The sequence below is a fragment of the Drosophila montana genome, unplaced genomic scaffold (genome assembly GCF_035044405.1).
Source record: "Drosophila montana isolate Dmon_TW-CO22-7 unplaced genomic scaffold, ASM3504440v1 contig_2326_1, whole genome shotgun sequence".
NCBI lineage: Eukaryota > Metazoa > Arthropoda > Insecta > Diptera > Drosophilidae > Drosophila > Drosophila montana.
Window position 1 is genome coordinate 425,973 of NW_026997209.1, and position 129,673 is coordinate 555,645.

The 129,673-nt window shown below is 39.6% G+C and overlaps 4 protein-coding genes, 2 long non-coding RNA genes and 1 pseudogene across 7 annotated transcripts; 4 read left to right on the forward strand and 3 right to left on the reverse strand.

Annotated features, from left to right (window-relative positions):
- Positions 1-8,449: 8,449 nt before the first annotated feature.
- On the reverse strand, positions 8,450-11,494 carry LOC135427779 (fibrinogen-like protein 1). Its single transcript, XM_064681379.1, has 2 exons — positions 10,835-11,494; positions 8,450-8,605 (listed from the first exon to the last, which is right to left on the reverse strand). Exons 1-2 carry the CDS (start codon positions 11,492-11,494, stop codon positions 8,450-8,452), a joined length of 816 nt encoding a protein of 271 aa, XP_064537449.1.
- A 783-nt stretch (positions 11,495-12,277) lies between these two features.
- LOC135427764 (fibroleukin-like) lies at positions 12,278-13,441 on the reverse strand. Its single transcript, XM_064681361.1, has 2 exons — positions 12,575-13,441; positions 12,278-12,514 (listed from the first exon to the last, which is right to left on the reverse strand). Exons 1-2 carry the CDS (start codon positions 13,357-13,359, stop codon positions 12,355-12,357), a joined length of 945 nt encoding a protein of 314 aa, XP_064537431.1. The 5' UTR covers positions 13,360-13,441; the 3' UTR covers positions 12,278-12,354.
- Positions 13,442-14,396: 955 nt separating this feature from the next.
- LOC135427780 (ficolin-1-like) lies at positions 14,397-20,759 on the reverse strand (annotated as a pseudogene).
- Positions 20,760-49,065: 28,306 nt separating this feature from the next.
- On the forward strand, positions 49,066-105,297 carry robo2 (roundabout 2). Its single transcript, XM_064681365.1, has 14 exons — positions 49,066-49,769; positions 81,056-81,246; positions 83,057-83,159; positions 85,625-85,927; positions 85,986-86,126; positions 88,607-88,738; positions 88,811-89,748; positions 89,826-89,945; positions 90,026-90,431; positions 95,228-95,323; positions 95,396-95,642; positions 96,256-96,419; positions 98,805-99,096; positions 103,551-105,297. Exons 1-14 carry the CDS (start codon positions 49,424-49,426, stop codon positions 104,641-104,643), a joined length of 4,572 nt encoding a protein of 1,523 aa, XP_064537435.1. The 5' UTR covers positions 49,066-49,423; the 3' UTR covers positions 104,644-105,297.
- A 4,863-nt stretch (positions 105,298-110,160) lies between these two features.
- LOC135427766 (uncharacterized) lies at positions 110,161-111,016 on the forward strand. 2 transcript variants are annotated; one of them, XR_010436131.1, is made up of 2 exons: positions 110,161-110,411; positions 110,466-111,016. It is a non-coding gene; the product is annotated as an uncharacterized LOC135427766 (long non-coding RNA). The 2 variants fall into 2 exon arrangements; XR_010436132.1 differs by having other exon boundaries at positions 110,161-110,405.
- Positions 111,017-113,236: 2,220 nt separating this feature from the next.
- LOC135427782 (uncharacterized) lies at positions 113,237-113,648 on the forward strand. The gene is made up of 2 exons (XR_010436133.1): positions 113,237-113,375; positions 113,422-113,648. It is a non-coding gene; the product is annotated as an uncharacterized LOC135427782 (long non-coding RNA).
- Positions 113,649-123,741: 10,093 nt separating this feature from the next.
- On the forward strand, positions 123,742-124,651 carry LOC135427763 (uncharacterized). The gene is made up of 3 exons (XM_064681360.1): positions 123,742-123,918; positions 123,978-124,091; positions 124,158-124,651. The coding sequence occupies exons 1-3, from the start codon at positions 123,847-123,849 to the stop codon at positions 124,593-124,595; spliced, it is 624 nt and encodes a 207-aa protein (XP_064537430.1). The 5' UTR covers positions 123,742-123,846; the 3' UTR covers positions 124,596-124,651.
- Positions 124,652-129,673: the final 5,022 nt, after the last annotated feature.

A 129,673-nucleotide genomic window follows, 5' to 3' on the forward strand; every position in this document is an offset into this window, starting at 1 on the left:
TAGATGGATATAAATAAATATATTAAATATATATAAATACACATCTCCCTATGCAGCATCAGGTACTGAGGAAAGCGAAGAGAAGACGAGTTCATATGGAGACTTGAACAATCTGCTCAATAAGATCGAAAATTGAACATTCACCAACTGGATTGATTGGAATAGACAGATTCTAAGTACGGCAAAGAATCTTTTTAAGCTTTAGTGAGAATAATTTTCAGTTTATTTTTCTCTTTTACGTGGGCAACAGCGTACTCCACAGTAACTTGAAGATCCCCTGGGTCGAAATCCAAAGCCTAAACACAACGTCCCATACAACAATCGGGTTCGTCCCATCAGGAGACTAAGATGGAGAAAATGTACCAAAATACTATTCTTAAACACCTACAACCACGCTCACCCAACTCCAGGGCGACGCACTCATTTCCCTTACAGGGCAAACCTAATAAGTAGCTTAATTGCACCAAACATGTAATCCATATAAAAAAAAAAATCAAATTTGTAAGCAATGTGCAAATTTCATACTAATCAAGTTTTTAATATATTCTTCAATAACATAATTACCTTGAGCTTGAAGCAGAATATCGAAATAATATCGACGAGCTCCGTCGTAGATAAGATCTATAGCATAATCTATATTCCTAACCCACTTCTTGTTAATTTCGGTTCGGTTACTGCAATGCCTACTTTATAAATTGATCTGAAACTAAGTTCCTAAATTTCGGATGTGTTGGAAAGTCTTCATCTGCCTGTTGTCTAAATATACCACAAGCAAATGCTGTCAGATTAGTGGATGACCCCATGTAATCAGTCCCATGACCCCGCTGCTGATGGCCATAGCTGACCAGTTGTGGTCAGGCCCAAAAATTGTTAAAAAAAATCACCGCACACACGCCCACGCGCACACATACCCACGCATGCACACACACATACGCATTGAGTTCATTAAACGCAGCGCGTCTAATTAACGCGCAATCGAGTTAATTTCTCTTCTAACCGAAGCGGTTAATTAAGAGTGCAGACGGAGTCAGAGTCAGAGTCAGAGTGGAGACTGAAGGAGCCAGCGTGGTGTGTGGGGGGGAGGGGACTGAAGCAGGCATCGGCACGGGCAAATTATGCGATAATGTGTCAGCAATTGGATGACTTTTCAACTAATTCACATGATCCGTCTGTGGATATTTCATTGGCATTCGATGAGAAGAGGCAATATGGAGCTGAAGCTGAAGCTGATGCAGCTTTGGTCAATGGTAATTCAATTAAGTGACGCCAGCGGCTGGTCCATTGTTTGGTTTATTGAACCCGGTTCGGTTTTGGCCGCAGCGCTTATCTCTCCAGACATTTGTGAGAGGCGGCGGCTATAAACTTGCCGTCACTCGAATGACTGATCCGCTTTAATGCTAATGCTCATAGTGGTAGGGTGAGATAGGGAGGGGGCAGGGGGAGTGTGTGGAGTGAGTAAGTCGGCGAGTGAGAGCTTAGCCCGCATCGAGATGTGCAAATGGAGCGCCCGCAGTTTCACGGCGCCATAAACCAGGTGACTTTTGTAGCTCAGCGGCTCAGCGGCAGGTGTGCGTGTCCACAATTGGTCACTTGCACACACACACATACACACACAAGTGCATTCACTGGTGTGCTTTGGCTCGTAGAGGGTAGTTTAAAAGGTTTGAGAGATTGTTTGCCAAATTGTTTGTTAAAAGATTTGTTAAGAAATAATATTCAGTTAATTATAATAAATAAATAGTACTATAATTAATCCATAATTATTGGAAGAGAAAGCGGACTACAAGATTATATATAGAACAGCATAGATTTAAAAAATAAAATATTAAAGTAATAAATAAATTGTTGATAACAAATTATTTAAATTATGAAATAAAGAGTATTAAAGAGTAAAACATATTAATTAAAAATGACAAAATACACATTTAATGTATGTAGCTAAATGTATTTAATTACTATAAAAATTATTTGGCTAAACTAAATATATTGGCCGGATCGGACCACGTTATCAGAAAAGCTGCCATAGGAACGATCACTTAAAAATTATAAAATACATTTTTGATTTCCAATATAAATCTCATCCAAACTTGGCATTAGCAGGTTCTAACATGCTTCTTACATATAAACCTCTCTATAGAATAGCTTGATCAATGATCCCCAAGAATTCCGAATTCTCTTGACAAATTTCCCCACACGTGAGCTGTAAGGCTATTATTTCTTCGACATGCCGAGTTAACAAATTATTTCTCCAAATATACTTTGCTTACCCGGCTGATGGGCATACTTTCATACTTTCAAGCTACCCTCGCCGTTCGCATTCAACAAAGTGGCTTAACGTCAGCGTGTTTCGGCGCGTCCTGCTTATCAATGTGGCTCATAAAAACGACTAATATGCATTTGCATGCGAATTGGAATTGAAACGCGAAGCTCGCAGCTCAAAGCTGAAAACTTAGCGCACAACTCACGGCAAAGTGTGAAAATTATAATAGATATCAATAAAGTTGTCGGTACTCTCAAGACGTTGCGTTTTTAATTGCAGCCACACTGTCCGTAAAGTAGCAAATCTTATGATTTCAATTAACGGACAAAGTGCGTGCGTGGGTCAGCACCACCAGTCGCACCACTCACAGCACCACTCGTAGCAGAAGCAGCAGCAGCAGCCGCAGCAGCTGTTGAACTGGCATCCGCCTGATTCATACGGCATTAAATTACGTTTTTATTTCGTTTGCCGTAAACCGGAAATTGCGACATACGCACGGAAGTCAAGTCAATAAATGGCCGACGTTCCACCTACCCCTAGCCCCACCCCAACCTTAACCCCCTACCCACACCACCCGCAACCCTCAACACTGCGTGCGAGTTACAGAAACTAGTTACACAAATTGCAAGAAAAATGAACAAAAAATATACAAAAATAAAGAAATAAAGAAACTCAATAACATTTATGAAACTTGAACTGTCCGAAAAAGCGCAAGGCGCACACACACACACACACATACACCCCTTTGCTCATATCCCGAAAAAATTCAAAAAATTGAACAAGAAATTGCAAAAAAATTGTTTTTCAATTAAAAAGTTTTTTGCTGCTGCTGCTGCATGCAGACAAATTTGCCATTCAATTTGCCCACAGGACAGTTCAGATTGTGTGTGTGTGTGTGTATGACAGACAGAAAGAGTTTAAGAGCAGTTGTTAAAGGCTGACACAGGTGTGTAACTTGCGTAGGAATGCGGCTGCATTATGATATATATATATATATATATATATATATACATGCTTTAACATTGAAAGATGCAATTTGTAAAATATGTTGCATTTAATGTGGAGAGTTTACAATAATATTGTATTTTATTTTATTTTGTCAGTTTTTGACAGAATAATATGATACGTTTGTTATTTTCTTTGTCTAAATTTTTAGACTAATTGAAATACTCTTTGAGCTACGTTCATATTATTGTGAAAACCAAACATTTGTGATGTTAAAGAAATATTTTAATGATTTTTATAAAGCTGCATCTAGCTAAAAACTTATTAATTTAAAGAGAGACGGTGTTTATTAAAAGTATTTTTAATAAAACTATTAATTTGTGTGTGTTTTAGTTTTTAGTTATTGCTTTAAATAATGATTAAACATTTAAATTATATCAAAAGAAGTAAGAGACATATGCTTCTATTGCAAGGCACTTTGTAATAATTATCAGAACTTAGTATACAGGGTTCCATTTCCTAAAAGAGATTCAACTTAATTTGAACAAATCAAAACTCTTTTCTATCAAAAGATAAATAAAATAAAAATTCAATATCAAAGATCTTATGAATAAAACAAGTAAAATAAAGATTTCCATATAATTTCTCAAAATATAATTCTTTACTTCAGTTAGTTCTAGGTAAATGTCTCCAAATATATATATAAATATTTTTTACTTAATTCTGCTGGCCACACACAACGTTTTCAAGGTGTTAAACACCCTGTCTTCCAACTGAGCGCAGTCGCTTGTTTGCAGAGGCGCTTCAACAATAGACGCAGCGACCTTTGATAAGCTGTCTGCAGTTTGCTTAGCATTTAGCGCACGGGTTTACTTTTATTTTGATGTTTAACTTTTATTTTGGTATATTTGGCCGTATTAGGCCCGGCATTAGATGCCATAAATTATGCGCAGTGTGAGCATATTTAATGTGGCACAGACGCAAGCCTGCAGGCAACACCTGCGGCTCCTCAACTTTGCCTGGCGACGTCGTCATTAGGCAGTCAAGGAGCATAGCCAATAAAAAAACAGAGAAAGAGAAAAAGGGAAGCGGGCCAGGCATTTTCGGCTTGTACAGTTTGTTTGCCGATAATGTCGCCCGCATTCCGAATTTGCTTTCAATTTTTGTTAATGCCGTGCACGTAGAAGCCTGAACCCTTGCCGTGCGCCCAACCCACTCGATAAGGCGATTTTTGTGGTCTCCGCATGGCGTTGGCCGTTGCTAATCTTAACACAACATTTAACTTGCTTACTTGGCCGGCTATCAGGTCGCCACACACATATACACTAACACAGCTATCCAGCACCCACCACCCAGCACCACCCACCACCCACTGTGGAGTGCAGCCTTCGCTTGGGCACGTGTGCAACATTAGATTCGTCTCATTGCAGGCATCCTCTTGCTTCTTGGCCAGCACGCGTCATGTTCCAACTGTTGGCCAAGATGCAATTGACTTGAACTAATCCAAATATTATCGCAGCCGTGCAATGACAACAACAACAGCAACAACAATAAAGGCAACAATTTGATGTCGTTCGCCAACATCATTAAAAAATTGTATGCTTTTGATTAATAACCAGAACACAGCACGCGCTGCCCCCTTCCCACTGCCCAAACCTCGCTCTTAGCACACACACCTCAGCCCCTTTTGGTGGGGGAAGGGGCGGTGTTCGGCTTTTGATCAGTTGTGTTGGTAAATATTTGCCACTGATAGGAAATTCACGCTGTCATCTAAAAACCGCCACATAGCATAAAGAGAAAAGGGATTTAACAGCCAGTGAGACGGCAATTTGTAATTGCCGAACTGTGCAATCAGAAAGAAAAGGTTTCACCACTCGGAAACACAGCTCTGAGCATAAAGTCTTTAAAATACTTTCAGAGTTTGCTTGCAAATTGCGTGGGCAGATGACAATTTGTTTGCTGATATCAAGCGGGTTGGGCCAGGATTAGGATTTGTGTATCGGAAGATATACAAGGCAAAGAAAACGTGTCGGAGGTGCAACAAATTGCTTATCCTAATGGACAGCTGTAAATGGATGCACAATGCTAGGCAAATAGTTTGTATACCTTTTTATCTTGATATCCAAACATGCAGTGATATATGACAGTTGTATATTACAACTCGTTTTTAAGTTTTCTTCATATTTTAATTTGCTTTCATAAGGTTAACCTTTTAGTTTTCCGACTACCCAAACTCTGCTCGACCGAAATCGATTATTATGCGGAGGAAAGTTCTGGTATATTTTTGTTATCCTCTTGAACGATTCTGTATACAAATGCCTTTCAACTAAGTTTGTATATATATAATTTATACAATAAACATGTTGCCAGATTTAGCTGCCAAATTTATCAAGAGGTCAAACAATAAGCAAAGAGTCAAACAAATAGTTAACTATTAATGTTCCCGACCATACCCAAAGTTTTATACATTTAAAAATCTAATCAATATTCTATACAGAACACCTTAAAATTAACTTGATTAAATTTTCTATTAAACAATCATTTTTCATAATATTTAATTTTAAGATTCTTTTCTTTCCCCTTATTGATTTTATTTTCCCAATACTCAGATTAAATCAATATAAAGTAAATAATAAATAAAATAACACTTGAATTAAACAATTAAATACAAAAATAAATTTTTTAAATAAAAACAATTTAGCTTGCATCATGTTTTTTTCTTAAACGAAAAAAAACCCATTACAATGTTCTACTACAGTCCAAGTTGAGATTGTGAAATCTGGATTTATATCGTTCAGATACTTGGATCTAGTTGATTAATAGCAGCTTTAAGTTTTGCATTAGTTGAACGCCTCATTGCGCATTCCTTTCCAATTATAATTTCATGGCATTAACAAAGTTGAGGCACTGTATATAACAAAAGCTTGTGGGTGGGAGGCGCTATCCGTAGCATCGCTGGCTCATTAGGCATAATTTATGAATGGGTCGTCAATAAAATACGAGAGTGTGTACTATTGGTAGATTATAGTCAATAGAGGCGCTTCTCGAGATGACGACAACTTTCTAAATTTTTTTTTCTTTTTGGAAAATTGTAGCTACTTAGGCATGCGCACAATTTATAATGCAATAAATCAGATGCAAATGGCTTTTACACAAACGAACTCGTCGCGAGCCAATTATTTTAATCGTTTTTGTCAACGCAGCAACAACAAAAGAATGCGTAGAATGGGGGGGCTACGGGGGAACCCACTCGGATTAAGCAATTCGGCGTGTGAAGTGCTGGATGTGCTCTTTAGAGCCAAGAGCTTTCAACACCCAGTCAAAAATGATTTGACAAGCTCCACACTAAAGGAATGCAGCCTTAATGGCTTATGCTTTGTCTCTCTCTCTCTCGCTCTCACTCCCTCTCTCTCTCTCTCTCTCTTTCGCTTGCTGTGTGCGTGACCATAAAAATACCAAAAATTACTTTCACTCCATGCAGCTACATATACCCCCAAGCCCCAATCCAAAAGTCAACTCGAGTAGCGCATTACATTCGCTTCGGTTTGGTCTGTAGGTTGGTTGGGAGGGGGCGGGGTTCATCGGTCGGAGGCGCCGCTCGTAACGTTCCAAACAAATTATAAAATGCATCTATTTTATGATCGAACCCAAACAGGTGACCATAGAAAGGCGTCGCTTAATCATCAAGTGTTACCAGGTGAAAGACAAATTGACCCAGCCCCAGCGGAATCTTGTTTGGCAAAAGGTTACAAAAGGGCTACACATGTCCAAGCATGTGAGATAAATAATTAAAGAAATGCATTCAAATTGAGCAGCTGATAAAGTAGCTCATTTGACGTGAGCAAAAAGCTTTGGCGCCAAGCATAACTGTTGTTGGGGATTTCGATCTAGAAAATCGAAAGGTTAAAAGACATTCAATGGGGTCTGATATCTACTGAACATATGAGAAAATGAAAACTTGGCAAAGTTGGAATAATTAAAATACAGTTTAGAGTGCAGCGACAAGCATTTAAGGAGATATTACATCGACTAAGCACGTCTTAAATAACAAAAATAATATATGTGAAGGATAATGACAGTGAAGGAATCATATGAACTTAAGTATAAGAGCTTGTAGGAATCAATCATGTTTTTGATTAAGAGCAGAGGCAAGTATTTAAGGGGGTCTGACATCTACTGAGCACAGCTAAAATTGAATGAAAAATAAACTTTCCTAAATACTTCCAGCTATTGGCAATGTAGAATGATAAAAGGGACCTTAACGGAATAAACAAAAAAAAAATTAAATCGAATAACAAAGCAATGACGCATTCCATATAGTTTTTAGTCGAGGTTAACCCAGCTTTGACACGGTATTCCTCTGGGTGCTGCTATCAGAAATATCACTAAAAAAATACATATAAATAATAGAAAGTCAATTAAAGAAAAAATTAACGTCAGCTTCGCAACGAGGCTTGAATATTTTATGGAGCACATCCTAAGATAAGAAAAGATAGGCTTAGAAAACCCGAAAAACAAAAACATACAAAAGTTTTTGAATGGACGAATCTATTTATATATTTGTTTATTTGTTTATTTATTAATTAAATTATTTTAATATTTATTTACCTATATATTTATATATGAAGAGAATAACAGACAGAGAGATGGGCTTGGCTATTTCAGCTCATCTAATTATACTGATCAAGAATGTATAGAACCTCGACGAGATAATCTAATTTTTTAAAAACCATACGTTAAGAATGCGTTATGTCTGAATACCCTGTAAAAAAGAAGCCTACCTACATCTCATAAATATTTGCCTAAGCATTGTCAGCCTCTTCAACTCTTTACCTTTTCCCTCTTCAGTTTTTAATATCAATTTGATCTGGTTCACTTCTTATCACAATCAAATGGCTGAGCAATGTTAGAAACCTCGGCACTTGCATGAGAGACAGCCAGACAAATTGCCTTTGCCAGAATTCTGTTTAAAGGTTGAAAGGATAGGTAGGTGTAGAGGGGGGCAGAGGAGTGGGGATCTTGGCCTTTTTGGCTAACTGCGTGCTGGCCACGCTGAGGGTCGTTGTGGGCACAACAATAATTCAAATGACCGCCACATTATTCAAAATCATGTGACAGTTGGCGGCGTTAACGAATCGAGTCAGTCACTCACTTTTAGTGAGAGTGTGACCCTCTCTCCCCACACCACACTCCCCCGCCACCCCTCCGACCATAGTTAACTTGGTTTTGATTCATGGTGGGCACTCATTGTTGTTGCTGCTGCTGCTGCTGCTGCCTAATCGCCTTGGCGACACCTATGCTCGTAGGCGCGTTATCCACATCATCAAGAGGCGTCTCGACTCTCGAGTCGCCAGTTGCCCAGTTGCCCGGTTGCCCAGTTGCGGAGTTGCCAGACCGTAACTAAAATGAGATGCCAAGGAAAATGCAATTACGTGTGCACGCTGCGAGTTGAAACGGGTTAGGGACAATTTAGGGACTGAGCAGCGAATAAAATTCCTTATCGCACAGAAGAGACAACCAGAGAGAGAGAGAGAGAGAGAGAGAGAGAGAGAGAGAGAGAGAGAGACAACGAGGGAGAGAGAGAGAGCGAGAGAGCGAGGCGAGCAGCAAGGGCAAGATAAGTGGCGGCAACAAAAGACGCTGCCGCAATTAATCTTCGCTTCTGAGTTGCCTTCCAGGTGAATTGTGTGGCATGCGCACAAGGGGCACACACACACACACATGTGAGTGTACGTGAGACTTAACTCCTTTCTATAGGCACAAGCTTATGCTGCTTGGGCCGCATTCAACTTTAACTTATTGAATTATAAATTATTGTAGTGGGTCCTTCCCTTCCCACCCGCGTCTTGGCAAGACCTTTGGCACAACGTGGCCAACAAACTTTTGGCCATTGGCAGCTATTTTTTTTTGGGGTTTTTTTTTGGCCCAAAACTCGCATGACCCAAGTAATTTGGCTTATGATTTTTGCCCGCCCGTCTGCCTACGTGTGAAAAAGTCAGTCAGGCGTAAGTGCGTCCGGAATTTAGTTGGTAAAGCCATATGCCAGGCATTTACCTTTCTGTGCATACACATTTTGGCCACATTATGCAGCGGAGCGTAAGAGATGGACCCACACACGCCTAATCACCTGGAACTAATATCTATCTATGCGATTTATCGATTTCGTCTGACATTGAAACCCAAAACGCCAGATAACTCAATTTGCCAGGCCAAATTCAATGGCAGCTGCCGCCGAGCTCTAGCAAATCTTTCGGATTGTGTGTTGTTTAATTATTTTGCAATATTCTTTCAAAATTTCCCATATGCGTGACGAGCTCTCAATTTTTGAGCTGCATCTTGACCCAGATTTTGTGAGTTTTTGAATTTGGATTGTTTCAAGTTTTGTGGCTTGCTCTTATTGTTGTTTTCTGCTTCCTCTTTCGAACTTAAGTGCACTTTTGAAGCATTTTATTTATTGCACGACTTTTTCTTTCTTTCTTTCGGAAAGTGTTTCATAATTTAGATTCCAAGTCCCAAGCCATGGACCACACGTCGCCATTGTCAAGTGTCGCCAGTTTTAGATATGATGGTATCCAACCACCGAGCGCTGTGGGCAGGCGCAGGCAGGCTGCGGCGTGTGTGGCTTTTATTGTCTGCACATAAAAAACGAACGAAACAAACCAGAAAAAAATAAGAAGAAAAAAAGAACAAAATGAAATTTACTATTTGTTACATTTTGAGCGCATCATTTTGGTGGTTTTTTATCTATCGGGGTCTTTGCCTCTAATTGCATAGAAATGCGCTCACATTCATGTATTTCTTCTCATATTCGCCGGGCTCGGTTCGGGGTTTCTTTTTTTTATAGCTCACCGAGGGTCGCTCATACTGCCGTTTGGTCTGGGAGTCTGGCGTTTATGACGCGCTCCAAATTTGAGATGCGCTCGTTATTGTATTTGTATTTTCTGTTGATCTATGCGAGATAAGGGCGGAACTGACGTCTGACCTTTTGGCAACTGTGTTCCTCGAGCTGCCTCGTTCCCATTCTTTGACGCCCTGAACTTGACCCCATTCAATAGACAACCAGATGATAAGCATTCTCATGTTATGCAAAGCAAAAGACATCATTTATTCCACAGCATAATTCGATTACTTAATAGATTTGTTTTACGTACATATACTTCATATACTTCTCTTGGATATCTTAACTATATGCATGTTATGTATTCCATAAAATGTGTTAGTTTTTTAAATCTAGTTTTTAACATTTTCTGATCAATATCTAGTTTGTAAAACCTCCTTTTTTCAATGCATGTCCGCAAAACTTGGCATTTCTGAGTTGTTCTAGGCAAAATCTTATCTTGATTGGAATACTCTATAATATATATATATCATGTAACTATCATCTTTCTGTCTAATGACAGAATTCTCAATCTTAACATTGACCATTTTTGTTGTTTATAAATATCAATTGCTTGTACATATATTTCCTTTAAAAAACTACAAATTGCTATTTTTAATAGGTCGGATCATAAACGTATAAGATTCATATACAATATATTCGTTATTGTACAAGTAACCTTTTAGCGAATATTCCACGCAATCGGAGAAGGTTTTGTGGATATCGTACTTATTAATGCCTATGAACCTTACTCCCACACATTTTTCCAGATAGGTTAGGAGATTGCCCGAGTATTGACCCAATGAAATTAGCTTGTAGTCCTCCTGCTCGTTTCCAATTGAAAAGTTTTTATAATATGCATAGCCGATATGATTGTGATAGTATTGAAAATATATAAGCAGTTCGTGAGGTTGCGACGCAATCATGGCATAAAACTTATCCAAGCCTATGAAAAACTCACTATCCGGATGACCGGAACCCGTATTTAAGTGTTGGCACGTTCGCCTCTGTATAACTGTCCAATCCGAGTCGTAGAATGCAGAGAATATTGTCCAATCGGGTAACTTGAACTCATAGGTACCCTTGAATCTTAAATAATGTAGCCAGTTATGAGATATTTGCCGCGAATCACAGTTTAAAAAACTCTTGAAATAGTTTTCCTTTTCTTCTAGTTGCAATTGATGCTCTATTTCCGCGGAATTATTGGCAACTAAACTAAAATCTATTGACTTTAATTGGATATTCATTTCGGATGTTAAAATTTGTAATTTCTCTTCGTGCTCTTCAATATCAGCTTCCAATATATCGATTTGGGATTTCCATGCTTCAATCTCTGAGTCACATAGCTCCTCCTTATCAGCCAGAGTGTAGCTGAGAAAGGTCAGCAAAACCACAAATGGGAATTGCATCATATTTAGGTTTATAGGTATTTTATTGCCGTACATAAACGTTGCACAGAAGAACTTGAACTAAACTGAGGCTGCGAAAATGAACAAAAGTGAGCAACAGCACGAAGTTGCTCACAGATTCACGAGGGGTTCCAGAGGCTATCTGGCACAGCAGAGGCTATCTGGTAAAACATGACTAACTACAACTGTAAGGCTACATAATACAGTACATACATGTTGGGAGGAAAATGAAGCTCGTAGTGATGAGTTTCGTTTCGATAACATTCAAATTTTCTATGAAAAAACCTTTGAGCAACAAACTTAAAAAAAAAAAAAAGAGTAGTTTGCGAAGCTGTTAAATCACCTCGGCGTTTACTTTTTATCAGGAATATCTACATTTTATGGAATCGATGTCGTCCACACATTGCACGACAAAATTATAATGCCCTCTAGAAGGGTAGAAAATGCAGCTACCGAGCATCAACTGGGAAGCCCAATGCCAGCGTCTGTCATTAATGATAATGCACAATAAAAACGTATCTACATTTTATTTATATGAGTTTTATAATATACTAGCGGGTATAAACCGGCCTTGCCCGTGGCACGTATGTTATAAAATCAATGTTTTCAAAAAGCTTTGAAAATGATTTTGAAACTGATCGGACGGGAACCAAACAACTTTTATGCAAATCGGACAAAACTTAAAAATCATCAAAAAAATCTTTGAAATGCATTTTTCACCGAAGGAGTTTAGATTTTGCGAATAGTCAGTCAGTCAGGACAAACAGTTTTATATATAGAGATAAATATATTAAACATATATTTTTATTGCTGAGTTATACGACATTGAAAGGGAATTTTTATATATAAATATGCATATTACTTCAGAAATTCCTCTTGAAAAGGCAGTCTAAAATGGAATTTGAATATTTTTTTTTATTATCAAATGCATTGTGGCACATCAATTGCGGACGTATCATCATTTCGACAGATCTAAAACTCGTCGGCCAGGTATGCCATTGGCTCAGCAATGCATTCAGGTTGCTGCATACAGGTCAAAAGTTTTATATAAGCATTCAAATTAACTCTCTAGAAATTATTTACCTTTCTTCACCGGAAAGATTGCAACCAATCCACCAGCCAATATTGGGATTTGTTTGATACCAACCACACATGGTATCATATATCCTAAATGGCTGATCTAGAGCATGTTTTAAAGCATTACCAGCATTGCCAGCATAATCACCCAATTGTTTCAATGTATAGTGCTCATCGAGGTCGGCAATCTTGAAATGACTATAGAGTGCATAGCGTGTCTCGCCCAGTAGGTTTTCAAGACGTATATACAACTCATGGGGCTTACTGCTTGTCAATTGATATAACTTTTGCAGACCAATGAAGAAATTGTTTGAGCTGTCACCAAATCCGCGCTCGTACGAGGTCCCGTTTTGTTGAAAGATCAAATTATTATCAATGCGTCTCTGTATAACAGTCCAGCCAGGTCCGGCAATATCATCCCCACTGCAGCTCGCTTCGAACGAGCCGTTGATCTTATAGGATCCGCTTAGTTTGAGTTCGGGTAAACATAATGTTGGCTCTATTTTCAAAAGCGCAGCTCTATAGATTTGGGCCAGATTTTCTAATTCTTCGAATTGCCTCAACTGATTTCGTATGATATCAAAATCTTTTTTGATATTAGTTATATTTTCACTAATATATTTTTCCAATACTCCAATACTTTCTTCGTCCTGCTGAATCTCGTCTTCATATTGTTGGGCTTGAAGCAAGAGCTCGGCAATACTCTTTGAACTGACTGCGTCAGTTGAGTTCTCCGCACGCAGAACTGAACATGTTAGCAAAATAATCGCTGTTACACTCCAAATTTGCATTCTAAGTATATATTTTTAAATATGTTGACAATCTATTTATTGAAAATTAAATCTTTGCGTTGCAGTTTTGACTGTACAGCAAATAAAAATGAACTGTCTGGAATCGTCATGTGTATTTATTTTATATATAATATGACTTGGTATTTGTATTTTACTCTTGCTATTTTATACTAAAGCTGATAAGAGTTGCTTTGTTTTTATTAGTCCGATTTGAAAAAACTCTAGAATCGAATTTTAAGCCTTTCAATCAAATTGTTTAGGTCTTATTTGCATGTATTTTCTTTGGTTTTGATTAAGTTATCAACGTTTTTTCATTTGAAACTCTTTAGTACTGCAAGCTTAAGCTTTTTAGTTTCCAGAGATTCAGCATACCCTATGCCCGTTACATGCTTTGTGAAATAATTATAGAATAACATAAAATGGTATAAATGTATTTCATTCATTTTATTTTGCATCATGCGTTATTATTGTTGTTTGTCAGATTTCTAGGAATCAGTTCATATGTAACATGTATGACACTTGCTTATACCCTGTACCAACTGACAACTAAGAAGGAGAGTTCTTGATACACTGTAATTAATAAAAAAAATGCTGAGAGGCTATAAGGGCTTTACACATGTGTATGTAACAGGCAGAAGAAGACAATTCAGACAAATTTGGGTATACATATGTATATATATTTGGTGAATATCAAATTATAGGATACAGAGAGCTGCATGCACGGTATCTCCCAGTCGAGCACTCATAATTGCTTTAAAATATTTATTTTATTTTTTGCTAACAATAAAGCTCAGCTGGGCGTACAGGGTATCTATTCAAATGCATAAAGATAGTGTTATATATATGTATAAAGTCGGACTTGCTATGACTTGTTGTATAACCCATATATAGTATGACAGATAATTCTTATTAATATGTTTTACAAATAGTGTTCATGCTGATTAATAAATATATATATTTTTTTATTATTCTGTTTAACTTTCTTCATATAGCTTTTGGACGTATCATGATCAGGACTGATTTAAGTGATTGAAACCTCAGCCAATCGAACCGACCTCCATATGATGAACACCTTTCAAATTACTGGATATACAAATATTAAATGTAATATAATATGCGGCGAGCGTCAACAAAATGAGCTTGAACCACCTTTGGCCGCAATCAATGTACCACCAGCCGGCGGATAGATGCTGGGCACAGTTCATATCCCTGGCATCGTTGTCTCGATCGAATGTGCTGAACTTTGCATTCACGTTGACGCGGAGTGAATCGCCAGCGGTTGCAGAGTATTCCAGAGCCCAGGGTTATCATGGCATAATCCTCATCCTCGCCGCCAATCTCGAACATATCGTAGCGCGCATAGCTGGACGCATTGTTGAAATCTTCAAGCTGAATGTAGAGCTCATGGGCTTCGCTGGCTGTGATGCGATGCAGTTGCTCCAGGCCCATAAAAAACTCACCATTTAGTTTACCAAAACCATTGCGGTACTCGGTCCAATTGCGATTAAAACTGACGCTGCCATTGATGCGACGTTGAACCACTGTCCAGCCGGGTCCGGCAATGCGTCCATTGCACAGTGCCTCAAAGGGTTCAGCACCGGGCAGCTATAGCACATGCTCCTGTGTCGAGTTGCCAAATTCCAAACAATTTTTGGCCTAACAGTAGCTCGAGTATACCGAAATTCTGCCTTCTAGCTTTTCAATATTGTTCGCATCGAAATTGTTTTTGTTTTTGAGTTCGAGTATCTGTTGATCCTTTGCACTGAGTTGTTGTCTCAAATCTCCGTGTAATTTAACATGCAAGTTTAAGTCGAATTTCAGTTGCAACATTTCTAGATCTTTTTCGCTGTTGATTTGCTTACAGATGCTTGTGCACTGCATTTATCGGCTCGCGTAGCTTTTTACCGCACGTATCGGCTTCGCATCGAACTTCAGCTAGTTTCCGTTCATTTAATTGATCCGCTTTATTTTCTATCACGTCTGCAAGCGTTTGCAATATTTCCACTTTAACTTGCGCATTACATTTTTTTTAATCCTCAATTTGTTTCGATACTGCACTAAGTTCTTCGCTCTGTACTGCCTGGACTTCAGTTATGGATTTCAGATTATTTATAACCTGATGGAATTCTGGCTGGGCGAAACTGAAGCCACAGGTAAACTCTCCAGTTACAATGTAAATTTGACTTGTAATCAGCAAGGCATATATTGCACATAATTCAACTGTATTCCTCATATTGAGGCACTCAACAATTTCAACTGCTTTCCAAGGCAAACAACGCAAAACTAAGCGAATGTAAGCTATGTAAGCTATACATTAACAATCGCAATTCGTTATTCCATTCAATACATTCAATAAAAGAGTATTATAGTAGTGCTGCAGTAGTCAAGGCGTACATACGTGCACGTACAATCATAAAGTAAGTGCATTCACTTCCACATTTACACATGAAAAATATAGAATAGAGTATAGGGAATAGGGAATGGAGGTCATGTTTTTCAAGCTCGTTTGAAGCTGGCGTTTTGAGTAGAAGCCGATACAAAACAGATTTGCAAATGACTTAGAGATGAACTCGTTTTATTACATTGAAGACAGTTTTCTCAATCTAGAATGCTTCAATCTTATATATCTTATAATATCTTAACTATATATATTTTATATTGAGGGAATATAAAGAGAATAATTAAGAAGCTTATACGTTATTACATATAAATCCACGATGAAATTGTTTCATTAACATATATGAAATGGTTCACGGTCGTGGTTAAAGACTAGTTCTTGTACTTCAATGTGGTTTATTGAAATTAAAAACATGATAATATTTGTTGACTAAGGCAGATAGGTAAAATGCTGAAAATTAAACCAGTTTATTTGCATATTAAGAATGCAAATATATCAATACAAGAACGAGTTAAAGTTGAAATTTTTTTATACGTTTATCAAAGCTGCAATAAATCCCAATCATAATTTGCGTTGTGGCCTTCGTTTTAATTGCCACAAAGTAAACATATTTTTATCGACAAAAAAAAAAAACATAATAATAATAAAATTGCAATTTTATCGCATGCGTTACAAAGTGCATTTCCCCCATTTATTTATATTATGTGTGGCCCTTTTTTTAATGGGCCACTTCAATTGTAACTCGATGCCACAAGTTGCCAGCTCTCAAGTCTCGTGTGACAAGATGAGCTCAAAGTATTTAGTATTTCGTTCGGTTTGGGCTGTGTCATAGCTGAAGAGGCAGCCCTATCGGGCCAGAGCGCGTCATGCTGCTGATAACCTTCACGAGTTTAAAGAAATCAATTTTCGAAATTACTTTTATTTTCGATTTGACGCTGCTTTTGTTGCATGCATTTGTCGCCTGAGCTGAGACAAAATTCCATTTTTCAACCCTGCCACACAGTTGTGTTCCCACCAAGTACAGCGTGTAATTTGCAAAATGTGTTGAGTATCTTTGAGATTAGAGTGAGTGCGAGGGAGAGGGAGAGGGGGAGAGCGATGAGAGACAGGGCGAATGGTCCAGGGTGAAGGGTCTGTGCAATTGATTGATATTCGAGCTGGCCGCTTCGGCTGCTGTTTACCAAAGTGATAACGTGGCTCAGATTATGTTGTGATCCGATCACCGGCACAACTACGAGAGTGTGCGTGAGTGTGTGTGTGTGTGTGTGCATCATTTTTCACATCACGTGCCACACGCGGCCATCGTGTGCGAACGCCAGCAAATTGCGACATTTTGCAACATGCGTTGCGTCCTCTTAAATTTCAACAATTGTCGCATCGAGTACTTCTAGTCCGCGCCCTGCTGCCTCCTCCCTCTCCTGCAGCTCTCTTCGCTGTACCCAGCGGGAGGAAGGCGTCAGCCAAGCTGCAACCCCTGCCCCCGTCGCTGGCGGCGCTTCAAAGCAGCTGCGGCATTTGGCAAGCAGTTGGCATGCCACCAAACGTTGCCAGAAATATGCCCAAATCCTACGTCTTGTCTGCGGCTGCCACTCATATTTCTACAGCCAGACCCGACCAGACCAGAGCAGAGCAGAACAGACCCGACCAGACTATAACAGAACATATCATATTCCTGGCATTCGTTTTTTTTTTTCTTTTGGCAGCTTCTTTGCGCTTTCAATGCGGCAATAAACGGAATTAAAACTCCAAATTAGCTCGCTGCAGTTGCAAATAGTCAAAGGAGAGCCAAAAAATGAAGAGAAGAACAAAAAAAGCTCTATTGGATTATGGATTTATGCTATGAATTTTAAATTTTGAAGCTCGTACGTAGCAGTTGCTCATGTGTATGGTAAAATTTGTAAACTTAAATATATAAAATATAATTTATTAAATTTTTTTAAAGTTCTTAGTTAAGAAATGCTTGTAGATGTCAAGTGTATATCATTCGTCAAAAACATATGCAACTGCATCTTAATTAGTTAATCAAATAATTTAATAAAAATAAATAGTTAAAAGTAAGAAGCTCTAGTCGGAAATTTTACGTCTCTAGGTCACATCTTATAAATGTGCGCAAAAACATGATACTCTTTTTAGTCCTTTCGAATGGGTTCAGGGTATCTGGTACATAACAAATTAAAAATCTAAATACACATAGATAATATATCTATGAATTCAAGACCACATCCGGGTAATTTGAACCCCTTGCTCGAGTGGCCCAACCTAAAGAAGACCTATAAGTTATATCTATCTGTAGAGGCTTAAGGTTTTACAACGCAGTCCCCTAAGAGCAGATAGTATTATCTCTTTGCTCGTGAGTTTTATTTTCCACATAACGAGTTAAAGCTTCCCTGGCCAGTTCTTAGTTTTGCCGATATTATAGATTCTAAGGATTCCTAGATAAGATCGCAGTTGACAAGTAGCTTAAAATGGCTTCTTGGCTGATGATTACACAAATAAAGGTTCGGAAACTGTTGTAAAAGGGAACAAATAAGGAATTATAATAAATATAAATTAAATTCTTTAATATGGTTAATATAAAGAGAAACTATCTTTATAATGTTTATATGCATAAACAATTTTAGCATTGCAAATTTAAACTTTGAACTGTTTTCCGATGGTCAGTTAATAATTTAGCTCGTATTCCACTTCGTCCAAATTGGCAGCAATGTTTCGTCTAAAGTAGTTGCACACTTATTACCACAATTTGGCTACCACCCCGCACAACCCTCGCCCACTGAGCCCTTAGCCCGGGCAATCAGCGTGCATTGATTGCGTTTTGCCATTGCCGGATTTGTGCGTCATTATTTTGTGTAATCCCCGGACCGCGGCGCTGACCCATGTGAAATAGGGGCAACCGACACGCAATCGAAATAGATTTACTTTTTTTTTTTTGGGTTTGTGGCATTTCTGATGAGATGCGTTCAAGTGCGAAAAACAAAAATAACAACAACAACAATAACAGAAACTTCACAATTGCTAATGGAAAACTGCGAAAAACTAAAAGTGCGCGCGCGATATCGAGGGTTCGGGCTGGAGTGGAAAGTACTGAGTACTAAGGAATGGAATGGTCACATTAGCCGGCTGTTTGTCATGGTTGTGACCAGCTGCTCCTAATGTTACAGTAGCTGCTCCTACTCTCACTTGCCCGCCTGCTGCACACCCTCCCTCTGCTCAGCGAGGCAAATGAAATTTGCAAACAATTGAAATTGAATTTGTATTTTAAATTTGACTTTGTAGTATGTGTGTGTGCGTGTGCGTGTGTGTGTGTGTGTGTGAGTTGCTACAAATGAAGACATTTGACAACTTGATTGCTGAGCTACATAGTTGCCGCGGGGCCACGCCCACAAGCACACACACAAACACACACACACACTGCCTCAAAAATGAACAAATCACTCAACAAGTCGACGGCTGCGGCGCATAAATGTCTCACAGCAAAACTGCATTTTAATTGCCCAACAAAAATTGTGAGGCGCTTCGGCAACTGACAGTCAATGCTGGCTGAAGAATGTGCGAAAAATAAGCAACAGAAAGGTAGAACACAAGATGCTCTGTAATTAAAAATGACAGGCCTCAGAAACTATTTGAATATTGCTAAAATAATATCAAATGAGTTTTTTTTAAGATATGTTTATGGTTGGGAGAAAAATACATACATAACAGTTTTATATTAGTTTACAGGGTACTTACTTTCAATCTCAATCATCTCTAAGATCATTAATTCATAAGATAGGTCCATAAGACGAACTTTTTTCAAAAAAAGATAAGAGAATTGATAATATATATATAGAACTTTATATAAACTAGATTATTTAATCTAGAAATAGTTCAATTTATAATAATTATGTATTTATAAATCCCTTTGTCTATAAATACAATCTCTCTAGATATAAATACAAGTCACTAGATTCTTTATTCTAGCGAAAGTATAATGTTTAGTAAAAACGTACTTATAAAACCTCTTATCTTTAATCTATAATCTATCCCATTCTCCATTTAAAAGTTAATTTGTCTATAATCTAAAATGTTTCTATATATCTATTCTATAGTATTCTCTATTGATAACTCCGTCTGTCTATAATTATATAGACTTGACAGATGCACAGTCTCCGCCTGTTTCATATATCTGCACACTTTTAATATACCCCCTTCTGGCCATTTTAATAGGTACAGGGTATAAAAACAAAACGGGCACAACGACAACAATCGGCGCGATTAGCTCGTAAAACTGCGGCATCAAGTAAAAGGTTTTGGGGTTTGAAAAATTATGAAGTAAACATAGAAAGAAGGAAACTTGGAACTTGGAACTTGGAAGTACATGTCATAGAGCGTTCGCCCCTCCTACAGATGCAGCCCACATGTGTTCCGGGAATGGGAAACGGGAATCGGAATGGCAATGGGTATGGGGCTGGTTATAGGTATAGGGGAAATGAGCCGCGTGCCGCATATACACGTGTGCCATAAATTTTATGGCATGTTGCATGTAGCTGTTGCATGTCGCTTGAGTCTGGCCTTTCCGGGTACGTTCTTTGAAGACGTTGTCCAGTCAAAGGTCGTTGCATCATAAAGACGCTGACATTAACGATATGCCATCTCCAGCTACAGCTCCAGCTCCAGATGCGGCTAGTTAGAGTCCAGTCCAGAGTCTCAAATATGAGAGCTCGCTTAAGTATGTAGAGACATGTATTTGTATATTTGGATTATTTGTCGCCAGCGTTTTGTGTCGCCCACACAAACTTGCAATTACGTTGTTTATTCTCAATGACAAGAGCCAAATGGGAAATGCATACAAATACTCTGCCAGTGCATGGCACAAAAACCAAGTCACCAACAAAGTCTGGCAGCCAACACCAGCAGCATCAGCTACATCCTCATCAGCCTCATCTTCATCATCATCATCATCAGCATCATCAGCTTCATCATTATTGTTGTCCTTTGTCAGGGCATGCAAACATGCAGACATGGATGAAAAATGGTAGGAATCAAACGGCAAATAATGCAGACTACGACAGTGCCAACAATAACATAAGTAGAAAGTAAATATTAACTATTGTAATACCAAAGCATATCGACCAATCGATGCCCTAACACTGCAAGCGTTTCAGGTAAACAACCAACTAATAACCGTAACATAAAAGACAGGGAATACAGTATTTAAATTAAGGTTTATTTTAAATTGAGAATATATGAATGTTATTTCAAATAAAATATAACTGCAATGTACGCAGGAATATTTTATCTTGAGTACAATCCCTTTTATTAGATTTGTATATATTTATAAATTTTAAAACCATCGAAAATCGCTTTCACTCAAATAAATAAGTTAATAAATTAAATAAACTTTTACCCAGAACTAATCAATGAGTTTATGTCCATACAAAGCAGCGCTGCCCTTTCAACGTTTACGAATGTGACACAAAGCAGAAACGTAAAATTTTACGCTCTCGAGAGAGCAAGTGCAAGAGAACAAAATCATGCTAGTTGTGGTATTTTAATGTGTATTTTTTTTATTATTAAATATATATTTCATTAAAGATGCGTTTTATTAAATATAATGTTAATAAAAATTGAATTTTTAGCATTTTGAAATGCAGTTTTCTTGACAATCCTTTTATTGAGTCTCATGTAGGATTTTATGAAATTTGAATACTCTGCATGAGAACCTATTACAATGACGCCAACGTTTGCTTGTCTTGTGCCAGTTTCTTGTTGTTTTTTGCATATTTTAGCACAAAATGAAGAAATAATTTGAAATCATGAACAAACACACACACACACACATGGACATATATAGTACCAGTTGCAGTTGCTTTTCTCAGTCGTGGTGTCAACACAATGGCACCAAATTATTTAATACTTCAAGTGTCTGTATTTCTATCTGCATCTGCAGCTGCATCTGTATCTGTGTGTGTGTGTAAGTGTGTGTAAGCCGCCGCTTTGGCTGCTGTCCGCTTTTTGTGTGTTCGCCCAGCAATTGCAAAAATTGTAAAATGTCTCTGGATCCATAAGCAGGACAGAGGGCGGAGTGCAGGGCAAAATGTTGGTAAACGGGCCCAGAGACATGCCATACTCGTAAGTCGCACACAGCATGAATATTGTCCTAGTCTGAGTTCCCAGTTCCCAGTTCCCCGTTTCCAGTTCCATTCCTCAGCTCTTTGAGTGCAATCTGCAATTGCTTTTAGTTTGAATTTCATATTTAATGAAGCTGCATTTCTATTGTTGTGCTCCAAAAAATTTGACATCAAATTGATTGTGTGTGACTGGATTTTTGCCTATGCAACAAATGAGGAAGCTGTGCGCTTGGACGGACGAGCCGAAATTTCGATGCTCTTCAAAAGAGCAGTTAAAAAGATTGGCAATAAATGGTTTTTAGAGGTTTAAGTGTATTTATCGAAAGGATTTTGAAACGCCAGCAGGGAAGTCTGCTAAGAGATTTAATGTGATTTTAAAAATATGAAGCTTTGAAAAAACGTTTTAAGTTATTTGCCTCAAAATATGATTGAACTCGCGAAGTTTTATATGGACTTGTCTGGCAAGTGCATACACATATGCCTGTTGCCCGTCTGTAAAGTGCATTTAAATGAGTGAAAAGCCCAAATTACACAATGCTTTTCTGCACTTGCATGAAAATTGTTGCCTAAAGCTTACAACGTGATGCCAAGATTGTCCAGACAATATATTCCACCAGCTTTCATTGAGCTCAAACGGACAGAGCATCGATTTTAACTGCTGCATTTCAATGTAAAGTTTCATTGCGAGCTGAAAATTGCAGAAAAAATCAAATTTCAAGCAACTGCCAGCTGCTGGATTACACTTGAGATGCCCTCGCCCCTCGTCAATCCGAACCAGCCAACTTTAACCCCCCCGTTTTGGCATTTTACAGGCCATTGCAAGTCAGCACATTCCTGGATCATTAACTCAACGTGCACAATTCGCCTTTAACAAGCAATTAAATCGAAACAAAAAAGTTGCACAGCACTCAACCCCTCAGGAGCGGGAGAGTTGAAAAGGTGAGAGAGGGAGAACGGGACAGAGAGAGGTGTCCAGGGGGGGTTAAAGCCGAACAATGCAGTTTGGGAAAAACGCTGTGACATTGATTTATTTAACAATTACAACAAACGTAAATTTTATAATTATTGCGCATGTAAACAAGAATTGTTGTTGAGGCAAGGAGAGTGAGAGAGAGAGAAGGTGAGAGATGCATCGTGAGTTAATGCCAGCGAAATGTCAAAGTGAAGTGACAGCTGCAACAAAAGCGAATGAGTCTCGTATCTGGACAAAGACACAAACCCCTGGCGCCGTCTTTGCTTGAAATAATTACTTTTTGAGAGCGCAACCAAGCGACCCCACCCCCACCTCCGCCCATCCCCCTTTCCAAACACTGCTAACAACCCCTTGGCACAGACCCTGCCCCCATCCCATCCTTGGGTTAGCCCGCGCGCATATGTCGCCGTTGCGATTTTAATTTTGAAATTTATGCTAACAGCAGTTTGAGAAACTGCGAAGCATCAGAGCAGCAGTAACAAAAAAAATAAAACAAGTTACAATTAAAAACCTGTGAGTACACGACTGAAAGATACCCTGTGCGACAGTCGACAATACGATCAGCTATGCAGAAATAAATTATCTTCAGCTGTGTTTATTAAATACATTTTTGAAAATTATGAATTACGATTGATTGATTGACTGATTGATAAGGTTTTCTACAGTATTAGTAAAATATACAAAAAATGAAAGATGTACCTTGATTGAAGTACGATATTTGATATTTATGCAAAGTTCCTAGATTGAAAAAAACTATGGAGAATTTCCAATTCGAGTAAGGAATGATGATTGATTGATTGATTTTTTTAGTATTCGTATAATGATACAAACAATGAGAAACTTTTCCTGATTTACGAATGCTATTTGCTCTTTAAAGAAAGCATTTAGATTGACAAAGACTATGGAGAATTTCGGACTCAAGCTAGGATTGATTGTTTGATTGATTGATTGATTTCTATGGTATTCTGTGAGTATAGATATCTGAATCAAGGCTGTTCATGACTATATATGCAAATACATTGTCAGAGACATTACTGACCCTATTTACACAACTTCAGGATACCCTTTTCAAACGATTTGTATGCGAAGAGGGTATAAAAAACGCAGTCAGCAGGTTGCCAAGGGGTTGTGCCACAGGGCGGGCGGCTGCAGCTTGGATGATTGGGTGGCTGGGTGGCTGGGTGGGTGTCAGGGGGTGCGGGTAGTTGGCCAAGCAAATGAGGCAGCCGTATGACATTATTTGTGCAGCACTTTTTGCGTTTTACCCCCTTTGTGCCGAGTGGCTTCATCAATGGACAGCCTCAAACGGCATCGGCAACAGTTCATCCTGTTCATCAGCCTCATCAACGCAAAGTAAATATTTGCATAATGTGCAACTGTGTGTGAGTGTGTGCTTCTCTTTGGGTGTACGTATGTGTGTGTGTGTGTAATTTGTGGGTGGCAATGGGCGACAGCAGCACTTGGCATGTTTACTTTACAAAATGCAATAACAGCAGCAACAGGAGAGGAACAGCAGGAGACAAAATATAGATGGGAGGGGAGTGCGTAGATGGGAGGAATAAGTCTGCAGACGCAGCTAAACAAAACAGCATTTGGTTACACACACACGCACACACAGATGCACACACGCACACGCACACAAAATAAAACCACATGAAATATAATAAAAATTAATTGAAAACCCATTCAAAATGCATTGAGTTCAGTTAACAATACAATCAATAATTACTTATAAGACCCACATCTCCAAAGAATCAGGGTACGCACTCATCAAAACTTGAAAATCATCGCTCAGAACATGAAGATACTGAAAGGCTAATCCTTGGAGCACCTTTTTGTACAACAAAACTAAGTGTAAACAAAGATGCGAAGTGCTCAACGATGAATCATCAGCAGAGGTTACCTGGAAACATGCCTGCAGTTCTTTAACATATTCGAGTTTAAATACCCTAACCCACAATGCATACTGTTAATAAATATTATAAAAATACCTTAAACAAATTTTTTTAAATATATCAACTGACATATTTTGGTGAAGCTGCAAAAAATATTTCAAATATTTGTGCCTGTAATATTTTGCTTAAAAGAAATATGCAGCATTTTTTAATTCCTAAAAATCCATAATTAGGAATCGAACGATCATTAGATCTACTCATAAAAACAGTTGCATCTCAATCTTAGAGGATCGCCACAAAATAATTATCTTTTTTAATTTAAGAAGATATATTAAAAAAAAAAAAAGGTAGGTTTTCATTCAATTTAGATATGAGAGACGAAATAATTTTTCTTTAAGAAATATTTTATTCCATTTAGAAAAAAATGGGTTCAAAATAGAAGTTGTAAGATATATATTCCAAAATCTTAAACATTTTTCATTCTATAAATATTTTTCTAAATTTATAATAATTGAATTTTTTGCATGTCGGAAATAAAAAAATACAGCAAAGTTATTCCGTTTAAAAAATTGAGAGAATTTTAGGAATGGGATCTCTTAGAAGAGCATTTACTATGGATTATATTTAATATTATTTAAAAAGTGCAAGTATTTTAAGAATTTAGGAAATTGGCGAAGCATTGATTAAAAACTTATTATTCGAGCAATTTGAAATTTCATGACCAAACCCTATCAGTAAATCGACATACTCTCCAGCAAGTGTATAAAATGTTGAAGAGTTGTTAACAGCAACAGACGCTTCCTGTGCAGCCCGTGTCTTTTGTGCGTGATTGCGAGATTGAGAGTGTATCTCGATGCTCTCTGGTTTATCTTTCATTGGGTTCCCATTTATCAAATGCAGTTCACAGCTGTCGTTTGCTTCGCAGCCTGAGGAACAAACCGTGGCTAAGTGTCTTTCACTGTCGCCAAGTGTATTGGGCCACGCCCACTGGGCAAAATGGTCTCGATATATATCGAGAGAAGCGAAATGTGTCCTGTAACTGAAACTGGGAATTGTGTACTTGAGATTCGTCACATGTCATTTGGGTTTATGTAAATAGCCGGCGAAGGGTGTTCAAGTGAAATTGATAGTTTGTGAATGCCATCGACACACTGTTGCTAATTAAAATAGATGATCGATGGACCAGGCACCAGGCTCGTGGTAGGGGTAGCTCTATAAAAAATAAAAAAGTGGCAAGCGCTCGTGCGCGTGCAACCCTTGAGAACCGGAAATGGCCAAGGGCAAGTCCGCGGCCAAGTCTAAGGGTGGGGAGCGGGGTTAAAAGAAAGCGACTCGTGTTGCTCTTAAGCCAGCTTAGCCACACCTCTCGCCAAGCCGAGCCACAGTTGCCACAGTTGCCTTCATGCAGATTCATGAACTGCAGCGCACCACGCAAATCTGTTGCGACAACATAAATAGAAACATGATTTAAGATCGGCGCGGGATCAGCGGCATATTTACAGCTGGGATTACAACCCGGGATGCTGAGTAGCCCAGCACGAGATGAATTCTATTATGAGTTCCGATCAAATGGGATGGCATGAGTTTTATTGAGAGTTTCGCGCCGGGTGGTTTGTACTTCTTTCTCTCTCTCTCTCTCACTCGCTCTCGTGTTTTTTATGCCTGCTCATCCGAGGGGTTAGAAAATGTTGATTAGCCTTCTGCGCAACGGAAATGGGCTGGCACCGCGTCCCGTTTTGTAGTTGGTTTTCTTTTTTTTTTCATTTTGTTTTTTGCTGCTCCCATAAATTACAACTAAACTTGGTTCGGCCTTTGTTGTAGCCATGTAATTTGGTTTGGCACGGCGGCTGTCAAGGTGCAGGCTGCCGAAAAGGGGGTTCATAATCAAAAAATAACAAACTGCGCAGGATAATTGCAGCGAGAGTTGTGTAAATTGTGTTTGGCTAAACAATGAAAAATGCGACATTTTCCACAATGCAACATTTTTTTTGTGTTTTTATGCATTCGGTCACAGGTAGTCGAAAAGACAGCATCGATGTTTTAACGGGGGTGCAATTGTTAGATGCGAAAAGTTAGCTAGCTTTTTCGAGTAACCTAGTTTTTACTAGCACATACCAGGTTTTGAATGGGTCTTGCGAATTGTTGACTGACCAAAACAGAAAGATAACAGTTAAGAAATTTCTAGTGATGAGTGTCCGACTAGGGGGGATACCCTGAACCTTCTGCTCCCAATGAGATACATATACAAGCATTGATAAAACTCTATTATTAGAAAAATATAACATAGTTCCCTCGGCCGCTAATGAACTTGAACTACCTTCAACCAAACGAACTAATTGCCCTCCCCTCATAACTTACACAGCATCCATCAATTAATAGAATTCAAAATAGAAATCCTTGCAATTTGCACAAATGCAGATGCCGCATTCACGTGGCTTCAGATATTAACCACGCACATTTTCTTTAATAACTTCTGTGTTTCTCAAGCGATCTTGATGAAACTTTCGGCAGTATATCTTAGTGTGCTACAGTTTAAATATTCGCATTAAAATAGTGGTTTCAATTTTTGTGTAGTTACAATTGATTTATTTATTTGATTATAGCTATGGAGTGGTGGCGGTCTCTAACTCTTATAGGTTGTGAGATTGGGCTAGGTTGTTGATGCTGACCCAGAATATACTTCTTGCGATCGGAAAGAAGAAGAGAAGGAAGCATCTTCTGCCTGGAACATACATAAACACAAAGCATCATACCCTTTTTAACTACTGTCAATGGGTATGTTATGTTTTTAAGAAGGAATGCACATTCATTTCATCTGTTCTATGCTACCAACTCTTTGAAGATCTGGTTTTTATTGTATATATATAGATAACTTTAGCAAAGTTGCTTTGGGAAAGATCTTGCTTACATCTAAAATCCTTTTTTTTATCAAGACTTCATATTTTAAAAACTTCTTAAGCTTTTCAGTTCTTACAAAACATTTGCCTACATTAACGCTGTCAATTTGAGGCATCAATTTGGAGCGTGGCTCATAAATTTGAAAGTACAAAACAGCTGCAGCTGCAGTCGCTGCATCCCCCGCCCCTCTCTCTCTCTCTCTGTACCTTTGCAGTGCGTGCTCCCCAGATGTATTGACAACTGCAACGGGTGGTCGAGGGGGCGGGGCTATAGGGTGGGCGGGTTACAAATATGAATAATGTAAATACGGCAAAGAGCAGAACTATAAAATTAGCACGAAGTGCGCCCTAAACTAATTGCATTAATATGTCAACATGCCGAGCTGTCTGTGAATGACTGTGTGTGTGTGTGTGTATGTTTGTGTGTGTGTGCTGAGTGAGTGCACGGCGCACTACTTAAGATTACACAACAGCCAACAGCAATTTCGAAAAGTACTTAAAGTTTATTTATTTTGCGTCTGCTCGACACGCAAACATAAAACCCAAAAAAAAAATAGAAAATTTGATGAGACTTTGAGAGAGAAATAGAGAAACAGATCAAGTGTGAAAGAGAGGGGCGAATCGCTGAAGAAGCCGCAAATTAATTCAGTTGCCAAGTGGGTGGCAACGATGTCGAGTAAAAATATTTTCTTTTCCGATTTCAAATATGAATTTTGTATTTGTCTATGGTAAAATAGCTTCAAGTGCCGCCGCTCGCACAGACAGCGACACCCCGCCCTCCCCGCACACTCTTCCCCTCAAATGTTATTGCTTGCAACTTGCATGTGGATTTTTATGATTTATGCGACTGCGATCGGTCCAAAATCAACACATTAGCAGAGTGGAGAGAGAGCACGCGAGGCCTTTGAAGTGCCTCACGTTTGGGGGTAAACGAAAAAAAATGATGTGATAATTTGGCAAAATATTAAAACAACAATTAAAAATGCATTTGGGTGTGAATTGCAAATGCTGTTTTTTATCGACTAGACATTTATACCCTGTTAAAAAAAGGAAGGGGTAAAAGGGGTCTAAGTGTGCCTATCGCAGAGGCTAGAAATGCTAGAGGCATGAGTGAGGAAATAAATAGTAAAAAATCTATAAAAATATTGAAAAATACGAATAAAAACTAAAAATAAATAGAATAATCATTTAAGAAATCAATTAAAAAATGTGTTGTACCTATTAATCGTGTTTACAGGGTATACAATAGTCGTACACTCCACACTTGTGCATTGTTGTTTGTTATGTTCTGTTGCTGTTTAAAAATGGTGTCTCTGGCACATAAAACAACATGAGCATGAAAAATGAAATTTATGCATTTTGTTGAAAGGGTTAATGGGGCGTATGCGCTATACGTTTCGTTATGCTGCATTTTGCGTTGAGCAATCGATCATATAATATTTTTTATGTTTCTAGAGTGGTTTTTTAGTGCAAGCAGCGATATATATATGAGTATGGAGAGCATAAAGATTTTTAGATATATGTTTAGTCTTGTGTTTATTTTAAATTCTTTCACTCAGCTAAGCATTATATCAAGTACTTCCCATTGCAACCACATAAATCTGTGGAGTTTACAAAATATCCGTCTGCGTATCGAAATGAAAATAAACGATCTTTTGTGGCCGCCCACAATGATGAGAATAATAAGGAAACTGGGCGCTCTCTACGCCAAACTTAATAAAACAAATTGTGGCTCATTTAAGTAAGAACAAATTGTATAAAGTATATACATATATATAAAGTATATTCTATATACTTATATCAAGTTGGGGCATTCGAAGTTTTGCTAATTAAACTTAATACTGACAAATGATGGCATTGGACAATGTCAAGAAGCTGCAGCGACCATGTCGCGGGTCTGCGCTTTTGGGTTCCACACGATGTTACCCCCGAAAGTGTTGACAGATCTGTGGATGCCGCATGTGTCGATGTTGCCGCCTCCGCTGATGGCGACGCGACTGCGACTACTGCTGCTCTTGCTGCTGCGACTGTAAATGATGCATGTTTAATTGCCGGCGCATTAATTAAATTTTGGTAGAGCGTGGTGTTTCTTTCAGTGTATGCGTGTGCTTGTGCATGTGTGTGGCTTGCTCTCATTTGCATAAAGTGTGGCGCATTGTTTTTGTTGTTGTGGCTCTTACAGATAGGCCCAATAAGTCTGTCAATGCTGCTGCGATCAATTGACTTGACATCAAGTTCCATTTTTCTTGGGAAATATTTCGTGTGGCAGCAGGCAAAAGTAAGAGGCGCCAAATAATATTTGGACAGATATAGCATTATGCTAGGGGAAATACAGTATACTGTGCTTAATTGCCTCAATAGCTATATAGACACATATTACAATAACTGTAATAGACACATATTACAACAAGCTATCTAAATTGAATGGCCTGTCTTCTTTGAATTCCAACTAACTAACCAACTCGCAACTAAGCCTATGCTAACTCAGCTCACTTGTATCTTTCCAAAAACTATCAGTCAAGCAGAAGTCAGAGGCCGCGTCTGGCGCTGCACACTCATAGATACATTTGTATCTGACGCTGCTATCGCTTGGCGATTGTCGCATGATTAATTATACAAATAATGCGCATCAGCCGCAACAGCAGCGGCAGCGGCAGCAGCAGCCGCAGGCATAGCCGCAACAATAGCAACACCTTGAATGTGCCACGCCTTGAATCGAATGAGTGTATGATTGAATGAATGAATAAATGAATGCATGAATAATTGTTAGAGGCCGCAAAGCATATGGCAATAGCTCGAAATGTGAACTCATCCCTCGCTCGAACCGCTTGTACGTCTTATCGCCTTGTCTTGAGCCTAAGATGACATTAACAATGTTTTTGTTATTGTTGTTGTTGTTGCTGTTGCTGTTGCTGTGGCGTCTGTCTGCGTATTTGGTCTGTGATTCACTGTGGTATACAATTTATACAATTTATCTGGGCCTGGATTAGCCCGACGTCCAGACAAACGCACCCACAAAATCCTTTTCCACTTGACTCATTAGGCGCGCATTGATACGCCGAGCCGCATCATCATCATCGTCATCGTCGTCATCATCATCATCATTATCATTTTTGTCATCATCATTGTCATGGTCATGAGCAGCAGCCAGCGGTAAGCAGCATCTTCTGCTGGTCGCATGATTTGCATTAATTTGGCAAATGCTGTCGATGAACGGACGCGTCCGATAAGCGCTGACATGGCCAGATCCGATCCGTTGGCCATTAATTAGCCCACGCCATGACGGCGCATAATAAATTACCAATTCATTTCGGGCTTTAGCATATTGTTGTTGTCACTCCTCTTGTTGTTGCTGCTGCTGCTCCTGCTGTCTGATTTGCTTTCGCTGTGGCCGCAAAGCTTTCCGTGTCCAACAAGTAAACTGCATTTCGCGCCACAACTCAAAAAAAAAACGACAACAAAAAACACATTCCGAGCTGGCCAATTTTGGACACAAAGAACTGTTTTTGTGTCGAAACCCGGGTTAATTGAAATGCGATTGAATTTTGTTTTGACTTGGCTTAAGAAGAGCGTATCTAAAGCAGGATTTGGATTATAAACATTAGAAGACTATTCAAGGAAGGACTCGGCTGTTGATGCTCTTCAAGAATATATTTACTATTATCTCTTTTTTTTTTCTCTCATTTTCCATGAGCTCAGAGCATAATTATCTTTCAGATTGATAGAGAACAATACAAATCAACATATTTAATTTGAATAAATTCAATTTCATAAGAAAGCAACTTGTTAAAATAGTTCTACATTTTCCCTCTATTATTTTCCGCAGCTCCGTGTTTGTGCATCCATCGATAACTGCGACTGTTGCCCGGCCAACGGCCTCTTAGGAGCCTTCGAATAACGCCTTGACAATGGGCAGCTAATATTGCAATCGATATTAAATTAATTAATATAATCTCTTTGGTCGCAGGATAAATACCTTTCTCTATATATATATACTAATACTATGCCTGCATTCAATGCCAATTTCACGCTCGCCGGACCGTAAGGCAGAGTACGCTGCACATTGGAAACCGCCAATATTTAGCTTATCGCTCCGCAGAAAGCCAGCAGCAATTAAAGGCCAATAAATTAGTTGAAAATGTGCAAACTGGGAAAACTTTGGCTGAGGCCACCAATAGCCGCGGGGCTTTAGTTGCCTTAGCGTATTTTATAGCTTCAAAGAAGACACATATGGCACAATGACTAAAGATGGCTGAGGTCATAATTAACTGGAATATCAGGATTAGAATATGTTTTAGTAATGTATAGGATCAGCATTGAGTCGATATAGTCTAATCCCATTTATATCCCCTAGTTAAATATGTTCATTTTTTGTATATATCAATCGTTGTATCTGTAGCTGTATCTATATATGTATCTTTAGCTGTAGCTGTATCTGTATCTGTATCTGTATTTGTATCTGTATTCGTCGTATCTTTACCTTAGTATCTGCATCTGTAGGTGGATCTGTATCTCTTTTTCTTTATCTACATATATGTATCTTTAACTGTATCTGTTACCCTAACTATATACTGTTATTTCTGCTTCTGCCACTCAAGCTGCATCTGTAACTGTAAGTGCACCTCAGAAGTGGCTCTCAACCAATAAGGATCACTGCACTGACCGCCAAGCTGATTGTTTTCCACTTTCAGATACTTTGTGTGCGCACATAAATCAATAAGACAAAATAACTGTAAGCTACATAAGGATGTTCGGGCAATAAACGTAATTCTTAACGTGAGTTTGTTATGGCCATCAACTGAGAAAGGCTGAACTGAGACAAAGTCCGCTGATAAGATACTTGTAGCCCAGATACTTGCAGCTAGACAGTCGTAAAGGGCTAGCCAGATGAAAAGATACTTTGCAAACTCTAAATAGAACGTCCGAGATACATAAGGCAACAACTGTTGTCACGCTCAGGTAGCGAAACTCCAAAGACCGAGACTCATTCATAAAACCGTTTGGAGAGCAAAGCGTGCAACAACGGGTCGCACGTATCTCTCTGTCTGCCTCCTGTGAAAGTGTGAAACGTGTCCGAGTGGAATGCCAATGAATTTCTTTTCGCCTGCTGCCGAAATGGCCTGACACTTGACGTTGCCAAACATGAGACAATCTGCTAGAGGAGCGAAGCGGTTGCAGCGCACTGCAACGGCAGCAGCAGCAGGAGAAGGAGAAGGCGGAGTTACAGTCGGCGGAGTTGAGTTACGCGCATGCACTGGCCATAAATAAATGCGAAATGCATTAAACGGCGAGGCAGCAGCAACAACAGCAACAAGTAAGAATCGGGTTTAAGCGACTGCGTGATACTCGTTTAGACTATCCGAGAGATACCGAGATATTGGAGCGAGATTTACAAAAGCCCCACAGTAGGTATTATTCCCCAAATTTTGTAGTTCAGCTTTTAAAATGTAGAAGATAGATTTTGTCCGATTTGCCGCGACAATTTTTGAAACAAACTTGTTCCAACTTTCGAAATTGGCCGAATAAACATGAGTATATACTCCGCATTTCTGATATCTAGCTTCAGCTGAATAAACTTTTCATACGAACCAATATACATTAACATTAACATTTTGTGAAAGGGTATGAAAAAAACTGTTGTAGTGTGCCCAACGCACGTCGACGTAATTAATTAAAGCATTAAGTGCTAATTTTACGACAACTCGATTTGTGCGTCAGCCTCGGCCCCTGCGGTCCCTTGTCAACCCGGACTGTGGCCCCTGCCCTTCCGTCTCCAAACGCAATTTGCATGCTGCCATCAAGCTATCGGGCCATCGGAATTTGGCAGCCAAGTAGGAAGCGAAACGTCTCGTCGGCTGTCAGCGGCGACAGGCGACAGTCAGAGCCAAAAACTGAAACAAGTTGCCCTCCCCCCGTGCCGCAACAGCCCGCACCAATAGCCCGCTTCCCCCATATATATCAACATACGTTGCCCGATCTGCGATACCCCAGCGGTAACAACAACAACATTTGTTCAACTTTTCAACTGTCGCCAAGATTTCCATCTGACTTGCTGTTCGTCTGCCTCTTCTTCTTCTTCTTCTTGTTGGCTTTTCGTTGTTGTTGTTGTTGCTGCTGTTGCATCCTCCCTGGTACATCGTCGCAGTTTGCACTTCATATTTTCAGCGGCCTTTGTTTGCTTTGATGTTATTTTTGGTAATACAAATAGTACGAGAGGGGAGGGGCGGTGTCGCATGAAGAATGCTCGTTTGTTGTTGCTGTCACACCAAGAAGTTACCCGGCAATTAATCATATGCATTGCTTTCTTCGCCTGTCCAGACACTTTTGAGTTCTTCTTCTTCTTGTTCTTGTTCTTCTTGTGCGCATATTGATGCCAAATCAAATGGGCATGTAAATGAAATGACAACTACTAAGAAAATAGAAAACTAAAAAATACAAAAAAAAAATGTTATGCCTTGCGACAATTTTTCTTAAATTATGAAAATTGTGCATAGCGTTTGTAGTTATTTCATATATCTCTATATATATATGAAACTGTTTGTCCTGACTGACTGACTGAATTACTGACTGATCGGTGATCAACGCACAGCTCAAACCGTAAGAGCTTGGAAGCTGATATTTTCACTTTTTCGGGGTTTCGGCTAAAAACGTTTGTATGAAACTTTTTTGTTTACCATTCGATCGGCTTAAAACACATTTTTAAAAATCTTTGAGAGATTTTCTTTTAAACTTAACACGTGCCGCTATTATCCTATTCGGACATAGGTCAAAATTTCCCACCTCCATAACTCGGTCAAATCTTATCAGATTTGCACGAGGCTGGGATTTTTTTTCATGATTTGGCCTCTAAAGCAATTTGGCATTTAAATATGGCAACAATTTTTTTGGTCAAAATTCATGTGGAAATGGTACCCTCAAATATCTCATATAGACATAGGTCAAAATTTCCCACCCCCATAACTCGGTCAAATCTTATCAGATTTGCACGAGGTTGGGCGTTTTTTTCATGATTTGGCCTCTAAAACAGTTTGGCATTTAAATCTGGCAACAATTTTTTTGGTCGAAATTCATGTGAAAATGTTTCCCTCAGACATGGGCGAAAATTTCTCTCCCTAATAACTTGGTCAAATCTCATCCGATTTGCTCTTTGCTCATAGAGCAATCTCTAGATCAATTTGGCATCTACAACATTAATCTTTATAACGACTATTAATCACTTTTATATTATCAATTTTATAAAAATATTTTATATATTATTTAGATTTTGATATATTTGTTTTTATATTTATTGACCCTTATTAACAAACTAATTTATTGATGTTTTATATTTAATTAAAACAAAAACAAATGCTTCCCTGATATTTTTCCTTTAAAGGTTCGCTCTATTCTATTTCTGTATGTAAATGTATATTAAACTCATTATATCTAATCTGTGCTCAATACAAGGTATATGCCCAACTCTTGCCTGACTTTATTCACATTTCAAATGTCAATTTAGCAGCCCGCACATTCTTTACTATAAAAATCTTAGCGTATAGCTAGTTGCTTTGACATTTTCCTTAGCAAGAGCAACAATAACAACAACAATAGGAACAACATCATGAAGTGCAACAATGGGCCATGGGGCTAAGCCCATGCGAGAGGCTAACCAGAAGAAATGAACGGAAATTTATCAGCTGCATTGTTAGTTTTTATGCCTTATAGACGCCTATTAAAGGATTATAAATGATGGGCTATCTTTTTAAAGGGTGCTTAGCAGGGATTTTATTTCATACGATTGTGAAGAGGATTTGCGGCTGAATTTAAAATTCAGTTTATGGGAATCAAGCCTAAAGCAAGCGATTTATTGCTGAAATTATTTCAAGTTTATTTGTAATTTTTTTTTTTTATGGCATTTGCTGCAGCTGTGTATTAAATATTTTAATATATCAGTTTGATCGATGGCCATAAAATGGAATTTTCCCGATGGCTTTTTTGTGCGAATTCGAGCAATTAAAATGGTTTCAGGCGCAAGAGCAGAGGAATTTTTCGCTTGCTCAGGTAAAGAGCCATTAAAATGTAACACAATAGTTGCGAAAATGTCTATAATTACACGAAATGGCCAGGCCGGCGATAGAGGGACAGGGGAATAGACAGGCGAGGGTAGGGTGTTGCTAACGGCACATCTTGAATGCATTGACTGCATTTCCGATTCAGCAATTGTGCAGCTATGCGCAGGATGTGCAGGACACGAGTGTTGGTAAATAATTGGTTATGGGTCTGGCCGATCCCACAGGCCAGACAACACTGAGGTTGAGGGTAGCAACGGTATCAGTAGAAGATGGGTAGCGTAAGGGAGGGGAGGGGGATTAAAAAAATATATATATAGCAAAATATATGCCACTCGACTTTTCCCACCGATTTGACCGTGCGTCGCTCTGTCTGTCATTTCTCCGCTTTGATTTCTACGTTTTTATGCACGCATTTCCAGTTTGACGTCTGTCAGATGCAGATACATTTTCTATCATTTAATGCGTGCGTGTGTGTATCTTTTATTTAATTATTGTTGTAAATTCGTTCAGCAATATCATAAATTTCATAGCAACACACACATAACAAATTCCTTGATGGGCGTCGCTTATTTAAGAAGTGGCCAACAAAATGTCTTTTATTTCCAAACATTTGAGCACACAGTTTTGTAAAGGGATTTCAAAAGCTATCAACAGCTTAGGAAAATTATAGGGAAATTAGCAAAAAAAAAATAGAAAGAATTTTATCTTGAACTTTTCTTTAAATAAATTCCCATTTTTATTGCATGGGAAGGAAAATATATGTTCCTGGTGGAAGTGTTGAAAATGCTCTTAAATATAATTAATAATTATTTACAGAAAATTATTTTTAAGAACTTTTTATAATCTTCGCTATCAAAACAAAGTTTTGAATCAATCTTTATTGAATAAATAACCTACTTAATGTGATATGTATTGCTGCAAAATCTTAAGATATCTCTAGATATCTTGAAATATAAACACGAATGCATTTTAATATAGATTATCTAAATAATTAAGTTTCTGTTAGATTTCAAGCATGAGAACAAAAAGCAATTTAATACCTTGAGAATTAACACGCAGATGAATGCCTGATTTAGAGATAGTGAGAGCGAGAAAGAGAGCGAGATATTGAACTGCATAGACCTCAATAAACCTACCAAGTCCAAGTAATCAAATAAAAATTATAATATACTCCCACGTAATTTATCTTAATACCTTTTGTGTAAGCGTAGATAATTAAATCTTTTCCCCTACAATTCCCGCTCTTCTTTTCGCTTCTCACACGCCCAAAGGAAACCACACAACAGATCACTTCCGTATGCAAAACATGCAAAATTGTTGAATTTCAGCAACCTTCATTAATATTCATTCCAGAAATGCTCAAAGTGAACTTTAAAATCTTCGAAAAATGTTCTTAAGTGATCTTCAGATGTATTCCTTGGGGACAACCGCAGAGTGGATTAAGTAATGAACTCAGATCTCGGCTGCACAATAACAACAACAACAACAACAGCTGCGTGGGGCAAGTGGCAGCAAAGTAGCTGCTATTAAAGAGTCTTCACTTAAGCTGCTGTGTTTGTGCAACACCCTCAACAACGGCAACAACAACTGTGGAATGTTAATGCGCCAGCCAAAAGCTACAAACGTCGCCGAGTCATTAGGCACAGGCGAGGTGCGGGGCATGGGGCGTGTGGCGCGGGGCAGGGGACTGAGACCCCACTCATGTCGCTCTGTCACAGCGAAAGGTGTTTCGGCGGGGCGCAACAGAGTGGCAGAAGGTGCGCATCAATTTTGAAACATTTTTAATTTTTGTTGTTCTTTTCTTTTTTGAAACATTTTTGCCGCCAAATCGATGGCACGCCCCCGCGCTATTAGGTGTAGCCTCCCCCGACCGTCAACCAGAGATTTCAGCTGTGGCCACACAATTATCCATAGCAGCATCCGTCAACACGAGCGCAGATCCTCTACAGAACGAGTTCTGGAACAGTGTTAAGTAATGAGTTAATCTGCGCAGCCTTCGCATGATTAAGTGCTTCAAGCAGCGTTGATTTGTCTGTGAGGAGGGCCCATGGATAAGGGGGGCGGAGAGGGGGAGGGGGGCTGTTGCTGATGTGGCCTGTAAATAGAAACATTTTGTTGCCTCGTCTCGTCTTGACTGATGAATTATGATTGAAGCTGCCTGAATATGCACGAACATAAGAATGCAAACAAGAGTTTGCCCATGTTTTAGATACCCTGTAGCTTAAAGCGGTTGTATATATGAGAGAATTATGTCAGAGATTATTAAAGCTACAAATTTTGCATTTTCTTCCAAGCTCCCGATTGTAAACTGTGGATAGCAATCAAATCATCCACAATTCAGGTCTTCTACAATCCATTCATTAATATTCAAAAAGAATAAGATATTGCATATAAAACTAGGGTATCTACTACTTAGGCATCTCATTCAGCAAAAGACATTGTACCTTCTAGTTCAGCATCTCATCCCTAGGCATTTTCTAGTCTAGTCTTCCCCAATGCATCCATTAGTATTTACAACGAATAGGACATTTTAGATCTAAAAATAGGGTATCTACTAGTTCAGCATCTCAACCCTAGACATTTTCTGCATGTTTTCTTAAGGATTTATCGCGTAAATTAAGTTAATGTGGCAAAGATTAAAGAGCGCGCTGTGATCATTTAACAACTGGAATTGTAAGTGCTGCAAGTTGAACTTATCTTCGACGCAGTTAGGCTACCAGTGTTGTTGAGCGTGCGGCAGACTGTTGCATTGGTGTGAGTTAAAGTGGGTTAAATCAAAAGCCGTTTTTGACGTCGCAACATTTCGGCTTATCAATATGATAAATTACGATACAGATATCGTATAGCTCGTACTACACCCGCTCGTATCTATGTAGGTGAAAGTGAAAACGGTAGCCACCGGCTATGATTGACATAATTGGGCTTAACATATAAGTCCGAGAGACATAGAGAAAAAAGCACACACAACATACAGATATCGCATTCGTTTATAGTTTATGATCGTTCAGACAATGATCAATTACAATGAGCAATCTGAATCATAAATATTGTCAGTTTGACATTATGAACAGCGACGAGAAAAAAAAATCAGAAACAGAAACTCAAAAAGCGATACTCATTTTTTTTTGCGTTGTTCCGACCCAAACCCCAATTAAAACTGTGATTATGATGAGGCACACGGAACAGAAAGAAACACAGAGAGAGAGAGAGAGAGAAGAGGGAGAAGCAAAGTCGCTCTATAATGCATACTGGTACTTGTATATTTTGAGGAAGGTGAACACACAACGAGCCATAAATTATAATTATCGACGAGATTAACTCTTTGCCGTAGCACTTAACGCCGATGACACATGCGCCGAGAGTTTGTCCAGAAACCCCCAAACCCAACAAACCCCATCGTACCGAACCAAAGAGTTGACTCTTCTTGGTGAAAGAAAACCAACCGCAGATAAGCAGCAAAGAAGACACTAAATCGTATGCGATAGCAGAAACAACAACAAAAACTCAGAAGAAAAAACAATTTAGTCAAAGTGGTTATCAACTATTTGATACCCTGTAAGTTCAGAGTTCAGCTGCAATATTAAATGGGATAGGCATTTAAATATAACGGAGCAGGAATAAAGTATGTAAAATAAGTTTAATCAATGAACTTACCGAATATATTTTAACTGAAATATACTGAATCTGAAAGAAAAAATTGAATGAGTAAAATAATAATTCGAAAGCTTATTATAGAAGATATATAATATATCATTATGTAACTTAATGTATTAGTATTATTATTATTATTATTATTATTATTATTATTATTATTATTGTTATTATTATTATTAATTAATAATAACTATTAATATATTCTTAAAAATATTCCCACAACAGATTGTCTTTCAAACTCTTTTGATTTTTAAACCTATGCCACACTCATCATAAGCGTATAATATTTGATATACCCTGTAAAAAATAAATTTCCTGATAATTTCATACGGCATAAAAACATGACACATGCCTGGTTGAAAATTACAAAAAAAAAGAGTAAATAATGCATTCAAAATGTTGCAGGGCTTGGTAAAAAAAAGCTGCATTATAAATTCCAGGTTTTTGTTGTTATTATTGTGTGTTGTTGTTTTTATTTTTTGATATACTTTTTTTTTCGTTTTTTGGCGATAACTTAAGGGAGACAATGTGGCAAGACGTTGCGACGGCGTTGTCGGCATTTTCATTGATATCTCTCGCAGTGGCAACCGAACGAATGCAAGAAGCTCAAGAATTTATGACCCCCTGTGGCTTTATCGACGCCTCTGTCATGGCAACCCTCGCACAGCGATTGACAAAGCGAATGAAAGATCCAGCAACAACAGCAACAACATTGTCACAGCTCCATGAAAAAGAAAAGAGGATGTCTCTTCAGTCTGTTTGAATTTTGCCAGGGTAATGCATAAAGGTCTTGTTACCATTTCCCATGCCCAATCGAGTGTGTAGAATGTACCCAGTGCTCACTGTACCCACTTCATTCAGCACACACACATTTCATTCATTGCTGTGATTTGAGACGCCTGCAGTCGCTCGCCTTTTGGTAATTTTCAATTTTTTATAGACGTCGCGGGTCGTCGACGCTCTTGACCCTTACGAGCGAGCAGATAGCAGCCTATACCTTCCCCTCTCCTGCATCTCAAACCCAATCCACAGAGTCTGTCCTCTATCGAAGCCCTGTCTTATCGGGCAACCAAAACAAATGCATGATTTGTGACAAGTTTGTATTTTTTTTTTTGAGTGTGTGCTTCCCTAAGAGGACGCGATTTATGGCTGCAGATCCCCAACTTAATGCTTAATTATTGCAAATTGCATATCGAGTCGCCGAGGCTCAATAAAAATTAACACGCATTTTCGTTTGCCAGCGAATTTCTGCATAATATTTTAATTAGTGCAGCGGCCATAAAAAATACAGCTCTCGTGTAGCGTTAAAATAAACCCAAAGATGTGGCAACTTAACGACCTGCCAGTAGCAGGTCCCTCAGAGCCAAAGTGTATGTGTGTGCCTGTGTGTGCACACACTTAAGTACTGCTTGTATGGCCCATGGTAGGCGACTAAAAATAAAATGTTTAAACGCGCGTTAAAAATCGTCTTAAAACAACGCACATTAACTTCCAACATAAAAACAATCGTGTGGGCTTAGGAGTTAAGCATTTCCCTGCTGCCGAATAGCTTTCCAACGGTTTCATGCTTAAGCACACGAGCTGGAAGCGCGACTTAAACATGTGCTTAGGCTTGAAGTGAACACAAGTCGTAGGCGATAAAAGCCTTAAAATGACGTGAAAGCTTTAACTAAACACAGTCAGACATTTATCTGAAAGCAGTGCACATTAACAAGTTCATTAAAAACAGCTTTTGAAACAGCTTAAAGCTCTTCACATTTGACAAAAAAAACTACGACAGCTTAAAGTTTGCATACCCTTTTAGGTAAATCAGCCTGGCTTCTTAAAGTTAGCCTAACACTCAAGAAAATATGATTTAAAATTATAAAACTCTTATAAGGCACTTTAATATTAATCTATAACTTATTTTCAAAAGCTTACCTAAATGTACACGAGCTTTTTCATCGACTTTGTTAATTTAGAACTATGTAAATAGATTTGACATAGTAAAAAGCTGTATACAAGCTTTTTGCATATCTAAAGCTTAAAGCTCTGCTTTAAAAAACACTCCACATCCAGCTGCTCTTCTTTTTAAGCTAGTGTCATTTTAGCATTATTTTTATCCTTGACACTTTTGCCCCTTTATGCTGTGTGTGTGTGTTTTTTCCGCTTCGACTGTCTCAAGTCTGCTGTATTAGAAGCGTTTATGGCGCATGCCCAGCTTCTTGGAAGTCTCTAACAATTCAGCAGTCTCTCTGTCTGTCTGTCAGTCTGCCTGTCTGTCTGTCTATTGGTCTGGCACAATGGTAGTCTGAACCAGGGCCCATCATCATCATCATCATTACCAGTATCAACGCTTCCTGTCTGCGAATATAAGACAAGTCGCCTGCTCAGCTCGATCGATCGGGTTCGGTATTGGCGTTTTTCCAAGTCCCATAATGCCCGCGTCTGCGTTTTAAATTTATAAATTCTCAAATTATCAGTTTATGGCTGCTTTTAGTTTTATGAACCGATCACGTACAGACCATCAATGCCGATGCCGATGCCGATGCCGATCGCTCGATCTTTAGCTGCGTGCGAATCTTTTTGCCAGTTCATGGAGTTTTCTTTTTCTTTTTTTGTTTGTTCTTTTTCACTCGTTTTATTTGTTTCGCTTCGGTTCGCTCGCTTCACTTTCAGCGCATTTTTTTTCATCGACTGCACAACTAATTAAAAAACGCTTCAGTCTCGCATTCGTATGCACAAAACATACTCGAACTCATACTCATACTGATGCCACAGACTCATGCCGCAGACTCAGACCCATATCCATTGCCTAGACCCCATTTGCTGGGCTGGACAAGATCAAGACCCTGTTTTGGCTTGGGCTGCCTGAAGGGCTATCGTGTGTAGCTGCGTGGCGCTTTTAGTTTGAAATTTAACAAATTATTTAATGATAGATGGTTGTTAAATTGTTGGCTACGCTTATATAACCCAGGCATCATTAGCTCTGGGGGTATTAAGTGATTATAGGACTTGCCCGATCATTCTGACCGGTCGGTCACTCCGAATGCATTTAATGCACTTAAATTAGTTCGCAGCTGATCGTTGCCCATGTGTGGCATATGCAGTAGCTGGCCTTAGGCTTAAGCAGCCAGCTCTAGGAATAAAAGTACAAGTTGCAACATTTATACGATTCAAATATCAAAAATAAATATTAAATACTTATTATAAAATAAGATTCCCAGCAATTTCCTGCCATGACTAACGTGCATTTCCTTCACCCGAAAAAAAAAAACGAATATAAAAATTTAAGTTCCTTTTTATGGCAAATTTAATATTAAGCCAGCTATAAAAATCAAGTCAATCCTATTAAAATCCAGCAATTAAAAATAATGAAATTAAAAGTCAATTAAACTTTAAACTTGGCCAAATAAAATCAGTGCATAAAATATTCATAAATTAAGCACAAAAGATCAATATTTCAATAAGGCAAAAGCCGTGCATTAGTTTCTTTTTTTGTTGTACTATACTCGTATTGTATTGCATAATTAAACATTAATATTGACATTGTGTGTGTACGACAAATGCGAGTGCTATGCTGTGTTAGAGTGCACGACTGACGGATGCCCTGTAAACAGCTTCTACAGTTGCTCATTCGTTTGCGTTTACACCTTCTCAGCTTCTCATTGAATAAACTATTTTCGGCGATGACTTTAGATACCCTTCACCCACTGAAAATGGGTCCGTCTGTCCGTATTTATGAACGCGTCGATCTCAGCACTTATGAGATCTAGAGTCTTGAATCGTAGGTCCCCCTAGTTCCAGCGCAGTACGAGTTTGTCTCTGATAATCGATAACTTCTCTCGTTTTTAAGCTATCCATAAAAATTTGATATCGAAATCCTGTTTTTGGAGCAGAACTCTTAGGTTTTATGAGCTCGATTCGCCAAACTTGACTTGTAACTTCTAGAATAGTATACACAAATCAAGTATATTTCATTTTATAGCCCCTCCCTAGAGCAAGCTGCATTTGGTGTTGGTAGAAGAAGTTCAGGGTATTCGTTAGTCTTGCATTCCGACTAAAGCCCTCTTACTCGCTTACTTTTTATTCGTTCGTAATTTCATATGCCAAAATAAACGTCTTAATCAAATCGTTCAAATCATTCACACATTTTTTAACAACAAAAATAATAAAATGTATTAAAAAATGAATAATAATATTTAAATACTCTAGAGGCTTAGAAGCTCTCTGACTGTAAGACAGTTACCCCTATTTGGCCAGCTTTTTAGTTACAGGGTATTATGGTAATTATTTAAAATAGGCTCATAAATTAGTCTCGTATTTGCAGCGTTTGTAACAAAAATTTCATGGACCTTAAATTGAATACTGTTGATAACTATTTATCAATATTTGTATTTTATGGCATTTAATTAATATTTTCAGTAGTCAGCGACCACCGACGGCGCGTTTGATAACAGCGCATTCAAATTTATTCATTTCATTCAATGGGTGTTTTTTTTTCTCCCTCTCTGTGTGTGTGTGTGGGTGTTTAAATACAGCTCATACATGAGCTTGAAAATGTTTCGAAATCAAGATAATCATAGAGTGGATTCATTAAAACGAAATATGAGCAACAGCAACAGAAAAAAACAAAAGGCCGCCGTTTTTATGGAGCTGCTCGCACAGCTGCTGGCGGTCCACACACACCCTGCCCCCCGCTCCAAACCTCCCCCCTCTGTGCTGGCCGCCCCCGCCGCCACTGTGTTTGTGGCAAATAGTTTTGTAGATTTCTATCGACGCCCTGTGAGTTGTTTTGGTAGCAACAAATAAACAGCAGGCGGCATAAATGCAGCCCATATATCCATATATACATATACATATATATTCATCTGTATCTGTATCTGTATCTAGCTATGTATTTTGTTCATGCATTTGTATATTTCGGTATAATTAATTACATATTTTAATTGTGTGACATTTGGCTTACGAAATTTTAATTCTCTCGTTTTTTTTTTTTGTTTAAACATTTTTTATGCTTGTTTGCTTTTTTGTTTTTTATTGGACAACTACTGCGCCGCGGGTTTAATTATGCCTCGTATTGGATTTCTATACGCACACACACACAGCTCAATTTGATGTATACTTTTTACAATTGTAAGGCACTTCATTGTTTATTGAATATTTCATTCAACGCAGAGCATAAGTGTTTTGCTGAGTCAGTCGGCAAGAGCTCATTCAGATTCTTTAGAAGCTCAGAAGAAATTCTTCTGAAAATTTAAATATATTTTTTTTTAATATACGATAATAATAACAACAATCATAATTTCTGCCTTGTGGTTTTCCTGCCTCTATCCGTAAATATATTTCGATCTCAAGCTCCAGCTGAAAGTACATCAACATATGGCAACATATTTATATCTAGTCAAATTATGCACTCTTCATAAGCCTTTTTCTATCATCAATCATTATATATTACTCTATATTTCTTTATCTAACTCCACGACCAAATATTTTCCCAAAATATAATTAATCATAAGCTCGATTTCTCCCCCTTCCTCTTTTTCTATATTTTTCTATATCTCTATAGATGTTTGTTTACCGATATGAATATGCACATCTAACTATATGCAACTTTCATATCAATATGTCAGTCCACCTGATCTGCATTTCTGAACTCTGCATTTCTGTCTGTAATTATATTTCTACCTCAGTCGATGCATCTATTGTTTTCTTTCTCTGAACTTCTCACTTACTCCTTTTCTCTCTATTGTGCATTCCGCTTTATGCTGCATTCTTAAACGTTTTACTGACTGCTTGTTACAAGCTTAACGTACAATACATTTGACATACGTATATGCAAATCGACTCATTCCTTTTCATCCTAAGAAAATAATTATTATTTTAATAAAAAGGGAAAATGTCGAACTCATTTTCCTTTACTTTAATTTATTTTCACGCACATTTGAATATATTTGCTAGTTGTAATATTTGTGAGTTCTTTGATTGAATTATGTTCTACAACTGCCTCTTGTTACTACGACAACTAACCAGCCCTTGTCTTACTCAATCAAAACACGATTCGTTTTGTGAGGTTTATAATTTAAACATAATTCATTATCAAGCACACACACACATAGAGAGAGAGACGCACCAGACACCAAATTTTAATTATAACCATCAGTCATGTTGGCCAACTAGAAGGGGTTGCCTGCCATAGAGAAGACAAGACAAGACGTGGTGGAAGCAAACACTCCTGTACATAAATTTCACACTCAACTCATTTCCTGCTCATTATCATATCCCTATGCACATTATACAATCTGTAGAGTTAGATGAGCATGCGCTATACGCACAACCAGACACATACACACGGACGATGCAGACGGACGTAATCTTCACCTGGACTCAAAAACATGCAACATGCCACGGAGGCGCACAACAAGCCCAAACCCCAAACCCAAACCCAGACCCAGTCTCAGTTCCCATCTTCCAGTTTCCCATATGTGCTGCCTGCTTGGGCTGTCCAAGAAACCCACTCAATTTGGGTTTGGCTTTGGCTTTGCTTTTGGTTTCGGGCCTTGCGAGTGGGCGGCCAGCGGCGGCGCGTCTTCGAGTCGCCTCGCATCGCGTCCCTCTGCGAGAGATGCGAGAGATTTGTGGCAGAGGCGCAGGTTCAGCTTTGCGGGCGTCCCCAGGAGATCTCTGCGGGCAATCAGGCTGTCACAGCCGCTAATTTCAATTATCTTGAGTGTATGCGTACGAGTAATTTGTTGACTTTTGAAAGCCGCAGCCAAAATGTGCGCAAATTTAACCAAACGCAAACAACCCCCTGCCCCCTCAACATAGTAATTGGAGGCAAACTAAATAATACATAAATAAATGCGGAAACACTTCTCGCGGCTGGAAGAGAGGGGCGACTCTTCAGACGATTTTTTGTGCCGGCAAATATCTTTGCAGATTCTGGGAGTCCGATTAAAAAATTGACAAGGGGAAGGGTTTTTATTTCTTGTATAAACTCGGATACTCTTGCGGAAGGTAAAGGCACACTTTGGGGTATTACTTGTGTATAATGCCAAACAGCATGACATAGTTTATATACCCTACCAACAATATTTAAACAGACGACCACCCGCAGCTGCCATTAACGCATTTTTAGTGCTTTTGATTGGCAAATTGGCGAAGATCATAAATTAATTACGAAAGTAAAAGTCATGTTAAATGCTGATGCACTCAAACGTAGCACTCATAATGAAATACGAGTACTCGCACGAATACAACTAGAGTAAAGAGTGAACTTTGGCTGGCAATCAAAATGTCATTTCATTTCGTGGGTAAGGTAAGCTAAGCAAATCCGCAATTGAGACGCAACTTACATGTCATTAACATGGGCTTAGGCCCAGCAGACAGCAGACATGACAGACAGAGCGACAGAGTGACAGAGAGGGGGGAGAGAGAGGGAGTGAGAGAGATGGACATGGGGAGAACGACATTCAGTCAACCAACAATGACAAGTTACGACTAAGACAAACATTTAAATCGTTCAAAGCGACAATCCGGGCCCTAAGCCATGACAATATTTTGCCAAAAGGTAGCAAGGCATACGACGTTGCCAAATTGCAGACGTTGTTTAAAGTGTGACAACATCGCTACAAATGGCGAGTTTCGAATTGGGTGTTAATCGGGTCTTAAGACATGTCAATGTTTTGCTAAAGCTAGACAAGCCGTGCAACGTTGCCAAGCTTCAGGGTTTCATTGGACTGAAGCGCGGCAACAACGCCACAGCGTTATAGTAAAGACAGAGGCTCTGGCTCTGGGTCTTTATGCAAATTTTAATAAAGGGAATCAAAGCGTGTGACGTTGCCAAATTTCAGTGTTGAACAGGGTGATATTTGGCGATAACTTCATATTTTTTAAAAGAAAATAAAAAAGAAAAAAATAAAAAAATTAAATAAAAGTTATGAGCTATGAAAAAAGGTGCATTGTTGCCAAATTTCTGGCTTACCGTCGCAAAAAGTTACTTTTAAATAATGCAGTGAAGTGTGGCAACAACAAATGCAATTTTTGAATAAGTCTCACATTTAAAAAAAATCATGCGACGTTGTCATTTTTCACTGCTCAAGAAGTTCGGCAACAGTGTATAGAAATGCGTGCTGCCAGAGTCACCGTAAATTGGCCAATTATCGGCATTTGAAATATGGTTTACCTGAACGCGTGCATTTAGTGCTCTCTACCTGCTTTCTTGGCTCGGCTGGCTACGTGCATTGTACGCACTGTGACCTTTTCGGGAAGACAATGCACATTGTTGAGCAGCGGAATATGCCGACCTGGTACCAACACCTGCCCGGCGACCCCGGCAACACGGACTACCCGACTGCCTGGCCTGGACTTGAATGCACGCACAATTTTCTATAAAAAGATACACACCTTTATTTTACACTTGGTTAATGTATCTGTATCTGAGCTGCATTAAAGAACAAAGTTCACACTCCAGGAAAAAATCTACCTGCGAGCGTGAAAGAGAGAGAGAGAGAGAGAGGGAGAAAGAGGGGCTATTGATTATTTAACAAACGTTGGGAAATTAGGCAGCGATTTATAAAAAGCCTCGTTTTTTTTTTATTTTTTTGGGATATGCACTTTGATAAATTAATACAATATCTATGTCCATTCAATTGATTTTCTAAATTCATTAGCGGCTTCTAACGGCCGCCGAGGCGTCGTCTACGACGATATGGTTATGACCCCAAATGGTTCTATATCTATTTGATTCAAATTCTGTGGCCCTTTCTGCTTTCGGCTTGTTGTGAAATGCGTCCAAAGTTTGTCTGGAGTTTATTGCAGTTTGGAAAATGGATGAGCTAACAGCTGGAGAGCGAGTGCGGCACTCGTTCAGATTAGATAGCAAATGGTCAACGCTTGATGGCCAGCATTAAGAACTCGTGGGCCTCTATATTTGAATAGAGCACTCGAAATGCGCGAACAACATAACTGGGGAGAAACTAACAAAAGAATTGTTAGAGGCAAAACAACATTTTTATATGTCAAAAGTTTTAAGTAGGTACAATCAACACCTTAATGAGTTAAGATATCGAAACTAAAAAGCGATCAGAGTGAAGAAAATAAATATAAATTAAGTTAAATTAAATTGAAGCAGAATTTAACTCCCAAAATAGAAATCAAAGGATTTCTGCCGAATTTTGCTTTATATCCGCTTAATGTTCAAAAATAAATTAGCAAGTTAATTATTGAAAATTACTAGAGCATGTTTCATTATGTTTACTTTTATGATGGCCATAAAAAATAATGATATTACTGACAAAGGCAGGCATACATAAATAAATAAAATGCGTTTTATGTGGACCATAATAAACACATTAAAATCAACACGAAAATAGTTTTATTAAAATATTTTAAATAAATCACAATCACACGCACTCAATAACTCATGTTTCCGTTGGTTTGCCTTAGCAACATTATTTTGCAACAGGAAATGTAGCTCAACATTTACAGCTGCAAGCAGAAACAGCCGCAAATGAAACAGGCCAAAGGTAAACAAAGCGACTGTTAAGTCAAACATTTGGCATCCACTGCATGCAACAAGTTTAACAGCGCACACACGCATTGGTTAGAAGAGCGCGCACACAGCGTGTTAACAGTGCCATTTCGAGCAGCAGCCCACACTGTGTCGGGCGTGTGGAACGCGTGTGGACCGTGCGCTGCTAGCTTAACAGGGCAAGCGACTAACATGTTGCTGGGGCGCATTCAATTTGCTGCTGGTACTCGGTCGCTTCGGTTGTGCTAGCGGTTCGTGCGTTGCGTTTCGTTGCGTTTCGTTTCGGGGAATTCGCATGTTAAGCGGAAAAATATCGTTGTCGGTTGGTCGGGCGCCAGTTTCGTGCGTAACGACGGCCCAACGTCATTGGCTGCACGCGGCTTCCGGTTTCCGGTATTGTTAGCGCCATGGCATAGGATTCAAAACACGACAAGAGTGTGCCAAAAAAAATTCAAGTGAAATATAAGTGATTTTGCAAGAGTGAAAAGAAAAATCTGTTCAGGTGACGCGTTGCCAAAAATTGTTGGCTCCAATTAAAAACGAGCGAGCGCAAGAATAAAAAAAAACTTGACAAAATGCATTTATGTGAAATGCGTGCCACGCCGCATTTAGCTAACGAATTTAAAATCAAAATTAAAAATAAAATTCAAAATAACAACGACGTCGACGAGATCAAACGACGACACAAAAACCAAAACCAAACCCGAGACAGAAACAGAAACAATCAAAATGTCGCCGCAGCGTCGCCTTTGCTAAAATTAGAGAGAAGCGTCGACCCAAAGATGCGTCAGCCAGTTGGGAGGAAGACGCTGCAGTTGCCACTGCTGCAGCTGACAATGCAACTGCAACTGCAACTGCTGCTGCAAATGCTGCTGCTTCTGGCTGGATTAAATGGATTAACACAAGTTGCCGCGCTCAAGGGTAAGTGTCAGCTGCAGCCATTATGCATATTGCATATTGCCACATTCAACAGAATTTTGAAGGGCAACCCGGGGGCAGCCTCCTCCACTTCCTCCACCTCCTCGTTCACTTCCGGCTGGCTCTAATGGCCGTACAAATCCTTTGTGGAAATGCAGCTCACCTCAACTCTCCCTCTCGTCGTCTCTAAATATTTATTAGCGTCATTTGTTTCCATTCTCGTTGCCACATTTGGTGTCTCGTTTTTGGCTATTTTTGGCCAGTTGCAGCAACGGGAAATTAAGGCAGCGCGGTTTTATTTATGCGGCGCGTTCGCTAATGGATTTTAATGCCGCTTTATAGACACGACATCAGAGACATAATTCAAAAATATATCTACTTTATTTTGTTTGTAGTCAATTCTCGAATCATTTGGCTGTGCAGACTTGTAACTAGATAAGTTCACATAGATAATTCGCCTTAAATTCACGCCTCACTCAAATTACACAGTTTTTCATCCAGATAGTTTTCTATATAACAGCCGCCCGTTCTATGATATCATACTTTCCCAGAAGCTTGGCTAACATTTGCAGACACTTTTTTCTTGTTTATAAAGCTGTTCCACATTTTATTTATATTTTTTCTCGGTAGGCAATTAAATTGTCCCACAATCAGCGCACAAAATAATCATAAAACTGATTGCGTTGCCTTAGATACCATTTTCTTGGTCAATTACATCAAAAGCCAAACAAATATCGGCGCATACTTAATAAAAATAAAAAAAAAGGAAAAACAAAATGAACAAAATACCAAATGGAAACAGTTTTGAGGCCTTTGTGTGGTTTTTGCGGTTAGTTTTTGATATTTTGAGATTTCAAAATGCACAACCACAGGCGCATATATAGCCATATATGTATATACACACACATATACATAGACATAAAGACATAGTCTGGCCGTCGATTATTGGACTAGACTTTGCCGTCATTTGTTGCGGTTGCCTTGAAAGGAAAATGTGCAACTTCACATGTGCTTTGTATTTAGCTGAAAGCCATGGAAAACAGTCATGGAAATATATGAGAAAAAAACCCAATAGCTGTTTTAAAAAAGTCTGCGTAAGTTGATAGCTAAATTTTATGTGGAAAAATGTTGCTTAAGCAAGAAAAAATCAATGTGCAATAATTCGAAAATAAAGTTGTGGAATTAAGCAAGTTTTCTCAGATTCTTTTTTATTTAGACATTAATTATATGAAATCAAATAAGTAATAGCCTTCTTCTACCTACACCAAATCCAGCTCGCGCTCAGGAGCAGCTATAAAATTAAAAGATACTTGATCTGTATATACGAATCTAGAAACTACATGTCAAGTTTGTTGACTTGAGCTCTTAAAAGCTAAGAGATTTGCTCAAGAAACAGGATTTCGATATCGATTTTTATCGATTGCTTGGAAACGGGACAAGTTATCGAGTATCGGAAACTAACTCGTACTGCGCTGCCCTACTTTGAAAATCAGTTTAGAATAGTTTGAAAACTAAGAAATTCAAAATAATATCAAAATCTAAATATATTGTAAAAAGGTAGAAAGAATATACATACATAAATATATATTCTTACCATTTCTATTCTATATACTAAATATACAACAAAATAAAATGTTCCCAGAAAACTTTGTGAAAAACATTGCAAATTTTCCATTCCTTCAAAACTAGTTTTTTCCCGTAATTTAAAAAAAAAGTTATAGACCAGTTTGCAAACTAGGTTTTTCCCCAATTTAGGAATAGTTTAGTATACTACGTAAAGCTCTTTTTTGCGAAAGCATGAAAAATAATTGAGTTATGGATTGATTAAACATAATTTGTCAGCTTCAAGAAGAGTCCACCTCGAATTTGTTATACCTATTAGTCTGTCTGATCTCTGCTTACTTTGATCAGCTTTTCCTGCAACTTTTACCCATTTTCCTTTTCCTTTTATCAGCATATCAACCTCTGCTTTTGCCTCTAGCGAGCATTCTAAATTCATATCAGCTGCCCCCTTGGGACGACTCTTTCGCTTTTAAAGCTCGCAGCGTTAAATTGGCGCAAGTGTCGGACATTAAGTGAGATAATGCCAGACGCACATTTGGTCACCCTTAACCCGATCAGAATCGGGCATAAAACGCCTACAAAGCATTAGCACAAATACTGAAATGTGTAATCTAATGCTTATTAAACGCTTTTTAATGCAACAAGCGGCAACTGCACGCAACGATTGCCCGTCGCAGGGCGGGGGCAATACCGATGTCGAATCCCGACTGCCATATACATATATATATATATAACGATTGTGCGCCACGTGAAAACATTTAACACGCAACAACAACAACAACGGGAGCTGAGGAGGCAAACGCTGAGGCTGCCACACTGATGAGCTGTGTGGCCATGTGGCAAGTGTTGCACGCGACGAAGCCGTCGCACGTTGATAATAAATTGTATAAAATTATCTCGCACGGCACACGGCAGTCACAGCTATAAGTGGCGAGAGCGAGAGGGGGAGAAGGGGCTTGGACAGGGATGGTGCGTCCAATTGGGTGGTGGGTCAATCGCTGGCTGCTTGTGCCGCGGCGTGCAACACTTTCAGACCCAAAGAAAATCCGAACGGGTCATAAAAATTATCTGCTGCTAAACGCCCTCAACATGTTGCCAAGGGTTGACACAGAGAGAAAGCGAGAGAGAGGGGGAGAGGGAGACAAATGAGCAGCTAGAGCTGCGACAACTCTGGCCAAATGCTTGTAATGTTACTCTGGGGAGCGTTTTTCCGGCTAGCCTGCACTTTTCACAAGAATCTCAACGCTACAAAACGCAGCTAGTCAAAAGTAGAGAAGGAGTGAGAGAAAAGGAGAGGGAGAGAGACAGGAGAGAGGAAGACGGACAGCAACTGGCGTGCAGTTTGTCTCGAGGGAATTTCATGAGCAATTTTTTTTATTGCCTAGTTTAGATTTTGGCTCAAAAGAGAGTGAGAGAGGGGGCGAAAAAAAGTGTTACAATTGCTGCGGCTCAATTTTTCGAACGTTGCCCGTTGGCTCTTTTGTAATTTGCAAAGTGGCGACTGTTCATGTTTGGTTGTAGGACAGTGTAGAGAGGGACTGTGGCGGGTTTGGTAGGCAACTCATGTGCATTATGCGAAATTGGGCTAAGCAGCAGCTCGGCCTGGCTTGCCAGTTTTTTTGGGTCGCACTTTGAAGTGGCAAGGGGCGGTGCAACGAGCTGCAACGAGGGGGGTAGGGAGGTGCACCCTTTGGGACATGTAAATGAAGTCAAGTGCTGCCGCAACATGTTATTTTAACAATCACATGATTGGCTAACTGAATTGTTATGGGCCGCAGCTCAGTTGCCTGAGAAAAGCGGGAAGGCATTCAATTTGTTGTATACGAAATTCAAATTAAAAAAAGTTGGCCTCAAACCAAGTTCCTTAAGACCTATTTCACGTTGGTTGTCTATGAGAACAGTGTACTTATTGCAGCTTTAAGGCTGAAAGTTGTGAGTTTTACATTGCAGAAGTTGGCATATTGATCTTAAAACTTTTCCATTTGTTCTCTATTATTTGTTGTATCGGGTTATTCTAGCTATTTGAACTGGGTTCTTATGGGAGTTATCCTACTGAATGTTGGTTCCTAAATTTTAAACAGTGGCAGACTCTGTGATTTTGTTTTTCGATCTGGACTCTCCTTAAATATATCTCGCTTAAACTTGGTGCCTGGGTCATTCAATGCATATAAATCGTAAATCGGGCACATCTGTTCGCCAGTATTCGCAGTATCGGCTTTTTCCAGCTATTCGAACGAGGTTCTCATTAAAGATATTCTACGGAATTTTTGTTGTTAAATTTTCAACTGTTATTTGTAAATTGCAAACATACTTAACGATTTCCGCTATAACATATCTTTTCCTGACTATTCGAACTGGACTCTCCACAAATATATTCCCCTGAAACTTGTTCACCTGGGTTTTATCTGTTCTCTAGTATTCGTAGTATCGGCTTTTTCCAACTATTCGACCTGGGTTCACGTTGAAGATTGGTACTTGGTATCTATATTTTAAACTGTTGCAGTTTCTATTTGTAAATTTTGCAAAAGACCATTTGCTGTCTATTTGAACTGAGCTCTCCTTGAATATATCTCGCTGAAATTTGGTATCTGATCTCTCAATTCTATTTTTTGGCTTCTACATCTTCAAACAACAGGATTATATCTATAGTATGTCGCATAGCTGCAACCATATCTCATTCTTTCTATCCGAACTTGATAACTCTAAGAGCTATGTGGCTGAAACTTGGTATCTAGGCATTTAATAAATGCAGTTTCCAGATGAACTAGCAACTAATTTGTTTAGATTACTAACTGTGCCTACAAATAACTCTGCTGCAAAAAGTGAATAAGTTAAAAACGATAACTATTTATCGGGATTCTTTTCTATCCATACGCAGTCCATAGTCCATCTCCACCATTCTAACCTGCTTTAAAAATATATTTTTATTACCATATTAAATTAATTTTTATCACAAGTCAAATGTTATTTATTTCCCAAGCTAGTGTATTTGCGTCTTCGTTGTGCGTGAGTTAATTGATATTTTTTCTACTCTTTTTTTTATTTTTTAATTAAGCGCTTGCATTTTTTGTGTCTACTCAGCTGAGTTATTTGATCTGCCAGGGGTATTTTCCAGCTAAATAATAATTAATTATGAAAAACCAACTAGCGAACAGGCCGAGTCTCAATTTAAGCTCCCAACTGCTCCGCTCCCCCCTCCTCCTCTTACCCCTTACCGGCACGTCGCACGGTCCCTCAGCTTAGACAAGCGCCAAGTTTTGCCTACGCAAATACGCAAGAGTTTTGCTTCCTGGACATGGACGTGATTCTGGACATGGACTTGGCGAGTCTTGCAAGCAGCTTGCCACAGTTTGTGTGTGTGTGTGTGTGTGTGTGTGGCAAATGCAACGAGTCGCCTTTTGTAGTTGTTGCTTTACATAGCCGTGGGTTTTTTCATGTCTTTTTACTCTTCTATTTTTGCCTGAGCTGCGCGATATTAAAAATAAGCAAGAAAAAAAATTAAGCCTGGCAGCCGCGTTAAATGCAAACTTGCAGCCGTTATTTTGGCCGTTTTTTCGCTATTTTTTTGGTTGCCCAAATGTTGCAGTTGTTGCTTGCCACATTTTTGCATGCAACGCGAATGCTTGGAAAATGGGTTTTCATATATTTTTCATTTTCTTTCTTGTGCTTTTGAGTAGAAGGCGTTGCCGTACTTCAAAAGCTCGAAGCGTTTTGCGAGCTGCTTGCAAAAAAGTTGAAAGGTGATGTGGCAGCTAGATTCCAGCTGGGCTATAATCAAGGGATACTCTCTCGGCGAACTTGCAGAGCCTTGGATAGATTTACGGGAAAGAGTAGTACGTATATTTGCTGTATATGTACATATTCGTATAAACCCCCCATATATATATTTACACTTGTCTAAGGCTGGGAAGAGTATTCATGTTGAATGTTGCCCCTCTTAGTGGGCCATCTCTAGGGTGTTACGCATGCGCAACTGCAGTTCGTGGCGCACCGCCTTGGGCAGCAGGGCTTATCTCCTCGGCCACCTGGTGATAGCACACACTGTGCACACCCCGAGAATGTTACGGATTACACTCCGTATACTGTTACGCCACCCGCAATAGTGTAGACTTTGCTGCAACATATCCTTCAAGTCGCTGTTATCCTTTTCGTCGGGTTGTATTTGGTTTGGGTTCTGTGGTTTGATTTTGGGTCTCGGGGCTCTCTTTTTGTTGTTTGCCATTGTTGCAAGAGAGTCTATAACAACTTTTTTACTGAACGCTTTCTATCAGTATGCATATACATAAATAGCTCTACAGAGCTCTGGCAATCTGAGTTCGATTGTGATTTCATTGCCTAGTTTAGGAATTTTATTTTTAACAGCTCTTAAACAGTAGATTTTTTGCTAGTTTTTTATTTATTTTGTTGCTTTCTATGTGCATACTAAATTTCAGCATTATAACTCAAATAACCCGAGCCATGATCCCTAAAACACTTCTAAATCTCTTTATATAAAACTATTTTTCCTGACTGAAAAAGCTTTCTTTTCTTGAGTTTCTTTTTTTTGAATTCAGAGATATTTTCTTGAATCTGTTAATTCGCATAGCCTTAGCATAAATTCCTATTAGCAAAAGCTAATTTAGCTGGTGCAACAATATATATTCAAGCTGGCTGGCAGCTTGATTTGCGGAATTCGAGTAGGTTTGTGCAAGTTTTCCATTTGACAAGGATCCCGCTCTGGAGCAGCAGACCAAACGTTGCACTGAGATTTGCATATTTGCACTTGATGAAGCTGAAGTTTGGAGTTTGCAGTTTGCAGTTTGCAGTTTGGGAGTTGGCAGCTGCCGCCAGCGTTTGCCGGTTGCCGGTTGCCGGTTGCAAGTTGCAAGCTGAGATTTGGATATGCGCTGCCTACGCGCTGCAGCGGCAAAAAATTGTTTAACAAAAAGCAGAAAAAAAATCAGCACAGAATTGCCTTGAGTCATCGTTTGTGTCCACGTTGAGCGTGCAACGTGCCACAGCGTCGCCAACGTTGGCGTTGAAGCACGTCGCCAACAACAACAACAAGAACAGCGAGTCGAATCTAAAAAAAAATAATTTATAATTTGCTAACAAGCCGATCGACGGCGCCGCCGCCGCCATCGCAGTCTGCAATTATGACAAGTTGACAAACGGCTTAATCCTAATCTCTTTTTCCCAAGACTCAGACTCAGGCGGGGCATAAACTGTTTGATTTTGTGGCCAAAATGAAAAGATGCCACAAGATGTGCGGCTCGCTCGAGCCTGGCATTTAAATCAATAAAAAAAAAATGCTGTTCGACGTTTATCGCATTTGTGATATCTAATACTGAATGACTGAGAGCTGTGCCAGCGTTTGGGCCGCCCAAAACTTCAACCCGATCCGCCCGCTCGCTGCCCCTCCCCTGATTGAGCCCCTCCGGCATGGCTGGCATCTTCCGCCTCGTCGAGTGCGACACATGCAAATTGGCCATGTTGCTAAACAAGTTTGCCGCTTGGCTCTCGGCGCTGCTTTCTTGTAGTCACCTGCGTAAGCGACAACGACAACAACGACAACCATCAACGGGGCAGGCAGCGTTGCAACGTGAGGCAGCAACATGCAAAATTGGACTGCGCTGCGTGCAAATAAGGCTAAAACGGCAACAACTACAACAAGTACCCTGACAACAACAACAACAACAGCAACAACAACTATAAACAGACGCTGGCTGCCACGCAGACAATCAGCCATAAATCTAAATGACTGTCAACCCGTGCAACAACAGCAACAACGTACAATGGCCACTCTTTGGCAACATGTTGCCCACAGTCTCTGACTCGCACTCGGACTCGGACTTCGACTCATTTGCCGCCGCCTGATAAGACACTGAAATATGTTAAGAACTCTTGCATTCGATATTGATATTGCGTTGCCATCGCATTTACCATAAACATTAAAAAACTTTACTTATTGCATACGAAATTTGTTGTTGCTGCTGCTGCTGCTGCTGCCGCAGCTACTCATGGGTAGCTCCATAAGAAATAGTTAACTTATCCTAACTGGCATTCAAATTGTTGCAAGCTAATTGCTTTCAATAAATATGCGAAATAAATTCGAAAGTGATCCCGGAAAAAAAAACTGATCATTTTCTTTAAATATATATAAATATTTTGAATATTTCCGGTTATAAATTATCTATTTCTAAGAAATATTCAAAATTTGTAGGGAGCTGTTTTAAATTAGATTTTTATTAAGGCAAGGTCTGTGGCTAAATTTTAGTAGACAAAATCTATGCATGTATTTATATGCACATAAAATAAAATGCATATTTAAAATTACAGATTAAATTCATAACATTTCATAACTTCATAATTTTATATATAAAAACCGTAAAAAAAATGTATATAAAAATTAATCAAACTTTTGAGAATTTATAACTATTTTAAGCAATATTTATTTTCAATTTTTAATGCCATATATAAAAACCTTTTCGGAGGAAATTCCAGATAAAATTCGTAACCTTACATAAAATCGTATTTTTATACTCCCTGGACAAACGAGTAGCTCATTAAAAACGGGATCAAATATTTTCTTCCCAATTTTTTTCCGATCGCAGCAACAAATACCGTAAAAGTTGATTTAATCAACTTGTTTTTTATTTTTTATAGCGGAGAATAGCCTTAGAGAAACTATTAAAACAACCCACGTGGCAGTATAAACTAAAAAAAACCCTGGTAGCTTTCAATTCAACTAGTTTTGTCATCGAATTCATTAGTTTTAGTTGCTTCGGAGATTGGCTCCTAAAGTCGCGTCATATAGCACTTTCTTGTTGTTGTTTTTTTTGTAAACCAAATGCCAAGTGCGAAGCGGGTTTTATACTTAATTTATTGCACTTTTGCGCTGTGTGGCAAATGGAGAGAGAAATGCGATAGGCCAATCACTTGAGAGTGCTGCGACACTCTGTTGGGGCACGGAACAGGGGCAGGGGCAGGGGCAGCTCTCGAAGAGGCATGCATTTAAGATAAGGCGTCACTTGTCGCCGTCGCCTTGGCATTTCTTTTTTTTTATTTTTCCTCCTCTTTTTTTTTATTTTTTAGCATTATTTACATTTTAAGAGCCGAACCGAACCGAGCTGCGACTTTGAGTGACAGCAGACGACGTTCCGCTTCTTTTGTTTTTGGAGTTTTATTTTAGTGTATATATTTTTTAAATTTTATTTCGTAGCCAGGCTCGAATTACATTTGTTTGACGAGTTGTTGTTTACATAAGCATTTTTCTCTTTCTCTCTTGCGTTTCTTGTAAAATAAACATTGCAATCGAAATCAGAACTGGAACTGGAACTAGAACTGGGTTAGCCGGGTGTGGCTGTGGTAAATATTTGAATAGTCTGTGACGCACCTTGTGGGAAATTCTATTCGAGTTAGATGCATTTCGTGGGCCCATGCAAATGTCGGCATGTCTGTCAGATGATATTCTAGGAAATTTATCTTCTTTCTTTCATTTTTTTTTCTTTTTACAAATTTGTAAACGTTTTCTAGCCAAGTCACGCTGAGGCCTGGGCCTGGCATCATGTGGGCTGCTCAACACTGACTAATTGATTTAGCATGATTTTGTATAAATTGTCAGATCGATTATTCGATTATTCGTTTATGCGTTTGCCTAATTAGGCATTCAGCTGCAGAGTCGCAAAGTTGTTACGTGCTGCGACTGCATAATTATGCGCAGAACCCGCGCTTGCTTAACGATCCTCGGCAAGGTTTTGCTTCATAAATTTTTAAGAACAAAATTAATTACAAACGCAGCTGCAATTTGTGCGTCTAATTAATCATGCGAGTGCGCAATACAACCAAGAATTTGCATGACGATCCTCGGGGCCAGCCCAGGACAGCTGAGTGATCCACAGTCGGAGACGGGCAACATGCTTGATGCTCAAGAGCTGCACAGATTGATGTGTTGCCATCGCGTGTTTAGCTAAAAGTCGCCGTCTCAATCTTCAGCTCGCATCTCCAGAGATCTTAACACTCTCCTCCCTCTCTCTCTACACTCGCTCTCTATCTCTGACAATCGGGCAACCCAGCACGATCATTAATAAACCGCTGTGAGCTGTCAATAAAAATCAACGTTCAACGTCTCGACGTGGAGATTGCTCAGCCGAGCTGCGGACTGTAGATTGTTGCTGTTGCTGTTGTTGCTGGATTGATTCACACTGCATTGCTGTGAGGATCAGAGTTGTTGATGATCAGTGATCAGTGATCGCTGATCGCAGATCCCTGACAAACTGACATTTGTTTGGCACTTGCTGCGATTTGGCTTATGGTTGACAATTGGCTGGCATTGATGGCTCAATTCAAATGTCGCTTAAATACGGGCACAGCAGCAACTGTTGCTGCTGCTGCTGCTGCTGCTGGTGTTGTGGCTGCGTTGCGGGAGTATTGTAAATATTTACGCATCATAAACATTCCCAGGCTTGCAATGTAAACAAAAAATGCAGAGTTCAAATCATAATTGCGCGACAACAGCGGCAATTGCTGCCTGTGTGTGGACGACACAAGAGCAACACCAACATCAACAGCAGCAGCCACAACACAACAGCAACATGTCGCTTTATAAACAATATTCAATAATGCATAAATACGAGGCAGGAGAAGAGAAGAAAAAAAGTGTAAGCAACGTCTGCGGCAAGGTAAAGCCTTTGGTTAGTTGCGTCTTCTTCGCCCAACTGCCTGCAACATAAAATAATGATGATGAAAATGTTGCACATGCTGACGACGACGACAACGACAACATAAACGTTGTTGAACAGCGCAGGGAGCGGCAGGAGTCAGTCTGGAGGCATTCACCAGGCAACGAGTCGAGCGTCCAGGCGGCTGACAATGATGAGGCATGATGACAGACCAACAAATCGAAGGGCAACGCGCTGACTGCGCCCATATCCAAAGATGCTCAATAGGTTGAGAAGGGGGGCAAGCTAAAGGGTGGGCATAGAGGGGGCACGCCTGCAGCCAAAGTTGCCACTGTTGTCGCTGGTTGTTGGTGGTGGCAATCGTCATCGTTACCGCAACAGTGGAATGTATTGTAAAGCATTCAGACAAAAGCGCAGCGCATGCAACTCAACTAAGGGTAAACTCAAGCATGATGTGAGCAATTTTTATATATATATTTTTTTTTGTAGTTCCCTGAAGGAGGGCTTATGCGTGACATCTAGTCATGATATTGAAATAAACCGAATTGAATAGAAAGGCTGTAAACGAAGAAAGCTCGATATGGCAACGCTGCTCATGAAAGTTTGTAGAAGTAAATAATGCATAATACACAACAGTATGGCAACGCTGTTAACAGTGTATGAAGAGTTATTTACAACAAATTGATTGCACTGCAAAATATTTTTAAACCAGCAGTAGAACTTCAATTGTTACTTTACTTGCCTAAGTTTATGGCATAAATATGCTACCAGATAGTTTAAAAGTGTGAATGCTGCTTAATTTAGTATTTGGTAATACTAGTATTATTTGGCAACACCATAATTTTGTATTTCAAATACAAAACATAGTTTTAATGCAAATGTAGTCGTATAAATTTTAAATTAACCAAACTTATAGCATATAGGAAAATAAATTAATCATCTGGCAACGCTCTAAAGCAATATCACATTTGTATTTAACGATTTAGTTAGCCAAAAATGAGTTTTATATGATTATATTATACAAATAAACTACACTTAAGCTTAGTTTGCAAAGATATGGCAACGCTAAATAGCTTTTCACATGCTAGAACAATGAAAATATGATTTAACAAAAGTATTAAAAGCTCTAAGTATCTCATTACTTACATTGCCTTTCGCAACATTGGCACGCTTCTAAGCCCCCCAATTACATTAATAAGTTAAGCGATATGGCAACGCTCGCATAGATAAACACAAAACACATTAACTAAAAGTTTACTTTGTTACTTGAATCAACTCGTAATTCCATCTGAATTCGCATAAAACTATTAAAACCCATTTGTAAAGTCATCTGGCAACATTTCATGATTCACTTAGTTTCACACACACACACACACACACACGCACACTCACATACACGCATAAACATGAGCAACAATAATTTTCCTGACCCTGCGAATCACTTTCCGTGTGTCTGTCTGCCACGGCCCCTGCTCGCTGCTCTTCACAGGAAAAAAGAGCAACAAAAAGCAGAGTCTGCCGTCGGGCAGAAATTAATTTTTCATAATTTTTTTGCGCCCTTTTTTTTTGGTCGTTGTTGCAGGGTTGTTGTTGTTGTTGTTGCTGCCGCTGCTGTTGTTATCGCAACTTGTTTCCCCTGGCTTGTTGTACTTCCAGCACCCCCCTTTCTCCGTCTTTGGCATGCCTAGGTTGGCAACAATGTTTGCCATACGCCGAATCCTGTTGCCCATTTATTGTCAACGCCATTTGCCGCATCGCCTGGGTCAAGGTTGAGTCACAGGCGCGGGAGATGGTCGAGGGGGCAGGTCGGCGCCCATTCATGGTCTTTATTAAAGTTGATTGTCAAATGCGCGACTCTTAAGTGATTTTTATAGCGCTTTAATTGGATCTAGGAATGAGCTGGCAGCCGCAACAGCGGCTGAGACTTTTGAAGCTGCCACAAAAGAAAAAAAAATCTTGGCCAAGATGTGGCAAGAGGCCAAAGGCATGCGGCTTAATTACTCACGGTAGCCAAAGCGCAGCAAAAACGAAAGATGAAGGGGGCCAAAAGCGTGGTAGGGGGCAATGGCTGTCGCCTTATCCTGGGGCGTGTCCCGAGGTGCGAGTGTGTGTATAATTCAGGGCCAAGTTAAAGTTGCAAACTGTTGACAGAATGACGTGACAACATGCAATGTAAATCGTGTGACACGACGTCGACGACGACGCAGCCAAAGGGGTTAATGTATAAATTAAATAAAGCCACGGTTCAGGTTCCAAGTCATATCTCTATTAGGAGAGGCAGCAGCACAGGCAGCAACAGATACAGATACAACTTGGCGATAAATGTGTGAATGCCGCATAAATTGCCGACGCAGCGGGTAAGGCGACAGCTGAGACAGGGTGCGGTACGACGACAGGGTGCACAGGGTCAGCATCCCGCTGCAGACGCAGTATTGAAAACAATGGACGAAAAAATATCAAAAAAACAACCGAAAAGATAAATAAAACAATGCGTAGGGGTCAGCAGGAAGCAGAGATCCCAAGAAGAACTTGCATTAAGTTGGCTTAGCAAATTTTCACGCTTACCTGCGTCCACACAATAACTCACGGGGAGAGGGTGCGGATTAAAGGGAGAGGGTGAGAGAGAGAGAGAGAGAGAGGGGCTTAAGCGCAGAGACCAAAAGCAATAAGCAACAATTTCGTAGAACCAAAAACAAAAAAAAAAGACCGAGAGAGAAAACAAAGCCAGAGTTGCCAAAGTTGTATAATTTCGCATTGGCAGGCATAATCCCACACTGAGTCAGGTAAACCCACACAAACACACGCACACACACACAACTACAGACCATTACACACACACACACACGCAGTAATCTATATGAGTTTATATACAGTGACTACACGCAGTTGCAATAACGGCAAACGCAACCAAACAGAAAGTTGGGGGCAACAAAAAAAATTATATGATTATATTTGCTAATACCCTGTAATCAAAGGAATGGCCAGAAAGGGCATTACGAAAGATAGGTACAGTTAAATATTAAATAAATATTTAGCTTAACGTAGCAATAAATACAGGCTATTTATATATTAATATTTATATGTATATATACATATGTATATTTAAAAACCTTTTTTTCCATTTACTTATATCCCTCCCATTTAATTGCTCTTTGACCTCATGGATCAATTGACAGCCATTTGATATAAACTAATCAAAATTATCATATAATTTAAGCAAAAATAAATATTTAAGATTCTTGGAGAATTCTTGTTAATTCTTCATATTTCTTTCTGTACTTCCTCCAGCTGCCTATCAATATACCCACATATACTTATTGATCTCAGGAACTATAAAAGTTAAAATTAGCAAATTTGGTATGCGAGTTCTTGTGTATAAAATCAACTTAAATGCATAGCATTTCCTAAATTCTAAACCGCACTCTCACCTATCGATAAGCCCCCGCAAATAAACGCTAATTTACAAAGAAAATCAAAGTACTTTTCCGCTTAACACACCAACTGCTCGTCGAGCAAACTCCATCAGTAGCATTTTATTTGTTCTTTATTTTCCCACTTTTTTTTTTGGTTTCGACTGAATAGCCAAAAAAGCAGCTGCTTTTGATGTTGGCCAGTGTTACAAATTAAATTTTTGTTCATATAGAAAACAGCAAAAACTTTGCTAATAAAATTTAACAATTTTCATGCTGCTAAATTTTTATGTTTATCTGTGTTTTTAACAGCGGGCGAGACAGACACAGTTGGAGCAATTTCCATTTCCATTTAATGTGCAAAGTTTTCCTAAGCTTCCCTTTTTTTTTCTTGGCTCAAATGCTGCCTAATTGAAGCAACAATGCAAAGGCGGCAAAATTATTTCAATGGCCTCCAACACTGGAAAACTCCAAAATGGCCGTCAATGTGTTTTATAGTGTTGCCTGCCGTTTTCCCTTTGGCCAGACAAAGACAAGGTCAAAGGCAATTTGTGCCGCCAAATAGAGTAGAAATATCTATTTGGATTCGGGTTCGGGTTCTGTGGAGTGCGGTCTCTAAAGATTCGTAGCATGCGTAGGTAGAGAAGAGCCCAGGCGATTAGCTGCAGCGCGCTAAACGAATGCACAAACAATGGTGTGTGTGTGTGTGTGTCTGTGTGTGTGTGGAAACAAGAAACGCATTCTCAAGTTGAATGCAACACATGGCATGGTCACACTCTAGACACTAGACCCGAGGCTCAAGACTCTGGCGGCAACGAGTCATAAATTTTACCAAAAATAATAAAAACCAAATAGTCGAAAAAAAACCAACACACACACACAATAGAAACATAGAAATCTAAAGAGAGCGGGCGATAGAAAGAGAACTAGACAGAAAAATAAAAGAAAAGGTTCAACAAGAAGAAGAACAAGTAAAATAAAAACAACAACAACAACAAGAAGAAGAAGAATGGCATTTGGTATGTTTCAAGAGTTTAGGTAGACAATTTGTGCGGGTAGCTGATGGCAACTGTTTTTCGTTTTTCCTCTTGCTTTTCCAAGATACAATGTAGTCGATAAAGTTGGTATAGTAGTAAGAATATATCCTGCATTGCAGGCAGGTGCATAGTTTCTTTTAAGAAGATGCAGCAGCAGTTGGTGAAAGGCAGCGATTAGAAACTGGAACAGATGAAAGCCAGTAGATAAAGGATCTGCAGGAAGTTATATTCAATTTAATGAGTATAATATACTAGATCATAAAAAAATAAATAAATATTTTAGAAAATATGACAGTGTATTATTTGGAGTGGGATATCTAATTTGAATATTTGCATATATTTTGTAATTCAAAAATTAGCTTACCAAAAGAATTTTTGAACTTCCCAACAGAATCTAACTAACCAGAAGTTATCTTGAAAAAACCTTTCACTAAAACATGTCTAAGAATATTTATATAAAATAATAAGAAATTTTTCATTGTCAATATATTGTTATTTCTTGGGATATCAATCATTATTGAGATACATATTATTTAGATAATACTCAAAGTCTCTAAAAATAATTTTTGTTTAAACATTTCAGTTGAGAAAGGTTTTCAAATATTTTTTATCATATTTTAAAATTTTTCCAGCGATTTAGAATTATAAAAGTTATTCTGATATTTACGAGAGGAAATCTTGTTTATGGAAGAAATATTAAATTATGAAATTTCATTTTTCTTGGATATTCAATATATATTTATATATATTTTCTTATTTTTGTCACACAGTTAAGATCTGGAAATTGTATGTATAAATAACATGTAACTTTTCTTCCCCAAACAATTTAAATAAAAATTAATTAATGCCAAACAATACTTAACCTAAATGCTTAAATGGGACTCTTCCATTTCATTTTAAATTACAAAACAGAAAGATTTCTCTATAATAGCTACATAATGAAATATCATTAAGAACTTGGCGCAATTTCATGCTTAATCGTTCCGATTGGCGTTTAACATTAATTCGTACCGAAAATTCTTCTTCGCAGCGAAATTCCGCTCAGTTTAGCAGCAAAACATCCAAATATTCATTATACGTTATACGTAAACGCACGAATGCACTTGCTAAACGGCAGTTAGATATGAAAGACCGCTCCAGATCTTAAGTATAGCTAATCTTAAAGGCTGGTAACGCAACTTAATTTGGCTGATAATAGCCGCAAATACCTGTGGGCAGGAGCTCATACGCTGCTTTGCTCCACATCACTCAACATCGTTTATACAGCCCCCAAAAGAGATTTCCTCATGCCAACGCAAGGCCACTTAGTCCAGACATCAAATATCAGTCTTTAGTTAAATTACAGGCTTTAAAAAAACAGAGGTAGACAAAAAAAGCACAACTCAAGTCTGTCTAAGCAATTTTGAGCCGCCATTTAGCTACGAATTTGGCGCCCACACACTGCAAAGGCAAGAAAACAGATACAAAGATACAGATACAAAAGCCGAAAATGGCAGTTAATTGGAAGTAAATCGAGTTAAACTTTCTTTTCAACTCGGATTACACGCATGACGCTGCAGGCATTTTGCAAATAACATGCCAAAAAAAACGGACTATGCCAAAAAAAAAAGAGGAGAAGCAAGTCTAGAAGATTTGCGCGTATCTTTGGCTGTGTATCTCATAGTTTGCATAGCTAATTAGCCAAGCAGCAGTCGCAGTCGCAGCCGCAGTCGAGTTGCCGTTGCTGTTGCTGATGTCGGTGTCTGATCATTGATCAAGTCTCGGCTAACGAAGAAAATGTATCTCGTGGAACGTTCTCACATTAGTCACGCGTTTAACATATTTCGTTTCGTTACGTTTCTGCGCGGTTTTAAATTTAATATTGTATCTTGTAGATACAAGCAAGATCCGCTGAACTCTGTTGCCACTGCTCCTAACGTATGCAAATAATTTTTAGCGTGTTGCGTAGCGGAGGGCTTCCATCTGCATATGCTAAGCCAGAGCTGCCCCTTCTCGATTCCACCTCCCTCCTTCTCTCAGCATCTCTCTCGGCTGCCCATGCTGGCTGTCCCTCTGGTATCTGATTTGCGACAGAGTCGCGCGTTTCGCGCTATCTGCTGAATATGGTAAGGAAGCTTGAGCCTGAGCAAAATGCTGGCGAATTAGGAACGCGGAATGCGATCGATACGTGCGGTCATCTCCTGCAGCTAAGTAGCAGCAACAGCAGCAGCATCAGCAACAGCAGCAGCAATAGTTGCCGCAGCAACATGTTGCACATGCCGCAATGTTGAGTGGCGCGTCTGGTCAGCGATTCGTTTCCCATATTGCTAATGCCACAAAAGCTAGACTCTAGACACTGGCCCGTGCAAAATCGTGCGCTTGGCCACGGGGCAGCTGCAGCGTTTGCCTCAAATGGTTGCCAGTGGACATTGCTGGCAATTAAGGGGTCCACAAGGTGAGTGGCGGGTTTGGGGAATTGGCTGCCAGCTCCTAAAATGTTCTGTTCAGCGCGCAATTCTTAACGGTAATTATGTTGTTCGTTTTGGCAGCAAAGCATTTTGCGTAGCCCTAACAACCCGTCCCAAGCGCAGCCGAACCAAAGGTCCAGCAACAGAAACTCTGGACGCTCTTTTGGCTTGCAATGTTTGCTGCTTGTGTTAAATTGGATTAATTTGACAGTAAAATGCAAATGAGCCAAATGCCAAATGCAAAATGCGAAATTAAACTTAAGCGGCCCATGTTGCTGGCAACAAATTATGTTGCTGTTGTTGGGCCTGTTGCTGCTGCTGCCAGTTGCCAGTTGCTGCTGTTGCGTACGGCAGCAACAAGCGTCTGTCGTACAGCGCACCGCGCCCCGCTCACTTGTCATGCACGGCTCGCACATTGCACTCTGCATGTTGCTGCTAAATAATCAACATGTTTGTGGGCAGGCACATGTTGCCGCCGTGCAGCAACGCAGCCAAGTGCAGCAATAATTTTTAAATTGAATTTTTTTGTGCGCCAAGAATATAAAAATAAAAACAAATACGAGCAACAACGTGGCAAGCAAGTCAAGTTTAGCTGCTGCTGTTGCAGCCGCACTGTGGTTGCTGCTGCTGTTGTTGTTGTTTTTGTTGCTGTTGTTGCTGTTGCCAATGCCCTGCAGCAACATGCATCAAAAGCCGGCGCCCGTTTTTCATATTTCTCGGCTCATATGTTGTTGCTTTTTTGTGCGTTTTGTTTTTGTGTTTTTAATTCGTTTTCCCTCAACTCATCTGCGTCCAAAGATAGCTTAATCGATTTGCCGGCAACAACAGCAGCAGACGCAGCCGCAGCAGCAGCAACAACAACTTGCAACATGCCACTGATAAATTGTTGGCAATGTGTTTATTAATTATTGTGAAATAAATAGAAATGCAAGCAGCAACAGGAGCAACAACAACAGCAACAGTTGCTGCTGCTGCATCGCTCGCTCAAAGGTGGTCTCAAGCTGCAATTGCAGCCGCATGCAACATGGCTGGTAACATTTTAGCCATGTATTGCCTCAAATCGTATGCATGTGACTGACAACAACAACAACAACAACGTTCTGTTTGCTCATTTTGGTCATTTACAAATAGAAATTGCATTGATTTTGCAGTTGCTGCTGCATCTGCTGCCGCTGCTGCTGTTGATGTTGCTGCCGGCAGCTACAACAGCAACATCTTTGGCTCTGTTGATCTGGCCGAGTGCCTGGGCTGCGCTTTGATGATATATCGCCGCCAAGTTGCTCAACTGTCCCCCCACTCTATACGCCCCGCAGCTCTCAGCTTTTCCATCCATATTTGATGTGCAGTTACATGTTACATGACGTTCTCGTAGTTGTCATTGGCCAAACGAGCAACAATGTTGTGTTTAGCGTTTTCTTTCCTTCTATTTAGTTTGCTTCTCTCTTTTTGCTTCTCTTTGCTATTTTTTTGCATTTATTAGCATTTTGCCCTTTACTTAGTCCGCCATGTGGTTGTTGACGTTGACGTTTTTTTTTTTTGCTCGTGCTTTTGTTGTTGCTGTCAGTTGCTGCTGCTGTTGAGTTGTTGCTGTTGCTGCTGTGTGTGGCAACATTTTCAATTCAATTATATTTCATGTTCATGTTGCATCGATTTACATTATAATTTGTGTCTGTAACGGAAGTCATTTGTGGGGCTAGCCACTGAAATCTGACTGGTTTTTATTACAAGTTGTGCTTAAATTTACTTCGAGCTTTATCTTGGGGTTTTCTTCCTTGTTTTTGTTGTCTGGAAAAACTTGTCTTTCCAAAATTCGATCTCTTAGTGTTTAGAATAAATATTAACAATAGTTGCCAATTAATCCAACTTTGTGCTTTAAATTGAGTATACTTTGAGCTTTAACGAGCTTTCTAAGCTTCCACAAATAATCATATTCATATCTTATTTATATTATAGGTTCTGCTTTGCGCTTAAAAAGCTTTCAAAGCTGCCTTAAAAAAGAATTTTGATTATGCTATTAGGTAAACTTTGAGCTTTAACGAGCTTTCAAAGCTGCTTCCACAAATTATCATATTAATGCGGTTTTAAGGAGCATCAAGCAGTGCCTTGGAAACTCCTGCACCAAGAATTCAAATAGTATTAAATTTTAAAAGCAAAGCACGCTTTAGTTTTGGATTATTTTCTTCTCCAAGATTAATCTCACATATTCATATAAAGTTGACTTCCAGCTTGCAACTATATTATGCTGCTTTCTACCAGTATAATTATTTTCATCTCTCCGATCTCAGTCTCTCTGTGAATGCCCGAATTCTGATTATACTGATTCGTCTGCCCCGCGCCCACATCTCAATCAAGTCGTGTTTTTTCTCCATTTCACACCCAATGCCCCTCAATTTATAAGTACTTCTACGCTGCCAATGAACTTAATATTTGGTGTAACAAATCGTCTCATAATTTTTTGATTAGTCAGGCTACCAAATAGGCAGCCACAGCTGTGTGTATATGTATTAATATCTGCTCTGTCTCCCGTCAAGTGTCGCTTTCATTAAGCGCATCGAATTTCCCCCCCGCTACCCCCTGTTCGGGGCCAATCACTTAAAAGCAATGACAGCTGCGAGAAAAATCTTAAACAAAAATAAAAATTGTTTTTTTGCTGAAAAATATTTCAACAAGTCAAATAAATATTTTTGGAAAGCAACTTTTCTTGACACCTTTGACATTGGCATATGGCGTCTATAGCTTAGTCAGTTAGCCACGCAGTCAATCACACTCAATCCATCAGAGCATCAATCAATCAATCAATTAGGCCCAGCTGTCGCTCTTGCTCTCGCTCACTCTCATACTCTTATACTCTCATTCTCTCTCTCTCAGTCTCGGGGCGCACAACAATATTAAGTTAAAGTGCATTTTTAGTTGAAGCCGTTAAAGCAAACGCATCTCCCTCCAACTCCGCCAGCTGCCATTTTCCCTTTGCGTCATTTAATGTTTATAATAATAAGCAGAGTAAACAGTTTTCCACGACTAATGAGCTGCTGCTGTTGCAGCCTCCTCCACATGCTGCCCAGACTTGATCTAATGTTATGACAGCTCATCAAGTGTCAGCGCAGAACGGCGTCCGACCCGAAAACCCCCAGACCCAGACGTCGAACCTGAGGCCGAACCCCTCCCTCCTTCCCTCCCCCAACAAACACACCCAAGTGTTTCGTGAAGCGAGCATCTCTTTCACTAATGACATTTACTTTCAACGTTTATTAAATGTTGTGTGAGCTGCTTAAATCAGTTTGCCGGACATTGCCGGCGGGGTTGGGCCTCGAGGATTTAGAGCTGACTGCTTGCTCCTGGCTATCCGCTTAAGTAATACGGCGGCATGTGCAGAGGCTACACTGCGCAAAAAAGCATCTCATTAAAATTGGGATGTGTACACTTTAATGGTGTATGCTACGATAAAGATATTCAAAATTTACCCAACTATTCTGGAGTTTTCTAAAATGCAAACCTTAACTGAATTCAGAAACCTTTATAAAACAAATAAACTGACTTCGTCGTGCTCTTTCTGTTTTGCAAACTCTTTTTCTCTCAGACTCCATTTTGTTTTCATTATTTATTATTAATCTCTGTAACTCTTGCTATCTCTACTTCTCCATCTCCCACACTCACTTTCTCGATTTCTCTCTTGTAGTATCCTTTCTTCGTAGTCCTGCTTTTCGCTTTCCTCTTTTTTTCTCTCTATCAACAGTATTTAATCTCTATCTTTATACTTCTTTCTCTCTTACTTCAAAAGTTCCTTGTATATCATACTCTTTTGCTGTCTGTCTCCCTCATACTTATTACACTTTTCGTTCTCTTTCTTGTATTCATATTATATTCTATAAATTTCTCTCTCTCTTTTAAATCTATTTTCTTTTTGCTCTTATTACTTTCTTATTCTCTCCCTCTCTCTCTCACTCTCTTTCATTTCTTTTTATTTTGTTTTCACTATATCTTTTCTCTGCGTGTAGCACTTTTCAGCTAACATATTTGCCATATCGTATATCATAATATACACATATGATATCTCTCTCCCGCTTCGTCCTGCGTTTTAATTTCATTTTTCTGGCTTATGTTGCCCGCTTTTTCTCCCTTTATCCCGCTCTCTTATATGCCATATCCCCCTCATAATAACTGCTGCAATTTGTATCATCATCTCAGGCTCAATAATAACTTTGCTAAGCATTTTTCGTTCTCTTTTTACGACGTTTTAGAGGCTGGCTTCTCGCTTCTTGTTTTGCTCGTTTTCTCTTTCAGTTGAAGGCGATTTCATGGCTCTTGATTAAGTTTTTTTTCTCGTAAGAACCTAAAAGCCTATTAACTTTTTCGGCTTTGTTTCGGCCTGTTGTTGTCGCTTTTTTGTGGTTCAATGTACGTTCCATAATTATGCGCTTTTGGCAATTAAACGACAGGCTGGCAGCCGGGCTGCGCCCCCCGAGAGACGGCTCCAAATATGGATAGTGTCATAATTCTTGTCAGTTTGCAAGCCCCAAGCGACCAAGGGCAAGCTAAAAAAACTGCATAAACATTTGCTGATTGAAATCAACTTTGCCATGAAATCAATCATCGAAGCAGACGGCTGCACAGAAAGCCCTTTTTTTTCGGCCGCCGGGACTGGGCCCAGGTCTCTGGATCTGGGCTCTGGTCTGTGGCCTGTGTCCTGGGCTCTGCGCTGCGCTCTGCTGTGCTGTGCTGCGCGCTTATCCATTGCTAAAATCTTGCCCTGGCGGCATTGTCGTTGAGCAGTGTTGAGTTTCGCGCTTGAAGTGGCCCGAACCCTTGGTCTGGATTGGCATGGAGGCCGACGACGATGACGATGACGGCGATTGCGATTACGAATTGTTGCCTGCAGGACATGCAACATGTGACATTGAAACCAAAAACTTGAACTTTTCACATGACTCACAGCACAGCTCAGACCAACTAGAGCGCACTCCTCTAACCCAGCTCCGTCTCTGGTATTTATGATGATGTTTCCCAGTTCTTTTATTTTTTGTTTTCAGCTCATTTATTCATATTTACATTTAACATGCGTTTTCTCGACTCTCCTAACGAAGTCAGCGTAAATCGATATTCAATAAACGACATCTGTGTGCATTTTTTTTCCTCAACCTCTCCTCGCCTCTCCTCTGGCTCTGCGCTACGATAATGATCTCTTTGTTTGGCCCAGAGAGCAGCTGGGCAGGCTGTATAATGGCCGGGTGGCTGTGCCCGGGGGTTAGAGCGCGTTCGATGCATATCTATCAGGGCTGTCAAAACGAGGGGCAAGACATAAATCGGAAAAACCAAAAACGTAAAACTCGCATCATTTATGCGGCACATGCGACAGTTCCCGTCGATAAAGCTACCGTTTCCTAGATTTCTATATAAGCCTCTAGCCAATCCTCTCTAATTAACTATGCACTCTTCGTATACAATATGATTTAAACATAAATTTAATTTCAATTTCTCTTTTGCTTCTTCTATTTGCAGGTAAGCAAAACTTCACAAAGATGTCTACAAAAAAACAAAAACCATAAAAAATACCGAACATAAAAAAATACTACACACATACCAAATAGATCACGTCTTGCGATCTATTTCTATGTGGAGGCAAGTACAATAAATGTGGAGCATTTGGAAACTGTGTCGCGCCCATAAATCAGCCAAGCGACAGACACATGCCCCCCGCCCCCCTTCGCTCTGGCCGTAACATCTATCAAAAATAATTAATAGAAAAGTTGTCGAAATGTCAATGGGAATGACAAATCTAATTAATTTTAGTTTTTTTTTCTTAAAAAACTACAAAACACATTTGACAAATTATGAATATATAGCTGGAAAAATAAATATGAATTCATATTGTCTTATATAGTAGACAGGTTCGAGGGCTTATCGCTGTGTGAACTATGAAATTTGTTTTAAATCGGCTTACGAAATAAACAAATTAAAATCTAAATATAATACAATTAAGAGATTACGCAAATGATTAATTGGATTTTTCTTTGATGTTTTTTTTTTGCCATTTTTAGCTGTCATATGAGCTGTCTGTCCGTATAGAAATGTCAGGGTAGGACGGACTTATCAGTTTTAAGTCTGACAGCCGTATTTAATGTCAGCTCTTATCTGTTGTGGGTCGTCCACATATGAACAGCTTGTTAAGCATTTGCTTTTATTATAAAGAAACTTTTTTGTTTTTAAAAATGATAATTGAATAAGATTAATTATGTGAATACGTATTAGGTTTAGTCTGAGCTGATTTTTTCAGCACAGATTTTAAATGCACAAAGAACACTTTGTTATACATTTGTCCTCCATGTTCAGATTATTTTTTTTTGTATGGTTTGGCTTGCTATTAATCACATATGTGTTCTTCATGATCACATTTAAAACATCTTAACTATTATATTCATAATGCTTAGTTACAATTTTAATTTAATTTTTTTGAGAATCGCAAAGAAGAGCACTTCAACCAATGCACAGTAGATTTTGCACCTTTACTTATTTTCATTTACAGCAAAGAGCATTATCTAGTCTCATATTTCCAACTCGTTATCTTGAAAAAATTATTCATTTTACAGGCCTTTGACAAATGACACGCACATTGTAATGCAGATTTGGTCTTAACGTAACTCGAAACCGGCTAAGACAACTTCTCGGCCTCAAAACATAAGCCACTTGGGTTACATCACTTTTAGGGCCATTTGCATATGCGAACAGATAAAGCACACTTTATAAGTTTATGGCTGGACAGTTAAATGTACATAAGTTCTTAAAAGGCCGCTCCGCAAACCCTCTCAACCAGTGCAGTTTTTCAATATAAAATAAAAATAAAAAATAGTCGGGCCAACAAAAGCGAAAGCGCCGCAATGCAAAGATAACGCACAAAGATGGAAAACAAAGATATAAACTATGGAGTTGATAAAGCCAGCAAAAATGGCATGCTAAAAGGGTGGGGGGAGGTTTGGGGGGATATATAAATATGCTATATATGACATTGATCGCCGTCCCATGTGTGCGCGTCCTTTCGTATATTTTCCTACAGTTTTTTTTCTGCTCGTCTTCTTTCACAGAGAACTCGCGCATATTTATGGATAAAAGGGCCACTGCTGGGGCTTTTAGGTTTTTGCTGCCAGCTTTAAAAGGATTTCAGTGTTGTTGCTTTTTTTTATCAAGCATTTATGAAATTATTGATAAGCGAGCGGAGCGAACCCTTTTTTGCGGCAGCAGCTGCATGCTGCCATTCGTTCATTCATAATAATAAAAGCCAATGCATTTTTTTTTAAAACCTGATACTGAGTGCTTTACACCTAAGAAATATGGTTGGGCTGGGAGTGGGAGGGGCATTGGTAGGGGGGGAGGCGCCTCCACACACGCTGCTGTCGAATTTAATTAACAGTTGAAAAAGTCGCAAAGGAAAACCCCAGGCGAAGACCAAAACAACCAAACAGCCAATAGCAAAAGAAAAGCCCCAAAGAAAAGCAGACAAAACAAAGCAAGAATGTTCCAAGCGAGAGTATTCGACAAGAGGATACCCTGTAGATAGAATAAGATATGAATTATGCAGAGTATATTCTATATATAAATAGGGTCTAAGTTCTATATAAATCAATGAATCGTGTTCTCAACAAGCGTGTTCTCCGAGGGGATACCCTGTAGAAGAGTAAGATTAGAGCAGATTAGAGTAATAAAATGTACAGAGTAGATTGTATATTAAAAAAGGGTTTAACTTTTAGCTAAGTTTCTTACAATCCCATTGACTTTATGGCATGTTTTCTGTCTGTTAAATACCATTGTATAGCATAATCATTACCGTCTCAGACGTTTTAAATTTTTACAGGGTATAAGAACAGCTTTGAGTGGTTGGCTGTGTCCCTGTGGTCTGAAGTTCGAACCCAATGGCGGCGCCCAAATTAACAATATGCGTACAATGTGCGAAAAACAAGTCAAACGGATAGAGACAGATATATAAAGCGAGAGAGAGAGAGATAGAGAGAAAGAACATGACGTTGTCTGAAAAGCTGTCTGAGCAGTATTTTCAGTATTTCCAACATTTTCAGCACCTTGGGGCGTTTTGGCTCATTAGCGCGGCGGCGGCAGCTACTCAGACATATTTCTTTTATTTTGGGGGGCGCCAGCGTTGCCAGACTTGGCGTGCTTTGGCATAAATTTGACATTGAAAATGTTGAATGGTTCTGCGACGGGACTCGACAAGTATTGCAAACCCTTGAGAGTCGCCCCTTTTGGTGCCCCGCGGGCTGGCTGCGGCTTTGCCTGGGTTTTGTCTAATCAAATGTGTGAGCCTGAGGGCTAGCAGAGGGTCGTTGTAATATATACATATATATATCCCTATATCCCTAAATCCTTATGTTGTTTTGGGTTCATATTAATAACAGCTCGAACATTTGAATAATTTATTTGATTTTTTGATTTCTCGCATTTTGTTGCAATCATAAAAACAATAAAAATGCGTCTGGACGACGGAGTTGAGGGGTGTTTTGGTGTCTTTTGCTTACATGTTTTTCTCGCACTCAGCCTCCGCCCCTTGCGGGAAATGAAATCCCCACATTATGGCCATAATCCCCGTTGGTTTATTGCGGTTTTTATGGCCCTGGTCCCGGGACCAGGCCTGGGCAAATATTTTGGCTCTGTCTGTCTCCCGTTTTGTCCTCAACTCCTTGTGCATATTACATAAATGTGATAATGATTTATGCGCCGGCTCCGGTTCCGACTCCGACTCTGGCTCCTGGCTCCGGTTCAGGCTTCTGTCTTGGCCCACATCCGCCGTTGCGTCGTGTTGTTAGGTAAATACCAGCATTTAAATAATTGGCAGCCAGGCAGCTTCCGCTCTAGGCCCACTCGCTCGCCCCCCCCCCCCCTCCCCACCACGCCCGCCCCTTCCCGCGTCGCCTAAGCAAACAAACAACAAGCGAGGCGCGCAAATACAAAGACAAACACTGTAAAACAGGAACAGGAAGAACAATGCGCACTTTGCACCATTTTTCTTACACTTTGCATTGCAATGTGGGCAACAACAACAATCAAACACACACACAAACACACACACGCACACTTGTAAAAGTTTTATTGCACTCTCAGATTTGTAGGAGCAACTTTTGAAGTGGGGAGTCATTTGTTTCGCTGTCGTGAATATTGCAGGGCATATTTATTATACGGGCTTCCAATAGACGTCTTAACTACTGCATAAAAGAAGAAGACACTTAGCTAAATCTCAGCAAGTATTTGAGTTTTTATACCGTAATTTCATGTAAGGCCCTCAGGTATGGAAATACCGTTATTTCCAGTTGAAAGATTTTGATGACAGTTGAAAACAATCGCGAGAAGTAGAGAAAACAAATTAGCAGAGAAAATGCATGAACAAATTCTCGTTTCCACTGAAAACAAGCTCAATAATTTAATATACAAATTTAAATTATTCAACATAACCTAAACAACAGCAATGTAAATCATCTGTACGTGTAAAAAACAACATTTTTAAGTTTTTTTTACTGCATTCCGATATATAATAAAATGATAAAATGATATATTACCATTTTAAATGTATAACATTTTTTTTGAATATAACACCTACAAATTTCAACATACCCTTAAAAATATATTTTTAATACCTTCATTTTCACTCTGCAAATGCTTCCGATTCTCTTAAAAATTGCATTTGCTCAAGTTTAAGAGCTTTTGTTTGGCTTACGGCAGCAAAACGATTTAAAAAATTATAAGCGCCCACACATATTCAGTTGATGAACTACAACAACAAAAAGTCAATACAGAAATATGCAGCACGCACACACACTCATACAGTGCTCCCCCAAACACGAACACAGGCGCTCTTCCCTCTCCTACTCACTCATATTTACTTACATAAAGCTTAAGTGGCAAAAGTTGTGCCAAAGGCTTACAAAACTCTTGAGGGCCTCCCCCCCTTGCCAATTGGCAAACGAAACCCTTTCCGCAGCTACTGCTCTCTCACTCGCTCTGTCGCCCTTTAGCTTTCCATGGTTAGTTCTCATAACGTTCGCGAAAGTTGCATGCACATTAAAAATTAAACATTCAACATAAATAAATAAATGGTAGCAAAAGTAGAAATAGCAAGAACAAAAACAACAACAGCTGCTGGCGGCAAATCAAAAACTTAGCTGCTGTTGTTGCTGCTGTTGTAGTCACTTTGCTGTTGCACTAAAAGCTTATAAATTATTGTTAAGATGCCATGTTGAGCCATTGCAGAAACAAGAAGAAGAAGAACAAGAACAACAGCTCGATTGGCACTGTCAGGCTTGGTTACATTTTTAACAGTGACGCCTACGTCAACGGAAGCAGCGCAGCAATGTCAAGGATACAGTTACTTGATTCCAAAGCAGAGTTTTACAGTAAGCTGCCTGCGATTTGATGCCTTTGAAAATCTGTCACAATTTGACTTTTGCTTTTCAGTCTAATCTCTTGATGTCAACGACAAACTTTGACTTACTTTTTTGCCCGGGGTTAAAAACTAAGGAAATTATGTGAAATTTAAACAAGAAAATTCTATTTTCACTTAGGGTTGATTGTGCGTGGGTGTGTGTGTGCAATACAAGAATTATATTATTGAGTTACATGTATGCGTGTGTAAGAGACAAATAGAGAGACGAAGCGAGCGAGGGGCATACCGAATGCTTTCTTTATAGACAAACATATCATAATCAGTGGTTTTCCGGCAGGCTGCATTTACAACAAGTACAACAATTTAGCCCAACAGCTGTTGGTCTGGACATTTTCCACCTGCACTGGGCTCCAGTTGCTGCCAGCTAGAGACGGGCGCGTGTCGCAAAATGATGTATATACATATATAACAACATGTTAGCGTTTTTTCTCTCTTCAAAACACTTAAAATTTGGTTTTCTTATTGTTTCATATATTTGTATCATACAAACTGTGACACGAAATTAAATTTCTTAACACGAACAGGTCTTGCAAAAAGGTTCGTGTCACGCGCCCATCTCTACTTGCATTTCACACGGCGGCCAGCTATTTGGTGCTTGTTTGATTACAAGCTGGGAACACAGAGAGATCGTGGGGAGAGACAGCAGAAAGAGAGAGAGAGAGAGATGTAAGGGCAGCTACTTACATACATATTTGCATATGCATTTGTGGGCACCTGCTGGGTCCATCTCCTGTTTTCTGCCCCTCCCCAAATGCTGCTTTGTCACTGCGTCGATTCATGTAGCCGTCGACGTCGTTTGTGTTTGTCGAAAGTTGTGATTTTGCGTTGTTAGTGTTGCTGTTGTTGTTGACATGCTAATAATAATCATATTGGCGCAACTGCTTGGGAACGCAACTCTTAGCACCCAGCAGCCAGTGGCCAAAGTCAAATAACAGCGACAAATTAGCAGAAGAAGAAGAAGAACAGTGGGAAGAGAGCGCACAACAGCTGCTGCTGCTGTTGGGATATGCCTCAAAGGCAGACATTTTTATGCTTATGCCAGACAAACAACAACAACTGCGGCAACAGCAACAGCAACTGCAAACAACAACAAAACGCGCAAAAGCACATAAACTAAGATAACATACGCACAAACGCAGCAGCATCAGCAACAACAGCAGCCGTAGATTTCTTAACAGCGGCAACAACAAATGCACTTCCTGTTATTATTGCTGCTGTTGTTGTTGCAGTGCTGCCGCAACTCCATTGCATTATGAGCTGGCACATGCCTGAGACTCTCTCCAGCTTGTGTGCCTGTGTATTGGAGTGTGTGTGCGTGCGTGTGTTTGCTTAGGTGTATGTTCGCTTGCATGATTTCAACGCCGGCAGCACTTTGCTGTTTATTTACACAGACTTCTTTTACATTATTTCATATGCATAAATTGCCAGCGCACGCAGCCACCCACACACATATGCACATGCACACATACCTACAACTACACCTACACCGAACAACACGCACACAAATAAAGTGCGTGCGCCAAATGAGCGTAATTAAGTGCAAAGTCTTGCTCTACCACTCGCACTCCCATTTACTGTAGTGTAGCTGAATCTGTAGTGTAGCTTAAAAGCAAAGAAGCGTTGACGTCGACTGAGCTGCTGCAGTGTCTGCCGAAATTTTTGCGGCTTCTCTGTGCTGCAATTTTTTCTCCTTGCCTTTTTGGCTACCGAAAGAACGAAGCGCATAAAAAGCAACAAGTAACAAAAGGGAATACACTGAACTAGAGTTTGATAGTTTTTGGAGTCAATAAGCTAACAATTATTTGCATGTATCAAATGCAGGGTATTTCAAAGTCAACGTGACTCATGCTTCATACTTTTTAGATATTAATTCAGTAAAGCAAATAAAAACTTTCGTCTTTCTGACTTTGTGTAGAAATTCTTGTAGTAAATTTTACATATTTTCACTTACCTGATTTACACTTGTTTTTGTAGTTCAGCTTCTGCTGCTGCTAGGAAGCTTATCGAAGTTTCTTTTTTATGTGTATTTGCTTCACTTTAATTTTCTCTCTCTTTGTTCATGTGTTTAAAATGCAAAAAATGCTTTTTACTTTTTGCATACATGTGTTTGTGTTGATTTTGCTGCAACATATTTTTGCTTAATTAAATATTTTGTTAGCTGGCCAAAGAATTTTCTTTGCACATGGCCAAAGGTAATGCACTAAAAAAAATATATAAAAAAAAACACACACACACACTTTCAGCTGAGCTCTGGTTTGTTTGTACAATTTTAATAATCAGCTCTACCGCATTGCCGAGCTTTATAAGCATGAGAGAGAACTATTCAACTGGCATTTACTTTATGTTCACCTCGTCTCTTTTGGCATTTCATCATTTAAATTAGCACACTGTCGCCTTGACGACAGAAGCAGCACTACAACAACAACAAAGGGACACGCAATGCACAGAGAGAGAGAGCGCGAGAGTGAGTGAGTGAATGAGTGAGAGTGAGGACAGAGTGCAAAATCAGACAATAGCCAAAGCTGTGCATTAAACAAAGCGTAGAGCACAAAAGGCTGCTGCTACTGCTGCTGCTGCCCAGCTTGCTGGCATGGCACAAAAGCAATTGACAAATGTACCAAGGTGCGCTGCTCTGCAATACCTCTGCACATACACTCACGCATTTGATAAATGGCATCGTGAAGCTCAAAGCGAAATGAGTGAATAGTGATTTTTCATAGTGATAACAATGACACGATGTGATTTGATTTGCATGCCGTTTCATTTCACAGTTTCTGTGCTGATTCAACTTTTTCGAGCATAACTATATTTGATTTCTTCCACACATTTAATTCTTTTGTTGCTCAATTTTACCATTCTCTTGTTTCACATTCCCTTTCAATTCGCACACCCGTTCGATAGCTGCAAGCGCTCTTCTCCTCTCTCTAACTGTAATATCTCTTCAATCACAGTTTGCAACAGTGTTTTTTCGTTCAGCTCTCTCATTACTATCCGCTTTCAATAAATCTGCAGAACTTAATTTCCGGCTGAATGATGTTACTATCGCCCATTCCTAGTCCTCCCGAAAAACCATCTTCCATTTTCATTCTCCTACAGACACACACACAGACACACACATATTTTTCACCTTTAAGCGCTTTTTGTAATTACATTTCAGCTGTTCTCCATTTCGCTGGCCATTGTTGTTGTTGTTTTGACTGTGCTGCCGCTTTTAATAAAGTTTATCTAGCGTTGTCCTTTGTTTCATCCTTATCGACATGCTGTAAATTTATGTTTAGTCTGCTTCGTCCTGTCCGCTTCTCGTTCTGTCTGCACCGTGGGCGAGCAAATATTTTCTTGAAGTTAATTGAATTTGAGGCGTGGACCAAATTCAAGTGAATTTCATCGCTCCTTAACATAATTTCAGCTCGGATTTTACTCCTTGGGGGGATTTGCTGCAAATAGATGTATTTTCTTTTTCACCAAGAAACTCTAATGGCGCATTAATTGCGCGGCATTAAGTGACAAAACTTGTTTAAAGTAGGGAAGATGTATTGCCAGTCCCTAGAGAGGGCCACTTGAGACACATACATATGTTTGATCTTATGTCTTTTAATAATGGAACACGCTCTTGGTGGTCAAAACAAAAAATCCTCCTAAGTGGTTGACTGCAAGGGCTTACTTTATTATTTCAATTCCTACCACAGCTCAGCAACAATTTTTTAATTTTCCAACTCTCTTTTATCTTTTGCCAGGTGAAAACCCACACATCATCGAACATCCCATGGATACGACGGTGCCAAAAAATGATCCATTCACGTTCAACTGCAAGGCCGAGGGCAGTCCAACACCAACGATTCAATGGTTCAAGGATGGACGCGAACTGAAAACGGATGCGGGCTCGCATCGCATAATGCTGCCCGCGGGTGGTTTATTCTTTCTGAAGGTGAGTTAAGAGACCCAATTCGACTCTATCATTATGTTCGGTTACAGCTGCTGCTATCATATCATGCGAAATTTCATTCGAACTCTTTCGAAACCCCTCCCCCCTCTCCCACTCGCTCTCCACGTCTCGTCTTCTCTTCTCTCGCACGCCTGAGAAACGCAACACATTTGTGCATAAATTTTTGCTCATATTATTTTATGCGCTTCCGATTGGTTGCATTTTGATCGGAAAGTAAAACAAAGTGCAGACAGCGCATAACAATAAAAACAAGAACTGGACGAGATGGGAAGGGGAAGGGCAGGGGGCAGTAACTCACTCTTCAGCTTAGGCCTGAAACACTTGCGAATTGTCTAGCCGAGTGAGCGGCTGTCGCTGAGCATTAGAGATGGGCGAAGTTCAAGAAAAGGGACGCAAAGAGAATGCACAAAAAAGTACAGTAAGAAACAGCGTAGATTTTTTTCAAAGGCGTACAAGGGAAAGAAACTAAATATGGGAATATAAAATGGAAAGTATTTCATATTTATAAATGTACACGTAGTTTCCAGTCAATGGAAGACAGGAAGAAAAAATGTTTTTATGTATAATGCATAAATAAAATTTATATTGGATACTTTCACTCAAAATATTCCAAATATGAATAGATACTAGAAGTTAACAGACATTTCTAGAAATTTCCAGTTCAATTATTTTCCTCCAAGTTTTCATTTCTTGCCCTTAAATATCGACCCGTTCCCATCTCTATTTTCTCCCAACCCCATTTGCCCAACGTGCGTGCACATTTCACAATTTTAGCTAACGAGGCGCAGTGCAGGGGTTCACCCCCCGCCCACCCAACCCCCCTAGATTGCAATTTTTGTCAGTTGGTGTTTTTTTTCGGCTTCTCTTTTTTTTCGGCTGCCGCTGCTTTGTTTATATTACATTTTGGTCAACCCGCCCCCCGCGCAGTTGATTTTCATTAAATGCAACAAAAATTTATTTGATATAAATTTAATTTTTTCTTCTTGTTGGAATTTAACGAATTACTTCGGACTGAGCGAGTTTTGAATTGGGATTTTGTTAAATTGTTGTTCAACAAATGCTAGCGAATGGGTTGCAATATTTTGGACGCCAGTGTCCGGCCGGACGCACTTGAGTGGTCGGAACTGAGAGGATTTTTCAGAGGGGGAGGGGGAGGGGTTTATGTCATTAAAAACCGCCTCGCAACAATTTGCATCATACGCTCGCTTATTTACAGTTACTTGGGCATATCTCGCCCCGAACAGCCCTGGCAATTTGTGATGAGTTCCTGTCCAGCCCACCTCCCACCTCAAACCCTATGCAACCCCCACCCGCAGCAGTTAATTTTTATTGTTTTCAATGGCATTTTGGGCATTTTTGGAGTCGTGCCCCAATCCTAAGTGACTTGTCGGCAAGCTTACAGTTTGTTGCCAATTAAAACTGAAGAGGCCAAGTGATTAAGGCACAACAGACCCTCCGACCTCAACTGGACCCTGGGGTTGTTGTCAGTGTTCGTCTGGATGTATGTAATTCAGCTGTTGTTGTTGTTATATTAATTAAATTAAATTGCGTATACGCAGCGTGGACTGATCAGAGCGGGCTACGGGACAGACAACGGCTAGAGTCAGGGTCGTGGCACGTTTTCACTTTCAGTTTTATTTGATTTTGCTTGAACGAGCTTCATTCTGTTTTGATCTTTGTGCCGGCGACACGTGTCGCACTTAAGCCCCTAACAACTCGTACCAATTCCAGCTTACACATATCTCCAATAATGTATCTAATCATCTTATCTATCTTTCTCTCTCTCTTGCAGGTCATACACTCGCGCCGGGAGAGCGATGCGGGCACCTATTGGTGCCAGGCGAAGAACGAGTTCGGCGTAGCGCGTTCTAGGAATGCAACATTGCAAGTCGCATGTAAGTAGATCACCCAGAAATCCCATAAATATAATATCTTTTCTATATACAAACATCATGATTATACAGTTAAAATACTTTTGCAGAACTAAGTCTAAGGCATTCCTGTACATATTCTGTGATTTTCAGCTAAATCCCATGAGAGTCAAGGGTTGCTAATCCAATCAGCAAAGACTTTTCTTAACAAAACATCTCTATTAACTAGTCAGCTTGATTGATTTCAATTATATTTGCCTTGAAATATTAATTCAGGTAGAATGGATAGCTGAAAGCGCTTAGCACACTCGACAGTGCAAAACATTAATATAACATCCACAGCTTTAAAAATATAAAAACTTTTTCTTTTGTGAAACCTCTTTTTATAACCTCCTGAGCATACCTAAAAATATTAGACAAATCCTGTGTAAATTAAGGGTTGTTAATCCAGTAAATTGAGGTTTTTATAGGCAAAACGGGTAAAGTTTACAGCCTGGATGCTTAAGCTGATTCTCAGAGTTTCTGTAGTCCTTATCATATTTGAAAGGACTTATAAGCAATCAATTTAGGACCTACTGAATGCACTGAGCCTATTTGGTAATGCAAATATCATCGCTAAATCCACAGCTTTGAAAATTGTTTTTCTGCAAAACCCCTTTTTATGAGTTCCTGTGTAAGTCATAAAAATTTTTGCCAAATCCTATGTGAGTTAAGGGTTATTCCAGTAGCTTGAGGTTTTTATTGGCAAACTTGGCTTTTTAGCTCAAAGTCTGGCTGGTTTAGCTGATTCACAGACTTCCTATAGTCTGCACGCTATTTTTCAGGAACTATTAGTTGTAACTTTAAAATGCACTTTATATAAAAACCACAATAGGCACATGCCCGAAAAAGCCACTCAACGACTTTGATGGATTGACGTTGCACATTTACAGCTAATGAACTTTTGTGGCTTGCATTTGGGCATGCGGAGCAACCCTTCTTCAATTCCAAAAACAACTGCATTGCATGTCCAGTCTGAGTTCCTGTTCCTGTTGCCTGCTGCCTGCTGCCTGGTAACTGACGGGCACGTCATGCATTCGCATTGCTTTCTAATTAATAAAATAAAGCATTTCGCAAAAATGTTTTGTAATTGATATCCACAGCAGCAACTGTAGATGGAGCGATTAGAATTATGAGGGTTGAGGTGGGGCGTATATTTTTTGGGGCTGCTGCGCGTTGCCAAGGGCTGTGCCCAAGCAGATTAATTAATATTGCGTTGCCGCAGCCCGAGAAGGATTTCAAATTCGTGCAGTACTTGAGCTCATTTAAAGGGCCGTTGATGGTCTTCACCTGCTTACAATTGTTTATCTTTAACAACATTGTACGGTTGAACATACTTTTTGCCCGGTTCGGATTGTAAAATTCTGAACTTGTTTGCGGAGCAGCTTTGTTGCCTTTGGCGTGCACTGAAGCGCATTATGCGTTTATTGAAGTGCATTTTGCATTTTACATTTTGTATTCTCCATTTAAATACCCTGTACTCGCTGTGGGCATTCAAAAGGTAGCTCGAAGTTGTGTCTGCGTAGGTAACATGGGAAGGGTTTCGTGTTAATATCTGAAATATATTTTCTGTCACCTATATGAAAGCTGTTTCCAAGGAGAATAGATATAGATAAAGAACGGATTTTTGGTACGCATATATTTAAAAATAAATTTTTTTTTGAATGAAGTTAAAAGCTTTTTCCTCGAAGATAACATATGGATATAGCACAAATCTTTGGTATGCACATATCTAAGTTTACCATCTTTAAGTTTCGAAAATTTCAGAATAATCGCATAATAAACATATGAGTTATTTAATAATAAATTTCAATAATATTGTTTAAGCTCTAATACCAGGGCTGTAGGACGATTAATCGATTGTATCGACAGATATATCGATAGGTTGATCGATGCTTCAAACAGTTGTTAAACACATTTATGAAGAGAACTTCAGATCTTGACAAAGGTTATTGTTAATGCCTTGTTATATTTGTAGTTGCAGGGTAACAGCTCGTCGAGCACACCCGCACATTATCAATTTTTCAATTTCTGTTTGTGAAATACGAATAAAAAAGCTGGAAAAAATACGCATTGCAAATGCCAAAGCTTATTAATATTTCAGCAGCTCAAAGCAGCAGCAGCAGCAGCTCAAAGCCTGGACAGCACATCATTATCAAGGCTTTATTGGCATATTGAGTGGCAGGCAAAGGGGGCGTGGCGGGGTCATTTCAAATGGCAGACGCATTAAGCATGAAGAATACTCTCTACGCCAGGCAACACTGCAGGCACTTGACCCAAACGCAAAGGGATAAAGCAAGTGCTGCAGCACGTTGTCCGACCGATGCTCACCTGAGCGTGTCCTTAGCCCGACAGTTATTAATATTGAATCAATCAAAGCTTAACCGGAAAAACCCCACCATCTGAGCACTCGCTTACCCGCTCTCCAACACTTACTTGCTCTATTTCAGTTTTGCGCGATGAATTTCGACTGGAACCGCAAAACACTCGGGTGGCCCAGGGCGAGGTGGCGCTGATGGAATGCGGTGCACCGCGTGGCTCACCAGAACCGCAAATCTCCTGGCGCAAGAACGGACAAACTCTGAATCTGAGCGGCGGCGGCGGCGGTGGCGGCAACAAGCGCATCCGCATCGTCGATGGCGGCAATCTGGCCATACAGGATGCCCGTCAGTCGGACGACGGACGGTATCAGTGTGTGGTCAAGAATGTGGTGGGCACACGGGAATCGGCCACCGCCTTTCTCAAGGTGCACGGTAAGTTTAAACCCCATTAATCTCCGCCTCAACGCTGACTTTCCTTCTCTTTCTGCAGTGCGTCCTTTTCTGATACGCGGTCCACAGAATCAGACGGCTGTCGTAGGCAGCTCGGTTGTATTTCAGTGTCGCATTGGCGGCGATCCTCTGCCGGATGTCCTGTGGCGACGCACCGCCTCCGGCGGCAACATGCCTTTGCGTAAGTATCTATATAAATATATCTTTATAGCATATAGTTAGTTAATTAAGCGGAAGTGCCCGTCGGTCATTTTGTTAGTTTGAAATTTAAGCTTTTTGTTTACCATATTTGCATGCCCCATCCCCCTAATGAGGGGGGGCGGGGGAAGGGGTGGCAGCAAAAGCTAGTGGCAAACGTCACAACAAAAAAAATTGTTGGTTTTATGCGGTTGCTTTGGCCTTTGGCCTGTGGCTTTTCATGTTTGCACTGACGGCATTTGCTGAGCTACACTGAGAGAAACGAAGCAAGCGAGGCATCTGAAAGAGATAGCGAGCTGCTAAGAATTGGAGCTGATCAAGATCATGGAGAATCTACCGATTTCTTCCTCAGTTAATTTGAATAAGAGCTGTTGTGCTGGATCCTATGTCTCAAGCTTAGGAACAATCACATATACACAGTTTTCTTTTAATAATAATAGTTCTTGAGCTGGTTCATAGAATTAAATTTTATGAATAAGGCTTCTAGCATCGCTTCTCTCTTAATGCCAACAATTTGGATTGAATTAAAATAGAAAATCCGATTCAACTTCTTCAAAAGATACTTCCGATATCCCATATTCCATAGGAATTATATTCGATCAGTAGCTGAGACTATTTCTAATTAACCTTAGAAAGAGTGTAGAGGCTTTTCTCTTGGATTTTGGATTAAACAAGAAAACCGACTCCAACGTCTTTCTAAGATGTACAAAACGCTATTCCATATTCCATAGGTATAGTATTCCATCAGAAGCTCAATCAATTTTTATTTACATTGTTTCGCTTCTCTCTTCATGCCAATAATTTGAATTTAAATAAACTATAAAGTCCGTTGCAATATCTTTTTAAGATCCACACAACGATATTCCATATTCTATAGGAACAATCTTCCATCAGTAGCTGAGTCCATCCATTATTATCCTAGAAAATAATGTGAAGGCTTCTCTCATCGCTTCTCTCTTTATGCCAACCATTTTTAATTAAATTAAACTAGAAAAGGTGCACACAATGATATTCCATATTCCAGGGGAACGATCTCTCTCTGCAACAGATCTGTTCAATTTCAGCCCCATTTGTCTCTTCTTCAGAGCTTTTTCAAAATTTCTCTCAGTGTAATAAACACCTAGTACAGTGACAGTCCGTTAGTTGTTGTTGCTAGTGTGATTGTGCTTGTGGGCGATGGCAACGCACACCAGCCCGCCCTCCCCCCTCACCGCACAGTCCGCACTGTGTGTAAACACAACTGTAACTTTTAATTCCGTTAATTGCCAATCTCTGTTGGTAGCAATCAACAATTTTGCTTGCACAACACTCGACTGTTGCAATGTTGTCCTTCAGACGGGACAGGACGCACCCCCAAAGAGTGCAACCAACCAGCCAAGGGGAGTGTGTCCAGCGGGGAGATAGTGGGAAAATGCTCAGCACACACACACACACACATCCCCAGCCCCAGCCCCCTCTCAGCTAGCTAGTTACGCTTCTTTAAACTGCCCTACGCAGCCAAAAGCCGTAAAAGAAAATACGGTAAAAACACATTCCGTCAGCTAACGGGACTTCAAGGTGGCTCAGCTCTTTGGGGGGCGGGGCTAAACTTTTGTTAAGCAAACAATTGGCACAGTGGCCACTGAAGGAGCAGCAACAACAACAACAACATTTCAGACCTATTTCGCAGTCAGGCAACCAACCAAAAAGAAAGCAAAGCTCTCTTTTAATGCCCTTGCGTAGGGTATTTTAGCTAAGTAACCAGCTACGTAGGGTATTTTAGCTAAGTAACCAACTACGTATTTTATTCTGTTCTAAATAATATTCTGAAGCTGTTTCCAATTTTCTTTTGCTAGAAGAGAGTACAGTGGCTTTTCTCTTGGATTTTGGATTTAGCTAGAAAATAGACTCCAACTTCTTTCTAAGATGCACACAACGATATTCCATATTTCATAGGAATAATATTCCCTGAGAAGTCAATTTTTATTTTCCTTTTTTCGCTTTTCTCTTGCCCAAAAGCAATTTAGAGTATCATAACTCTATCATAAACTGGGATCAATTGGATGAAAATTAAATTCCACCCGAATATTCCATCCAAAATCGTTCGGTGCTGAAATCAAGGGTTAGGGCATTTCAGCTTCGGCTTGCCGAGCATCTACTTTCTCTTGTTATTCGTCTGCTGGTGCTTGCTGTTGTCCTCTATCTTTTATTGTAAGACACGACCACAAAAGCTGGCTCAATGTGTGTAACAACCTCCTTGCTTTGCCCCCTACCCCTGATGTTGCAGCACTCGTCTTGGCTTGGCTTTGCTGCGGTTGTTTGAACTGCTCGGCAGCGCCGTCTTGGCCATTTTTACGCTACTTGAACTACTAACGAAGTTGAAGAAGACAGCGTCTGATGACGTTGGAGTTAGTTGCTCGTTTTTGGCTTGAACTCACATGGCACCACCGCCTGCCTCTTCTACTCTACCTACTCCACTTACAGGTCGTGTGCACATACTTGAGGACCGCAGTCTGAAGCTGGACGACGTCACGCTCGAGGACATGGGCGAGTACAGCTGTGAGGCGGACAATGCGGTCGGCTCAATTACGGCCACGGGCATACTCACTGTGCACGGTAAGTTAATTGATCAACCCCCACTCGATTCCTAAAAACTAAACTCCTAACTCGAATCCGCTATTCACACAGCACCACCCAAATTCATTACACGACCCAAGAACCAGCTGGTGGAGATCGGCGATGAGGTGCTCTTCGAGTGCCAGGCCAGCGGTCATCCGCGTCCCACATTGTACTGGTCCGTCGAGGGCAACAGCTCCCTGCTGCTGCCGGGCTATCGGGATGGCCGACTGGAGGTCACCCTTACCCCGGAGGGTCGTTCGGTGTTGTCGATTGCGCGCTTTGCTCGCGAAGACTCCGGCAAGGTGGTCGTCTGCAATGCCCTGAATGCCGTCGGCAGCGTCAGCAGCCGTACTGTGGTCAATGTGGACACACAGTTCGAGTTGCCGCCGCCCATTATCGAACAGGGTCCGGTGAATCAGACGCTGCCGGTGAAGTCAATTGTAGTGCTGCCCTGCCGTACGCTGGGCACACCGGTGCCCCAGATATCCTGGTATCTGGATGGCATACCCATCGATGTGCAGGAGCACGAGCGTCGCAATTTATCCGATGCCGGCACGCTGACCATTTCGGATTTGCAGCGACACGAGGATGAGGGCCTGTACACATGTGTGGCCAGCAATCGCAATGGCAAATCCTCATGGAGCGGCTATTTGCGCCTGGACACGCCCACCAATCCGAACATCAAATTCTATCGCGCCGCGGAATTGTCCACGTATCCGGGCCCACCAGGCAAGCCACAGCTGGTGGAGAAGGGCGAGGACTCGGTTACGCTAAGCTGGACGCGCAGCAACAAGGTGGGCGCCTCCAGTCTGGTCGGTTACGTGGTCGAGATGTTTGGCAAAAATGAGACGGACGGCTGGTTAGCCGTGGGCACACGCATACAGAATACCACGTACACCCAGCTGGGACTGGTGCCGGGCGTGAACTACTTCTTTCTGATACGCGCCGAGAACTCGCACGGCTTGTCCCTGCCCAGTCCCATGTCGGAGCCCATAGCTGTGGGCACGGTAAGTCAAGAGGAGTCAGGGAGAGAGAATTTCCACTCTAAAACTAGCTAACTTTTCCTGCCCTTCCATCTGCACAGCGTTATTTCAATAGCGGCCTGGATCTGAGCGAGGCACGCGCCAGCCTGTTGTCCGGCGATGTTGTGGAGCTGACCAATGCCAGCGTTGTGGACTCCACCAGTATGAAGCTCACTTGGCAGGTTTGTAGCTAACCAACCAACCGACCGACCCCAGCCCAACTGCAGCGCAGTCTAACCCCCCGCTTCGTTTACACATGCAGATCATCAATGGCAAATATGTCGAGGGCTTCTACATCTATGCGCGCCAGCTACCAAATCCCATAACAAATATGGTAACAGCCAATACGAATCCATTGCTGGCCTCCAACTCTGCCTCCGCCTCCGCGTCCGCCTCGGCTTTGATTTCGACAAAACCAAATATTGCCGCTGCCGGCAAACGTGATGCAATGGATGCCCAGCAGCAGGAACAGCAGACCCAGAGCCAAATCCAATCCTCGTATGCCAACAAATATCGCATGCTAACCATATTGAACGGCGGCGGCGCCTCGTCCTGTACGCTGACAGGACTCCAGCAGTATACGCTCTATGAATTTTTCATTGTGCCATTTTACAAATCCGTCGAGGGCAAACCTTCAAATTCGCGCCTGGCGCGCACCCTCGAAGATGGTGAGTATTCCATATCCTTTGCTTCTTTGATGTATTATTTATGTGGAGCCAAGTAGGCAAATATGCAGTTGTCTATTGCCCGCCCGGCGCCTAATGAACCGGCTAAATCGCAGCGAAATCTAACAAACCATATAAATGCCTACACAACCAACCAACCAACCAACCAACCCCCAGCAACAACCCTCCGCAGCGGGGGGTTGTTCTGTCGACTCTTCCATCTGACAAATGCAGCAGCGGCAACAGCTGGGCTAAGGGTTGGGGGGCTGTTCGCATTGCAACAATAACCTCTAATACAATAAAAGGATATGTGCGCGAAACGGAAACTGCGTCACATAAATGCCGGGCCATGCCAGGCCAGGCCAGGCCAGGCCAGGTCCTGAGCCTTAACCGAGCCTTATCCCAAGCTGGCATCAGCTGCTATGCGGGTCCCATAATCGCATATAATTGAGGGTCGCACAAAAAACAAAAAGGAAAAAAAAACAGCGAAAATTTTGCTCTGGGGTGTCAACGACTACTCAATACTCGTTCAGAGTTCAATAACAGCTTGATGCAGGGTGTTCGACAAGAGATCAATAAGAGTTTATAGACTTCTTCGATTTGCCAGACCTGAAAATATTTTTGGATTGAAACGTGGAAGAGCTTATCAGAAGTTTTTTATTCTTCAGCTCGAAGGCTGTGGAAGAATTGAGTTATTCCGATTTGCATAACAATTATTGATTACCTTTTAGAGGAGCTTATCAGTAATCTTCATTCCATAAGTCTAGCGGAAGATATAGATATCTTCCGATTTGCCTCGTATCCTGTCCCTGTATCTGTAAAGTATGTCTTTGGTTTACCCACACAATTTGTTAGCCCTATTCTCCCTTATCGGGACACAAAACCAATATACCCTTTCTATCACTTTGTGAACGAGTATGGAAACTGGCAAAAGGTTGGGGTTCCCTTTTGGATATGGCAAATAAAAAGTATGTCAATCATTGAACACTGCAAAAAGCGAATCATGCGTGTGCAAAGCCTGTGGAATGCGAACTAAAAGGAATAAAAAGCGGTGCAAGAGGAATATCAAGCAGCAGGATAACGCGGCAAGCACGTAGGCTCAGGTTCCAGCACACACTGCTGACGAGCGAGAGTAACTCATCCGTGTGTGTGTGTGTGTGTGTGTTGAGTGTGTTGAATACTTGATGTGGCGATTTACATGTGTCGCATGTGGCAGACAGGTGAAAGGATTCGCTCAATGACTCGACATACGCCTAAGGAATGTGCCCAGAAGCTAAACTTGTAATTATTTGTGTAGGGAGGGACGTGAAAATATTTTAAAAATAGAAGAGCTAGGATATTCCGCGTCGGTTCGCAATAATAAAGTCTGTCGTTGAAAGGAAGGGTAAACGTTTGGAATAGAGGCTAAACACAAGAAATGGAATAAATTATGTCGATTTCAGGCTAGAGACTTGGGACTGGGCAAGGAACTTACGACTCTAGTAATATCAAATGGTAGAAATGCCTAAGTAAGACCATACACAAAAGTGGGGACACTTTAGGTGTAGCTTGAGAAAGAAAGAAGAAGAGAAGAGCATATGCTAATGGAGACTGAAATAACTAAAGAAGTTATAGGAAACTTAGGATCAAGTGCAATAGTTCTTAAAGGTGATCCGTCTTTTGGTTGGAACCAGATCCTGACCGAGCCAGGACTGAAGAGAACTCATTATGGTCTACAAATTGTTTATATTTTATCTGAGATATATAAATATAATTGCCTTTTCACAAGATATTTATCAAATCGAGTAGCTTTAGGCATTCATAGGTATACAATAGATCTTAAAGGTCTATTACCCAAGTCCCATATCACCATAATGTGCACGCTTTAACAGTTTGGCGATTTTAAGCGAATCAACGAATTAGCTTGACATTTGGCATAAGTCTGCTCTGCGTTTTACGAAAGTCTATTCTCGGTTATATTCCTAACTTTAACTTTCATTTTTCTGTTGAGGGAATTCTTGTGCGTTTGCAAGTCAGTGCTGTTGGCTTTCCTAAACTTCTACAACACATATGTTTTTTCTCCTCTCGGTTTTTTAAATCTTTGATTGCCTAGCTTAAATAAAACTCACACAAGTTCGGCATATCTAAGCGAAAACTTGGCGTATTACCGACTTGTTCGTAAGCTTCACTGTGGCTAAGACACATATTCTCTGATAAGACTGTCTAAAATTTCAGCTCAACTTTTTGCAATCACGCACTTTCTCTCCTCCTTTCCCCCTTTCCTTTCTCTTTCTGCAAAGTCGCCAAACTCAACAGGCGAAACTTTGCAGACAGGTTTATCACTTCATTTTATCACCGAAAAAACTTCAAAGAAGTGCGGCAAAAAGTGAACAATTCTCAATGAGGCGACTTTTTACAAAATAATTAAATACAAGAAAGAGAAATGAGAGCAAACGATAGAAAGAGAGAGAGAGGGGGCAGCAGAGTTGCAACCAGGGCCAGTGTTGCCAACCGTTGCTATAGAAAATTAGCTGAATGCAGTGTTAAAAATAGCTCTAACTAATTTAATTGCTAAAACCTGTCATAAAAAATTAAAAAAAAATAGCTAAATCATTTTAGTATATCCACCAATTACGGCCACTTCTGAAAATAGCCAAATTTGGCTATAATATAGCTATACAGACATCACAGGACCGGGCTTTGGGAATGTCATGGATGGCAAACGTTGAATGAGAGTTGGTTTATAGAAGGAGGGCGTGGCGTGGGAGGTGGCGGAGACACAGTGCCGCAAATAAGTCAACAGACGCTGCTGCTGCTGCTGCAATATGAAATGCACAAACGTCGCGCCTTGGCACCAAAGCGCCCTCTGTCTGCCCGAAAGTGCGTCTCGTGGGTTTGGGTCGCTCTTTGTCCCTGTTTTGGGGGTAAGTCGGTGCTGCATGCCGCGGATCTGCGGCGTCTGCTCCGCAAATCAAAACTCATTTCGTATGCATCACATTTCCACTTGTGACTTTTTGTTGACAACAACAACAAGAAGAACAGCAGCAAAAACTCAAAGAAATTGCCAACGCAATTGTGTAAAGATAAACAACAATTATTGCTGCTAGGTATATGAAGAGAAGCCCCTCACGCCCTCACTCATAAAGCCTCCCTCCTGGCAAAGTGTTGCAGTGCCTTGCAATGCAAATTTGATGCGCGTTTGTTAGTCCTCCTCGCACAGGATTAGGTTAGGGGTTCGGGGCAAGCAGAACGGGGGCAAATGAAAATCCACACAGGAAGCATTTGGCACAGGTCCTTCAGCAAAAACGGAACTGGGCAAATAAAGGATGCAGCTACAAAAATAGCTAAGGCGTGCAAAGAAATGTGCAAGTGTCTGAAGGCGTCTAGTGAATGCTCTGCAATTGTTTAAAAATGGAAGAGATATTGAAGAAATGGATACAAAAATGATCCAGTCAAGTTTTAAATAAGAAGAAAATATAAACAGATACTTTTGAAGCTAAACTAAAATGTGAAACAGGAAAGCCAGCTAATTAAATATTTAAAAATCGAAAGTTGGCCAAAAACAGCATCAAAGAGCGCAATTTAATTTAAAAAAAATTTTTTACTTGGCTTTCTTGGCAGATATTTTAAATATACTCGAAATTGGATGAGAATAATGGATTTAATAGAAAAACTTTAGCACACTGATATTAAAGTGCTGTAAAGAATGATACTTATGACTTTAGAACATTGCCCAACACTTGTTGAACTAAATTTTCCTAAAAAGGTAGCACTTAGTTCGGTCGAGTAAGACCTTATTTGAGTTAAGGATAGAAAATCGTGTCATCTCATTGCATCATTCGACTGACAGATCAGCCACTTAGTCCTTTGGTTAATACACAGCTCTACTTGGTGGCAAATGGGTATAAACATCAACGGGAAACCGTCATTTCAATTGCAATTTTCCAATTGGTTTGTCAAATGTGACGTGCAACACTTTTTCTACAATTGCCCTGAGGTCGTATATGCCACACAATGGCAGCTACGTGTTAAGCGCGTCATCAGACACGGCTAAAAAAATAAAAGAAAATCTGAAATATATAAGAAAAGAAAAGAAAAGAAAGAGAAAAAACCGCCCTCTCCGCCATAGACAAAAAGCCTGACAAGCACTTTAGCATGTCGCAGAACAACAACAACAACAGCAGCAGCAGCAGGAAAAGAAACAAAGCCAAAATGAAAATAAAAGAGGAATCGCAGCAGCACACGCTCCTAAGTACACCTAGGCTAACCCTATATATATATATATACCCAGAAGAGACAGGCACCTATTTAGAGATGTTGTTGCTGTTGTTGTTTCGCATTCGCACGTGTGTTTATTTAAAGAAATTGCTTCAACCGTCGCCAGACACACAGTCAGAGATCTGCTCGGTTAGTTAGCGGCAGCTGCTGGGGGTAGGATGCGGTAGGGTGTAGGTAAATGCCGGCGACAGCAGGAAATAAATAAACAAATGAAGATGAGCTTTTGAAGTGTGGCAACGTGAGGTGCCGTGATGAATGCAACCACTTCATATGCGCGTCTCGCTCCTAAAAATACTCCGTCCCCAATGGCGGGTGCTGGACGCTACCCGGAACTGTGCCCGAAACCCGACTGCTGCTCAACAGCTAACCCACTAAATGGCAATTAATTAGAGCAGCCGCCAGCAGGCGCGGCTCATTAGAGCGCGCCGCCAGCAGCTGGCGCCACAATCAAAAACGCATTTCCAGCCGAAACCCCAAGAAAACCCTGGAAAATCCATCCTAACTCATCTTTTGCATATATCTTTGTTTGTTTTATTTTTTAGTTCCCAATGAGGCGCCTTTTGGCATGGAGGCCATTCTGCTAAACGCCTCCGCGGTCTTTTTGAAGTGGAAGGCACCCGAACTTAAGGAGGAGCATGGTATGCATATTCCCCACCTCCCACTTAACCCATTTTCCCACTCATTAACCCCTGACTTTAACCCTTGTGCAGGTCTTTTGCTTTACTATCACGTTATTGTGCGCGGCATCGATACGGCTCACAATTTCTCGCGCATATTGACCAATGTGACAATTGATGCAGCCTCGCCCACGCTCGTTTTGGCCAATCTTACGGAGGGCGTCATGTATACGGTGGGCGTGGCAGCGGGCAATAATGCTGGCATTGGACCCTACTGTGTGCCGGCCACACTGCGTCTGGATCCGATTACCAAGCGGCTAGATCCGTTTATCAATCAGCGGTAAGTAGAAGATTTTTGTAAAACTACAGTGAAGCCTCACTATCGAAGATTTACAGAATATTTTAAGTTGTATATTGTGAAATCTTAAAGAAAATAGTTTGTAGAAGTGAAAATACTATTTGCTTAAAGATAGTTGTTTTATTATGAAATAAAACAAGATTTGGACTTCGAAGCTGAAGAAATATTTATAAAATACTTTATAGAGATGTTATTTATAGTGGAGTTCCACTGTATAGTTTGAAATTGCATAATCAAGGCTCACAATATTGCGCAAGGAACTTTATGGAACATTTTCTTAGAATACGTAGACTTTAGTTATAAAGAGGCTTTACTGTTTACTCAAATAACAAAATATATATAAATATTTAAAAGAGCTTTCTTATAAGACAGATTAGCATTTTTAAGCTTAAAAAGTCGTTTGATAAAGTGACATTTCACTGTATGCGAAATATATCGATTGAAATCCCAATTGCAAACAAGAAATGCTTTGGCACAGCCAACTTAACAAGCACATTCTACACTTTACCGTTGCCAGATCGTTTAGATTTTCCGTAAATTAACCAGATCTTGTTTTAATTAATTTATTTGATTTCCGTTTATCTTGTCTCTGCAGCTATCCCATCAATCAGGATCATGTGAACGATGTGCTGACACAGCCCTGGTTCATAATACTCCTGGGCGCCATACTGGCCATCATGATGTTATCCTTTGGCGCGATGGTCTTTGTGAAGCGCAAGCACATGATGATGAAACAGTCCGCGCTGAATACCATGCGAGGTGAGTACCCGAAATAACCAACTCTCTTCTTTTTTTTCTGCCCCGCCACATCCGAGCTGCATCCGTTGCGTTCAGCTGGTGGCGCTTCCTTCCTAGCTAGAATTTTTGCACACACACACACACACACACATACAGATTTACATTTGCATGTATAAATAACGCTAATTTTCCATTGTTAGCGCCACATGCACACACACACACAACAAAATAGGTGCGAATAAATATTTTAGCAGGGAGCACAGCACAAATTTTCATCCCGGGCACATAATAGAAATTAACATTTTGCACGTCACGTTCTATGCTCGGGAGTAAACCGCCTCCTCCTGCTCCTCCCCTGCCCCTCTTCAGCTGCAATTATGCATTTAGTTTTGTGTGCATTATTAACCAACAAGTTGTGTGTGTGCGTGCGTGTGTGTGTGGCGTGTGGTGTGTCCCTGGCAATGTTCAACACTTGCAGTTGGAGGCACAGCTTGTGGTCTAATTGAAATTAGCAGCATTACGAGAAACCAAATCGGGTAAGGGACTTGTGGGTGGAAGGGGGGGGGGGGAGGGAGGCGTAGGGCGTTTAGCCTGTAAACTGCCGCATGTGGCACTGATGTTTAGGCTTTCGGTTTAGCTGGTTGCACAGTAAACGCTGCTCGTTGGCTTGTGGCACGACGCAATGAACAGGGCATAGGCAAATTAAACTCGTGTGCGTGCAAATAGTATTCGATTTCGGTCTAAAGATGTGAATGGATATTGAAAATTAGGAAATGTCACTGAAGTGACTACTACTGCTAACTACTACTACTACCTTCTACTCCTACCAACTACTACTACCAACTACTACTACCTTTTTGTACCACCAAATACTACTACTACCTCCTACTAATTCTATCCAGTTTATATGTTACTAATTCTACTACTATCCACTATATCTTCTACTACTTCTTTTACTTCTACTACCACTACTACTACTACTATCCACTATACCTACTACTACTTCTACTTCTACTACCACTACTACTACTACTATTACTACTACTACTACTGATTTGACTACTTCTTCTACTACTACTACTGCTTCTGCCTACTACTAATTTTCCTACTACTGCTACTACTACCACTTCTATCAACTACTACTTCTACTAACACTACTACTAGTACTACTATTGCTACAACTACTTCTACTTCTACTACTATTGAATGTTTATATTAAGGCGCTTTCAATGCCCCTAGTCGAACGACTCGTTACCTTTATCTTTTTCCTTTTTGCTTTTGAACATACGCCAACATCTGCTAGTTGGCACATTTAATAGTCATAAAAGGTGCTTAAAATATATTTTTAAAGCGCTTAAAAAAGTCAGCTCTATGCAAACTTTGAGCGAAAGCGTATTAAGAACAAGTCCGCAAAGCCCGCATGTTGACTATTATTTTCAATTTCTATAGTTTACAAAATAGTTAGCGATGTTTTTTTCACTTTTATTTTTGTGTTCATGCTCGAAAGTGTAGACAACAACATTGCTTTTCAACTTTGGCATTGTTCAACAAGCCGCGGCTAACCGACATTTTAAAACGAGCGCGGAAAAAAGGCGACAAGTGGGCGAAAAAGAGGTGCAAAAAAGTGCATTGCATATTCATGGGCGCCAGTTGCACATAAACTAAGCAGCAAAAAGCGCAAAGCTTTTCATGCAGTTCACCTGAACAGCCATAGACAATAAAAACGCGCCCAGCCCCGCCTCGCGACGGCAACAAGCGCCATAAAATACTCGCTTGATGCGCAGTTATAACCCGGGGACAGTTTAATTGGTGCATTTTTTATGCAATAATTTTTTGTTGCTCGAAAGTATGCAACACATTTTTGCGCAAGCGACGGGCGCCAACTGGAAAATTGACAATAATTTATTTGATTTTTCACTGTGTGTGTGTGTGAGTGTGTGTCGGTGACAATAGGGGAAATTGCGCATACGCCCCCTTGACCCCTGGCATAATATTATTTTAATGCGCTGAATTTATAGCACTGCAGCGCGCAGCATTGAAATCCCATAAGCTAACCAAAATCACTTTCGCCGCAATTTCGCCAACTCTTTTTTTCAAAGGTTTACAATAAAAATTTAAATATGTTGAAAAATTCAATTCAATTCAATCAGTATCAAAAGTAAATGAAATTTCCTAAAATATTTAGAAAAGTGTTTGCTTTTGCAGCGAAATTGTTTTTGGGAACAACCCAAAGACTGCGATGGCCTTTGTTTTATATTTTTATGTCTTTTTGTTAATTTCCGGCTACAATTTATTTGGTTGCCAATTTGTTGCAAAACATTTAATTGCTCTATCTCTCACACTCTCTTGTCTCTCTCTCTTTCTCCCTCTCTCTCTCACACTGTCTCTGGTTTCTCTCACCTGCAGGCAATCACACGAGCGACGTGCTCAAAATGCCGAGTCTGTCGACGCGCAATGGCAACGGCTACTGGCTGGATGCCTCCACCGGCGGCATGGTGTGGCGCACCTCGCCCAGCGGCGACACCCTCGACATGCAGAAGGATCACATTGCCGACTATGCGCCCGTTTGCGGTGCAAGTGGTGCAAGCTCTGGCGGCGCCACCGGCAGCAGCAGCAGCGGCGGCGGCAATGGCAACGGCAACGGCAGCGGCGGCATCGATGATATTCATGGACACGCTGGCGAACGCAATCATCAGCGGTAAGTTTTTTTTTATTTTATACAGTTAGGTAGCCGGAAAATGCCGGGGCAAAGGGGAAAAAAATGAAACTGGGGACCCACTCAAAGCGAGGACGACAATAAAAATTCACCAAACTGTGAAATTGCATTTTTCTGGCGCGTCGCAAAAATGTTTTCGGCAACTTTCTTTTTTTTTTGAGAGAGATTTTTGTTTTCGTTTGGCAACGGCGCCGGGCAGCAAAATCAAGTTAGAAATGGAGATGTTGCCGCGCTATTTATGTTGATTTTTGCAGCAGCCAGTGGACAGTTCCCGGCGGCGACCAGCTCCCGGTGGACAGACAGCTCACATAGTAGTTTTCAGCTCCCCCGTTGGCACAAATGTAATTATCGGGGTGTCGGGTAGTAGTTGGGCTACCTTTCCATTTGTCTAGCTTTAAATTGGACAGCTTTAAGCTTGCCCTTGCTGCCAAATGTAGCAAACTTTTCAGGGGGGAAGTGTCTGGCATATGTGCTAAGCCTGCGTGAAAGTTGTCATTTGATGAAATATTTAACGCATTCGTATAAAATGAGCCATAAAACACATTATTGTTTACTTGTTATGGCAAATGTGTAAGTCTTTGTTGCAGGCAGCCCTGCAGCATTCGGACTTAGTTTATATGTTTATGCGAACTAGGCTTTCAATTCAACTATGTTGCGCGAACTTCACACAGCTGCTTTATTTTGCCGCAGAAAGTTTTTAAATTGCAACCAACTGATTTGGAGCTCTTTACCATATAGGAATGAAAAAAGAGTATTTAAAGCAAAAACTATTTCAATCTCCATATTAAGAATCGCAGACGTGTAAAATATTTGTCCTGTTGCTTTTTGCTTTTAATAAAACCTCGTACCTTGAGCCAGCCGAACAAATATTTTATAAATGGAAAGGTTGCCAAAACCAGCTTCAAAAACTATTTCCTGACTCTTTTTCTTTCGATTTTTATATAAAAAGAAAGGTTTCTCATATTTTAAATTTCCAAATAAAATATTCAGGAAAAAACAGAGAAAAGGCCCACATATTTATAAGACTTTGAAATTGTTTATAGTAAATAGTTTATTTAAATATATTTAGTCGCATTTATCACAAACAGGATATTACAAATTCGTCACAACCTGCTCCAGTTGCATTAAATTTTTTTATGGCGCCGACAGCTTTATTTTGTGCAAAACATTTTGGAGTACAGCCCGAAATATGTTTTCCATGTTGTTTGAATTTATTTATTTCTAAATGTTTTTTTTTTTTGTTTTGTTACATTTCGCATAATTCATTTATGTTTCGTCCGTGGAATGGTTAATCAAAGCTGGCAACATAATATGCAACACAGCAATTGCAGGCGCGGCTAATTTATTTGTCTGGCAATCAGAAGGCATAAAATAATTGTTTGCGTTTTGTAGATGTTGTTGAATTTGGGGAAAAACGTTTGCGCTATTTCGCCAAAATGGTCAAAAATCGTAATTGTTATTTATTTGTGGCAAATTTTGTGCTGGCCACAAATTACGCATAGCAGAGGTCACAGATTTAATCCAATTAAATAATTGATGCACAAGGAAGCACATCAAAAGCACACACAATTTTATAAATGTTTAAAGAGTTTTAGTTGGGCAAATGCTTCATAATAATTCCCCTCGAATTGGCCAAACAGCAAAAATCACAGCTGTCTGCCAAATTGCAATTAAATGCCAATCAAGCGTAAAAAGCTGAAGTGTGCCATCCAGCAAAAAAAAAAACAGCCCAGCAACAGCAAGTAGCATATATCAATAAAAATAAAAGCAGCAGGAAATGAAATAAATATAAATTTAAATAAATTTCGATTTATCCATAATTTAAATGCAATTTTCCGTGCGACTACTGTGCGCATAAATTTCTGCCCGACATAATTAAAATTATTTTCGCACACTTAATTAGTCATTAAAAACACAAATTGAAAATGTGCGCAATTTAACGCAAAAATTAATAATGATTGCAACAAAATTGTGCGAGCGAGCGAAATGTTCAGCAACAATAACAATAACAATTGTAATAACAATAACAATTTAAAAGTAATCACAATATAATGAGTGTCATATGTGCGAAAATAAAAATGTGAGAGTGAAAAAAAGAAGCAGCATTCGTTATGAGCTGGCGTCACTTTTAATGCTATATTAGCAGTCAGTTTAAAGATAGTTTAATACCCTTTTACTTAGAATTTCAAGAAGAATGATAATATCTAGAAATATGTATTTAGGCAACAATTTCATAATGCAAAACTTGTGAAGCAAAAGAGTAGGGAAAAAACTTATACTCTAGTTAAATATTTAAAAGCTTTTCTATAAAACTAAACCTAAGCCTGACGAACTAGTTCTTATTATAATCAAAAAGGCGAAATCTTTGACCAATTCTGCACATCATTCTAGCCAGGTGGCAACGCTCGCTGGGACTGGGGTCACCTTTACTGCAATTTAAGCAGTCAGTAAAATATGTCAGCTACGATTAAGATAGTTAAATAACCTTTTTACATAGAATTTCAAGGGAAATAATAATATCTAGAAATATATATATATGTAGACAGACTTTCATCTATGTGGGGCAAAGTTTAGGCAACAATTTCGTAATGAGAAGGTTGTGAAGAGCAAATGGAAAGAAAAAAGTTAATCATTAGTAAAATATATATACATATATAAAGCCAAACATATTTTTAGATAACTAAGCCTTAGCGCCTGACGAACTAATTCCAAATATAATTAAAAACTGTGGCATCTCTGACCACAGCATTTCAGCCTGGTGGCAACGCCTGCTGGAACTGTAGCGAGTTATTCCAGCGAGTGATATTCACTCGTCGCTTAGCGCAAAACACTTTCAATTAGAATTCAAAATTTTGGCATTTTCATACACCCAATTATTCAACTCCACGTTTTTGTAAACCCAATTCGCTGGAATTAAACACAATTCTTCACAGCTTGGTCAAACTGCGTTCCATTTAAACTACTTACAGTCAGCTATTTTTTTTTTTTTAAACATAGTTTCCACTGATATTTATCTCTCACCCCAGCTGGCCCCCCTTTAGTGCGGTACAAAGGACTCATTCAGTGCAGACATTTCCCTTCGCCAAATGAAAACTCATTAAGGGCATTAAAAGCGTATTTTGAAATGCACGCACCGGAGTTTTTTCACGTCGACTGCGCCATGGCGACTCCATCAATACGCCGTATATACATACATACATATTTTAGTCAGCTTTTAGCTGGTTTCGCTTTATTTTTTTTTTCGCTTTCCCTCCGGCTGCTTTTTAATCCGCTTTCAGTATTTAAATACGAAAATAATGTTAAAAATTTTGTATTTGAGGGTGAATATTTCGCTTCTTTTCCATACCCTGTAATTAAATGAAAGGTAGGAGTGGGTAGCTTAGGTGCTGAGTGTCTGAACTTATAGGAATATATACTTTTTATTTTTTTTTGGCATTAACAATTGAGTATAGTTCGAAATATTTATTTGTCTGTCCAACTGGCGATCTTAATGAATAGACCATTCATATCAGGGTCTCAGGAACTATAAGGACTAGACCCCTGAAATTTGGTATCTGGCTGCTTAAATTCAAATAATTTTCGATTTACAAAAAATTTAGTTAAAAAAAAAACTCCAAATTATAATATTGAGATATAGTCTTGATTTGTATATTATATAGAGCTTGAAATCTCATTATTTTAACCTAAAAACTGCATAGAAAACACTGAGCTGGAAAAGTATATGCCTTTAAGGCATTCATAACTTGCCTACAGGGTATATGCAGAGCAATCATCTAGCACTTATTCTCATCAATTCCTGCTTAATTTTCAGATAATTAACATTTAAATGAAACACAATATGTATTAGGAAGCATTACACATATTAACTGAGTATCTCCTTGTCGATCACTTTTAGCTTTAGCTTTTTTTCTTTACTTTTTGCCCCTGCTTATTTATCTGAGTGCGTGAGTCGCGTTCAAAGTGGAGTCAGTTGGAGCTGGTGATAAGTATTATCGCTGCTTAGAGCCGGGTCCATTTGCACAACATTAGTTGGGTTAACAGGCAGCTGGGAGGAGGCGGAAGGGCGGGGGGCAGTTGGGCGCTCAGGTGTGAATATGTAAAATGTTAAATCCGAAATAAATTCAATTTTTACACATGAGCACGCGTCGCTGCATGAACGCTGCTCGTGGATCTGGTTCCGGGCGCAGGCGAAATGCAAATTTCCGCTCCGACTGCAGACCGCACGCCATAAATTCCCAGCCAAGCAGCGACCGCGCACTGCCCGCCGCCCAAAATATCATACGAACCGACAAATTTATAACCGAAAAATGTTTTCCCTGCTGCCACTTCAGGCCCCTTCCACAATCCTTTCGTACGTTTTGGGCGTGGGAATATTGTAATAAACGAGGACGGCAATAAATGTTTTTCCCCTTTTGTTTTTATCTCTTCATTTGCAGCTACGTGGGCGAGTACTCCAATATACCCACCGACTACGCGGAGGTGTCCAGCTTTGGCAAGGCGCCCAGCGAGTATGGACGCCACGGCAATGCCTCACCCGCGCCCTATGCCACCTCGGCCATACTCAATCCCGGCCAGCAGCAGCAGCTGCAGCAACAGCAGCCGCGTTATCAGCAGCGTCCAGGCCCAGCTGGGCTGCCCGGCTCCTATGGCATGCAGCGACCCATGCATCCGCATTACCAGCCACAGCAGCAGCTGCAGCAGCAGCAGCCACACTCCAGCGCGAACATATACCAGCAAATGTCCACCACCGGCGAGATCTATCCCAGCAATACGGCCGGCGCGCGCTCCGTCTATTCGGATCAGTATTATTATCCCAAGGACAAGCACATGCATATGCACATCACGGAAAATAAGCTCAGCAACTGCCACACCTATGAGGCGGCGCCCAATGGCGGCCATCAGCAGCAGCAGCAACAGCAGCAGCAGCAGCAGCTGGCATCGACTGGCGGCGGCAACTCGACCCAATTTGCAAGCGTGCGGCGACAGCAGCTGCCACATGGTTGCAGCATTGGACGGGACAGTGCGCGCTTTAAGGTGCTCAACGCCGGCCCGGCTCAGGCTCTGGATCAGACGCTGGCCAAGAGCCATCAGCAGAATCTGCTTGACTTGGATGGCTCCTCCTTCTGTTACAATGGCTTGGCGGACTCTGGCTGCGGCGGCTCACCCTCGCCCATGGCCATGCTCATGTCGCACGAGGATGAGCACGCGCTTTATCACACGGCCGACGGCGATCTGGATGACATGGAGCGTCTCTATGTCAAGGTCGATGATCAGCAGCAACCGGTCTCGCAGCAGCAGCAACAGTTGCTGCCCTTGGTGCCGCACTCGCAGCCACATCAGCAGCCGCTCGAGCCGCAATCCTGGCGTGCTCAAGGCACACGCGGCGGCCGCAAGACGCACGCCGAGGAGCCGCTGGCCAAGGAGGCCAGCGAGCTGATCTATGCGCCCGGCAGCGTGGCCAGCGAGCGCAGTTTGCTGAGCAACTCCGGCAGCGGCAGCAGCAATCAGCAGCCTTGCCACAATGTCTGACCCCAGCTGGGTCAGCTGTCGGCCCAGACGCAGGCGCAGGAGCAGCTATATGCGCGGGAGGTGCGCGAGCTGCTCGCTTGGTGCGAGCGCTTCAACAACGGCAGCGCAGAGAACTTTGAGTAAGCGAATAACTGGGCGCATACAGCTTGCGCTGACTGTTGACAGTGCTTTCAAGTTGAGTTCAGGCGAGTCAGTTAACCGAAAGGCATAGAATCCACAGAATTAAATAGAGAGAAGTATAGAAAGCCAAGTGAAAGCTTTCAGTTGAGCTTTAAAACTTGAGATAAAGCTTACTTAAGGCTCTCATTCGCTTGCCTTGACTTGTTTTTCATCAAATGTGAGTTATAGAAAAGTAAGAACAGAGCAAGTAGCTTGAACTTTAAAAGCGTTTGGTAAGAAAAACAGTCTTCGGAGCATAGTACTTTTTAAAAAACTGAGCATTGAGAAAGCTTCTTAAAAAGCATAAGAATATGCGCATTTATATGCTCGAAAGTTCGTTTAAGCTTCAATGAGCTTTTAAGTTTACGGCTCTGCCTTTTAGCTGTAGTGCTCAAATTTAAGCGATCTTAGCTGCATTCAGTCAATGCAATTAAGCTTGCTTAAAGCTGTACTTCTCCCTTAAAGCTCTTTAACAAATTGCACTTAATACCTGTTAAGTGAGCTCGACTTATGCGTGATGCTCTACTGCGAATTTGATGCGTATTTGGTTTATGATTCATGTGTATTGTTATAACTAAATTTCTCGGATGTTTTTTAATGCCCATCCTAAGTGCATTTGTCACTAATGCTGTGACTAAGACTGAGAGCATTTGTGAGTTAAGTTAATAATTTTAAAAAGGGAAGGAACGCAAGAGAATTACTCTTAAAGGTTTCGTTCTTCAACTACTCATAATGAAGCTGAGTTGACTGTTGACCAATCCAAGCAGCGATTGGCTCTATGCTAGTGATAGACTAACTACCCACACATCCTATCTGTCTCCCTCCCTCGCTCTCTATCTAGCTCTCCCTCTCTCTCTGCTTTACTGCGCAGCTTAGGCTTAGTTTTAGCTATAGATGATTGTAAATGTTAAAGAAACGTATGATAAGTTCCTCCAAGTATGCGGGCAGCTAAAGCCGGCGCTTAAAGTTATACTAATTGGTTAGTTAGATTGTTATTAAACAGCTTAATCAATAACTAAATATAATAAATTATGTAAAACTATTTGGTAATTGTATATAATGTATTAAGCTAGACATATACGAAATTTCAATTGTATTCGAATATGCAAGTAGACAACTATGAATAACAAGTGAATCAAATTGTGCATATAGTAATTTAAATATCATTATAGCAGAGCCCTTTATTTAGTTGTTAGACAAATACATATATATAAAATATAACATATAACTATATATACAACTACTTATGTAATTAGTGCGTAATTACCACCAGGCATATATAACAAAACTCCTTCAATTTAATGGCTAAACACAATTTGTAATTCCCACTTACTTTCTAGCTGCCGCACTAATGAACTGTACTTTGGCATAAGGCAGACAATTAGATATGCATTTACATATACATATGTGACTGCCAGCCCCATACCATATACATATATACACACACACATACATATATATATTCAAGCATATAGCATGAAACATAAAATATTAAATGCATATATTATAAAATATTCGTATGTATGTTGTTTATCAATTAGAAAATACTGAAATTAAGTGTATGTCTATGTGTAATTATTGATATTGAATACGCGTATTTACAATGTAGCAATTAAAATGCAAATAAAAATGCCATAATTATGAAATTCAAACACAAAACAATCGTATCGCATATTTATTCCATAATTGTTTGCATTGCAAAGTGAACTAAAGTCAATACAACCGCTGCAAATGGCGTTTTTTTTGGTAAACGTAATGAAAACATTATTAATGCTCTCTAATAAACATCTGTTCATAAATCAATTTTAGTTCTTATAGATCGAGTCAATACCTAATGGTGTGCAGCTGAAAATTGGAAGAAATAGGCGCGATTATATTTTATTTTGCGCAAGAAAGTAGGCAACATTATTTTACATTTTCAATTGAGCTACGTTAAAAATGCGGTCAATGCTCATGATAGCAAGAAAGTTGCTAGGTTCTTTCTGAGAAATAGCTACATTAAATTTAATATTTGAAAATCAAGACACTTCTATGCGGCTGATGAATTTACTAAGCGATGACATTTTATTTTTAGCGCATAAAAGTAGGCAACACATGTTTTAAGTACAAAATTTATATAGTTAGCATTGCTTCTAGATCCCTTTGTTTAATATGTATATATTATTCTACAAACAAGAACTGCGCTACCTATAATTGGCGGCTATAGCTAGTTACATATATGTGAGGGAAATTTAACTCTTAGGACTGACAGCTATATCAACTAAGGTAACAAAATTAGACAATAGCCCGTAGTGGAAGGATTTACTTATAAATTAAAGTAAATGGATCTGCATATTACATAAGAGAATATATATAGGCATCTTATAGGTATTAAAGATAGCTCCTAAGACATTCTTCGCATTTTAACCCTAGAAATCCAAATTCCAGAGAAAAAGGTTACCAGCTCTTCTGTCAGCTACAGCATCATCTCGCTGGTCGATTTAAGATCTTAAAACCCTTAAAATCAGTTTATTAATCTTATTCAACTTCATTGGGCATTCAATTTAGCCTTTTAGCCTTTTAATTTAAAGATATTTTGGACAAAAACTTTATCAGCGCACAAAAATAGGCAACACAAACTTATATTTTAAAATACTTTTCCCCAAACAATCGCTCAGGTGTAGAACTAATTGAAAAGTCACCACGCGCCACGTTTAACAGCTACCCATGCAACAGCTACCCCCATTTAGCGCTCCCCGCTTTGAATCTAGTTTCAACAAAGCAACTCGTTTTTAATTAGCTGCAAAAACCCAAATTATGCATATACCCAGATTCAATGTGCGTGTGTGTGTGTGTGTGTGTGACCGCGCCCATTTTAACTACAAAATAATTACGTGCTAGGCAATTAATTGCCAAGGGGTTAGAGTACCACACACAAAAAAAACTCACGTGCGCCATGTGGCAACATCCGGCAGCCATTTGTTACAAATCGACAGCCACTTCCGGTGCGCGTATGTATGCCCTGTTCGGGGGGCAAGTGGCAAATGCGAGCATACCAACATTTGTTATGAGCGGTTTGTTGTAACATGCCGGAAAAATAAAAAGGAAAATGCATTACAAAATGTGCTTAATGCAAATTTAATCACTGTATGACAGATGGGCCAGGGGGGATGCTTACAATTGCATATGTTGTCTATGGTATTAGAGAACTCTGTTGTAAATATGATTACTAGAGAATTACAGCATAAAATGGTATTATGCCCTATAAATAAATAAACAGCATTTATACAAGTACAAGTGTACATGTGCACAGTGGAAATCGCACAAATGTTTTGTTTCGAATAAAAATATATATAATAATATATGATGAATAAATAAATATATAAATTACAAAAATAAAATAAAAGTAAGTAAAATACAAAATTTGGTTAATATTTCCGTTCAACGTGTTTTAAAAAATTTAATATAGTGGTTCACAATTAAAAACAATTCGAACAGCACAAATAGTCCGATTAACACATAGACAATCGTAAAATGATTTGTTATAAATAAATAAACAAGAAATTATTAACAAAAATTTATTCAAAATAAAAATGAATTTAAAGAAAACGAAAATATACGATAAATAAATACACATATAAATTTTATATATATATAACAAAAACAAAAACACAATAAATATAAATATTGATAATTTAATTATTTTTAAAATAAAATGAAATTAAGCATAATAATTGGTTAGCCGTAAAAATGTAATAAAAACTTAGAAGCAATTTTTTTACAATTAAGAAAAAATGCCAGATGAACAACATAAATTCTCCGTTAAACACATATTCGCATATTCTCTTTATGCTCGCATAATGCACTTGTTAAAAATTTGCGCAATTTCTGCCTCATTTTAAGCTGGAGGAGAATCGATTTTTTTTTTATGCCATGGCACTTGCTGGCAATCAATTATGTAGAAAATGTTGCCAGTTCATAAAAGTTGCTGTCATTAATATGTAAACAATCGCAGCAATTGTTTTGAAAGTGCCTTCCAGGCCCAGAGACAACAACATTATGATGCCGCTACCCGCCTGTTGCCTGTTGCCTGCTTACAATGTGACTCTGCTGCTGCTGCTGCTGCTGGTCCTGGTGCTGGTTGGTCCTGGCTGCTGGCGAGCATAAAAACAACACATAATCATTTTATTAGCAGCAAGGCGAAACGGCGGACGCAGTGAAGCGGAGGCAAAGGATTCGGGCGGATTGTTCATCCTGTTGCCATTCGTTCGAAATGACTGAGCAACTGTGCGGAGTACGTGTTGGCCATGTTTCACTTGTTGTTGTTATTGTTGTTGTTGTTAACGCCACTTGAGTTAACATGTTGCACCAGAGATCCCATCATGTGTCAAGTGTGATGTTAATGTGTGTGTGTGCGCGTGTGTGTGCGTGTGTGACTCGGCCAGCACGTGGAAGTTTTCTCGTTAGCGAAACTAATTATCCGTTGTCGCTGTCAGCAAAATAACCTTAAACGGTAGGTGACAGCCGCACGCAGCTCTCTGTATATGTGTGTGTGTTAGTTGTGTGTGGAGCACTTGAAGTAGAGTTCATGTGCATAGCCTCGTGTATGTGTGTTTGTGAGTGTACGGGTGACAAGACCCACACTGACCGCCATTTACTGCCACAAGAGCTTCATCAGGCGTGGTAAAGAACCAATTCTAAGAGCTATAACATGTATAATGCAGATTTAATCCTAGCTTTGCCAATGAGGAATCAAAGGATTTATAAAAAAGAAACCAATTTCTTAATCAGACAACAGCAAACAATTAAAAAGTGTTGTACCAATTTAAATTTGTTATAATATTAAATCATTTTCTTTAGTATCTTAACGTGGCTGAGAGTAAGGGGCTTTGCATGCTTAACATACATCTATATACATCATACAACAAACATAACATCATACACCTAAAGACCCTTAAATTCTATCTCCCGTAAATACTGCTACTCGTGTTTTTGAAAATCATTTGAATATGTTTGATATTTTCCAAGGCCCTGAAATAAACTGTCGAAGAGCAGCTGAAGCATACACTATCAAGACATAGGTCAAAATTTCCCACCCCATAGCTCGCTAAAATATCATCAGATTTGCATGAGGTTTGGGTCTTTGTTTGACATCTAAAGCTGGCAAAATTATTCGTGGGCAAAATTCATGTGAAAATTGTACCCTCAAATATCCTACTCCCCTACTCAACCGATTTTCATAAGGCTTGGCTTTTATTTTCAATTATTTCGATAGATAAGGATATCAGTATATGGTATTTCTGCCTTCTGATTTCAAAGTATTTCAAATGCTTATTTTCTTAATTCTGTATTTATTTTTTTTATTCTATAAACCTTAACAATGTTTAAGTCCCGGAAACGGCTCTTCAGACAAGTCCACAATATTGAACTTCCCATTACAATTGAATAGACGCCAGAATTTATGCGCGCAGCTCAGCTCATAGAAATGCAATCAACGTAAATGTCATTGGCCCGAGCCTGTTAAGAAGTAGCTGTGGGGCTGACTAAAAAGTCATTGGGCCAACCTGTGCGCAGGTGGGGCAAATAGGAAAGAAAAAAAAACAACGTCAGCAAATGGGAAAACTGTTTAAGTAAATTAACAATTCATTGCATGAAAAGTTTTGAAATTTTGTTGGCGCACATAGGAAACAGAACTCACTGCGCTGGACGCCCCATTGACAAGGCAGTTTTATTGTTAGAAAAAAAAGAAGAAAAACGAGAGCTGAAAAGTGAGTCAAACAAACAAAAACACAAACAAACAAAAACACAAACGGAAGCTGGCAAACAAGCGGAAGGCTCTGCCACTCAACTAATGGCAGCATAATGCGTTTATTGTGGAATCACGAGCACAACAACAGCCACAGCAGCAACAGACAGTCGCAGATGTGCGACCAGTTAGTCGCCGGGAAAAGCCCAGGGAAAGCCCCGCAGTGCCACACACACCCCCAAAAGCAAGCGAAGGGCGGAGCGCGCGCGATAACCGAGCGCAAATGTCAACGCAAAAGTCAATCAGTGCGAGGTGGGGCAGGGCGGGGGCATTGAGGGTCGCAGACTGAAACTTAATAGAACCGTGTGCGATGCCGCCTCCTCCCCCCCCTGCGAAAAACACGCACGCACTTTTCAATGGGGCAGCAGACAGGCGGCAGACAGCGCCGCATTCAAAATCAATTCAATTGAAATACATTTTTTTCATTCATTCTTTATTTTTGTTGCAGCTTTTGGGAATTGGGAGACCTTCAACCTCTTACCCCAGAGAACAATGGCCCCAACTGCCGTGTCGCTGGTTTTTGTTTGCTGCTTGAAAAGTGCCCAATGAAAATTGCCGAAAAACTGTTCATTTTCATTTTCATTTTGAGTGGCGGAAATGAATGATTTCCGCCTGCAGCCGCAGCCGCAGCCGCTAATGAGACGTAATGTGACGTCCATGACTGGCCCGCATAGACCGGAGCTCTACATAAGTAGAGCTGCCAACTGGTAGCTCTTCTGCTGTCTCATGCTTCTCCCCGCCTACACGCCTGCCTTCACCCAAATTAATTGCCAATGCCCGTCATGTCGTTTGTCAAAAGTTGTTGCATACTTAGCGGCGCGATGACAGACCAAATGAGTGGCAGCCACTTTGTGGCAGAGCCTCAACTTCGCCAGATACTTATAGCTCATTAAACAGGCGCCGGTCGAAAGTGCAAGTCACGCCACGCCCATAAACTGCCAATCGGCTGACAGACAAAATTTTGAAAACGTTAAACATTTAATAAGTCACATAATGAGGCGTAACAGAAAAAGATTTCAAAAATTCTCTTGTAGGTTACTGTACTAAACAGAAGGAACCCTTCCATGCGATTCTCATGAATTCTAGTAACCCCTGTTATTTTCAAACAATAAGTTTTTCGGGTGTTTATTTTCGTCTGTGTATATAATGTGAATTTATTTATACATATCTGTAGATATGTGGATATATATGTATATATTTATATACATATGTATCTATGTATGTATGTATTTATGTGTGCATGTATATGCGTGTGCATGTGTATGTGTATGTTACATGTATGATGCATGATCACTTATAATACACGCAGTCTAATTTGTTCGCGCTCAGCTGCAAACCACAAATAAGTTATTTTAACCCTTGCCTTTCTACGCGATTCTCATAAATTCAAGTAAGCTCTACTGCTTTTCATGCAATAGCTACCAGTGTTTTTTTTTGTGTTTATTTTCGTGAGTGAATATAAGTGAATAATTTGTGTGCATATGTATATATGAATGTATGTGTATGTATTTATGTATGTATATATGTGTGTATGTATGTGTGTATGTGTGTATACATGCATTTATGTATTTATGTATGTATATATGTATGTATGTATGTATGTATGTATGTATGTTTGCATGTATGTATGCAAGTGTGTATATGTGTATGTATGTATGTATAAATGTATGAATGTATGCATTTTTGATGGACCATCTATTATAATGCACGCAGGGTAAGTTTCCGCTCAGCTGCAAATTCATTTCAACTGTTGTCCCTCTATGAGATTCACATAAAGTGAGCAATTCTAATATTCTTGCATTAAATATAAGTGTTCATTATTGTGTGTTTATCTACTCTGTAACAATAAGAGTGAATAGATTTTTGTTCATATGTAAGTATGTAGTTATATATACATGCATTTTTTTTTTATTTTAAGTAAAACTTACAAGATTTTAAGGTGTTTTTTATTAATAAGTTGAGTAGTTAACCTTTTAATCTGTATCTCTGCGCATAGTCTCATCCTTGTTTATAAGCTTGTATTCTTATTTTCTTTTTCTCCTTCTCCGTCGCTTTTTTTTCTTTTCCTTCTCTTGATCAGTGTATATTATATTTAAGTTACAAGTGGATAAAATTAATTGCTAAGTACGGTTTTTGTTCTTTCATTTGTTTAATAGAAGTCACTATTTTAAATCTTATAAGTACGAACTGCGTCGACATTTTCGATTTCAATCTTTTGTTTGACCACTGTCTGGAGCTGTTTGACCAAAGCTCAATTAATTACCTTCAAGAAATGCTTAGCCAGATTTGTAAATCTTTGGACAGGCGGCACATTTGTCACACGCTCGCTTTCATCAGCTCCATCATCTTCATTCAGCTGCGTTCATTCAATCCATTTATAAGGAGTGCAGGGTAGCTACCCTTAAGCTGAGTTGCCAAGTTTTGTGTAGTGCTGAGCTTTTCAATATTAATTGCATAGCTTGGGATTGAGCAAGGGACATCTTTGGGGGTCAGCGCAAACACAAAGGCTTTGACCCATGTCCTGCTGCCTGGACTTTTGGCTTTTGATGAATGGACAAGAATTCGACATGGCATGAATGAGCATTTTAAATAAATTAGTTGTATTACAGTTGCATTTGATTTTCTTTTCTATTTTTTTTTTTTGTATGAGAGCAAATAAATTACGTTGTCAAATTGAATGGGTCCTGATAGAGAACTTTGATTAGCTCGCCTTAAGACGAGTTGATAAATCAAAGTAAAAACCCACACAAAATGTGCAGACGTTTATATAAAAATTAAATATACATGAGTAAGTAGAAAACTTCGTAAACGAAATTCACTTAAAGTTTAATTAGAAGGCACACAGGCCAGCCAAAAGAGTGGAACGATTTATGCCTCCGGGTTATAAATTAAGATAATAAACCACCAAATTGTTATAAGTTAATTAAGCTAAATGAAAAGCTCTTAAGCATCAGGCGGCGAGGCACCAGGACATCCAAGACTCCCAAGGATCCAATGATGAACCGAGACCATCAAGGTGAAGTTGGGTGAAAAAAAAATATGCCATAGTTATAACTGAAAGCAGGTTGAAGGATGTCGGCTGAAGTATGAGGAATGACGGCCAAAGCAGCCACCAAGGACTGGAGCCTGAGAATGCAGCAGTTAGCTCGACCTGAAGACAAATGTCTGGCAATTTGGCTAAATGGCAAAACTCGGATAAGTAAAACAGTAAAACATGCACAGGAGCATAATAAAGACAATAATTATTATTGTCATGTGTGTACACTTTGAAAAACCAGCGTGAACTAAGCAAGTATAATATAATCGATATATAGAAAGATCAAATAGATATATAACAAATAATTACAAGACAAACAAAATTTCAGCATAGATTGTAGAAGACTAACATAAAGTATTAAAGGACTATACAATGGAATATAATTCGAAAATTTTTTTTGAAAATGTTAACGAGCGATAGTATTTGTATTTAGTTCAGCTATAGATTTTTGATTGTTATCAGAGTACAGTAAATCCTTTTGGTTCCACATAGTTATCTTGCAGTTCAAGGAACGAACGAATTATTCAAAACATTTCCAAAAGTACCAGCATTCCATTTATTTTTTTAAGTTATTTCTTCATTTTAAGCCTTTCCTCTTAATGTTTAAGATAAAAGGAAACATTTTACATCTTCCTATTTCACTTATCAAAATAATTGCTTCTGCGATCGGCTGAAAATGTTTCTTAAAATATTCTTTACTTTTTTCAGTGTATTCTAACAAAGTTTCTGCGTGTCTTCATAAAGGGAACTTTCCTCAACCGAAATGCCTGACAGACATCGTGCGTTAATTATGGCCATCTGCGAGACGACGCCAGACGCTCCTCAAATAGCATTAAGGAAATTGCCTTGAATCGCATACCTATGCGAACACACAGACACACACACATACACACATTTGCAAATAGTTATTTGTTGTTATTGTTGTTTAGCTGTCATTGTTTGGCCATCAACTGTCTGAGTCGGAGAACCGCTTAAAGGCTTTGCGCATATTTAAACTGAGCCGCTTAATGTTGGTAACTGGCTGGTTGGGCTTCTGACTGGGGCTATTACAGTACTCGTTATTGACAATATGATGTGCTGATTGGCATATTGAGCAGTTGCCAGCAGACTGACAATGCTCTAATAGTTTCCAAAGAGGTAGTTTGCTTAGCAAATATAACTGTAACAAAATTGAAAATTGCGTTATGTTTGGTTAGCTAACAACTATTACAAAAATAAAAATAACAAAATACTTTAATAGGGAGTTCTTCCTTTGAAAACTCTTGGAATTGATTTAAAATTCATAAAATTTATAAACAATGCCTAACAAGCTCAGCTCGACTCAGACAGTTGATGGCCTAACAACTATTACAAAAATAAAAATAACAAAATACTTTAATAGGGAGTTCTTCCTTTGAAAACTCTTGGAATTGATTTAAAATTCATAAAATTTATAAACAATTCCTAACAAGCTTTAAGCCGAGCTTTCACACAGATACAAAACTCGCACGCTTATATTCGACCAAAGCTCAGCCACTTGCATTGCTTATCTATAGAGCTTTTGAAAGCTCACTAATACTGTGACATCAATGTGAATGCTTATCGTTTCAATTAGCAAGCTGATGCTTAAATCAAGCAGCTCACTTAAAATATTAAAAGTCCCAAGAGGTAACTATTATAATTAAACCAATGTACATGACCAAATCACATGCCAAAACATGTTTGCCAGCAGTTGCCTCAAGCACACAAACACACACTCACACACAACCACACACAACTACACACAGATGCGTAGGCAAACAACTGATATGGGAAACACTTGGAGCATGGAGCAGAACAGATTGAAGTACACGTTTAAGTTCGTCTAAAGCCACACGATATTTGCGAATGACAGTTTATATTCAGTTTCAGAGCTGCGCTGATTAAACATTTAATGTGGCAGCCCTGGTCTTGTGCCCGAGGCTAGCTACTTGGTATTGACAAGGGACGTTTGGAGTACTCTGTCTGAATGATTTCTTTCTCAATAATATGAAATGTGAATTCTTTGACGCTTTTGATTCGCACTTTGCTGCAGGCCACATTGTGTTGGGCATTGTTGTGCACAGCAGACAGCACGTTACCCATTTTTGTTTATTTATGTTGGGGATACGAAAAGGGAGTCCACTTCAAGTCTGTTGTAAACTTGTACGTGAACGTAAACTTTGTTAAATACACAAAATTAATTTGATTACAAAATTACAAAGCAGTTGAGCGCCTCCGGTTCTGATTTGTTGTTCATCTATTTATTATACCCTGTTTTCATGCTAGGGCCGAAAGGGGCATGGCAAACTTTTTCATATACATCTATTTTATAGGGGAAAAGACCTCATAAATAAAAAAATGTATTATCCTTTATCCTACTTAAAAACAAAGATCATTTGGCTATGCTTTCTTATGTTTCCAAGCCCTCCAAATGTGGCAAAAAAACGACATTTTTTACCCTTTTTTCTTAATTCTCGTACTTTTCGGAAATTAAAAAGGTGTACCCCTACATTCGAAGACTATTTATGTATTTTACATAATACATAAGATAAAGTCTTGATATGACGATATGACTACCTTGACTTCTTTACGAGGTGTTACCTAGTCGAGCACTTTCCCTTTGTGAATTCCAACTTGTTAGGGGTTGTCTATTCTAAAATGTGTCAAAATTTCGCTAAAATATTTGACTGCTCATCGAGGTGTTGGCTAAGTGTAGCCGCAGGTCGAAAGCAACTCATCTTTGAGAGCTATGAGCAACAAGAAAATAATAATAATAAAAAAAAGTGAAGAAAACTCAAGTGTTTCGAGCAGCTGTTCGAGTGCTCTTCAAAATTTAATGAGTTGTATCTGAGTTGTCTGCTGCCCCAATCTGATATTTGTGGAAGGTATCCTCTTAGTTCAGTTTTGTTGTCAACTGCAATTTGTGTGCTTAACGCTGCCTGAAATAAGATTTCGGTAGCGTCTGCTACTCATGTGGTTATTGGAGCTTACTGTAATGGAATTTTTAAGTGAATGTCACAAATGTAGACACATCACAGCAGCTGCTCAAATATGCAAAGACTTTTGCCCACACGCAGACACACCTCAACGGCTTATTACGTATACGACCTGCTGCTTTTTTTTCTTTCATATTCGCGCCCCAAAGTATGCAGCATAAATATGTGGGGAGTACTTATTTTGTAGACAATAGCGATTTTGTGTTTATTTGAGCTTATATGCACATCATCTATCATCAAGTTAACACAACAGCACACACCCTGCCACACACACTCACCCGCACACATACGCACTGAGCAGTTACTTTTGTGCCCGCATTTTCAGCTGGAGCTGCATCAATTTTCATAGTTCCATTATTATGATTGTTATTAACTTAAATAGAAAATACTTGACTGTTTCATAAATCTTAACGCTCAGCCCGCCCGTTGCGCTGCCCTCAGCCTCTCAGACTCTCTCTGAGGGACCGCTCCTGTTGGCCTGGCAGCGCTTTCCATCTCGGGTTGGGGTCATGTTGCGTCAAGTAGATTTATGTTGTGCGAATATGCGGGTGTGAGCTGTGTAATTTACAATGATGAGTTCTGTTTTGATTTATTTTTGTCAACGACTGTTTCGAGCAGTTTCTTTTTTATTTGCTTCTCAAAAATCATCTACTCAGCAACTTTAATAATTTGTGTAAATGGGAAAATGTTTATTAAATGTTGTGTACAATTTATATGCTAGTCTTAAAGCTTTATAACGATTAAGAAAATTATATATGTATTATATAATCTTAACATTGTAGTAAGAGCTGGAAAAAGGTATGTTGCCATAAACTTGGCAATATTTTCGTGGTATCGTTTTCGCATGATTTTAAGGGCTATAAAATGAAAGAAACTTGATCTGTACATACTCTTACATATAATTTATATGTCAAATTTGGTGGTCTAATAACAGAATTTCTTTATCGAAGATATCATATCAGATTTGTCAAAATTTTGAGTTTTGAGAGTTAAAGAAATTGGTTAAATTTTCACAAAGTTACAAAAATGGACAAATACTGGGAATTATCATGGACCTAAGAACTACATTAATTTGGCTAATCGCAAAAATTCAATTACCGCATGACAACTTATTTAAATGCAAAAGCAATTTGCGTTTCACCTAGAAAATTAGGCAAGTAATTACACGATGCGCGGGCAGAGGGGGGAGGAAAGATTCGTGTGATTGTGGAAAGAACAACAGACGTTGACAATGGAGACGAGGCGAGCTTCACAAAAGGCGCAAACTTTTAATAAATCCGCAAATTACTTAATAAGCAACTCCTTTTTGCGGTGACGACAAATGCGATAAGGCCAAAGGATAAAAGACGCGACCATAAACAAAGCGCCGTAAACTATGCAACGTTTGCAGCGTGTGGTGGAGTCTGGTGGGGTGGGCGGGGCTGTGGTGGGTTTGTGCGTGTGTGAGTGCAACTGGAAATGTGGAAAGGGCAGAATGGAACTGGGCTGTTTAGCATTAAACCAAATTGCGGCAGATGGCGCTTAAGCAAAACAAGAGCAGTCAGAAAGAGAGAAAGAGAGAGAGAGAGGGAGAGCGAGCATGAGCGAGAGCACATATATCACATTGTAGTTGCTGGTAAAAATGTTCGCATAAGCGATTTTTATTTCGCTTTTGTAAGTTAATTTGCGCACTATTGTCCTGCCCGAGGGGTTGTAGTGCGGCTCCAGCTCCTTGTTGCTGCTGCTGCTGTTGTTGTTGTCCTTTTTGTTGTTGTTGTTGTTGTTGCGGATGTTGTCGCATTTCATGTCTAGCTGGGGTACGAAGCGCTTTTGTGCTGCGTCGCCTTTTGCACTTTTTAATGTAATTCAATTTCAATGAAATTTAATCGTCCGTACATGCGGTCTCCCCCTCCCGCTCCCGGCCCCCTTACCCTCGACGGCCCGCTCAGCTGCCCCATGGCTGGCATTTTAACATTATTTGCGTCATTTGTGGTGGTTAATTTCAGTGCGCGCTTTTACTATTCAATTATGTTGCCCCCACCGTCGATCGCAATTTTTTATGCACTACTACTCTTCTTCTTTCTTTGTGGAGGACAGTATACCGTGTCCTGTGTCCAGTGCGGCTCCTTTGTGCCGCTGAGGGCGGCGCTAATGCCGCGCCTGTTGTCACATTATAGTTGTTCGCATTGTCCTTGCCATTATCCTTGTTGTTGCTGTTGTCGCTTTCATTGTTATGAAAAATTAAATAGGCATAAATCATGCTAATGGCGCATTCAAAAATTTATTATGCTTTAAACCAGGCACCAGGCATCAATTTATATATATGCATTTGCAATCATATGTGTGTGTGTGTGTGTGTGTGTGTGTGTGGCCCGGTTTATGGGGTGGATTCTGTTAACAGGCGCCGTGGCTTGCGTCCAGCATGCGATTGAGTCACAGTTTGATCAAAAAGAGTCGCTGACTCTGCGGGAGGTAGTTGGCTGATTTCATTTCGATTTCAATTAGTTGATTGAAATGAAAACTAAAACAAATTTTTATATTCTTTTTCGTATGCTGTTAGATGGCGATAATGAATGTGCTAAATAACATGAGTAAATTTTCGTTATTTATACTCATTAATTAGTCAAGTTTTTAATCAATGTAAGTTAACTATATTTGAATGTGACTGTGTTCATGGGCAGATTAAAATTCATATTCAAAGCATATTAAAATAAAGATCTTTTGAGTCATCCCTAATAATTATTATTTTTAATAATATTGGACATATTTATAAGCTTTCAATATAACTCTTTTGAATACTACTCAAAAAGACATTTAACTTAAACTATCCAATTGTAGATCGTGATATTATACAGTTGCCAAAGGTTCACTTAATCACTTTGCTGAACTTAAAGCTTTCGGCCTTATTCAATACAAGCAAATGTGCTTAAACCAGCTAAGGAGGCGAAGAAGAAGGAGGCTTAAAAAGTCATATCCAATAGACCTGGCCAAACGCCGCCTTTAATGAAGCAAAATAACATGTACATAAACACACACTATGTAAATATTTAATTTAAGCTTTCATTAATCAACACACGCTGATAAAAGTTGCTAAGCAATAGTAACAGAAGATTAGCCTTAAATAAAAGAATTTTAACACAAAAAAAAAAGCTTAAACCAGCCATGTGCTTTCAAAGCTCTTGACTTTTAACTAAATGCTTGATCTAGTGTTGGAAAATACGTGTTAAGCATGTGATAAAATTAGTTAACATAGTCCAAACCTTAATGTGCTTTACAGACTTATTTTATAAATATGCTTGACAGCCTTAAGCACAGTTTTTTTGTATTAAACAATCCTCAAACTTAAAGCTCAGCAAACTGAGCAAACTATAAAAACTATAAAATTTCCCTTAAATAATTCTATGTAGTTTTCGAAAGTATTTAAAAATGTTCTAACACAACAGAGGCATATATTTATAGTTAGTTATAAAGTTTGAACTAAGTCAAATAACTTTTCCACATGCTAAGCACGTATTTTCCAACACTGGGTCATGCATCTATGCAATTATTAAAAACTTTGAAAGCACATGATTGGATTCAGCTTTAGGCTCAGCAAAATGATCAAGCGACATCTTAAGCAAGCTGTCTTATATCATAAATTACAAATGGAATATTGACCTTTCAAATTTTGTGTAAATTTTGAAAGTATTCAAAACTTAATGACCATATAGAAATACTCACTGGAGCTTTTCAATGTCCCATCAGCAAAATCTCAGAACGCAAACCATAATCAAGCAACGAAAAGCTAATTTTAAGCTAAAGCCAACAACTAACGACTCGCAAACAATGCCTGAGCGTGAATAATTTGGCGGGTGGGCCACGGTTAGTGGCGGGGGTATTATGCCGCGTGCCTTTATATTTAATCCAGGACAACGGCGACCCACATAATGCAAATTGCTTTTATAATTTGCACAGCAGCAGCGAGGACGACGTCATTCATCAGCCTTACGAAGGACACGGAACGACGCGGATTTTCGGGTTTTTAGACAAATTTCCAAGGATTAACAGCAGCAGGGCTTTGCTTGCATTTTTGTTGCTCTCTGTTGTTGTTGTTACTGTTGTTGCTGTTGCATGCAACGCAACGTTGCAAATGTTGCAGAATTCTCGACGCGCAGTTTAGCGCTTTGCGCTTCATTCCATTTATTATGTCTGCGTTTATCTCCTTTTTGGGTTATTTTCATTGCCAAAAATATTTCAAGTGGGTTTCAGCAACTGTGCAGCGCTTTTTATTTGCTTTTAGGATTTCCTTTACGCCAGCCCAAACGCAACGTTCATTGCAAATTTTTCATACACGCACCACACTCCACACGCCAAGGCTGCAAATACAGTTACAGCAACTGCTAAAGCTACGGATACAGTTGCACATACACACACACACACACACACACACACACACACACACACACAGATACACATTTGCAGCTGCAGATACAGGAAACAAGCGTTGGCATTGAAAGCGCCCAGCAGAGTCTGTCAGTAGTTTTGGCCGGATTTGCTGAACTGATGCTAGGTAGAGTATAAAATGCAGTACATCAGCTATTAAGTTGATTTGCTCGGAAGGGAATATAGCTAAAGCACTTTTTTTTATTAATCAAATTTAACATTATGAAAGTTGAATTCAATATAAAAAATGTTTTAACATTGAACAAATTGACAAAAATATAGATAGTAAATGGAAATTGGATTGAATAAAGTTAATTTAAATATATTATAATAATAAATGATGACATATATGTAAGTATTAAAATATGTCGAAAAAGATTTTGATTATATTTTTTGTATTAGAATACAGTGCATATGTTGCATAAAGAGTACTAAAAACTGAGAGCTATACGTTTTTATTTAATTATAGAATTTTACAATAGAATTACACACACTATTTCGAAAAATGTATTTGCTAAAGAAAATATTTCTATTAATAAGTATGGAAATAAAAACAAATTGAATTACAATATAGTATTTCACAAATAAAAATTTAAGAAAAAAACAAATAAATTTATGTACTGGAAAAAGATATTATTGTAAGTTATTGTTAATATTTTATTTAATAATTGTTAGTATATTTCGATACTAAATACATATATTCTTATATCTATTTTTTTTCAAATAATTGTATTTGGCAGAATGAATTTTGATTTGTACTTCACTTGAAAAAAGTGTATTTTTAATATTAAAATGTTAAAAAATATAACAGAAATAAATATTTGAAATCGAAAATAAATTAAAATTAAAAGTAATATAATGAAAAATGTCAGATTGAATATACCTTGAAATTTTTAAATATGAATTAAACTCGTTTCCAAAACATACGTAACTATATTTATTGCAAAACAGAAGTTGCTCATTTGGCCCAATAGAATAATTTACATTTTCCATTTTCTAGCTAATAACCTTTTTTTAAGTAACTATACTTATTATTTATTTTTGTGCTATAAGCATTTGTGCATTTGTAGTGCATTTCGTAGTCGAACATTTGAGAGCGCAATCAATCTTAGTCGCTTTCCTTGCGCCTTTGTTTTTGTGTTGTTTTTGGCCTTTGCCCACCTATCGCTGCATTGTTGTTTACATGTTCATTCGCGGGATTTTTCACTTGAAATTGGAAAGTCGACAGCGACGTTTTGGGGGCCATACAAAGAGAGTTAAGTCCCCACATGAAGCATACCACGGACTCAATGTATCCGTGTGTATCTGTAGCTGTGCCCGTGGGCAAACCAACTGCGTTTCTATGCTCGGAGGTAGGCGTTAGCGGGCGGCAGCTTATTGTTTGGCCACCATTGTACCATTAAATGAAGTTTTTGGCTTTAGTCTGGGCGCGTCCGTTTTGCGGTTTGGCGTGCATTAAGCTTGTTATAGCTTTAATTTGGAGCCATCCTTGGGAAATCGCATCAACGCAGCTGGAGATCGTTAAATAATTCATGTCAGGCCAAAAAAAAAAAAAGGAACTAAAAAAAATAAAACAAGAACAGACGCAATGAAAGCCAAATTAAGCAGTTGAAACCGTTTAGCCAAAAGGGGCGCAGATGCTGCTGCTGCAGGCTGCTCCAGGACGCAGCTGGGCGCCAGGACGGCAGGACGCCAGGACGACAGCTGATTTACGGTGCAATAATTTTCATCTCATTTTCATTACATTTGGGCTTAGCTCGTGGCGTTCGCTGCAAGCAAGTGTCTGTGCATTGAGCAACTCGTGCTCTCGCTATCCTTGAGACAAGGTGAGAGGCTGTGTCCTGCGCGTCGTCCTCTTTAACTCGCCTGCTATTTATCATTTGCCAAGTGCTTATACATAAGTTCAAGTGCCCGATATGGGTTAGCAATGGCACTGCCAATAGGCCTGCACTGCCTCTTGGCTGCCTGGTAACTGTTTGCCTCTTGGCCACACAGCTGCACAGTTTCCATAAAGTTATCTTTTTTTTCCCTGCCATTTACACAGTTTCAAGTGCCTTCAGAGTTGTGAACAAGTCGCAAAAAAGGATCAACAAGGCACTCAACACCAACAACAACGGCAGCAACTGCAATTGCAAAGGCAACGGCTGTGACACTTCACAACGTCGACAGATTTACATCAATTATTGCACAGGTGGGCAACAGGTGGCAGACAGGTAGGCAGAAATAACAAATATTACCGTGTTTAACTGAAAGCGTCTACTACTATTGTACCTTTAATGTTGATTAAAAAGAGACCAAACCTGATTCCTCATATTCAAAAGCTACTGCCTATCTGGCTTTTATTTTAAGGCAAAATAGCTGACAGCATTTGGCTACTACAGTAAACTCTTTGGAAGTGCATCTGGATAATTTTTGAAAAATTCGAATTTGATCGACTTAATTATCTTCAAGGAACTCTGCAATGTATTTATGTACATGTATGAAGAAAGTTAGAAGTTTTTATTAGTTTTTTCAGCATAAGATTCTCCCATAATGTGACAACAGTTGTTCATTTAAACAATTTAAAATTGTGTCTGCTTTGTTGTTCGAGTATTTAAATAAATTCTAGCTTTGGCAATGTTCGCGCTTTCGCCTGCTTTTAATATAGCAAAGCCATTTCGATATATTTGTAATTTATCGATTGTTACGAATCGCCTGAGCCTTGCAAAAGCTGTCATCTTCGCTCACATTGTTCCATCGCTTCTATCGTATTTAAAACATACAAAATTTCTGTGAACTCAAGTTATAAATCAGACAACAACTATCACTCGAGTTCAAATATCGTCATGTTTCTCGATGCCTTTGGAGCACCCAAGGATGTGACGCCGGATAATCTGCACGAATATACGTATGATCTGGTAAGCTCTAGTTGATTTCTGCGCAGCCAGCTGACAGATTTGTGCGGCATCATTTCCAGCACGGCGTTATGCTGCTGACATCGGCCGACCATGAGGTCTATATACCGCCGCGTTGGCATGGCACCGTCTATAGCACAGAGGAATTGTTGGATAGCTATCGCAAGCGATTCAAGGTGAGTCCTGGATTTATTCTAAATCCGTTTTCATCTTTATTGACATGCCTACCTTTTCACTCCCAGCCAGATTCCACGCTGTTGACCTTTCACGCTCTGGAACCCTATGAGCCGGAGCTAATCTGTTGCGAGCGCTGTGTGGTGGAGATAACCGTGTTGCCGGCGGGCCAGACCCTGCACACGGGCACCGAGATAGTCGTGTTTTTGGTCAAAATATACGAGGTGAACACGCTGATCACCAAGGAATTGGGCACCGAACTCAATTTCTTTCCGAGCAACCATCACTATCATGTGCGCATCATGAACGAGGGTATTGACATACTCTACGTGGACGACCAAATCTATTCTGGCCAAGTTATCAGTGGCGTCAGCTATCAGCATCAGTGCGTCCAGAATCTGCTAAAGAAACTGCAGCCGTTGGGCGTGAAGAGCCTCTCCGGCCAGCAGCTGCCGGATCAGCTTAACAACATGTGCCGCAAAGTGGATGCCGCCCCCAAAAAATAATGCTCCTACTCTCTACTACTAATACACTCAGTAAAAATGGATTTTTCATTATTAAATATCCTTGTGTTTCGACTTGGTTCAATCTGATGGCGACGCATTAGACACAGTTGACTAAATGAACTGTCGACGTGTCTCTCAATAATTTCTTGTTGTTCCCAGTTTCGATTTCGCTTCAAAATTTACTATTTAAATTATGTTTCTAGTTGTTCTCAGTTTCGATTACGCTCCGCATTTGTTTAATATTGAATTATATTCGGTTTGCATGCTGCAAATGCTTTGGCATATTTGGAGTATTCTCGTAACCTATTTCTCTACAAATTCGCCAGAGCTTTTTGATTCTGAGCAACATTATAAAATGTGTTGGTGTTGAATATCTTTTATTCCGTTTCAATTTTTATCATTACATGGGTTTGTTGTCTTCAATTTTCTTGAAAAATAATCTTTATTGATAACAACAGCATATTTTATGATAGATTTGATATTTTTATTTAAAAATTATTTTCAAAATTTTGAAATATTTTTTTATATTGCAATTAATTGACATGGCTAACTTTGAAGATATTTGCCATAGCTTATGTTAACCTCGATTTCGATGGAAAGCCAATAGATATTGTTACAATTGAGACCTTTAAATTTAGGAATAATTCAAGTTTGCATTACGAAAAAATTTATCGAATTTCGAGCATAACTCTCTTTCATTGCATAACTAATTTCTCTTCTAAATCAACAAGTTTGGCTGCATTTCTCGAACTGTGAAACGAAAGCATTTCTGGAATACTTGGTGAATTCGGGGCGTTTCACACTATTGTCCATTATGCAAAGTGTGCCTTGGACCCTTTTAAAGTTCCCCCCATAGATTAGTATTCATAACAAAATGTCATATATATAATACATATTTTGCTGTGCCATGGACAAATCCCTGGGGCAGTCCGCTGCGTGACATCTTTGGTTTCATTTTGTTTGTTTTTGTTTTTTTTTATTTGGTGACCCCTCCCTGTCCCTTGCTCCGCACAGAAATAATCTTCTTTTGGTCTTTTCAATGCGGCCTTTGGCTATTTTATGGCTTTGCAATCGTTCTGTAACTGTGCCTGGAATATCTAATGGATGCGTGCAACTAATTGAGTTGCCTCCTTGCGCTGCTGACTGCTCCTGGCAAAAGGATTTGCTTTCGCTATTGTGGATTCATGTTTGCATTTTGGCCAACCATTTTGCATAAATTCATTTTTGGCCAAAATGGCTTAGTCTTTAATGGAAATGGTCTCAAGGATTTGCAGCGGCAGTGCGGGGGCTCCGGCAAAAATAACATACCAAGAGGTTAAAAAGTCATTTAGAAATGAATAGAAAACTAAGCAGGCAACTATCCGCTTAAAGTTGGGCTTGAAATGGAAGTGAAATGAGTTTTTCTGCAAGTTTAACGGAATAATACTAATTCTTTTTTATAGAGAATTTTTATTAATTTTTTGGACCATTTGACCACAACAGGAAACAGGAAAACTAAATCAATGTTCTAATTTTTGGGTTATAGTCAAGTGCAAATGCTTATAGGTATAATTGGTGGAATGGTCAGCGAGGTGAATCCTACTCAGTCTCTCCTGCTAGAGCATTAAGATGTCAGAGATAGACAACTCTTACCTCGTGTCGTATCAAATGGCATTCCCATTAATTTGGTCTCCCATTTTACTAATACTATCAATAACCAAGTTCCTCATCTAGCAAGAAAGGCCAGATATTGTGATTAGAGCTCTTAACTAGCTGACTCGAATACTTGTAAGTTGGGTTCGTGATGCAGTGCCTCACACTTGGATACCAAAGCAACAAGTGGGAACAACAATTGTTATCGAAAGGAGGCATTTTGTCTAGAAAAAAGGCAAATGATTTGCTATCGATATATCGAAAGAAAAATATGTATTGTGACATCAATACAAGACAAGGTAATCAATCTAGTTCTGTTCGAAGCTAAAGCCAGATGCCTCACAAAAAAGAAGTTCTGAAAATTTATACAATCGCAATCATATAGAGTTGACAGATTAACATCTCAGCTATATATTTACATCGTATTTGACTTTGACAAATCTATTGATAACATTGCAGCTTCACATAAAAATTCGGATGGCTGGAATACCTAAAAACTAAATCTTCCCGGATTGGTAAGTTAAGAAATTTTTAAACGTGCTTCGGCTCCAATTACATTCTTGTGTAAATAAGCTGTTTGCCTGAGACAAGCAGCACAAGTTCCCAGTAAGAAATACCAGGTCTAAATTTCGGCTGGATAGCTCATAAATTTGTACAGCACATACTCGTATGACAACTTAAGTGCGGTCAATGTTTGGGGTGCTTTCCATTAGGAAAACAATTACAGACAACGACCACTGACAGCCACAAAAGCAGTGCGTGGCTGTTACCAGGACTCCAGGACACCCAGATACCGCCCGATGCCACCCCGAGATAGTCGCTGCCGTCGACATCGTCGTCGTACATTCTCCGTTTACCAGTGCGAAGATAACATTCAGCGAGTTCATGGCGGGCTCTGGTCATAAATTACGAATATGTCATCGCTGGCCAGCACTTGGCTGTGTCTATTAGCAGCCTTAGAATGTCCGAGTTTGACAGTGCTTAGGCTTAGTTTTGGGGTTTTGCTCTGGCCTTGGGTCTAAACCCGTTTGCTCTTCCTGCATGTCCCTTCGAAGGCGGCTCGTTTATCAAGTGCAGCCAAGCGCGACAGCTGCCAGCCCACCCACAGGGCGCAGTCTAAACGGATTTTAAAGCAACGATTGAGTTCTGTTTGTGGATTAGAATGCCATATCCAGGCGCTCTTACTCTGAAGATAGCAATTACATAACTAGGGTTGGATATCTATAGCAGTTGTTATATTTAAATAACGAGATTCATTTTGGGCCATTTTAAAAAAATTAATAACAAACAATCATAAACTGTTAACACAAAAATGGCAAGTTTTCTGCTTCTGCTATAATACCAGAAAGGTCAGCTTATGATATGATAGCATAAGCAGACTTTCCTATCGCCTAAAAGATCGATAACGGCTTGATCCCTATTTTGAAGCTGAAACTTGTTGAGAATTACAAGCGCCAAGCAACGAAAGCGAACATATCCAAGTCCATATTCTCTGCGTTCTTCCCTTTCTGATATATGTATAATCGCATTTATTTTATTTCTGTTTGATTTATTTATAAACATTTTTCTGAGCATATTAAATAAAATTCTTAAAGTGATTTTCTGCAAAGGTATGTAACAAGCAGAGCGAAGCAGCTCCGCCTTCACATTATAATATATTCTTCTTAAGGAGCTTCTTCTAGCTGGATCCATCCGTCTATCTACAAAAACATGAGACTTTGAAACTTGTGTAATATATATTTGTCTATAATATACGAAGAGGTAGTTTGTTATTTTTCAAGATCTCTTCCAATTTTCGTAGAATCGATAAATATCGATTTCTTAGAAATAGTTATTGAGGAATCAATCGAAGATTATAAATGCTAGATACACCAAAACATGGTATCTTGGTTTTTGTATAGTATAGACACTATATAGAATAGACTTATAAGTAGGTACTCGTATAGTCAAGACATATACAGAGTTTTCCACTTTATGGATACCTTCCCCCGTTCCCACAAAAATCAAAAGAAATAGTTGGGCATTCCAGACTAGAGCACTACTGCTTGTTTTATAAATATGTATGTCTGCTATCTTTGAATACATAAAATGCTTTGTTCCAAATGGAATGTGTAAATACAATTTGTTTAATTATAATTAATTCAATGTCCTTGAGAATTGGTGCTTAGTGCTTAGTAGAAATAGTTTACATACTGTCTTGATTTCCATAGATTTCGATATAAATATATCACCAGTAATTGCCTTAAACAATTTAAATCGCTTCGACTGGTCGCCCTTTGGCCATGCCTGTCATTCCTATGTCAGGCAGTTACTCCACATAAGATTAGCCGCTTTCTGGGCGGGGGGTGGGGGGCTGCAAATAAATTCTAATGCTCAAACATAAATTATACACACAAAGTGCCGGAGCGACGGCCGTAGAAGGAGTTCCAGTTTTACGCTCACGTAACGCGCTGGGCCTGGCGTCACATGTGTGTCTAAGTGATTTTCAATAAGTTGGCAGCAGTTTTGGGCTGCTGGGGGCGGGTCAAAGTTTTTGGGGCACGATTTTTCACAGCTACAGATGTCTATATTCGTGCGGCAGGCAATACGCAGAAAGTGGCATAATTTATGGCCCGCCGACGGTGGAGGGGAGGGGAGGGACATGTGTGCGATTCTAGCGAATTTTCGCAAGCGTCAATAATGACGAGCGATTTCTCATAGCCAGCGCCACACTCGTCGCACTCGGTGGGCGGGCAGCGCTCTCATTTTGCCAAAGCACCAGCCATTTGCAGCAGCTGCGACCTTTGATATCCACAGCCAAATTCCCACACACAGTCGGTGGCACAGCGCCACGTTCCTATCCTGTCACGAGGCACGTAAAAACAAACTTGATTTTCGGCCATCAAAAACGCCATCAGTCTTCCCGATGTCTGACAAATGTTTTCTTTGACTTTTCCTCCCCCTCCCCCTCCCCCGCCGTCTTTTACGCTTTCCCTCTTCAGCAAATCGGAGACGTGCTCGCTGCATTTTCATTTCTTGTCATATTTCTGTGAAATTATTTTTTAATCACAGTTCAGAATGTCGCACTTACCGAACGTGCATTTTTCTAGTTGCCTTTTTTATATTACTAGAAAGCCATCATACTTGCCCTCCATGGTCACTTTCTGTTTACAGGGGTATACAAAATATTTCCATATCCAGTGAGAAGAGTGCACTATGATTTGAAAAGTACAAACTTGGATATCCTCAAGGTTCATTTTATTAGCAGCAAAATTATAAATATATATTCCTAGACTAGGAGATAGTACATAACACGTGTTCCCCCTGGTCACTTTGATATTACAGGGTTAAAAAAAAAAAATAGTGTCCAGCAATGATGGAAGTGTACTCAGTATCCTCAATTTTCACTTTATTCTCAGCAGAATAAAAAATAGTTGCCTTGCCTTGATCAAGTATCCAAAAAGCAA

Excerpts from the sequence above, each read along its gene's own strand:
- LOC135427779 (XM_064681379.1), bottom strand. The coding sequence starts at position 11,494 with ATGATGCAATTCCCATTTGTGGTTTTGCTGACCTTTCTCAGCTACACT. Across the intron at positions 8,606-10,834 it reads ATCTGGAAAAATGTGTGGGA|TTACGGTCTGGCAACTCCGC; the intron begins GTAAGGTTCATA and ends ATCTCATTTTAG.
- LOC135427764 (XM_064681361.1), bottom strand. The coding sequence starts at position 13,359 with ATGCAAATTTGGAGTGTAACAGCGATTATTTTGCTAACATGTTCAGTT. Across the intron at positions 12,515-12,574 it reads AATCTTTCCGGTGAAGAAAG|CAACCTGAATGCATTGCTGA; the intron begins GTAAATAATTTC and ends ACCTGTATGCAG.
- robo2 (XM_064681365.1), top strand. The coding sequence starts at position 49,424 with ATGCATTTATGTGAAATGCGTGCCACGCCGCATTTAGCTAACGAATTT. Across the intron at positions 95,643-96,255 it reads GATCCGTTTATCAATCAGCG|CTATCCCATCAATCAGGATC; the intron begins GTAAGTAGAAGA and ends TTGTCTCTGCAG. Across the intron at positions 99,097-103,550 it reads GGCGAACGCAATCATCAGCG|CTACGTGGGCGAGTACTCCA; the intron begins GTAAGTTTTTTT and ends CTTCATTTGCAG.
- LOC135427763 (XM_064681360.1), top strand. The coding sequence starts at position 123,847 with ATGTTTCTCGATGCCTTTGGAGCACCCAAGGATGTGACGCCGGATAAT. Across the intron at positions 123,919-123,977 it reads ACGAATATACGTATGATCTG|CACGGCGTTATGCTGCTGAC; the intron begins GTAAGCTCTAGT and ends CATCATTTCCAG. Across the intron at positions 124,092-124,157 it reads GCTATCGCAAGCGATTCAAG|CCAGATTCCACGCTGTTGAC; the intron begins GTGAGTCCTGGA and ends TTTCACTCCCAG.